Consider the following 134,362-nt stretch of genomic DNA (forward strand, 5'->3'; position numbering starts at 1 on the left):
AAGCCTATGTACCCCAACTTTCATAATAATTTTCATGATTGACAGGCAGTGCTCTAAACACAGTCCATGTGTTTCCGCATTTAACCCTCAACCAAACCTTTGAGATAGATGCTATTGGTATTCCTGTTTTACAGATGAGGGAACTGAGGCACAGAAAGGGTCAGTCACTTGCCCAAGGTCACAAAGCAAGTAAGTAGCAGAACTGGAATTAGAACCCTGGTCATCTGCGTTTAATTCATGGCTGAGTCGCACTTTATCTACCTCTTTAAAACATTTATTTAATGCTAATCTTCCCGCATTGGACTTGTGTTTCTCAGAGTGTCCTGTCCATTCTCCCTCCAAGCATCTCTTGAATCCACGTGTCCCTTTATCCCTACTAGCACTGCTACCTTACTTGAGGGCACCATCATCCTGACATCTTGTAAAGGCATGCTTAACTCCTTTCAGGTTCCTGGACCCGATTCCAATGTGTGTGTTGCCGGGGGGGTGCTCTCCCCCCCCCACACCAAGCAATTCTCGAACACCAGCATGGTGTCTGAGAACTCAACTCAATTCTGATGCTATCTGCCTGGAGACAGCACCAGATTCTCCAGGTTAAGGGCTCCATCCTACAAGACTTCCCTTCATCCCTGCCAACTCAGTTCCCTGTGCTTCTGACCTACCGCCTACAGATTGGAGCTTCCCTTTAGGTTCGATGAATTTGCTAGAGCGGCTCACAGAACTCAGAAAAGCACTTACGTTTACCAGTTTAATAAAGGATACCATAAAGGATACAGGTTAACAGCCAGATGAGGAGATACATGAGGCAAGGTCTCAGATAATGGAGCTTCTGTCCCTGTGGAGCTTGGGGCCTGGCTTGGTGGCACGTGGGAGCATTCTGTTCCCTAAGTGTAGAGGTTCTCTCTCCTACAGAGAAGCAGGATCCAAGACAGCAGAGAGAGAGAGAAGCTCTTCTCAGGGGTTTTTGTGAGGGTTTCATTACATAGTCATGATTGACTAAATTATTGGCCATTGGCTGATTCAACCTCCAGCTCCTGCCCAGGGTCCAAAAGTCTCTCATTAACATGACAAGACACCCATTTCACCTTTAAGACTCTGCAGTGTTTTCAGGAACTGTGGATGGAGACCAAATATACCTGGGAAATATGTATTTGGTCATATGCATGAGCAAATATTTATTTCTTATGACCCATTATATTGCACATCTCCATGAAGAATGCCTGCAATGGCCTCCTCACTGTTTCCAACCTTACAGTCTGTTCTCACAGAAACTTGAGGCGTGTTCTTAAAAACAGGTTACCCTTGCATAAAATCACCCAATTGCTTTGCAAAATATTTGGAATAATGCCCCAACTCCCTACCTTGGCATGTGAGGTCCTGCACAGTCTTACATTATTATCACCCTCTCACTCCAGGGAAGTCATGCTGGCCTTCTACCAGTTCTGTGAACTTTGACAAACCTTCTCTGGATTCCTGGTTATTTCAGTAATCTACTGCTATGTAATAAATCACCCCCCAAAATACTCACTTAAAACAAGTTTATTATTTTTCTAGATTCTATGGATTGGTAGATTGGCTGGGCAATTCTCCTGATTCATGAAGTGCTGGACTGTGTGTTGGAACAGTTGGAAGGTCCAAAAAGACCATACAAAGCTACTAGTTGGACAGCCGTTGGTTGGGGTCTCAGCTGTGGCTCAGCCGAGGAGGACTCAGTCCCCTATGTAGGCCTTTCTTCATGGTTGCTTGGGCTTCTTTACATCGTGGCAGCCGAGTTCCAAGGAGTATTCTGAGCAGTAAAGATGGACGCTGTACACCTCTCCAGAGCCCAGCTTTGAAGTTACACAGCATCACTTCCGCTCTAGTCTTTGTCAAAGATGCAGGATCAGATACCAGGGGAGGGGAGATAGACTCCGCTTGATGGGAGGGGCAACCAAGAGTCTACAGTCTTTAATTTACCACTTAGGCCTTTGTGTGATCAAAGATGATCGCATGCCCAGCTGGGCAATATGTGACAGGAAAGTGCTCAAGGGGCTGAAGAAAAGACCCAGAGGCAGCCTATAAGACATGAGAGTTTATTGGGACTTACAGGGAGCCACAAGTGACTGGCTGCATGAGGTTGCACACTGCTCCTATGAGCAGAGGGGGAAGTGTTTATATGGGGTAAAAGGACAAAGACTACACGTGTGCCAGGAAAGGGTATGTGATTAATGACTGCTCTACGTATTCATCAGAACAAATTGTTCTTGTGTGGCCAGCACTTTAAGGACCCAAGCCTTCATCAGAGGGGCCTGGCATTTCTTTAATCAATATGTTTCCATAGAAAGGGGGAAATTCTGGGCTGATTAGATCTCAGCTAGTAACATATCATACACTTGGCTAATCACCCATAGGAAAGGGACATGGGAACACATGGGTAAGATAGCACAAGAGGTTACCAGCGGACAGTGTTGGTTCCCACAGCCTTTGACTTCAGTGTTTCTTCTGCTTGGTAGGCTCTTCCCCAGATCTTCCCATGGCTAGCTCCTAATCCTAGAGGCCTCAGCTCAAATGCCACGTCCTGGGGGGTGTGCCCTACCTACCTCACCTAAAGCAGGTTCCCTCGATCATGATTCCATTACCCAGTTTGTTTTCTTCCTTCCATGCATGACGGTCTTTAATTATCCTGTTGCTTACTTGACGCTCCACTAGAATATAAGCTCTGGGAGGTGGGGTCTATGTCAGTCATACTCCCCTGTGCCTGGCACAGTGCTGGGGACGCACGAGGCGCTGCATGACAAGCTGAATACATCTTAGGCTTCTCTTCAGGTATTTTGAAGCAGAAGCTAAAGAGGAACAAAAGTGTTGCACCTCAGTGCTCCAAATAAGGTAAACAAACCAATACTGTCTTGAGGGGAATAGTAGAAGGTGCCAAAGAAAAAAAAGACCAGAAGCATGAGGGTTCCTTTAATACTGGTGACCATAACAAATGAGGAGGTGGGAAAATCAATTTTGTGAGTTACCATTTGTATTTTATATCGTGCCGACTATCCCCTGACAGATGTTCAGTAAGTATAGCTGGTGAAAGGGTGAATAAATGAAGGGGCAAATACACATAGTGAATACTTCCTATGGGCAGCTCTGGATTCAGTGTGGGGGCAGGTTAAGGAAAAACTAAATACACATTCAAAGAGCTGCTGCTCTAAGCAAAATCTGGTTTGGGAAAAAAAAAGATCAAGAAATTCAAATTAATTGACCACCGACTAAATACCAAATCTTTGCATAGTTCTTTCAGTCTAATCCAAACCACGATCCCCTTATTCTTTTGGCACTACCTGTCAAAGACCTTAATTACCCCAAAAGATCTTAACTGAACAATAACAGCAACAGCAATCACGTTTATTTTAATTAGCTAGCTAACATGAATACAGTAGTTACAGTGTACCAGGTACTATTAGAAATATAAATTTATATAATCTCCATAATGTGCTCGTGAGACAGATACTACTTTTAACTCATTTTACAGATGAGGAAACTTGACGTGTTGGGAGTTTAATAATGCTGCAACAATAATTTCCATAGACCATCTGTTACTGGCTGAGATGCTGTTTTTCTTAGGATCTTGTCTTGGAGGTGACCAGGAATGAAACTAGCAGATAAGAATATGGAGTAACTAGTAAAGATTTCAATGAGAACTGAAAAGAAAGTGACTCTTGCTAATCGGGCGGGGCTGTGAGGGAGGATGCTGTCAGGGATGTAGTGCTTAGGGTTTATATAGCTTCCTGAAAGGAAGAAGTCTTAACTCTATCGACTTAATAGACAGTTGAACTAATGACATCACAACGCACTCCTGATGAGCTGAAAGTACAATACTTCATTTGCACAGAGCATACCTTATCAGAGCTGAGGTTTATCTAAGCGTATGTACTTTTCAATGGCTAAGATTCGTGCTTTTTAAAACTTGTAAGAGCTGTGAAATTTACAAGAGCCGTAAACTCCATCTGTTTGCCTCTTACTACCACTTGCTTCAATCCCAAGTCCTTTTCTACCACCCCTCACTCCTTTCCATCATCTTCCTTACCCCTTTGTGCCCCAATTCCTCCACCAAATTCCTGGTATCAGTTCCGATGTCCTCCCAATAACACCCCAGTCTTCCCTGTAATATCACTGACCTCAAATTCTGACTAGCCCCATTTATTTAATCAGCATAATTTATGGAGACTCTCCTCAGTGCCAGGCACTGTTCTGGGCACTGGAATTTTCCATGGTGAACAGCACTAGGCCTCCCCCTAGTGGGGAAGATGGACACTTGAAATGTAAATGATGAACGAGATCATTGTAGGTACTGTTAAGATTTCTGAAAGAATACAGGATGGGATAGTTGCTGGTGGTGCTGCCTTAAGACAGGGCAGTTTTTGGCTGACTACCATAAAGTATGTTAGGCATCTTACCTCCTAACTCCCTTTCTTCGGGTGCGTGTACTTTTTGTCTGAAATAAAACCTTCTCACTGCTCAACTTACTGGGTTTTGTCTCTGCGCTCTCCCAATGGTAAATGTCTGTCATTTTGCTATTTCATCCAATGTTCTAGACTTAAGCACAAGTCTTCACTCTCTCTGTCCTACTTTAGACAAGTAGGGAAGGGCTACTGAGCTCTCTGATTTGGGCTTGCAAGTGCCCGTTGCCTGGGGGACCTGGACAGGACTGCAGTTGTAGGGTCCATGCTCTTTAGCATCCTGTCTGAAATACCTTTTCTTTGCTTTGGTAAGTTCTCAGAACATAAACTCACTCCACCCAGTGCTCTGTAGCTCCCCTAAATCCTGAGGGTGGTCGGGGCTTAGTTCCCATGCCGTGCAGATTCAAGTGGACGCTGGATACCAGGTGATCCTGGCTTCAGGAGTTGGCAAGGGATTTGACCTGTGCCGAGCAGGAGTCCAGTGAGCTTCCCTTTTCTCTCTCTGCTCTTTCTTGCTCTCTGCTGCTTGCATGGCTGCTGCCATCCACTACTACTCCTACTTCAACGAATTCCTTCCTTACCTACACTCATCTGACCTCTGGAGAATTGTTCCTCCTTCAGAGTCAAGAACCCTCCCCAGACACACCTGCCCGACGACACTCCCACTCCTTCAAAGCACTAAAATGCCGCAACTCCCCTGATCTCAAACTGATTCCTCCATCACACTCTCCATGAGCAGCCCAGCTCCCTCACTCCACCCTGGCTGTTACTCTAATTCCTCCCACCAAGTTCCCTGAACCCCTTCCTGTCACCCCGCCCCACTTCCGCTCTAGAGTTACAATGGCAACGCCCACCTTTGGCTTCCCCTCCATTCCTCCCTCAGCAATTCCTCTGAGCACAGAGCCTGACCCGTCACCATGGAAACGGCTCTCCTTCCTGCAGAGATAGCGGTCCTGGGACACACTCCCCTCCGATCAGGAGAGCCGGGAGAGATAAGGACGGGGGGCGGGGTGCCCCACTACTCTCAAAGAGCAAAGGGCCCTCCCTATTCCTCTGCACCCGTGCAACAAAGCACCCTGCAGCCTCGCGCCCAGACCGTGGATTCTACTGCGCAGGCGCCAACACAGAGGGCGGCGCTGGCGGCGCTGAGCCTGCTTGGAGTTGTAGTTTTCTGGCGCTACAGCCAGTTCCTCACGCTGGAAATGTTCGAGCAGGCTCCATTGTCGCCGTAGCACTAGCCCTACCAGCCAGTCTGCCATTTACGTCTTATCTTTCTTACTCAGTGCTTAGTTTGCATGAAGCACTGTTTTAGGTCCTGGAGATACAATGGGAAACAAAGTTTATGTTTTGGTGGTGGGGGACTATGAATAACACTGGTGAACACAGATCACTGGACAAAACAGCATGTTAATAGGTAATTAAGATGCTTTGGGAAATGCAGGCAATGTGAGAACATTGGTATCCACGCGAATTCATCCATCCACACGAGGCTCTCCAAGATAGGTACTATTACTATCCACAGACTAACAGATTAAGCAACAGGAGGGCACCAGCAAGTTAGTGGAGCTGGGATCCGAACTGAGATAACGTCTCCATACTCTGAGCTTAACCGCAGTGCTAAACTGGCAAAGAGCTACATGGTGTACTTTCCCATTGTAGTAAGTGTGAAGAAAAAAATAGAGAAAGGGGATGGGATGACTTTAAATGGACTGTTCAGGGATGGCCTTTAGGAGAGGCGACATTTGAGCACAGGCTGGAAGGAATTGTGCTGGGCTTGTGGGGCAGGTAGAGGTTCAAGGGTCACTGACCTTTGTTTCTTTTCTCTCACCTTCTTAAAGGGCAAAATACTGTGACATAGGCTGTTCCCTCTGCCAAGAAGCCACTTTCCCATTCTTTCCTGCTATAAACACATCCTTCAAGATTCAGTTCTGTGAAGCACCTTCTGTTCTGTTTTGCTCACCATAAGTCTCTTCTTCTGGACTCACATGTGATACACTTGCCTCAATTCAACTGCCCAGGGTGGTTCTATTTTTGTACATCCAATCAAGCCATGTCCCTGCTTTCAAATTTTTGAATGGCTTCCTAAAGGACTCACCTCCTCCTGCACCTGTAAGGCCCACTGATGTCACTATCCACATCTCTCCTCCTCTCACATGCTGACCCACCTCCACTGGCCCTTCTTCAATTTATATTATGAAGCAGGTTCTTCCCTTCCCAGGTACCCTCCCCCACCCACTGGAGAGGTTTTGGATGTTGGTCTGTGCTGGACCCCTGTTGTGTCTGTCTGCCCAGGAGTCCTCCTGCCTGCCTTCTTTGATGACCCTCCCCACCAATTCTCTGTGCTCCTGTACATTCTGTCTGCCCTGTCCAACTGCTACAGGAATGGATATGTGTCCAGAATGACTGATCAGAGCAGCGATTTTCCAAGTGTGGTCTTTGAACCAGTATCATCAGCATCAGTTGTGAACTTATTAGACATGCAAATTCTCAGGCCTTACCTCAGACCTATTCAATCAGAAGCCCAGGGAATGGAATCTCCCAGTCTGTTTTAACAAGATCTCTGGGTAGTCAATCTCCTGAGGTTCACTCAAGTTTGAGCACATATACCGTCAACAATAAAAGACACAAAAACAATAAATGCTTGTTGTTAAAGACCTTTGTGAAGTGTTAAGGTTGTTACACAGCACTAATGTAACCATAGATAACTGGTACACTTAGTAAATCCAATCTACTTCTTCCTTGAGATTTGATATCTGGAGGCTGGTAGAGAGGGTCTTTCTGGATCAAGATTTGAGGATATCAGGTTGGGGCTTCAAGTAGCTCTTTCTCAGCAGAAAGGGAGCTTTCTTTTGAAGGAAGCTATGACACAAAGGGCAGGGGCACAAGGGAGAAACCTGACATTGAGACCCTCGATTCAACTGGACTTGAAGGCTTTTATTTCCCAGGGTGTCTTGAATGGCTGAATGACCTTTTACATTAAACTTCTTTGTTGCTGTTCAAAGTGTTCTCCACAGCACAGCAGAAACTGTATCAGAGAGCTTTCTAGAATTTCAGCCTCCACCACAGATCTACTGATCCTCAGTGGTGGCTTCATATGCACACTCTGTCAAGACACTTGCAAGCGGGTCTGGTACTGACTGTCTCCTTCTGGGGCTTAAGATTGAGAGAACCTTTAGAAGCTTCCTGTCCTGAGCAGACCCATTGGCCAGGATCAGGTCACAGGTCCGTTCTTAAGCCAACCACTGGGTGGCAGAGATTCTCACGGACTAAGCATTTGAGGGTAGAAACCAGATATGTTGGCAAGTTGTCACCACGGCCTTGGAGGATGCAAGGTGGCCGGGCAAAGGAGGATGAGGCCTGAGCTGCCATGGAGATGGAGTCATCTTGGCTCCATTCCATCTGGCTCTATTAAGCCTTGTTGACAGAAATAACATAGGAATGCTGGACCATTTCCATTTCCCTCCGGCTCTGGGCCCCCCACCCTCCCCCAGAAGCCAAGAACACAGCACAGAAACCAAAATAATAGTTTTATTCCAATCTTGAAGCACAACAGTCTGGAAGGCTTCCCTCCCCACTGCAGAGCCTGCGGCCCTTCCCAGCGCCCCTGCTTGTTCTGTCTTTTCCAGGAATGACCAACCAGAAGGCCAAGGGGAGCCAGGCCTCCAGGCCTTGGAGAAGTACCAAAACCACCCCCTCGTTCCTTCTCTCTCCGTCTCCCATCCCTCCCTTCGCTGTGTCTTCTTCCTTCCCCTTCCCCCATCCTCACCTCCTTCTCCCCCTCCTTTGCCCCCCTCTCCTCTTCTGCCTCCCCCTGCTTTTCCCTGTTCCCCTCCATTCCTTCGCCTTCTCCTGTCCTTGCCTCCATTTCTGGCCCCTGCCCCCTCTCCTCCCTTTGCCTCCCCTTCATTTACCCTTGACTTTCTCCCTTGTTTCTCCCTTTGCCCCCGCACTCCCTGGACCACCCGTTCTGCTCCTGCCTGGCTCCCCCCACGTCCTGCGTCTTGCCCTCCCCCTCCTTCCTTCTGGCCCTGCCTGACCCGGTCTGCCCCTCTCATCACACACGTCCTCTCCGAGGGAAGCCCTCAGCATCCACCCTGGCCACCAAAACCATCCACTGCTGTGGCTCCAGGCCTTGAGACCACCGCTGGCTTCCCCTTGGGCCCAGAGAGGCAAACTGCCCAGATGAGGTCTCTGTACGACCCAGGAGGCGGCCCGAGGGACCGGGGTGGCCTCCTTGGCCTCAGCCCTGTTATCTTTGGGATCAAAGAAGGCCCTCCCACTCTCTCAGCGGAGGGTGATGGGCGGGGACCCGAAGGGTCAGGGCTCTGGGGCTCTCCCCCAGCAATCCCTGAGCAGGTCCATGTGGAATAAGGCCGCCCCGGTGAGGAGGCGCGCTGCGAAGAGGTGCCGGCAGGGCAGACGTCGGGCCGCGTGGATGGAGCAGCTGCAGCGCGTCAGGGCTCCGTCCAGGAAGAAGTCCGAGGTGCCGTCCTTAAGGGCAAAGCCAGCTCCAGTCCAGTGGAAGCCCCGTGTCCCGTGCTGCCTGGCAAAGGCCAGCTCCTCGGCCACCAGGTCTGCCAGCTCTGGCCCGCACGCTGCTCGGAACTTGGACAGGGGCTCCCAGTCCAGCCCCTCCTCTCCGGGCGAGCAGCAAGGCCTCTCGGGTTCCCTTAGGCCGTCTCCTCCTCCTTCCTGCAGGCTCTCCCCCACAGCCAGGTACGCTCTCCTCGCCACTGCCCACTCGGGGTCACCCTCAAGCCCAGTCCCCATGGGGGTGCTGCACATGACTCCATTCCCGGGCTCTACACACCTAACTCCTGGGTCCCCACACTCCACCCCTTGCCCGCCTCTGCTCTTGGAGCCCGCAGAACGGGCTGCGCCTCCCCCTCCATTCTCCAGGCCTGTCACCCTCGTGTCCCCCAGCTGGACCAGGATTACATCCTCCAGGTCCCTTCTCTTCACCCCCAACCTCACTCCTCTCTCTTCCCTAATCTCTGACCCTCTCTGCCTCTCATCTCTCCACTGGGGCCCCCTTTGGTCTCCGTTCTCAGGGACCAACTCTGGGGGCCTCTCCAAATGTACCACCCGCCAGTTTCTCGCCTCGAGTCCCCTTCCCTTTTCGGCTTCCAACTGAGGCCCCTTCCAATCTCTGGATTTCAGTCCACTTGCCCTTTCATCGTGCAACGACCCCCCCGTCCAAGGGCCCCCTTCAAGACTCTTGGCCCTCTCACAGTCAAACGGGAGCCCCCTCCGGTCTGTGGCCTCCAGCACCCTAATCCTTCCATCCTCCAACTGGGTCATCCTCCAGGCATACCCCTCCCATCCTCTCTGCCCCTGGTCCTCCAGCCGGCCTCCTCTCCAAACACAACCTTCCAGCCCCCAATCTTTCTCACCTTCCAGTGGGGACCCCCTCCAGTCCCTGATCTCTGGCCCCCTCAAGTATTCCTTCTCCAACTGGGACCCTCTCCGGACACTCCCTTCCAGCCCTCTTACCTTCTGGTTCTGCAGATGAACCCCTCTCCAGTCTCGGATTTGCAGGCGTCTCTCCCTCTCCCTTTCTAACTGCGCCCCTTCCCGGTCTCTGGTCTCCAGTCCTCTGACCCACTCTTTCCCCAGCTGGCTGCCTCTCCACATACTTCCTTCTTTTGGGACTCCACCCCAGTCCCCGCTCTCCAGGCCCTTCACCCTCTCGTTCTCCACCTGCCCTCCCCTTTTTGGCTCCCCCTCTAGCCAAGGTCCTCCGCCGTCGGGGACGTCGGGCACCGCCTCCCCGGCCGCATCAGCCCATTGCATGGCCACGAGGTCTCGAAGGCACTGAGCAACGCTGCGCGAGGGGCTCAGGCGCCGCAGCAGACGCCGGCGGTGGCCACGCACCAGGGCGCACGCGTCCAGGTCGCGGGCCGCCTCGAAGGCGCGGAAGCGCACCCACATGTCGCGGCGCGGCGCCCAGTTGCGCTCGAAGTAGTCGACGAAGGCGGCTGGGCCGTGGGCGCGCAGCTCGGCCAGGGCCTCGGCGTAGGCGGCGGGGGAGGACGCGCCGGCCAGGCGGCACAGGCGCGGCCACAGCCCGGGGTCCTCGCGGCCGACACCGCCCAGCTCCTGTGCCTTGCTGAAGAGCGTCTCGAGGCCCTGCGCGCGGCAGATCTGCACGCGCGCGCCCGGCAGCAGCTGGCGCACGGCGGGCAGCTGCGCGGCCACCTCGGGCCCGGCGGTCAGGCAGCGCACGCGGCCCTTGACGTCGGGCGCGCTCTGCAGCAGCGAAGCCAGCGCGAAGCGCAGCAGGCTCGGCGTGCCCGGGCGCGCCACGCAGCAGGCGGCCTGGCGCGCGCGGCCTGCGCCGTCCACGCACAGCACCGCCAGCAGGTCCAGCGCGCCCTGCAGCCCGGGCAGCCGGTCCACCAGGAGCATGCGCGGGAAGCGCCGCAGCAGCGCCCGGGTGCGCGATGTCAGGAAGAACACGGTCTCCACCACCGCCTGGTCCTCCACGAACACCAGCTTCACCTGCGGGCCGGACAGGGGGGCAAGGAAGGAGGTCAGAGGACGCCGGGGTCGCCCGCCCAGCTCCCGGATCGCGGTTTCCACTCTGGGGAAATGGGAATCCATTTATTCATGGCGTACGTGCATTTCTTCTTTTGACCGGCAGGAGGCGGTGCCTGGGAATGGTTACAGATGCAAACAGGAGGCGGATTCCCTGGGTGTGAGAGGCCGGCACCATCATCTAAAGGCTGTGTGATTTTTGCACACTAGTAAGCCTCAGTTTACCTACTGGGAACTGGATATTCACCCTTTCATGCACTGAGACGCAGTCCAGGACAAAGGCTCTCAGAGTGTAGGCCTGGCCCAGCATATTCTCAGGCCCATCCCAGACTTGCTGAGTCCGAAACTCCAGGGAAGAGGCCCAGCAGCCTGTGCTTGACAAGCCCTCCAGGGGATTCCTACGCACGCTAAAGTCTGAGAGCCCCGGGTCCTCCGGTAAAGCGCATAGACCGTGGAGCCAGGTTGCCTACTTTTGAAGCCGGGTCCCACCACTTTCTAATCTTGTGACTTAACCTCTCTGTCCCTCAGTTACCTCCTTAGCCTCCTTGTTCCCCAGTTTCCCCATCTGGAAACTGACTATTCATTCCTTCGTGCCCAGAGAGTCAGGTCTGGGCAGGTCATCTGGAGCCAGCCTGCCTGGGCTGAGACCCTGGAGCCCCACGTCCTGGCGGTGCACCTTCCACCAGCTTCCCTGACCTCCATCTTATTTGTAAAATGATGGTGATGAGAGTATCCCTGTAACCGGAAGGCTGTAATGAGTTAAAGCATTGAGAACATTGCCAGGCACAAATAACTACTGCTGCTACTCAACACTCCCTTAACGAATGGTGCTCTCCAAGTGTTACTGCCGTAATTGCCATCCCTGCACATAGACCACGTCCTCATAAAGATCTGCTCTGACCATCCCATCTAAGCAAACGTCCCAGCTCTCCCACGCCACTTTTGGCCATGGCACTTACCACCCTGAAGCACATCACACCTTTCCATGCTGATTTGCTTATTGCCTGTTTGCCCTCCTGAAAGCACAAGCCCCATGAGGTCGGGGATATTATTATTATTTTTTGCGTCCCTGATGCTTTAAATAGCACCTGGCCCAGAACAGCAGCTCCATACATCCTAGGTGAATGAATGCATGGTGTGTGCTGCTATCCATTGGCCAAGTCTTTGGAGTGGAGGTGCAAGGAAGAGTCACACTAGCTGTGTGACCCTGGGCGAGTGACTTTCCCTTTCTGAGCCTCACTTCCCTTGTCTGCAAAATGGGGATAATGTCTATTTAACAGGGTCGTATAAGGCTCAGATGAGATCATGCGTGTCCAAAGCTTGGAATGATGTCTGGTATGTATCAAATCCCTACTACCACTACTGCCTTCCTGGAACATGGGTCTCTCTTGGCTTCTGTCACCCTGAAAAGTCCTGGCTTTCCTTCTTCCTCAGGCATCGCCTACACAGGGTCCTTTGCTTGCCCTCCCTCCTCTGCTCCGCCTCTCAGTGTCACTGAGCCGCAGAGCCTGTCCTAGCCTTCTCCTCTCGTCTTCGCTCTCTGCAGGCTCTGCCAAGGTGAGCCATCCAGACGCATGGTCTTCACCACCTCTAGGCCAGTGACGCTCAGTTCTGTATCCTAGGCTCCAGGCCCACCTACTTAACTACTTGGATGGCTCATGTGCCCCTGGAGACTAGTGGCCTGATGTCACACCCAGTTCTCGCTCCCGCCAGCCTGCCCCTCCTTGGTCGGTCCATCCCCAACAGTGGCTCTACATCCAGTCCGTAGCTCAGGCCCCAGCCTTCCTGGCTGATTCTTGGCGTCTCTCTTTCTCCCCATGGGCATGCAATCCATCCCCAGCTCCTAGAAGTGACTTTCAAAATAAGGCCACAATGTGACCACTTCTCTGTACCCCTGCAGCCACTGTCCTGGTCGGAGCCACCACCACCTCTCACTTGGATTATTGAGCCACCTGGGCTTCCTGTCACCATCCAAGGCCCCTTGTCTGTCCCACCAAAGGGGCATTTTCAAAACTCCAATCAGATCATCCCACCCCTACCCCTACCCTCCTTGAAAACCTTTCCCAGGACATCCCGTCGTACTTCCCAGAGTTCACACCGTGCTGTGGGCTGGGTGATCAGGCACTTGAACTTCATCTTCTGTCCCTCTTGTCCTCCTTGACCTCAGCCCCTCTGGCCTCATTACTATTGCACAAAATCCACTTAATGGGGCAGGGACATGAGCAGCTCTGAGCTAGGCCCCCTCTCCCCGGCAGGCAGCCTCTTTCAGCCAGTCCCTGTCAGAGCTGACCCACAGCTACACAACCAGGATCTGAATACCGTTTAAGCACAGATTTCTCCACAAACCATTCTGCCATAATCCAACCTCATCCTACAAAACTGGTTAAAACTCACTGCAAGATTCTCAGCTTTCAAGGGGGAAAAAAAAATCCTCTTTTAAAAGAAAAGGCCTAGTAGAGTCCAAATAGAACAAAGAGATTGCTTTGCTAACCCCGAAATCATACACCCAGTACCTTAAATAGTATTGGAATTCACTACATTTTATGAAAAAAAAGTATTTTTTTTATCTCAGAGGGTGTTTCAATCTAGAACTGCTCTGTCCAATATGGTAGCCACTAGCCCCATGTAACTATTTAAATTTGAATTAAGATTTAACAGTATATAAAAATTGAGTTCCTCAGTCACACTAGTCATATTTCAAGTGCTGAGTGGCCACCCAAGGCTATTGGCTCCTCTACTAGATATTGCAGATATAGGACATTTCCAATATCATAGAAAATTCTGTTTGATGGCACTCATCTAAAAATTATCAAAAGATAAAATTTGTAATAGTTCTAATGGGTTAAAAAAATCTTATGCGTTTCCATAGTATTAGGTAAGTTCTTATTTTTTTCTCCTTGGGATTCAGGAATAGAATAAATGGAAATGCAGCACAGTGACTGCATTGGGGTGTGGGTGGGGACTTGATAAGATGGGTAACTGTAGTAACCACATTGTTTTTTCATGTGAAACCTTCATAAGAGTGTATATCAATCGTACCTTAATAAAAAATTAAAAAAAAAATGTAAATGCAGCAAAATGTATTTGCCCCGAGACTCCTCCAGGGCTGGTAAGCACTTGACTAATTAGAAGTTGACTTCCATTCTTGAAGGGACACCTCTGATTTCTGATCTTGGGTTTTCTTCCTATAGAGGGCACATAAGCTTTCCTGGCACCACGATTTGTTCAGTAAACAGCATTTATTGAGCACCTACTGTGCGCCTGACGCTGTGCTAGGCCTTGAGGAGAGAGAAGGGACTGAGGCAGTCCTAAGGCCTGCCCTGTTGTACCGGCCGAGTCTCCATGAGCGACAGCATAACCGTATGGATGGGGTAGTTTGGCATTTCTGGATCCTTCACTAGGGATCCAAGCCCAGCCCTTTCCTCCTCCTAGCTGTGTGAGTTTACACGCCAGCTGTGTGACTTAGAGTGTCTGGACTCCTCTATGCCTCAGTTGTCCCCATCTGCAAAGGTGGGGAGGTAATGGCACTGAACTTGTGAAACTGCTATGAGCATGAAGCCTGCATGGAGCAGGTGCAACAGTGCCTGGTCAGTGGTCACCGTTTATTATCAGCTGTTGCTATTATTATTGTTACCTGAGAGTGAAGGGCATGCTAAAAAGAAAGGTTAGCAGAGCGGACTCACAGACACCGAGAAGGGACTAAGTGGTTACCAAAGGGAGTGGTTGGGGAGAGTGTGCGGGGAAGGAGAAGGGGAATAAAGGACACTATAATTTGCAATCACAGCGTAGGTAGGTCACGGGGAAGGCAGTGCAGCATGGAGAAGACAGTTAATGACTGTATAGTATCTTACTACGCTGATAGACAGTGACCGCGACAGAGCGGATAAGGACTTGACAATATGGGTGAATGTTGAAACCACAGTGTTGTTTATGTGAAACCATCATAAGATTGTGTATCAATGATACTTTAATTTAAAAAAAAACAAAGGCAACAGGACTGACTATGCTCTGCGTGGGGCCTTCTGATTGAGTGAAGGGCATTGCTGAGTGGGGATCATTATTTTCCAGATATGGAAACTGAGGCTGGGAGAGTCCAGGGATGCAGAAGGGATGTGCCCAACAGGGCTAGGTTGTCCAAACTGCACATTCCAAAGAAAGGTTCGGCTCTTGCCCAGCTCCTGGGAGATAGCCTCTAAGTCCTTGGAATCGTGCCCGATAAAGAGTCACTTGTTTGTCGGTGGGGTCCTTGGGCCATGTGGAAGCAGTTTGACTTCCAGAGGGGGCTGGAGACACAACTTAGCCGCTCAGGCAGTCAGACGCAGCTGTGTGACCACCCAATAAAAACCCTGCCCGCCGAGGCTCAGCTGGGTGCCCTTGGTTGGCAGCCCCCCGTGGTGCTGTCACACATCCCTGCTGGGAGAACGTCATGCTGTCCATTCAGCCCCACCGGGAGAGACAACTGGAAGCTCACACCTGGCCTCTCCTGGACTCCCCCCCACACACCTCTTCCCTTTGCTGTTGTTAATCTGCACCCTTTCACTGCAGTAAGCTGTAGCCGTGAGCACAGCAGCTTTGCCGAGTCTGTGAGTCCTCACAGGGCCTCGGGGTGGTCCCAGGGACCCCAACTACACCAGTGGCATGACCTGCCAAAGGCCATATTGCTAACATGAGTGGCCTGGAATCCAAGACCAGGTCATTAAGAATGATTGGAAAAAAAAAAACAAGGAGGGGAGGAAGATGTGTGGGTGACACTGAGAGGCTGTGGTGGCATTTGATTGGGGTGGGCAACATTTGATGAGGGGTGGGGGACACACCAATGAGTGGATTTATCTGCCAAATATTTACTGAGCAACTCTGATGTGCCGAGCGCTGGCTCAGGCCCAGAGAAGTCAATAAGACTCCTTAGAGTGGGAGGTGACAACCTGCAAACCAAAGATGGGTAAATATATGCAAGATGATTCAGGTGTGTGAAGTGGTTTCTCCATGCCCAGCCCAATTCTGAGGCATTAACTCTTTCAATCCTCACAGCGATCCTGTAAAACAGGTAGTATTGTCACCATCCCCATTTTCCAGACGGTAAGTGGAGGCATGGTTTCTTGTCTGGGGTCACATGGGTAGGGAGTAGCAGAGCTGGGACTTGAGCCCACGTAGCTTGGACCCGGGGTCCATGCTCCTGACCACTCCTCTCCTGTGGCCTTGCACAAAAGTGTCACACAGGCCTGACTCAGAGGTTTCTATCTTGAACACAGGGCAAGAGGAGATGGGGCAGATCTGAAGACATGAATGGGCGCAGGTGTCATCCCAGACACACAAATGGGTGGCACTGGGATGCATCAGCCATAGATGGTGGGTTCCACAAGTGTGGACAGCAGAAACCATGCCACTTGACGCTTTCCGTCCACTCCTCTGCCTATATCTGAGCACACGTCCTCCTTTATCATATGATCGGAGCAATACTATGCTCCAGGCTACCCTGAAGAAAAAATTGTGGGGATAAAAATAGTATCTTAATAGCTCAAACATATAGGGCATCCTACTTTCCGAGCACTGTTCTTCACACACACACTCAGACACCCACACATTTCATCCTTATAGAAACAACCTCAACAGTCTTATGAAATAGTATCCATGATCATCCCCATTCTACAGATGAACAAACTAGGGGTCGGAGAAATTAAGCAACTTGTCCACAGCTTATTGAATGCCCCACAATCAGAAAACTAGAATTCTATACAAATTGTAGGCACAGCTAAAGCTTTTAGCATATGGCAATATAAATAAAATCAAATTTTTAGCTGTTAACTGCAGCACCCTGAAAATGGCTGGCTTGATGTAAAAAGAGGCTCTGGGCATAGAGAAGATTCCCTTTGGGAGCCGGGACAAGAGAGAGGATAGAGAGGTCTGTGTCACTACATGGTGGGGACATGAGATTGAGGCAGGGCTCTGGAAGGCCCCGGGTGAAACGATCCTCTCTCTGCCTGCAGCCCTTTGGCCCCGTGTCACGTAGTCACAGCTTTCCCTGTCTCAGGCACTTAGTAGGATTACACCTCTCTGCTCTCTCGCAGTTAGGCAGGGACATGTGACTTGCTTTGTCACACCAACTGCGTATGAGTGGAAGGGACCTGGCCTGGTGAGTCCCTTGTGGGCAGAAGCCTTAACAGCCCTTCCCGACAGGCGTGGCGATTACGCGGGGATGGATCCCCCACCTTCCTGGGTCCCTGGGTGACTCAGATGAGCAGTACATCCCCCAGCGACTCACGGTGGGCATGGAGCAGGAGCAAGAATGAACTCCAGTGAGGTAAGGCACTGAGATCTGAGCGCTGCTGTTACTATGCCAATCCCAGGCCACCCTGACCGACACAGTCGTAAGACACTCTGTCACTCACCCCTCATTTTTCTTTTCTAGAGAGAAACAGATTGGTGTGGCACATTGGGAATACTGTCTGTTTTTCACCGTTTCTTTTAATGTGGATTATTGGAATGTGCAAAGATCCACAGGGTCCAAAAGTCAAATTCTGTACATCTATACAGCACAAGGTCTTTTACCCACCTGTTTTCTAACCACTCCACTCCTCTAACCGTGAAACGCCATGTTTTCTAACCACTCCATTCCATTTGCAATTCCTACACCCATCCACACCTCTCAGTATTCTTCTAGAATTTCTTTAAGTGAATATGAGCAAGCACACCCTACATAATATATCACTTGCTTAGTCTTATTTTCTCCATTTCATATATAAAGCAACATATATTATGGACTGTTTTGCACCTTGCTTTTCTTTTTAACCTAAGATTCTATCTGAGAGATCTGTTCGGGTCAGTTCCTAGAGTTGGCCTCATTCTTGTTTAAGGCTGCATAGTATTCCGGGACTAGATGGTCCACAGGTTATGTAACCATTACCCATTGGTGGGGATTTGGTTATTTCCAATCTTTTGTTTTCAGGACTGACCCTGATTAACCTTGCACATGAGTCATTCTGTAATCATGGCTGCAGGATAAATTCCCAGCGGTGGGAGAGCAGGTCGAAGGGTATGTTTTGGCCATTTGGACAGATATTGCCAAACTGTCCTCTGTTGAGGTTGCACCAGTTCTCCATTTAATATTCTTAGAAGTAGCACCCTCAGATCAATATTCACTTTTCTCAGAAGGCAATGCAACCTTGTAAGAGAAGGCTGCAACTTTTCTGTGCGAGGCCTGTCTCTGCCCAGAAAGCTGGCTGGCTCGCTTGTTACCCTGGAGCCTGGCACAAATGAGATAATGGAGACAGGCTTGGACACCTCAGCCCCTCTGCACTGCCTCGGGCTTATTATTAAAGGTCTTAACACCTCACCGGTTGAGTAACCACTCAGTCTTGTCCACAGACTATGGCTGTGGCTTTTGGGGACACTCCTCTTGTCTGATTCCCTCCCAAGACTAAGTGAGCCACCTCAGGGGGTCCCAGACATTCAGCTTTTCAAAGTGATCCCTCCTTCAGGAGACTGCTGGGAAGAGAAGAGAATAAGTGGGTGTTGGTTAGCCTAGTCTTGGGATGAGGATAAAGAATCCTTTATTATTTTGAGAGATCCATAATACAGAACTCTTTGAATATATCTTGTAAGTGAAAAAAGCCAGGTGAACCCTCTGTTTATGTGACAGGCTGAACACACCCCTTCAATTTCACTCTTTCCTGAGCCTCAGTTACATCTGCAGAAAGGGGATCTGTTTACTTATTTATTTAAGGGCAGAGACAATAGGAAAGGAGACTGTGGGAACCAAACTTTGGAAGCTGGAAAGCAGATGGACAAGGTGACCTCTCTCCACAAAGAGAGAAACGGCAGAGTCCTCGAAAAGAATTGGCAGGCCTAGGCTGGGGAGGTTAAAACAGAGAAACTGAGGGCTGTTTACGAGGCAGTTAGGTCTGTAACGCTTGTTTCCCTCCCCCCCAGATGGCTGGAGGCTGAGTCTATAGAGAAGGAAGAAAAAAAGGGTCCTGGCTTTGGGGACACGGGGCCCACTCGATGGGGAAGCTCCTCAGCCCTCTCCCCGCCACGCAGCTCCCAGGAGCTGGTGGCCCGGCCTCTCCCCCTAGGCAGGAGGTTGGTGTTTTCTCAAGGGGATCTGACCAGCCACAGAGGAAACTGGAAGATGCTGACACCTGGCATGTCCCCGCCCATAAATCAAGATGCAAAAAAGTGTGTATAATAAGCTCCCTTGTTGGGGGAGGGGGCAAAGGGAAATAAGGTTAAAAATAAAGATACATACATGTATCTGCATACATATAGGGCTGTGCTGTTCAATACAGAATCCACCAGCCACAAGGCGCTGTTTAAATTTCAATTAGCTGAATTCAACTGAAAAGTCAGCTCCTCGGCTATACTGACCACGTGAGCCTGGGGGCTACTGTGCTGGACACGGTCATTCCCATCATGACAGAAGGTCATAGGATAGCACTGGGCCCGAGGGTAGAAAGATACAGAAGCTGGGTAAGCCACTGACACTCTGGTGGCCTCTGAGGAGGGCACTCGGGGGACAGCAGGTGACAAGGGGACTTTTCATTACATATTCCTTTGTACCTGCTGATTTTAGAACCATGTGAATGTATTGCCTATTCAAAGAGTCAGTATTTAGACGTTAAAAAAAAAAGTTTAACCCATTTTCTAGTCTCTCTCTTGGTTTTCCAGAACGCCTTCCTCATTTGTAAAGTGCTAAGGTGGACCAGAACACAGCCGCAGGCGCCGCGCTTGGTTAGCCTAGGTCTCCTGACAGCCTCCAGACTGGAAGCCAGGAGGACAATCCCTTTGCCCCTGGGGGCTTTCCTTTCTGAACTTGCTGGTGTTTCCAGGGAAGACAGAGAGGTTTATTTATTTCGTGGTGGAGGTTGGAGAACAGTGAATAGCTCAGTAAAAACCAGTGGGGTGAGGGGTGCCTGTGTACATTCTCCCACTTTACAGAGCAGCAAACTGACTTGGGTAGAGCCCTCAACTCTCCAGAGACTAGAGCTGATGGGAAGGGGCCCAAGCCTCGTTGACAGCATGGCCCTGGATCCACACTGCATAGGTCTGAAATCCAGCTTCATCATTATGTGGCTGTGTGACCTCCAGCTAGTTACTTGACCTCTCTGTGCTTCCATTTCTTTGTTGATAAAATGGAGATGAGAATGGTGGACTCTTTCCTCACAGCATTCTGGTGAGATTTAAGTGAATTACAATACAGAAAGCACTTAAAGGTGGTGCCTGGCACATAGTAAGTGCTTGATAAACGGTAGCTAATGTATTGTCAATATTAGGTGTGGATAGAGGCTGGGTTTGGTGACTTGGATGAAGGCTGGTTACTGAGCATGAGATGGAGATGGGGAGAATGCTCCAGACCTGATTCTGGAGAGTGGGTTCACATCTCATTGTTACCTCTTCCACACATGAGTGGAAAGCACAGCCAGTGGGGGGAAACCAGTCTGCCTGCCTTCCTGCTTTCCTTCCATCCCTCCTTCCTTTCAAATTCACCCCGGCCATGAAGCTGGATCAAAACTGCAGAAAGATTCCTTCACAGAGGAGCAGCATTCGCACTGTTGCTCCAGCCTCTGAACCTTTGCACTGGCTATTCCTTTTGCCTGGAACTCGCTCTCCTCTGAAGACAGAAGGGGAGTCCCCTGCTTCCATTCTCTCTCCTCTGCTTCACCATTTCCTTAGAGAGACCTTCCCCCACCACACAAATTAAAACACCCTTACAACTAACCATTCCTCTCCACGCCCTCACCCTTTTCTCCTTTAAAATACTCATTTCATCACATGATGTAACACAGCACCCTCGTGTCTAAATCTCGATCTGGGTGGAGGGTAAGGGATGCTCTCACTTTGTGGACATTTATCAAACGATATACTTCTCCTTTGTGCATTTTCCGTATGTGTAGTTCAGTTTAAAAGATGTTTAATGCACCTTCCAGCACTTGAATCCTTTTTCCCAGCTGCAGCCCTCTTCAGGCTCCCCTTTGGATGCCTATTAGCTTCTCCCACTACAGCTGTGAGCTAGTTCTAGCAGTTACCTCTGCAAGGTAGCCCACGGCCCCAAGTGGCTACTTAAATTTCAGTTAGTTAAAATGAAGTGCATTTAAAAATTCAGCTCCTCAGTTGTACTGGCCACATTTCAAGAGCTTAGTGGCCACGTGTGGCTGGGGGCTACCACGTGGACAGCACAGAATCTCAGAGCGTTTCCCTGGAGGCAGGAAGCACTCGTGGAGGTGCTGCCCAGTGGGCGAGTTCCCTGCGCCGGGACCACGCGCGTCCGGGAGGCAGTTGCCTCCCCGGTGCCCCGGTAAGTACTTATGGAAGGAACGCACAAGGAATGAAGGAGAAAGGAGCGCATGGATGAGTGGGCGGATGAATGAATGGGTGCCCCGGTGTCTTAGGCGTGGCTCTCCCCCTCCCCAGCACTGCCTTTCCCAAGACCCCACCTTGGCCTCGGGGTCGGTGCGGAAGAGCCCCTCGAGCACGTGCAGGGCGTCCAGGACGCCGTGGTCGCGGCCCTTGCAGTAGGAGAGCAGGCGGCGCACGTCAGCCGGGGCCACAAACTGCTTGGAGATCTTGTTGGTGGTGCGCACGGGCAGGCAGGCGTTGGCTAGCAGGTGGCCCGGGCGGAAGTAGTAGGCGAACTCCAGCGGGCAGGCGGGGTGCGAGTGGGTCAGCTGGCACTCCGTCACCACGAGGCGGTCCCGCAGCGGGCTCAGCTTGACGATGATGAAGGCCGGGCAGCCGGGCTGGGGGGGCCTGCGGGAGGAACGACCACCGCAGCGGTCACATCAGCCTGCTGCCCTCTTCTGCCTTCTCTCTCTCCTTTTTTTAAAGCACTTTTAAAAAATTAAGGATTGTTCCAAGCACAGAGAAGAGAGAGGGCTTTGAGAATGTGCCAGCTGTGTGACCTTAGGTGAGTCACTTCAAGTCTCTGTGCCTCGGTTTCCTCATACGTAAAAAGGGAGGTAACAATCCTAATACCTTTCTCATAGGCTGTTGTGAGGATTGAAAGAGTTGATATATGCAAAGCACTTAAAAACTGTGTCTGGAAGATCGTGAGTGCTATGTTTGCTATGATGCTGTATTTACCACCCCCATCTCTATAAAAAATGAATGGTTTATTATATTTACTCAATTTTTAAAAATAAGACACTTCAATACTCTTGTATGCATTTCTGATTTAGCAAAACACAAGTCCGGGCCCTCTGTGAACTGCCCCAACAAAGTCTCCAAAGTTAGCTACTACACAAATTGTGTGTTTAGCATGACTGCCTCTGTTTTCTGGTAGGTTCCTAAGTTTAAAACTTTGTGTACATGAAAAGGTGCTCAAACTCATTAATCACGAAGGAAATACAGATTAAAACCCTAAGGAAATGCCACTACACACCAGCAGATGACCAAGTAAAAGAGACTGATAACATCAAGTGTTGATGAGGACTGGAGCAACTGGAACTCTTATTTATCCTTGATGGGAGTGGAAAACGGTAAATCCCTTTTGGAAAACTGTGTGGCAGTATCTCCTAAAGCCAATCACGTACCACCTGATGATGACCCAGTATCTCCCTTCGAGACAAATGCCTGCAGATGGTCACTGAAAGACATGTACTAGAATGTTCACAGCAGCACTACTCATATTAGCCCAGTACCGGAAACAAGCCAAGTATCCAACAGAAGAGTAGGAAAATAAGCTGTGACACCCCTTTCGAACACAATGTTGATCAACAATAAGAATGAACAAACCATTACTGTCCCTAACTATGTGGATGAATATAACATGGATGGACACAAACCTGCCGTAGGAAAGAAGCCAGACACAAAAGAGGATGAACCACCACATGGTTCCCATTTATAGAAACTTCAACAACAGGCAACATTAACTTCTGCTGTCAAGAGACTAGATAATGGTTACCCTTTAGTGGTTAACCTTATGAGGGGGACAAGGGGGCCTCTTGGCACTAGGCATGTTCTGGTTGCTGGTTACATATGCATTTTATTTTGGGAAAATTTGTAAGGCGCACATGTATAATAATGTGGGCACTACTCTGAATGTATGTTACACTTTCAAAAAGTTTAACTAGGAAAACCTTGCTTTCTAGCATATGATAGGTGGAATAACAGCCCCCCCAAGATCTTCGTATCCTAGGTGCTGAACTGTGCAATGTTACTGTATACGGCCAAAGCGACTTTACAGACGTGATTAAATTAGGATCTTCTGATGAGATCATCCTGGGTTATCCAGGTGGGTCCAATGCAGTCAGTCACAAGGACCTTATGAGGAAGGGAGAACAAGAGGGTCAAGTCCAAGACAGAATGAAAGCTGGTGCTGGCGGAGGGGCTGCACACCAAGGAGTGTGAGCCGCTTCCAGAAGCTGAAAGAGGAAGGAAACAGATTCTTTCCTACAGCCTCCGGAAGGAATACAGCCCTGCAGAAACCCCTTGATTGCAGCCCAGCAAGACCTGTGTTGGACTCCTGACCTTCAGAGCTGTAGGATCACACAGCTCATTGTTTCAAGGCACTGCATTTGCGATAATTTGTCAGCAACAGGAGACTAATACCAGCGTGACAGTCACAGAAACCTTTGCAGTTTTTCACTCATCAGCTTTTCGAGATTGTTTCGTTCCTCTGGCTGCCTGAAATTTCACTCTGTAGCTCTGCCAACTGTTAGGTTGACTCCAGTTCTCCCTTCTTACAAACAGTGCGTGGTGAACACTCTCTTATACATCTCTTTGTGTGCAAGTCAGTCTGGGACAGTGGTTCTCAAGCAGCAGGGCAGGGCCTAACTACCTGAAATCAGTTTAAGGAGTTGCAAACCAGCATTGTAGAAAGTGGAAGAGAATAGACAAAAAAAAATCAGAGTGCATTTCCCCGATAATGCTGCTTAAATTGACTTTGCTTTCTAAAAAGGGGGTTCTGTGTGTCTCCATGGGTTGGGGGGTGACATCAGCACTTCTGGTAGGAGGTTTTTAGGTTTATAGACAAGGGATGAGCAAACTTTTTCTGCACTAAGCCACATAGTAAATATATTCTGTTGCTATGTTGCAAACACAACCATAGACATGTGAATGAATGAGCATGGCTGTGTTCCAATAAAACTTTATTTACAGAAAATAGGTTGCAGGGTGGACTTGGCTCAAAGGCCTCCTAATTTGTCCACCCTTGTAACATAGACTGTCCAGGGGTCAGCATGTAATTAAGAAGCCTGACTCCCAGGTCGTAACTGTCAGTAACACCCGTGCCCCCAGCTCCTGGCCCCAGCCAAAACGCTCCCATGTTGTTTCCAAATGGCCCCTGAGAGGGTGAACCTCCTCAGGACCCACCCAGAGAAACTCTGGTATACATATAGAGAGAATTGTCCTTGTTAAACCAGAAGGGGATCCCTGACATGCATTTCCTCCTCCTTGCATGAGGTAAAGTAAAACCAGGCAGCGTGCCAGATTTTAAAAATCTACATAAAGGGCTTGAGGCTTTTTGCCTTAATGTAACAAAAATAACGCAAATCTAGAAAAATCCTAAGTGTACAAATCATTAGAAATACAATACAGATGCAGAACCACCCTGGTGGTACCAGGTGGAGCTCAAAGAAACCCCTGATATGCAGCCATTTTTGAGCCACCACCTCAGCAAGTTCACAGGCTCCCACAAACCCATTTCCCTAGGATAACCCGTGGGCTTCTGGTCCGCTCTTTTGGTCCAGGGGTTTTAGCTCCTGGAACAAGCCCCCCCAGTCAGGGGTGGTCCCCCCCTTCTGTGAACCCATCCATCTTGCCAGAGACTAGCATATCCCCTCTGGGGCCCAGTTAGCTCACAAAGCTGTCTACTGCAGCCTCCACATGCCACTGCTGTGACTTCTCTCTACCTAGCTGGGGGAGTAATGCCACCCCCTCTAAGTGTAAACTCTACGTGGGCAGGAGTTTTGTCCATTTTGTTCACTGCTGTATTCCCAGCCTCTAGAACCGCCCCTGACCCCTGGCACTGCTCAGTATCTGTGATGAATGAATGACCATATCCCTTGGTACGAACCGCAGGCACCCAGGCACTCCACTCACCCATCTAACCACTCTAGTCCCCCCCGATCGTGCCTTCTACGCTCACCAGACCATCCACTTTTTCCCATTCCCATGGCCACCAACCTACTCTAAGTTCTTTCCTTCATGAAACATCCTTCTCCCTTCTTGTCACCTAGTTAACTCCTACTCATCCTTCACACATCAGAGCCCCTGTCACCTCCTCCAGGAAGCCTTCACTGAGCATTCCCGGGCTAGGGCAGATTTCATCATGCCTTGGGGTGATAACTGGATTGCTGCCCATCTGTAACGTGGGCTCTCCACTGAAGGGGCAGCTCTTCCACTGAGACCCCAGCATCCAAAACGCATTTGCCTGCACATCGTAGTGCTCAAAACAAACCTCTTGGATGCATGGACACATGGCATGGCACCTAGGACCAAAAAATCTTTAGGGTCCCAACACATTCCACTCTGATATTGGTAATCCATGACTGAAATAAGGATGAGGGGAAGAGGAGGAAGAGAGAGAGAGGAAAAAGAGAGGATGGTAATTCAAATTTGTGATCTGACTGTATAGTCCAAATCCTGTTTTCCCTCTGAGCTGTGCTCTCTCTCTCTGTGCCTCAGTTTTCGCATCTGGAAGTTGGGGCCAATCATAATAATACCAACCCCACAGGTTCATTAAGAGGCCTAAATAAGAGGATAAAATTATGTAAAATGGTTAGAAAAGGGCCTGGTGCATAGCAAGCACTTAAAAAGTGGCCACTCTTTTCACACTTTTTTCCTTCTAAAAGTACCACTGCCGCGATTTGTTCTGTAATCCCTGCACCCATTTCTTCTTGATTTCAGGCTCTCAAGCTCTCTGTGTCTTCTTCACAGGGTGGTCTGTATTGGGCAAGGGTGAGCAGTCCCGTTCTGGTGAGGGAAGTATGAGAGAGGCCGGGGAGAGTGCGCGACAGAGCGTGAGAGGGGAGGATGCAGGTGGCGGCCTGAAGAACGTGGCTGTGCAACATCTGGGAAAGGGGGTTGGCCAGGGAATGAAGCCCCTGCTTATGCTCTCTGGACCCTCAGCCCCAGCCTCCTCCCTGGCCTCTCATCTTTCTCCTCCAGTCCGTCACCCACATGGCCCCAGAGGGGGCTTCCTACCCCTCGAGGTGACCCTCCTCACAGCCCTGCCAGCGCTGCCCAGCACCCCCAGGATGAAGTCGCAGCCCCTGAACTCAGCCCTGCGGGTCCAGACCTTGACACCCTTCAACCGCATCTCCCCCCTTTTCTCACACACTCGACCCCGGCCTGGGACGTTGATGTATGTGCTGTTGCTGGGCTATGATACCAGAGAGGCCCTGCCTGAGCAGCTGGGGACAGAGAGGCCTCAGAAGCGATGGGCCCTAAGTCATCACCGCGAGCCAGCTCACCAGCCACCCCCACACCCGGGCTCCCCATCTAGGGACCATCCACTCTCTCCCCAGTCACCAGGCCCAAGCCCAGGGCATCCTGCCCGCCCCCTCCACAGCCTGTCAGTCCCCCGCCCTGCTTGGTCCCTGGCTCCCCCTGATATTTGTAAAGTGCTTGGGACAGTGTCTGCAGATAGCCAAGTGCCATGGGTTTTTTAAGTAAAAAACTTAACATATATAAATATATAAACAAATAAAATCCTTGACGATTCTGCCTCCTGATCACCTCTTCCAGGAAGCCTTCCAGAACCATCAGCTCTCCGGTGGAACCAAACACTCTTCATCCTCCTCCATCTCTTTCTTCAACCTCTCTCTCACTACTATGGGCTGCTATTTCCAATTTTTTATCTTTGTCTCCTCCATTAGGTTCTGAGCTGCTCAAGGGCAGAGACCAGCTCTGGGCTCAGCAAATGCCCAGCAAAGAGCATGCCCACAGTAGGTGCTTAATAAGCGTTTGTTACTTTGAATTGGGTTCAGTTAACAAAGGGATTCCAGATTGGGCCTACACTTCCTGCAAGTTCTCATGTTCCAGACTTCTGTGTGAGGATATGTGTTTGATGTTGTTTTGCTTCCTGACCTCTGGGTCTGTTTCTGGAATAAGCAGTGAGGAAACTATCATAAATAGTAATCTCACAATAAATGTCTAAGTAATTACGGGTGATAACTGCCGTGAGAAAGTACTCCGTGCTGGATACTCTTCCGAGCAATTTGCACGTTAGCTCCTGTAATCCTCACAAAACCTATGAGGTCATTACTCTCCCACTTTCCAACTGAGGAAACTGAGGTCCAAAAGGTGAAGTCACTTGCCCAGTGTCACTGGCTAATCAGCAGCAGAGCTACGGTTTGCACCCAGGCTGCGGGCTCACAAGTGTGTGCTCTTCACTCCGGTAACAGCTGTCATTTACCCAGATGCCCTGTGGTCCAGGCACTGGGTAAGTGCCTTCCTGTGCACGACCTCACAACAGCCCCACAAAGCAGGTACTGCAATAACCCCATTACAGAGATGAGAAAATCGAGGCTTGGGGAGGTGACGTCTGTTGCCCAAAAACTCCCACCCAGGAAATGATGGCTCCTGTCTCAAGCAGCCTGAAGGCAGAGCCTGTGCCGTTAAGCACTCCACTCTTGTCTGTGGCTCTCCTACCGAGGGTCTCACACTCATGTACCTATGGGGCCCAGGTAGGAGACAAGGACGTGGCAGTGTTACGTATGAGGTGGCAGAGAGCGGTGGGGTCTGGGGGAACAGGAGCGCCAATGCAGGGTCTAACTGGAGTGGCCGTCTGCCGCACAGGAGCGTGGGCTCAGCCTCTTCCCGTGTCTCAAAGGAAGCTAGAAAGCAAACAGTGTATGGCGAACGTTCCTGCTTTAAAATTGAAGTCAATTAAAACACCCTTGGCTACCTGAATTGTTTCTTAGCTCTCTTGAATTTTTCACTTGCCCCTTGTAGCATTATATTTGTAGGGAACTATTTGTGAGCTTGTTCACATGTCAGTCTTCCTGTCTAGTCTGAAGGTTCCAGAAGGGCAGTCAGTACCTTTGTCTTGATCAACATCTCCTCTCCCCCAGTGAAGTATCCTTAACCCCTGGCATGGGACCTGGCCCTGTATTTACGGAATGGATGGATCTTTTTCTCTCTGTCCTGTGGCTTTCCCTGCAGCCCAGTCTGTCACTGACCTCTTGTATGTGACTAAACCCTGGCTCTCACCTGTTTTTCTTGCTCTGTCTTTGGCTCTGTCTCCATGTTCGAGAATGTTCTATTTTTTTTTTTTGAGGGGTGGGATCTCTTGGACATGTTTATTTCACTCTGCCTCTGGGTGGGTCTCGATTACAATCCATTTACAGTGTCAGCAGAGCCCACCCTGTCCCTCACCGTGCGCTCCTGCTCCCTGGCTCTGTCTCCCTCTCTCAGTAAGCTCCTCCTCGACTCTCTTGGCCTCACGAGGTGTTTTTGGCTGTTTCAGTTGGCGTGTCCCCTCCCAGTCACCGGGGGGGCTCTCTGCCTCCCTCTCCCACTTGCTACCCCGCCTCCCAGCACCCAGCAGGGCAGCCGCTCAGTTCACGCACCCCACGGCAGGCCGGCTGGGCGCGCGCACGTCCTTGCACACGAGCCGCACGTAGCTGTACTTGAGCACGTCGATGAGTGTGTAGAGCGGGGGTGCGCTGGCCCAGCGGCAGCGCGCCAGGTGCATGGAGCTCTTGACGAAGAAGAGCGCTAGCCGCTGCTGGCACCACGCGTCGAAGAAGCGGCTGAACTCGGCCCAGGAGAAGAAGGCCCGTTCCCGCAGCTCCTGCTCCTCCTGCCCCGCCGCCGTGCCCGTGCTGGGTGGGGGCTCCATGCTGGGGCGCCTGAGTGGAAGGGTGGGGGACATGTGGCTATCAGACCCATCCCCACCCGAGGCATCCTACTTCTTCCATTCTGGGCCTCTCCAGCGCTGGCGCCTCTCTCCAGCTGGGACCTGGGGCGGGATGCTCCCCTGTCAATCAGTGGACATGAACCACCACTTCATCTCTGGCCTCCTCCCACCCCCTGCATTATTCCCTGGGCAGTTGGAGCCTGTCTTCCTGATCCTTGATTCCAACTCTGGTCCTCTCCTCTGTAGATGTGACTCCTAGGTACAGTTGGGGTCCCTCTTCCAAAATAAAACCCTCAAGCTCACCTGTAGACACTTCCTCAAATGTGTTCCCAATTTTCGACTTCCTCCCCCTCCAGATGTGTCTTCCACACTTGGTGGTAACCTCTAGTGCCTCCATTCTTACGGGACTCCGCCTTCCGTGAGTCTACACCTGGCTCTAATTGACATCCATCTGCGCCCCGCGTCTAAGGATGTTTCATCTCCCGATGTGCTCCCACATCCATTTACAGGCTCCTCATCCCCAGACATGCTCTTCACGTGCCTGTGGCTCCTTCCTCCTCAAATGTGTCTCCGATATGCACCTGTTGCCCCTTCCCCAGGTGTGACTACTATGGGCTGCCACATCCAGCTGCGATCCCTGCTTCCCAGGGACGCTCCCACATCCAGATGTCCGCCCCCCATCCAGTGTGTACTCTTTGCCTACAGGTGTGTGTCCCATTCACTCGTGGCCGATTCTCAGAAGTGTCACCAATATTCCTCTGTGGCCCCTCCTCCCATCTACAGCTATCATCCACCCCATATGTGTGTCCCTCGTCCTCAGATGGGCTTCATCGCCCTATTTACTTCCCAACGTCCGGCTGCGCCTCCCCTCCTCATACAGCCCCTCCCAGCCCGCTCCCGCCTCCCCAACCCCTCCCAGCCCCGCCCGCCGCTGCCCCACCCATCTCCACGGTCCCACCCAGCTGTGCCTCTCCCCTCCCCCAGATGTGCACCCTTCCCGCCCCTCCCCACTCACCTACCCGCCCCGGAGCGGCGTCCACCTCCCACAATGCCCCGCGCCGAGTCCTGGCCAGGCCCTTGTTCCCGGAATGCCGTGCGCGGACCCCCGCCTCTCTTCCCGCCGTGCCTCGCGCAGCGGCTTCTATCGAATCTCACTCTTTCCCCGCTAGTCACTTCTCGGACCCACAGCCAAACCGCCCACCCAGAGCGAGGTTAGGCTCGGGCCGTTTCCCAGCGTGCTCTGCGGGAGGGCTTGCCTCACGTCACCCCCTTTCCTGGACGCCTGCCGTCCAGAAGACTACAACTCCCAGCGTCCTTCATGAAGCTGCGGCGGCGCGACGTCGTCCGACCCCTGCAGTCTGGGCGCGAATTCCGTGGCGCGAATTTGAGACTTCAGTCGAGCGCCGAGCGGTTCCGGGTGTGACGCCCAGGACAGCGACGCGCGGGGCCGACAAGAGGCAAGTCGTGCTGCCCGCGAGGGCCTGGGGGGCTGCGCGCGTGTTGTACGCTCGAGGCCCATTATACGCTCGGGGCTCATAGCTTGGCTGGTTGGCCGGCTGCAGAGGCACGGGCGTAAAGGACGCTGAGGCGGCGGGGAGGGGAGAGCGCCGGCACCGGGCCGCTGGAGCGGGCGGGGGCATTCGTCGGAGGGAGAGAGCCAGGTAGAGGGTGGACGAGGGCGGGAGCCAGTTGAACCAGAGAGGGTTTGAGGAGAGGCCTGGAGGAGCGGTGGCACTTGGAAGGGGGCGGGGTCCTAGAAGGATGAGGGCAGGGCCAGGATAAGGCTTGGGTGGGCGGGGCCACAGGAAACTGGAAGGCCAGGGAGGCGGGCCTACCTGGAAGTGGGTGGGGCCAGGGGAAGCGGGTGACGAGGTCGCTTTTAAAGCAGAGGCCCACCTGGACGGAGGTGGGGCCCAGGAGAGACCGAAGGGAAGGGCTAGGGCTTGGCTAAGGCAACCTGGAAATGAAGAGGTCTGCCCTGGTGTATGCCTGGTGAAGGGGCGGGCTACACTTCTTGGTCGTCCTGATAAGGGATGAAGGGGTGGGGCTATAGAAGTTTTGTGGGAACGGGGCCTAGGAGAGTAGAGAAATGTTTGGGTTTTATGTTGCCGTGAGGGTTACTGGGAGGACCAAAGGTGCCAGGGGAGGGAAGCGAGAAAGATCCTGAGGTCCTTCGTTAAGGGGGAAGGAACTTGGCGGGGGAGAAGGGAGGGGCATTTGTGCTGGTGTGTAGAGGTGCGTAGCGACCACCACAATCAAGGTGCACAGAAGTTAACATCACCCTTAAAAATGTGTCTCCCTTTGGTAGTCAACCCTTCCTCCGGGCAGCCACTGACCCTCTCCATCCTTGTAGTGTGTTAGTAGATGATTCATTTTGCGAGATGATTCATCTGCGAGTGTGGGACCCGTGAGCTTTTTCAAGAGCAGGGACTGGATTTCCTTTATTATTTGTCCCCAGAGACCAAAAGTCTTAGGAGATGCGTTCAGTGAATTCTTTGCAAGGTTCTGTTCTGGGTGTGGAGATGAATGCAGGGACTCTGACTGCTGGGAAGAAAAGACCCCACATTTGCAAATAATTAATGTGCAGGATAGATGATAACTTTCTGAAACGAGAGACTCATACCAATACTTGATATTTTTAAGGGGGTTCATTCCCTACATTACTGATTTTCCTGAAGTCTGACCTGTGAGTTTTATGCTCAAATTATATTTTTATTCCTAATTAAGTTACTTTTTAAAAATTTGATTTATAAATATTTTCAAACTTACCGAAAATTAAAGCAGCTAAGATAATACTATGCCATCATTTTGATTTTGCAACTGTTAACTTTTTTGCTATTTGCATCATCTAATTTCCTGAAAGAAATTTTTATGTTATAGAAGTTTTAAACATAAACAAAAGTATATTGAATCCATATGTATTCGTTACCCAACCCCAGGAATTATCAAAATACATCCATTCTTATTTCATTTATATTCTTCCTTCCCCTTGAAAAAAAACCCTGAGTTATTTTAAAGTAAATTTTAGGCATATGCTGAAATATTTTAAGTAATTCTCATCATGACATTTTGTCCCTATTTATTTCTGCGTGCTTCTTTAAGCAATAAAAGCATTTTCTGTATATGTTTCACATGTAAAATTACCACATACTTAAAGAAATTTGAAGTGGTGTATATGGATATGGCATTAAATAATATAACTCATAATAAAGTAATCCCTTTGTCATCTTTTTCAGTTTGTCTTAAAGAGAAAGGCTCAGTTTGGTGCCAGGGTGCCTTTCACATCTCTCCAGCACTTGGCTACTTACCACTTTGAACAGAGCAGCAGGCCTCAGCTCACAGTCTTCAGCCCCCAACCCTGTTTAACTAGAACCTAATAATTTGGCTTTGTTCCTTTTACTTTTGTGGCTGTCTCTTATGATAAGTGATGCTGTCCTTCTATCAATGGGAGTGACAGAAATGGGAGTGTGGCGTGCCTAGAACCTGGAGCTAGGCGGTCTGAATTTGGGTTCCCCCCTTTGCCACCTGTGAGCTCTGTGATTCAGGGCAAGTGATATGACCTTTCTGTGCCTCAGTTTCCTCGTTCATGAAATGGGGATAAACAGAAAATGCTTGATTGGGTTGATTATTGTTGTTACAATTATGTCAACACCCCCACGGGGCCACCTACATACTCCTCAATCCCAGTACAGACAGTCCCCTACCTTCCTCACCTTTAGAATAGTTAGTGGTTAAGGACATGGACTTTGGAACCAGGTACCGGGCTTTGGATCCTGGTTCTGCAATCCAGTAGTCTGGGTGACCTTGAGCAAACTACTTGACCTCTGCTTCTGTGGCCTCATTTGTATTACGAGGTCAATAATGAATTGTAATGAGTTTTGCATGAATTAATTTGTGTGCAGCCCTTGGAATAGTGCCTTGAACCTAGTAAGCACCCAGTTAATAAAAATTTGATTCTTTTCCAGGAAAAACATTAAGCAAAAAAAAAAATTCAAGTTTTACATAGATGGGGTGAAAATTGCAAAGGTGGTATGAAGAATATGTGAAATCTTGGAAATAATTTTTGGAGACAGGAGTGAATCAGGCACAGTCCATTGTGCCAAGGCTCCGAATCTGATTGGAGAGAGAAACAATTGATCAGGAGAACACAGGACAGGGTCCCCGCAGTGTGTATGATGAAGGAAGTACCATTGACCACCACAGCTGGGGCCCAGGGAGGCATCCAGGCATTTCTTCCAGTGCTCAAAGGGAGCAGAGGGGACTGGCTGCTGGGGGTGGGCAAGGCCACTCCCCAGAGGGAGCCTGGAGGAGGGTGGGGCCTGGGTAATAAAGTTAGAAAAGTCTGTGGGAGAAAGACAAGTACCAAATGATTTCACTCATCAGTGGAGCATAAGAACAAAGCAAAAACTGAAGGAACAAAACAGCAGCAGACTCACAGAACCCAAGAATGGACTAACAGTTACCAAAGGGAAAGGAACTGGGGAGGGTGGGTGCGAAGGGAGGGAGAAGGGGAATAAGGGGCATTACGATTAGCACACATAATGTCAGGGGGGTGAGGGGAGCACGGGGAAGGCAGTATAGCACAGAGAAGACACGTAGTGACTCTATAGCATTTTACTACGCTGATGGACAGTGACTGTAATGGGGCATGTGGTGGGGACTTGATAATGGCGGGGAATCTAGGAACTACAATGTTGCTCATATGATTGTATATTAGTGATACCATTAAAAAAAAGTCTGTGGGGCCTAGATTTACTGTTTAAAAACAAAATTGAACAAGTAATAAATATGGTTATTTATTATGCATGGTTCAAAATACAATCAGGTAGAGGTATACACTGACCAGTCTGGTTCACACCCCTACTCCAGTCAACCTGCTCTCCCCCAGCCACTTTTGCCGATTTCTTGACTGTTTTTCCAGAGCTCTAGTTTGGTAAATACAAACGGTACCAACGAACCTTGCTTTCCCATCTTACAAAGTGGGTAGCATGCTATACACACTGTTCTGCCTCCTTTATTATTATTATTATTATTATCATTATTATTATTATTATTATTATTTTAACTGTTACTGAATATGCCTCGGATTTCTTTCAGTATGAGTAGAGTGTCTTCATTCTGTTTTGTTTTTTGCTTTTTATTTTGAGTTAGAGACTGACCAGAAGTTGTAAAAATAGTACCTATCTTATACAACTGTAGTTCAGTATCAAAACCAGGAAGTTAGAATTGGGCAGCACTGCCGGCTAGGCCGCAGGGCTTGTTCAGTTGTGTGTCTGTCTCGGACATTGGAACCACCTCGAGATCTGTACCCAGCCCCACAGTCAGGATTTGGGACCACAAAGCAACGCCCTGTGATATCTTTTTATATTCCTTCCCCTTTGTCCCTACCCGGGCAGCGCTCACTTCTTCCCCTTGTGTTGTGTCGTTTTGTAAACGGCATCATACGGCATGGCGCCCTTGGGAGTGAGGTGCTTGCTCCCCGTGACATTCCTCCCTTCGGTTCAGTTAACAGCATGCCTTAGGAACTGTCCAGGGCTGATTTATGTATGCCAGTGGATATGTGATTTAATGAACTGTACGTTTTACGGTCGTTTAGGATATTATATAACCACCTAGAAACAATTTTTTGCTTATCCTAAAACTTAACTCAAAAAAAAAAAAAAAAAGCCCAAATGGAACTGAAAAAACCTTCAGGGCTTCAGTGTGTCTTCACGTGAGACAAAGAGCAGGCCGCATATTGTAAAGGAGGCTTCTGAACTTGCTCTCTGACTTAGAACTCTTTTTTTGTCACTAATGAATCTCACTACAAATTATTTTGGTCCATGAAAACGGGAGTGTCTTGACAGGGCAGCTTGTGTTTCTGACTTTGTGGATTTCTCTTTCTGAAAGAAGGAGAATTATGTGCTTTGGTCTCTGCGCAAGTAAAACCCTCACCGAGTATGTGGGTATCTGTTTTAGGAACAGCTGACAGAAGAGGCGAGGAGGAAGGGAGAATCCAGACGCCATCATGCAGCGAAGCATCATGTAAGGACCCCTTCCGGCCTTACACTCTTCATGTTCTCTCTGCTCGCTGACTCTGTGCCTTTTCTCCCAACAACTCAAGTTAGTCTTCAAGGCGGAATTCCCAGGAGTTGAGCAGTACAGAAAATGGGGAGTGGGATATGGAAAGCGGGCAGTGTGTTAACCAAAATGTTTTACTTGCAAGGTTCAGGAAACCCTAACCCCGTGGTTCTCCACCGGTGGTGGTTTGGCCCTGCAGAGAATATCCGGCATTGTCTGGAGACATTGCTGGCTGTCCTAAGCTGCGGGGAGTGGAGGATTGCCATTAGCATCCAGAGGGTAAAGGCCAAGTGAGTACTTGGCTTGTGTGGGTGAAACCTTCCGGAATTAATGGCTTCAGGCTTGGCCGGATCCAGTTGCTAGAACACCATCCTGGGCGTCTGTGCCGTCCTTTAGCTCTGTGTTCTTCGACGTGATCGGGTTCCCCAGCTCTCTTCCTTGGGCCTGCAGCACCCTAGAGTTAGCAGTCCCACTGGACAGAGGGCGTCTCACTCCCATCTGTCCCAACAGTAGCTAGAATCAAGCTTCACTGGCCCCGCCCGGGCCACGTGCCTGGGCCTGGGCCAGCCTCTGCAGCCCCAGGCATGCAGGGCTCTGATCGGCAGGCCTGGGGCATTGGCACACCCCTGCCATGGATGAAAGGGCAGGCCCCGCAAATCAGAGATACTGAGAGGATTTGGGGGAAAGGGGCACCCCAAGAGGAAAAGAGGGGTTGTTCCCAGAAGGAGGGGGAAGGATTCTAGAGAGACGCAGACCTGGATGTCCACCATGGAGGCCTGGGAGGCAGTGGCCTACACGATCCCGGGCTGCATTTTTCTCACATGATAGAAGCCGGGGATAGTCTGTCCTGGGCTGATAGTGCCTTAGATGGTTTTCTGCCCCTTCTTCGCTTTATTTATTGTAAGATAAATTCTAACTGAAATAAGCAGGCGACGAGAGGCAACAAAGGGCCAAGCAGTTTATTTGAGTGCAATCCCAGGCGAGGTTCACCAGTGTACGTAAATGGAGGCTGGAGAAGTCGCACCCAGCAGGGCAGGCAGCAAGTTTTTAAAGGAGGTAGGGGGAGGCAGAGCAAAGTATACAGTGGCGCGAGGATTGGCTCACCTAGGGTACGTGGGGGTCTCTCATTGGCCTTTAGCCAGGTACTGGAAAGTTACCACTACTCTTCTAGCTTGGGGGAGGGCTCTATTTAGGGACTCCTGGAATGTTGTCAGACCGGAACCTGTTGGTCTCTTCGCCTTGTTTGGTGAGGCCTGAGCTTGTCCAGCAGGCTCACTCCTTCCCCTGGTGCCTCCAGCCTTACATTTATTTATTTATTTTTAAAGATTTGGTCAACTATTTATTTTGGAATGATTTTACATGTACAGGAAAGTTGTGAACAGTACAGAGAGTTCCTGTGCACCCCTCACCCAGTTTCCACGGTGACATCTTACACTGCTATGGTCCTTTTGTCACAGTACGGAGCTCACGTTGGTGCCTTAGTGTGAACGCCACACGCACCTGATTGGGGTCTCAACCGGTCTACCTGTTGATGTCCTCTTCTGTTCCGAGGTCCAGTTTGGAGTGGCACGTTCATTTAGTTGTTGCCTCAGTCTCCTCTGGGGGATGGTTTCTCAGACTCTTTGTCATGATACCTGTGAACTGTCCCTTGATTTCATGTGTCTGATGTTCTCATAAGTAGGTTGGGGTGTTGGGCAATGAGGTGAAGAGCTTCTCATCACCTTGTATTGGGGGAGTGTTGGTGGGGTCTCTTCGCCACCATGTCCCAGGTGTTTCCTCTCAGTGCTCTGGAAGCAGTAGCCCTGTGTAGCCAGTGAAGGAGTGGTGGTACCTCACTTTGTCTTTTTCAGAGCACTTAACACCTCCTTAAGAACACTGTATACTTTGCTAGTTACATTTGCCTCCTCCACTAGAGTGTCAACCCCTCAAGGGCGGGGACTGTGTGTGTCTGGGTCTCTGCTAAATCCCTAGGGCTCCGGATAGGCCAACTTAATACTTGCTGGCTGAAAATTGGGAAGTTGGGACAGAAAAATAGGCCAAGTGTTGCTTTCTCTGTCTGAGCCTTACTCTTCTCATCAAGGCAGGTTGTTTGAAACTCTGTTATGTGCCGGGACAGGAATGGGCATCTGAAGCTGCAGGGTACGGCACTGGTCAGAGGGTTACTGGTGCTGTTATTATTCCCCCTTTCCATCCCATTCCTATGCTCCCCCAGGTCTTTTTTCCAACCCAAGAAAGAGGGCAAAGCGAAGAAACCAGAGAGGGAGACATCCAACAGCATCAGAGACACAGAGTCCCCTCCCAAGTACGTAAGTTTGTTCCTTCATCAGTCAGGACTCTGCTACAGGTGTTTCAAACCCAGGTCCAAATATGTGGGGCCCCTGAAGGGAATTTTGACTCCAGTAACTAAGAAGTCCAAAGTAGGTCCGGCTTCAGGTACAGCTGGATCCAGAGCCTCAGAATTGTCAAAGCGGGTCAGCTAGGCCAGGTGCTGGGACGAGCAGTCCGGAGCAAGTTGCATGCATCAATCACACCACTCCGTCCTGTGGGTCAGCATCTATCACGTGGCCATACCTAGCTGCAGGGAAGGTTAGGAAGTGTGGTCCCTAGCTGAGTGGCCACGTACCTAGCTTAAACTCAGATGCCTGTATGACTGAAAAACTGGGTCTACAAAAAGAGACCCAGACACACACTGCCCTAAGCAGGGACTCCCATCTCCTCAGCATCACTCACCCCAGGGTGGGCGGGCACATGGGAGGCCTTCAAAGGAGACTTGCTGTCGAAGGATGGATGGATTATTGAGAGTATATACCACGGTTACGTAAGTGTAAATGCATGCCAAAATGCACTGAGCTGTACACTAAGATTTGTGCATTTCATTGGTGTACCTAAATTTTAAAAAAAAGGAAAGTAAGAGTATATACCAAGGAATACCCTAGAAAAATGTTCATTGAATGCTGGGTGGGAAAGGAATGAAATGTAGTAAAGGAGCTGGAGTGTTTGGGCAGTGTCCCCACTCTGCCTGCCGGAACACCCCCATTTCCCCACCTCCCAGGGTGGCACTGAAAGAGCGGAATGGAGTGGTGCCTGAGGGTGACTCTCCTGTGAAGCGGCCAGGGAGGAAGGCGGCCCGGGTCCTGGGCAGTGAAGGGGAGGAGGAGGATGAAGCCCTCACGTCCCCCAAAGGCCAGGTAGGTCCCCTTCAGCCTGCCCATTCGCAGCTCTGGAGACGTGGCCCAGGAGGCGGAAGGGTTTAGTGGCTGTGACCTAGAGCAGGCGGATGGCCTGGACTTTGTGATTTTAGCCCTGGGACCTGGGGCAGGCCCCTTGATCTCACTGTGCCTCGGCTGCCTCACCTGTAACACGCCTCCTGGGAAGAATGACGCCTGCTGCAAACACAGGGCTTAAAAATAAGTCCAGTGTCTCCTGTTGTTGGGGGCTCTTCACCTTCTCCAGTGACACTGGTTCCTGCCTTCCCTTGTTTAAGCCACTGAGTGTGTGTTTGCTGCTCTGTGGCGCACGTCCCAGTACCGTGCTTCTCTGTCTGTTGCTGGGGACGTCAGATCCTCTTTGCTCTCCCCAAACTCCCAGTGTTACCAGCTCAGGCTGAAGCTGGGCCTTATGGGGCCCCACGAGGCATCCTCCCGGCCCCCCTCCACCTCATCCACAACTCTCCTTTGGCTCACTCTGCCCCGCTTTCTCAGGTCTGCCAGCCAGGCCTCCTCCCCAGAGCACACACGGCCTGACCACGTACTTTCTTCATGGCTTTGCCCAGATGTCACCTCAGTGACGTCTGCCTGACTACTTGCATTAGTTTCCCATTTGCTGCCATGTTTTGCCAAAAAATTTAGGGACTTAAGCTGACCTAAGTTTACTGTCTCATGTTTTGGAGGCCTGGAGTCTGACGGGTGACCCTGGGCCTAAATCACGGTGGTGGCAGGGCCGTGCTCCCTGTGGAGGTTCCACGGAGAATCCGTCTCCCTGCCTCCAGCTTCCAGAGGCCACCTTTCCTCTATTGTCCAGGCTGCTCTGTGCCTTTCTTCTGTAGTCCCATCTCACCCTGCTTCCCTCCTGCACTTGTTAGGCCCCTGTTGTGGCACTGGGCCCGCCAGGACAACACAGGATAATCAGCCCATCCTAAGGGCCGCTGATTCACCACCTTAGTTCCCTCTGAAGCCTCAGTTACCCTTTACCACGTAATCAAACATGGCCATGGGTTCTGGGGACTGAGCAGGACGGGGACGTCTTTAGGAGCTTGGCCTTTTTGCCCACACTGTGGCTGCTGGGGAGCCGTGGAACAGTTCTGAGCAGGAAAGGGACCAGAAGCTCTGGGTCCTGGGTGGTCTTCAAAGCATCCTTTTGGGGCCCACCAGGGTCCCAATAGGAGACAAACCCCATGAGTGATTTGAACAGAGAGTTTAACAACAAACTGTCAATGAGGTGTGCAGTTATTAACGAGCTAACTAGAGGCGTAAAAAGAGCCATCATGGAGGTGGCAGCTGCAGGGTGTGGAGCCGGAAGTCAGACCTTCATGGTGGAGATGCTGGCTGGTGGGTGCTGGGGTCTGTGAGCTTGGAGAAGGTGCCCTGTGGGCCTGGGACTCAGTGTTCAGGAAGCGGCCCTGGGCAGAGGGGCGGGTGATGTGGTGTCTCTGAGGGGGCACCGCATGGCAGGCCCTATGACGGTTGGAAATACTGTAATTGGATACAGCTCTCGCAGTGCCCTCTAGCGCCCTGTATTGGTGCCGCCTGACCCAGAGCTGGCTGCCAGAGCAGGACAGGGGTCTGCAGAATCCCAGCATCACAAGGAGAGTGGATGGGTGGGCTTGGAGCTGAGGGGCAATTGCTTAATAACTGGCACAGGGCCCTGTAAGAGAATTAGCTAGTAGTTGAAACCAGGATGCAAATAACAGTGACTTAAGCAAGGTGTGAATTAATTTCTCTCTCTAAGAGCACCGGAAGTCCAGGATTCATGGGGAAGTCTGACAGTGTTAGGGATCCAGGCTGCTTCCATATGTTGCTTTTATCCCTAGATGCCCTTGTTGAAGTGAATGTCCACACTTGCTAGTGAGCAGAGCAGGGCACTCCACTGACCGCTGAGTGAACGTGGTTTGAAGGGGGCGAAGTGTGCATCATTTCCCCCCTCACATTGCACTGTGTAGAATTGAGGCCCCTGCCTGCCTGTAGCAGCAGACGAGGCTGGGAAATGTGGTTTTTAGTTGGACCACAGTCTGCCTGGCTAAAATCAAAGATTTTGTTAACTTTAGGAAAAAGATTTGCTGTTGGTGTCCATGGTGGGGAGAATCTGTGGCCATGAAACTACTCAGGAGGGTGGAGTGATGGCCTGGTAAGAGAGGGCAAGGCCTGAACTAGGGCTGAGTCTCTCTCTACTCTCAGCTGTTTGGGAAATGACCCAGCTGGGTGGGCCGCCTCCTTCCCCTCAGTCTAGAGATGCTCTTTCTTTCCCCTTCCAGAAGCCTGCCCCAGGCTCTCCGCAAGCCTCCCCTCCCAGCCCAGTTGCATTTCACAAGAACAGCCCTTCCCACTCGGACACTTCCCTGGTGGGCATCTCCCCAGCAGGGATCCTGAAGCGCCGCACAGGTAAGAATTCCTGGGCCCCTGCCTTTTCTGTGCTTGCCCTCCTCCACGTGGGCATTTCTGTGCCAGGTGGCCATCCTCATGACAGCTCTGATTTTAGTGTTGTGGTTAAGAGCATGGCTCCACCATCCCCTGTCTATGTGACCTTGGGCAAATGGTTTACCTTCTCTGAGCTTCAGTTCTTGATGATAATTATAGCAGAGGGCTTTGGTGGGTTGAAAGTGAGCTGGGTAAAATGCTTAGAACTGGGCCTGGCGCATAGGAAGTGCTTAGTAAATGTTGGTTATTGTAATGGTGAGCATGTGTAGTGATGGAGGCTGCACAGCTCACTGTGGGAGCAGAGGGGAGGAGCTGTGACTTCCAGGAGACTTAACTAGCTGAGCCCTGAGGGCCAAAGGAGTGAGCAGGGGACAAGGGGGAAGAGAGTGCCAAGCAGGGGGCTGGAGGGGTCAGGAGGGCCCTTTGGGGCACTGGTGGCCCCGTGTGCTGGTGCTTGGGCTGCGAAGGGAGGGCCAGCCTGGGGAGTGGCCCCTCTGTCCCCTGGGGGATTGGGGCAGGACGTTTTGTACCAGGGAGAGACAGGTGAGAGAGCCACACACCGCTGTGCAGGCTGATAAATGGGGCAAGTGTGACTGAGGAACCAAAGTTCTAATGTTATTTTAATTAAATTTAAATTTGAAAGCTGACACAGGATTGAATTATTGGAGGCTTTCAAGATGTATTTGGAGTGACCTGGATCCGTGATTCTATATTTTGAACTGCAAATTGTATGAAACCTAAACACGGATAAGTGTTTCTGATGAAAATTTAGCCCCCAAATGAGATGTGTTCTAAGCACACTGGACGTTGAAGCCTTAGCATAGAAAAAAGTGTTAATGACTTATTTTAATAATTGAAAACATGTTGGAATCATAGTATTTTGGCTACATTGGGTTAAGTAAGCTATCTTTCTAAAATGAAGTTCACCTGGGTTTTTTCTTTTTCTCACTATAGCAGCTAGGAAGTTTAAGTTCATGTTTGTGACTGGGTGGTGCTAGTGTAAGAATCAACAATAATTGTGGGAGCTCGAACTGAGCCGGCCTGGAGGAGGTGCTGTCAGAGCTGGGTCTTAGTTGGGGTGGCTCTGTTGAAGAAGGGCGTAGGAAACCTTGCAGCCAAGAACAGCATATGCAGAGGCCTCCGTGTAGGAGCAGCAAGGCATGTTTGGGAATCCCAAACCCTCAGTGTTCCTAGGACATAGAATGCAGTTTGGGGAGCAGGGCGAGTCAGGGTGGTGTGCAGTGAGAAAGAGTGGGGCTGGCTCCCACAGAGCATTGCATGCTGGGCCAGGGAGCCTGGGCCTTGTCCTGCAGGTGTAGGGAACTGTGGGATGGCTGTGAGCAGGAAGGGCTGGGTCATGTGTACAGAGAGGTGGTCATAATGAACTAACCGAGTGGCTCTGGGCACCCCCTCAAGGCTGACACTAAGATTGGCCCTGTCAGAGAATTCTACTTAGAGGAAGTGACATCTGAGTGGTCCCAAAGGGCCACTAAACAGCATGTGCAAAGGCCCAGAGGTGTGGCACAGCATGGTGTGTTTGGGAACAGTACCCACTCAGCGATGCTGGAAAATAAAGTGGACTGTGTGGAGAGATTGGCTAGAACAGGAGGGTGTTCAAAGAGTTTATCCTGGAGTGGTGGGTGGGGAAACGTGACTGGTTTTGTTGCGCAGAGGAAGGTCAGAGCCAGCAGGATTGGTGGTAGGGCCCTCAGGCCCTGTGAAGGAGCCATGGGGCTGGGAGAAGATGGGAGATGGCAGTGAAAAAATGATTGCCGCTGCCTCTCAGTTCAGCATGTGTTAGCATCTGAGTACCGAGTCCTCTGGGAGCTCTGGAACAAGAACTCAAGTGCAAGTCGTTTCTTGGGGAAGTGCAGAGAACACAGTGATTCAGGGATGGCGAGGCTGCCACTAAAAGGCGCGTTCTTTGGTTGGCTCTGCATTGGGCAGTTGGAGCCTAATTCTTTGAGGACACTTTGGGAATGGCATCGTGCGTGCCTCAGAATTATCCGCCTCAGGTGTGCGGAGCCCGGTGTTTATATACCAGCTCTCTCTCATCAGACACCAGGGAGGGCTGTTCCCAGGGCCCGTTGGTTTTCAGCCGCTTCTGGACTGCTGAGGGTCCAGAAGAACTGTCCGGACACACGCTGATATAAGATCCTGGGGCTGCAGGTGGGGCTCTGAGAACATCCGTTAAGAGTTGGCTTCTGGGCTGAGCACATTCCATCAGTGCTTCCTTTTGGGGATTGTTTCCATTCTGCAGATTCAGGAGAGTGAGGCACAGAGTGATTGAGTAACCTGCTCACAGTCACACAGCCAGGAAACAGCAGAGCATGAAGGATGAAGCCTGTGCTGGGACAGTGGCTGTGGGCAGGCAGAGACCGGGAGGGGCCCCAGAGCTTTCCCAGGGGTCCTCACCTCATCATCGGTGGGCCCGAGCTCACTGGGGCGGGAGCAGACCGACCACGTGGTCAGCCACACCAAGCCTTCTGCCTTCCCAGCTCGGAAGCAGCTTCCTAAACGGACAATTCAGGATGTGCTGGAAGAGCAGAGCGAGGACAAGGGCAGAGAAGCCAAGAGGAAGAAGGAGGAGGACGGTGAGGAGAGAGGAGGCGGGTGACGTGGCCTGTGGTGCGGGCATCCGGGGGGGGGGCCTGTCTGAGAGGACAGGGTGTTGGGGCCCCCAGTCTGATGCTGATGTCCCTGAATCTGTATCTGTCCATCAGAATCCCCCACACCAACACTGTTATGAAAGCATTTTGGAATACCCTCACTTGGCCATCTTAATTCAATATTAATTCATATGCAGTTTCCCATTTTTATCTTCTGTTTATTTTATGGAAGATGTCTTTCTCTAAATGATTTCTTTTCCTTAGAAATTTTCCCAGAAAGCAGAGGTTCCCAGCCTTCCACAGAACCTTTAGTGCCTTAGTAATTGTTTCCCGGTGTCCCTAGGCCGATACCTTAACAGTTCTGTTTATTAAGTAGCTGTGTACAAACAACTGTTTATGTTCTAGCAACTTGGGCACTTGAGAAAATAATACACATACACTGAAAAATAATATTTTATTTCCTTCTTAAATAAGCACAGTTAGGTACTAACAGGATGTCTCCTGGGTGCTGCACAGTTCCTCAAACCTTGGAATCAAGTTGAAAACTGCCACCCTCCTTCCCTGTCCCACATGGATTCCCATGCAGTGTGTCGCTTCTATCACAGCAACCAGTAAAAACCCAGCTGTGCAGAACTATAATGTCAGGAATTGCAAAGAATGTGATCTATTAATACTGGAAGCTAATACCTCAAGCTAGTAGTTGATACAGCATCCGACAGAGGACAGACACCAGTTTCCCTTGAAAATGTAAAATACTCTGCTGTGTCCCTGTGGGTCCCCTGCATCTTGGTGCACATGTGGGAAACGCAGACGTAAACATCTGATCTGTTGATCGTTTGGGGCCCAGATGAGATTCTAACAATTGCAGCCTTTGCCACTGTGAGTGTTTGTTTAATCAAAGGTCCTTATTAGACCCAACTTTGCCAGGACAGATTTTAATTTGGTTGAGATGTAATTTCCTGTTGGCAATTTTTAGTCTGTAGCAAATTTTACTGTAAATTGTACCATTTCAGCCATTGTCAGTGTCTGAGGGGGACAGGGATAGATGGCTTAAGGCAACTTTTTCCCCAGTTCCTTTTTGCAGTTTTTATTATTACCCTAGAGGATTTTTTTTTTCAGTCAGTTTAAAATAAATTTTATTTTTATCTATAACAAGTTACATGCATTTGGAACCCTTTCCAATTCTATTTTGCGGAGCATAATTTTAAAATAATAGTTTATAAGAAAACACTGGCTGTTTATTTCTCAGCTGCACAGGCAGACAGACATCAGGCCGGTTTCCCCCCTGAGGTCCCCCACTTCTTGGGGTTGCCCAGGAGCGCGTTCTTGCACCTCCCATCACGCTACAGACATACTCGATTGGCACAGTGTCTTGGAGTTGAAATGTCCTCAGGGGTGATAGTGATTTTTTGCCATCTGACTTTTCTGCCTGTCGCCCAAAAGCAGAGACTCCAACAGAGAACCTCACAGAGCCTGAAGTGACCAGAAAGCAGGAAGCAGAGGAGGGGGACCAGCCCACAGCACCCCCTGCACACCTGAAGACTGCCAGTGAGTTTCTGACCTCCTCCCTGCAGCTCGCGGCTCAGATATTCTGGGGGACAGTTAATTTTAAATAAGATTCTCAAATGTGTTGTTTAAACAGGAGTTCTAAGGGAACAAAGGCTTTGTTATTGCTCTTGTTTTTATTGTCACTGCTTTTCTTCCATGTGTGTTAGAAAAGAAGAGCCATTCAGCCTCCCACAAAACATTTATAGTTACAGAAATCCCAGGTACTGTTATTAATTGAGCAGTAAATTATTAAGGTAGATAACCAGGCCGAGTTACAGGATTTTAGAGGTGAAAGTTACCCTCACAGCCGTAGAATAGCCTCTGCCATCTGGGTGTCCATGAGACTGTTAGAATCAACGCCATGAGGACATTTTTAGGCAGAATATCTGATATTCTGCCTGCAGAAGTGGGGACATTTTCTGCTACTTGTCCGGAGATTTCTTTTTACCACTGTCTGTAAATCTCCACAATTTCAGGCCAAATGCTCAAATTCCATTAGTATTAATGACAAAACATCAGGCCCAAGAGGCTCCCTACTCAGACAACAGAAAATAAAAGGGCAGAATCGATTACATTTTCCATCTGTAGGGTCAGAATGACCATGGGGTTAAAAATAAAGCCTGGGGGTGGAAAGTGTGCATCGCTGTCCGACCTCTCTTGTTGTAGCAGCAGAGCCTGAGGTGGCTGTGAAGCAGGACCCAGGGGGGGACCAGGCGAAGGCGAAGGCCCGGCCCAGAGCTCCCAAGACACTCAGCAGCTTCTTCAGTGAGCTCCCCTCCCTCCCTCCCGACCTCCCCAGGCGAGCAGTGGGGGGCAGGTGGGGCTTTCTCTGAGGGAGCTGAGAGTCCCTGGGCCGCCCCCCCCCCCCCCCCAACAGGTCTCCTCACCTGTCCTGGCTTGTCACCTTCTCCCCGGGCTCTGGGCAGCGGGTGGGTTGGGAGAGAGTCCCACAACTCCCTGGCTTCACTCCTAGCCCCCCGGAAGCCGACAGTCAAGCAGGAGGTGAAAGAAGAGGGATCTGGTGCTCCGGGAAGGGAGGCGAGCAAAGGGTGAGTCGGAGCTGCTGTTGAGTGGAGGACAGAGTCCCTCGGATTTCATTTTAAGCCTCCAAAAATGAGGTAGATAATCTCAAAAAATTCTTCCAGGTTTACAATCCTGTGATTTTTTAATTACTCTAATAAAATGTTCTGGGGCTTCATGTCAGTTGTGTCCCCCAGTTGAGACCTGTTGGGTGGATGGCACCATTTCAGCATGTGTCTGCACTGCGGGAGCAGTCAGCTGCTTGTGAACACCTGCTGCGTGTCAAGGGTGGTGCTAAAGGTTTCATTACACTTTTTTCCTTCATCTCTGGCAGTCCTCTGGAGGAGGCAGGCACTTTAGCCTTTTCACCCGTGTTGGAACTGTTAGCCCAGAGAGGTTAGGTCGGCCTCCCGGGGTCACACAGAGAGGTGGGGGTAGGGCTGGGCTTTCTTACCACTGCCTGTCTTCCTTTCTGGGTCCCTGTCTGTGTGTACGTATTTATAAATAAGTTTCTCTAATAAAATTACATATAGTGTCCTACTGTACGTAAAATTTTATGTCCTGTTATTTATGTCATGTGACACTGTGGTCATTTCTTACACTTCTCCCTCCTGATCTCTTGTCCATCTCCGGCCCTGCCTCCAGAAGACAGACAAACCTCCAGGGCCTCCACTTTCCTCACCTTTTAAATGGGGACAGCCATGACAGAAAGCACGCCCTTCACCCGCTGCTGACGAGGTGGGGTGCCTTCCATGCCCTAATGCCCTGAGTCCTCAGCAGCGCTGTGTGGAAAGTCGGTTGGTATCCCCATTTCACAGGTGAGAAAAGTGAGGCGTGGAGGCAGGGCAGTACGGCAGGGTGGTTAGAAGGTTCCGCTCTACTTTTGCCAGCTGTGTGACCTTGGGGAAGTGCGTTGGCCTTTGTGTCAGTTTCCTCCTGAGGGTTTGAAGCGTTTAGAGTAGGATCTAGCCGTGGCCAAGCTCAACGAGTTGTAGCTGCCATGATGATTATTGTCGTTTATTTTTAGTGGCCTGCTTAGGTCACAGATGGGGAGTGTGGTACAGTTGGGATTTGAACCAGGCAGTCTGACTGTAGAATTTCTTACCCACTGTGCTCTGTGCCCTCTCACTGTACTGACGATAGGATTGACCAGAACAGCAGCCACTTATTAAATGCTGAGTCCGCGAGAGTCACTGTGCACCTCTGTGCACATGGTTCCACGGCTCTGCCAGCCATAACCCTATCTTTGCATCAGAATCAGCTAAGGAAAGTCCCGAGTCTTCTCTCCTACCTTTTGTCCACCCCACCTGCCGTTGCTGAGTTTTGGTGTAGATACAGGCCAGAGGCTGGGGAGTCAATGTTTTAAAAATGCTCCCTACAAAATGCACCAAAGAGCGGGAACCAAAGATGGCTAACCCATTATCTCTTCCCTAACCCTCACGTCAGCGACACGGTGGGGGCTCCTGGCAGGTGCTTTGTGCAGATGGAGACCCTGGGGTTTAGAGAGGGAAGTCTCTTCCTTAGGATGACACAGCTGATCAGTGGTGGAACAGGGATTTGACCCCAAATGAGGGTGACTTCAGTGTCTGGACTGCGGTGGCTCTAAGGGGCAGTGTGACAGGGTAAGGCATCTCTAGAGGCATTTATGACACAGAGTCTCTGGAGCCGTGCTAGTGTACTAGCTGTGTGACTGTGTGAGAGCTGCTTACCCACTCTGTGCCCCAACTGCCTCATTTGGGAAACGGTGAGAAGAGTCCCTGCCTGTAGCACTGATGGCTAATTGATGTAGTGTTCTTAGCACAGCGCCGGACACGTTGTGACACCCAGTGGCTGTACCTTTCCTCCTGCTGTTCCACCCAGGGAGGCAAAGGTTGGCTGAGCGGCCTGGGTGGGATGTCCTTGGCCCCTTGGAGTGGACACTAAAAACATTCAGATCAGGCTGCCTGTCTTCAGCCGCCTGATGCCTTCTCTACTACTCCCTGAACATGTGAAGTGTGTCTCTACCTCAGGGCCTTTGCACCTGCTGTCCCTCCTTCTTCGAGTACTCTTCTCCCTGATGCCCACTCTGCTGACCCCTCAGGTCATTCTGCCTCTCAGGCCTTCCCCAACCTGCACCTCCCATGCTGCTCCCCTCACCCTCAACTTGGTTTTATTTTGCTTTATGAAATATTTTTTAATATCCAAAATTGTTTATTTGTCTATATGTCTTTTGTTTGTCTTTTTCCTCCCCTTAGTGTGTGAGCTCCGGGGTAGCAAACTTTGTTTTCATTTACTTCTGTGCCCATGTGCCTAGACCCAAATGGGCACGTGGTAGGTGCTCAGTAAGTACTAGTTGGAGGAGTGGCTTCCTGTGACCCGTGCATCTACCCAATCTAATCTCCCTTGTGCCTCCTCAGACCCCTGGACCCACCCAGCTACAATCCTGCCAAGAACAACTACCATCCCGTCGAAGATGCCTGCTGGGAGCCAGGCCAGAAGTGAGGCTCCTTCCTCCCCAGACTGTCTTACTTTGTCCCTGTCGCCAGAGGCCTCACCTGGAGGAAACTGTCTCATTTCTCCCCTCCTTGTTGTGGGGATCCAGCAGCATTGAAACTGTGGGAGCAGGTGGATGGGGGATAGCTGGGCTGTACATGTTGCTCTTGTATCTTTTTCCCTCCCCCAGGGTCCCTTATATGGCCGTGGCCCGGACGTTTGAGAAGATAGAGGAGGTTTCTGCTCGGTAATGACCAGGACTGCTTGGGCGGGGTCTCTTCTGGCTGGGGTCCTTCCCAGCGGGTGCTGCGCCTCGAGCTCCTCATCCTTTCAGCCTCTCCCCTCGTAGCTTCACCCACACGTGTGTGGGCCTGGGGGTGGCTGTGGGTCCTCTTGAGGCCAGGGGCCCATGCCCTCATTTCTGTTGGTCGGAGCCAGGCAGGGTGAGTCCAGATTCCTGGGGTGGGGAGAGCCTCCCCCTGATGGCAGAAACTTGACTTACACCAAGTGATCAGAAGTAACCGCAGCCTGGCTGACGTTTCTCAGCGTTAGTGAGGAAACGCAGGTCTTGGTTATAGTGAGAACCCCACTCCACTCCCAGCGATGCCCCGGGGCACAGGGCTGCCCGACTGGCCCTCCTCTTCCTGTCCCCCACCCACTCCCCTGTGCCTTTGGTTTATATCTGTTATCATGGGGCCCACCTCATTCTGCTACCTACTGGTACTGTCAGCATTGCTTCCAGAAGGTCTCTCTTTACCTTTAAGCAGGTCAAAGCTTGTTTTAACTGCTCTGTAGAGTTCCTTCATTTTCATAAGAACATGTCATTTTCCTCTTCTCTAACATTAGTGGAGCATTCAGGCTGTTTCCACACTGCATTCTTAAACATATGTGCCTTCATGGACATCAGGGAAACCTCTGGGCATAAACCCTGCAATGGAATTACAGGGCACAGAGGGCGCAGGAAGGGCCTTGAATGCTGGGCTGAGGGGCTCAAGCACCAGCCTGTGGCAGCTGCAGAGTGAGGGCGAGGTTAGCCAAAGCCTTTTTTGGGGACGGGGTGAGCCCAACTCTGCCACTTCCTGGCTGTGTGCCTGGGCAGGTGGCCTGATTTGCTGAGTGGCCTCATGGTTAAGGTGATGCTTGTACGTCTCAAATTTGCTCTGAGCTGTGACATGGAAGCATGGCTGGTGTTTAGTTTCAGGAGAGACTGTCAGAAACCCCTGAAAAAGAGCTGCAAGTGATTGTCCAAATTTGGAGGGTTTTCCACTTTTTTAAAACTCTTTTGAAATACGTTCAAACTTACAGAAGAAGACTTGTAGAAATGGTACAGCCCTCACATACCCCTGACCAGCTTCCCCTAGAGTCAACATCTCATGCCAACTTAGGGTAGTTACTGAAACCAGGACACCGATGTCAGTGTGTGCTGTTATGTAAGCTGCCCCTTCCTCTGTGTTTGCCGAGTCCCCACTTGTGTCCTCTTCACTGGGCCGGGACCGTCCGGGACCCACCTGCCCAGTGCTGTCAGTTGTCCTGTCTTCTTCATCCCCTTCATTCCGGACAGTTCTTCAGTCTTTCTTCGTCTTTCCTGATGAGTCCAGTGATTTTGTAGACTATCAACTGGAGTTTGTCTGATATTGCCTGAGGAATTGATCCAGGTGCTGCGTTCTCCGTCAGGAAGGGCAGGGCACGGAAGCGATGTTGTCTCACTGCATCCTCTGGGGGGCGCGTGCTCTGGTCAGCGTGGGTCCTGGTTACATGGCTTTGGGGCTGTGTCCTGGCATCTCCACTCTACAGTTGCCATTTTCCCTTTGTATTAGCAGGCATCTTGTGGGATTCACTTTGAGTCCATCAGGATCCTATTTCTCCTCACACTTCTGCTCACTAGTAGCTTTCGGGGGCTGCTGAAACAAATAACTACCAACTAGGTGACTTAAAACAACAGAAATGTGTTCTCTCACAGTCCTGGAGACCAGCAGTTGGGAATCCGGGTGTGGGCAGGGTTGGCCCCTTCTGGAGGCTCTGAGGGGCCTGGCCCACGCCTCTCCCTCACGTCCTGTTGGGTGCCAGTGTTCTTGGCTTGTGGACCCGTCACTCCAGTAGTCTCTGCCTCCATCCGCACAGTGCTGCCTTCTGTGTGTGCCCTTCTGTGTTCTGTAAGGGCATTCTTAACGGATTCAAGGCCCCCTGAATCCAGGGTGGTCTCATCTCGGTCCTTCCCTACCTTATTACACCTGCTAAGACCCTGTTTGCAAGTGAGGTCTCTTGCTGAGGCCCCTCGGGTTTGGGTGGGTGCCATTCCACCCACTGTCTCATCTGGTGGTGGGGCTTGCCCGAAATAGTTACGTCTGTGGTGTCTGCTCAGTGGGGCTATCATATGTCTCTCATCCCTCCATTTGTTAAGCGGGCTTCCTCTGTAAGAAAGCCGAGCTGCCCTTTTGTCAAACACAGATGTGTGGCAGAGACGTTTCACTTTCCGTGGCAGCACCACTCAGGCTCAGAGCACAGGGCCTCCAGCAGACGACCTTGGTTTGCATCTCAGCTGATACTAGCTCTCTGACCTTCGGCAAGTTACTTAATCTTTCGGTGCCTCGGTTTCCTCATCTGTAAAATGGGAATACTGGTTTCTGCCTCACGGGGGACTGTGGGAATTCTGTGAATTAGAGCACTTAAAGCCAGCACCCTGCCTCTGGAAAATGCTCTGTGCATTCACCGCTGTCCCTCTGTAGATGCCATCACTGTTTTCTTCATCCTTACAGTCAAACAGTTACTCTCCCACCCCCCCAGCAGTCTGATTGTGCCCGTGGCTCAGGGCGCGCGCCTGGGAGGGAGCTGAGTCCCTTCTGCTTCTCCTTTCCCGGGTTCCTTTTATTTGCCCCCGCCCCCACTTTGACCCTGGAGCATCAGGTGGTCACCCCCTGTCGCCTCCTGCAGGCTCCGTATGGTGGAGACGCTGAGCAACTTGCTGCGCTCCGTGGTGGCCCTGTCACCTCCAGACCTCCTTCCCATCCTCTACCTCAGCCTCAACCGCCTTGGGCCGCCCCAGCAGGGCCTGGAGCTTGGCGTCGGTGACGGTGTCCTTCTCAAGGCAGTGGCCCAGGCCACGGGTAAGAGGGGCTGCAGTGGAGCTTACTACAGGAGGGGGGCCCAGGGAAGACAGTGGGGAGGTTGGGAGGATCGGAGAGATCACCCCAGGGCAGATCAGCAGGGTGTGGGAGGCAGGGGGTCAGGTCAGGAGCATGGGGGTGCGTGGACGGGCCCTGGGGAGGGAGAAGAGGGATCACGGAAAGGTGTTGCTGGCAGAGAGTGGGACTTGGGGGTGGGGCTGAGGGAGGCAGTAGAGCCTGGGGGTCCTAGGGGAGAAGAGGAAAGAACGGTGGGCAGGGCTAGTGGCCTGCAGGGGCTGAGCCCCCAGGGCTTATGGGGAGGCTGGTGAGGGGGGCGGCCCTGCCTGCCCACCAAGGACCTCCGGTGCTTGGTGTTTATTGTGAGGGTATCGGAACCACACAGAAGGATCACGAGCAGGTGAGGAGAAAGGCCAGTTCTGGGCTTGTGTGGAGGATGGACAGGAAGCCAGGAGTCCAGAGAGGAGGCTGGGGTGGAGGTCCAGGCAGAGGAGAAGCTGGGGCCAGGGCTATAGGGAGCAGAGATGGGGGACCAGAAGCTTCAGGCTTGGGGGACGGAGATGTTGCAGAGAATGCCCTGGGGGTCCTACTGGATGACTCAGTGGTGGAACCACCACCGGACGGGACACTGGGCTGGGCAGGCACAGTCAGGGGCAGTGGATTTCAGCCTGGGACCAGGTGCGAGCCGCCTTTCTATGGGGGGCCTCCCAGGACTGGAGAGATACATGGGTCTGAAGTTCCGTAGGTCTGGATCAGAGACCGAGGTGTGGGGTTGTCAGCTTGGGAGGGAAGATGGCAGGTGGGTTCTCATTTGTCCAGGAGGGGGCATTCGGGGAGGAGGAGGGGTGGGGGCTTGGGGTCAAGCCTTGGGGAGCGCCAGCACATAAGGAAGCAGGGGGCCATGGGACGACAGAGTGACCAAGGAGAGTTGATGGCGGTGGATAGCGGAGAGCGGTAGAGTCACGAGCCAGAGGGGGTGGGACGCAGAATTCTCCACCCGCTCAAGGAGGCTCTGACCTCACCCCAGACCCCCTGCAAACTGCAGCCCTTGGGGTACTGAGGTGCAAGTAACAGACAGCCCAGACGCCGGCTAATCAGAGGAGGATTTATTTCTCACATGCCAAGAAGTTGAGAGTGGGCAGCTGCCCATGCTCGTTCCCTGCTCAGCGACGCCGCAGGGCCAAGGCCTTCGCCCTCAGCTCGTGGGCGCTCACGCTCTTGCACCTCACTTCAGGTGTCCTCCGGAGTCTCCCCGCGCAGTGGCCCAGCACTGGAACATGCCGCCATCAGTTACTTTCCCTTAGCTTGATGTACACGTTAGAGTCGGGGCGTTGGAGCGGCTGTGCTGGGGGTTATACCATCTCTGCTTTTCCTCAGACGGAAGAGGGGAGACCCTGAGTGCCTTAGCGCTCACGTACCGAGGGTGGGAGCCCCAGTGCAGGGACGGCCTGAGCTCCGTAGCCTTGCCGGGCAGGGGAATCCGCATTGCAGCTGCCCGCTCCCCATTTCTTAGGGTGTGAGAACTGCGGGCCAGACCTGCTGCAGTGGGTCAAGTGTCCGCCTCCAGCCGCCTGCTCACCTGGCAAGGGGCGCCCATGGGACCCGGTCTGGGCAATAAGGCCAGCACACACTCGGTGTTTAAATCAGTGGACTTCAGAAAGAGTAACTCCCAAAAATCAAAGGGCTATAGGTCACTGCCAGGCGGTGTTACTGACCAACTAGGGGACAGGCAGAGGGTCCCTCGGCCACCTTCTGTCTACACTTGCCCCTTGGTGATCTCATCCCACCCCAGCTTCAAATCCCGTCTATGCACCGAAGACAACACCCTGGACATCTCTCCCAGTGTAGACACATTTGTCCATCTGCTTACCTGTCTCCATGTGAATGTCCAGGCTCTTACACCTGACGTAATTGGAGGGCAGCAGTTAATGAGCTGATTCAAGTGGGTGAGCGCTAGGCACGGGGATGTCGGGGGCTCACCGCAGCACGCGCAGCAGGAGAAAACACCCAGGCCCCAGAGCAGGGAGACGCACAGCCCGGCTCCCCGCCCCTCACCGCCAGCCTCTCCGCCCCCACCCCGCTAGGTCGGCAGCTGGAGGCCGTCAGGGCCGAGGCCGCTGAGAAGGGCGACCTGGGGCTGGTGGCCGAGAACAGCCGCAGCACTCAGAGACTCATGCTGCCGCCGCCCGTGCTGTCCGCCTCCGGGGTCTTCTCCAAGTTCCGGGACATCGGCCGGCTCACCGGCAGCGCTGTGAGTGGGGCAGGGCGGCTCGCCCCAGCTCCCCAGACCCTGTGCTCTTCGCCTGGGGCTAAGGCCACGTGTGTGGCCAGAGGGCTCCTGGTTAGGCCCTCTGGGGCTTCGGCTCTGCTTGTGGGGTCAGAGCTGCCTTCCTCCTACCCTCAAGGCCAGGCGTCTCCTCTTGAGAGTCTAGCACTTGATATGCTGCTGCATGACAGGAGTCAAGACTGCACACCTAGCTGAATAGAGCTAGGAGGGCGCAAGGGGAGCTGGCCCTCCCACTGGCAGCGGGGCCATGGGCTTGGGGAGGGGCAGCAGCCCCCCAGGCAGCTCGGGGTGCCAGGAGGAGGGGGTCCTCCCTTCAGCCCCAGCACTCACTGCTCTTCCCCCACCTCTTCAGTCCACCGCCAAGAAGATGGACATCATCAAAGGACTCTTCGTCGCCTGCCGCCACTCGGAAGCCCGGTTCATTGCCAGGTGAGTATGGGCTGGGGGGAGGTGAAAGCAGGGAGGGTCTGGCAGCCAGGATCCCTGCTCTGAGGACGGTGAGCAGGGGCCTAGGCCCTGAGTGGGAGAAGGGAAACAGGTTTCATCTCACCAGCACCTCTTCCCGGTGTCTGCCTGGAGGAGGGGCCTGAGCTCAAGTGCCTGGGTTGATGAGTGATGTCTGCCTTGCCCGAGGCCTGTGCTGGACAGCATGGCGGCCGAATGGTTGCCAGGACAAAACCATTGCAGCCCACATTGTGGAGTTTTTCTTGGGTGTCCAATGCCACATGCTCCATCCCATCAGTTCCTCCCTGTGGTTCTGCAAGGGGGTCTCTGTGATCCTCACCCAAGTTTACAGAAGGGGAGGTGGGGACACAGGGAGGTTACTGACTCCAGGCAAGGCCTGTGCTGGGGGTAGGCCTGACCGTCACGCTTTTGGCATCACGGGGGCAGGCTTTGTTCCGGGTCCAGACCCAGCTCTGGCCCTGACTTGCCTTCCCTGAGCCCCCTGTTTTCTCAGAGGGCTGCGGAGATGCCTGCAGGCCCCCAGCTCTGCCCCAGGAAGTGCCAGTGGGTGTGGGTGTTACTGGTTGGCCCCAGCTTCCTTACCTGTTAAGTGGGGCTCTGATCTTCTGGCACCTCCCAGCTCTGAAGATTGTTCTGGTTCGAGGAGAGGTCTACAAAGCGTCGGGGGGAGACTGGAGGAGGCACAGGCAAGGCTGGAAGGTGCAGAGAAGCCCACCCCCCTCACTTGCTCTCTCCCCAGGTCCCTGAGTGGACGGCTGCGCCTCGGGCTGGCAGAGCAGTCGGTGCTGGCCGCCCTCGCCCAGGCTGTGAGCCTCACGCCCCCAGGCCAAGGTGAGCCCACTACTCGAGTTCACCAGGGCAGCCCTTCTCCTTTCCAGAAGTCCCTTCCCCATTGGTTTCTGCCTTCTGCTGCCATTCCAGGCACCTTGCCGCTGAGGAAGGTGTCCCAGCAGCCTCGTTTACAGTCTCTGCTGTACAGCACGCCACCCGCTGTGGATGCTGGCTTAGCTGAGGGGGGTTGAGCCCGTCCCAAAGCCTCTTCTGGTGGGTCTTGTCCTAGAATTCCCCCCAGCAGTGGTGGATGCTGGGAAGGGCAAGACAGCAGAGGCCAGAAAGACATGGCTGGAGGAGCAAGGCATGATCCTGAAGCAGACATTCTGGTGAGATCTGGGGGTCACGGGCAGAGCGAGAGGGGCCGGGGGAGCCCAAGGGCGGTGGACTCAGAACCAGGGGCGCGCGCGGGTGACATGGGAGAGGCTGGCGGCCGCTGGCAGGCACCGTGACCGTCACCGGGCTGGGGACAGCATGGAGTGGTGAACTAGGCCAGCTTGGTACTGGACACAAGGATGGTGACAGAAGAGGGAGGCGGCAAGCAGTGAAGGGTCAGTGCTGTGGGGACAGGGAGAGGCAAGGAGGGAGACCGCAGCAGGTGAGAGCCGCAGGCACCCAGAGGTTTCGGAGTTGCAAACAGGACTGTGCACGGGGGCCACAAGAACCAGAGGGGCTGGTGACTGGTGCACAGTGAGGGGCCAGGAACCCCTGGCGTGATGGTGAGGGCTGCAGAGAGCCACTGAGGAGACCTGGCTGCAGCCAACCCAGGCTGGCCACTCAGAAGTGACTGCCCAGGGAGTGTCGGCGTGGAGAGGGCTGGTGACTCCAGATGCCTGCAGGGCACCCACTCTGGGCTGGGCCCTCGGGAGTGGCACAGGGCGGGGAGCAACTCTGCGGAGCCCCGGGCCAGGCCACAGTCTCCACTCTGCCTGTGCGTGGGGGTCTCACTGTCAGGCCCCAGAGCAGTTAAGCCAGCATCTTTGGAGGTGGAGCCTGGCCTTGAAGAAACACATATAATACATTCTGGAGTGGCTCTAATGTGTAGCCTTGACCAGAGACTCACTGGTCTCACGATGACGGGGGGGACCGCAGGCCTCGACCAAGGGAGCAGGAATGATGCGCAGTGACGCCGAGGGCACCGTGACAGAGGCAGCCGGAGGCGGGGTGGCGAGGAGCTGGGGGTTGGGGGGCAGACCCAAGGCCGAGGGGACAGGCCGCACTGGGTCTTGGCAGCCGGCGAGTGGTTTCCAGGCTGCCTGAGTTCTGAGACACCTGCCACCGTGTTCTCCCCAGCGAGGTGCCCGACCTGGACCGGATCGTCCCTGTGCTGCTGGAGCACGGCCTGGACCGGCTCCCGGAGCACTGCAGGCTGAGCCCAGGTACGAGCCCCCAGCAGCCCCTCAAGGGTCTGACTGCAGCTTCTCCGTGGGCAGAGCTGGCTTCCTGGCTTCTTTCCCGTCCCACTCCTCCCGGCCTGGCTTCCTCCCTCCGGGGCACCCCTCTAAGGACCTGCGGGATCCTCTTCTCTCCACCCAAATTGAATCCTGTCCCCTGGTGCTGAAGCCCGTCCCTTTCCTCCTCGGAGTCCTTGTCTGTGGTAGGTAGGGTGTCGGAGAAGCTGCTGTAGCACAGGTACCCCAAAAGGCGGTGGATCCAGCCAGGCAGGACCTCTCACACAGAGCAGCCCAGAGGAAGGCAGGTGTGCACAGGGCGCCCCAGGCATCCCCTGGGCCCCGGGTCCTGCCCCGTCACTCTGTCCTCCCCAGGTGCTTGACCTCATGTGCATGACCAGAGATGGCTCATGTGTCTTTTCTGGACTGGTAGAAGAGGGGGCGCCGGACTCCTTGTGAGGATGTGACCTGCCCCTGTGCACAGCCTAGTCCCGTGGCCTCACCTAGCTGCAGGGGGCTGGGAATGCAGACCCGGGCCGGAAACCCAGCGCCCTTCCAACTTGGGGGTGCTCTTCGTGGCAGGGCAGGACAGCAGTACTGGGCGCAAGTAGCTGTCTGTGCCACACCCGCCCTAACCCACTCCCTCTCCTCTGCTCCCAGGGGTCCCCCTGAAACCCATGTTGGCCCACCCCACCCGGGGTGTCAGTGAGGTCCTGAAACGCTTCGAGGAGGCAGCTTTCACCTGCGAGTACAAATACGATGGGCAGAGGGCACAGGTATGGGGGTGGACCCGCGCCTCCAGCAGACAGGGAAAGAGCAGGGGCGGGGGGCCGCCAGTCGGAGCTCGAGGCCACGGACTGCCCGGGCGACCTTGCACATCTCAGGAGACTTTAGTTCCTACCTCCATGCAATGGGTATGTTAAAACCCACCTCACTGGCTTATCTGAAAGTCAATTTTATTTGATAAAATTGTCAAAAAAAATTCCTGACCCTCAGCAGGGGGAGCTCAAGAAATGTTGGCTCCGCCCGTCCCCTGCTTGTGGCCTTGTTCTGTGACAGCCATTCTGGGAGGCTCCTGCATAGTGCTCAGCGCCCTTACACGGGCATGTGTCCTACGACCGGGGCCAGAGACATCCTCGGCCAGGTTTGTAGGGTGCCTGTGTGGCTCTGGCCCGGTGGGGAGTCGGCGCTGTCTGGCGTCCATGGCCTGGGGCTGGACGAACGTGCGCAGTGCGCACAGTTACAAGCTGCAGATGTGGTCACTTAGCATCATAGTGCTTCAAAATTCAGTGCTGAGAAAAGATAAATAAAATGATTTATAGAAGTGACAGTGATTTTTAAGATATGTATGTTTAAGTCATATTTTATAACTTTCTTGAGATAACATACATGTAAGATGGCACATATGTAGCTCTGCATAAACAGCAGACTATATTAAAATAAGTCAACAATAAAAAGCAGAATTCCAGACACATCAACATTCCGAGCAAGACACTCAAGCTTCTGGGGAACAGCAAGGATGGGAATGATGAAGAGAAAGGTGGCGAGGCTTCCACAGATCGATGGGAGGTGCTGTTTGAACGGAGGAGTTAATTTGCTCAGGTTTCTGCCCCAGTTTCTCCTCCAGAGCTTCCAGAATCTTCTGCCAGTGAAGGTGGGATCAGGAGAGAAAAGAGGGGCTGCCTGGGGTGGACCAGGCTCTGATTTCCTCTTCCCTCCCACTGCACAGATCCATGTTCTGGAAGGCGGGGAGGTGAAGATCTTCAGCAGAAATCAGGAAGACAATACCGGAAAGTACCCCGACATCATCAGCCGCATCCCCAAGGTGGGCGTCTGCTGCCCACTTTCACTGTGGTGGGAGCTACAGTTTCCAGTGCAAAGAACGGAGGCTAGTCCGAGCCAGCCGGGATCAGAGGGACTTAGGGGGAGGAGACCGGAATGCATTTGGCTGCAAATAACAGCCCTCACAGTGGCTTAAGCGGATATTTTTTTCTCGAATCTGGCAGTGGGTGGCCCTAGGCTGGCTCAGCTATGTACCGAAGCCCTCCAGAAGCCAGCACACTTTGGTCTGTCATCTGCCAGCCCTGGCTGGTTGGTTTTTCACCCAGTGCTTCTCCCCTGATCATCCCCAGATAGCTGCCTCACTTCCAGAGAGAGATGGGAAAGGGAGGCCAGCTTCCAGCTCTCCACTCCCACGAGGAAGTTAGGCTTTCCCGCATACCTCTCACCGCCTTGCCAACTTCATCTTGGCGCCCCTGCCCAGCACAGGGCTCCACGGCTACCCAAGTGCAGCAGAGGCCAGGAAGGCGAGAACCTCACTGTCTGATGGGTCAGGGCTTAGAACGAGGGTGGAGAGAGTCCGTCTGCAGATTGGCCTCATGGTTGAAACAGGCCCGGGCCTCAAGGGCCTCAGCCTGGGCTTCTCGGCCCCCAGGGCGGGTCTTAGACCTGCTTCAGGGGTCTTTGGTAAAGCCCCTTCCCCTGCCTGCCGCTAACTAATTAGGAAGCTGGCTCTTCCCTAAAGCAGCAAGGACAGAAGTAAGTACAGTGTGGGCTGTGGAGCACTTAAGGGCCAAGCCCTGGTTTTTAATGTCAGTTTTATTAATATGTAATTTCCGTAAAAGGTTCTGATTTTAATGTGTACAGTTTGATGTTTTGATACATTTATACGCCCATGTGGCCAACATAGAAAACATTTCCATGTTTCTGTCACGGAATGTTTCCTCGTGGTCCTTGCCAAGCAGCCTGCCTCCTCTGCCCGCCGTCTGCGTCTCAGAGGCAGTAACCACTGATCTGCTCCTTTGTCCCACAAGTGCTTGTCTGTGCCAGAGCCTCGTGTGAGGCGTTCCATGCAGTTTGGGACCTTTTGTATCCAGCTGCTTTGGTTCATTCATTCCACACGTACCTGGGTGTCTGCTCCACGCCCTGGCTCTCCCACAGGTGCTGGAGGCTGGAGGTGTAGCACAGAGGAGCCCATGCGGTCTCCTTCCTCACTGGGCTCGGGCCCAGCAGGGCAGGCAGACCTTCCTCAGAGGCCCACTGTCGGCTCTGTAGTTACACGTGGAGATCAGCACTCTGAGGGAAAGGACCCATTCCCTGAGTCTCTGTAAGAAGCAGGTTTAACTTAGACTTGGTGTCAGGGAAGCGGGGCACAGTATGAACGGTGCCTCTTGCATTTGTGCACCAGCTTTCGTTTGAGGAAAAGAAATCTTCCCAACTGGGGCGAAGGACAAGGACAGGTGCTGTAGAGCAAGCTGCACGTGCAAAGGCCAGGTAGTTGGACGAGCACAGCCCCTTTGGCAAGCAGAGGCCAGTGTTCTGAGTGAGTTTGAGGGGCCAGGAAGGGCCAAGGGGCTGACCAGGCAGACCCCCGCAACTTTGGGAGCTGTGCCGCACGCTGGTTTTAGCGGGGATGCCCTGTGATAGATGGGGGTCTGCCAGGGGCACGCTGACCAGTGTGAGGAGAGTGGGCTTGACCGGTCAGTGCAAGAGGGGGGCCTACAGGATGATGCGGCCTAGGCTGGACGGGGCCCAGTGCTGTCTCGGGGATTGCAGGGGGGAGGCAGGCAAGTCTCCTGGGGAATTGAGTGTGAAGAGGGAGATGACGGAGGCTGCTGGAGTTTCAGCTTGTGGGACTAAATAGTAAGTCCTCAGAAGAGTTAGTTTTCCCCGTCAGTGGGGAGAGGGAGAAGTGGATCTGTGCTCCTGCGTGTCTCTTCGAGGCTGGCATCAGTTTGCCCGTGGATCTTGAGAGCTGAGAAAGGAAAAGGAAATTTGCTCCTGTGTCTTGTCTTTTGGCCTCGTACCCCGCTTCTCACCCACACTGGGTCTCCCTGTTCATCTTTCAGATTAAACTCCCTTCGGTCACATCCTTCATCCTGGACTCTGAAGCCGTGGCTTGGGACCAGGAAAAGAAGCAGATCCAGCCATTCCAAGTGCTCACCACCCGTAAACGCAAGGTGACAGCCCCCCCGCCACCTGCCAGGGTCCCATACTGCCTCACTGTCCTCCCAGTCCTGCCCAGTCCCCAGAAGAACCCGGTCAGTCAGGATGCACTTCTTTCAGCCTTTTGCAATATGGCTGCCCCAGCCCCAGCCATCGCATTCTCATCCCAGTATGCCACATAGGCAAATGGAAGTGGGGGGGGGGAGGGCTTATTTCCTACCTCTTTGTTTTATTAAGAAAGCAGGTCTGTTCCAGAGGCCCCCACAACCTGGAACCCAGCAAACTACTTTTCATTGGTCAGAATTGTATCTTGTCACCACCATTAGCTGTAAGGGAGGCTGGGAGAGCAAATCCAGTGAAAGGGAATGACGTTGGGGTTAGCTGAGAGCCGCCGTTGCATTAGGGATCAGTGCCTGGGGCCGGCAGCATTACTGCCCTCCCAGGTGTGCCACCTGTTAGCTGGGGAGAAGGGGAGAGTGGAAGGTGGGGGCCGGGTCTGCCTCCGGCCGATGGGAGGGGACCCAGGCAGGCAGGCACGCTGGTTTCGGTCTCACCTTGCCCCACTCCTGGTCTCCACTCTCCCTCAACCCAGGAGGTGGACGCAGCAGAGATCCAGGTGCAGGTGTGCCTGTACGCCTTCGACCTCATCTACCTCAATGGAGAGGTGAGTCCAGCATCACGTCAGGGTGCAGCTAAGAGATGATGGGGGGTGTGTGAGCCGGGGAACCAGCGGACTGAGTTGCATTTCAGACTTGCACGTCCCTGAGCTGGGAGGGCACACTCGGCGGCAGTTCCCAAAGTGTGCAGAGGACCACTATAGCTCCCAAGACCCTTTTGGTGGAGCCGGTCTGTGAAGCCCTTTCTTTCCCAGCTCCGCCTCTGTGAGGTGGATTTTCTTCATGTATTGCAGCCAGAACTGCACACTGCAGCCATCTGTCTGCAGAGGCAGATATGAATCCTGCCTCTGCTAAGCTGGACATTAAAGAATTAACAAAAATGCAAAATGCCCTTCCTCTCCTGTACTGTTTAAAAAATACAGTGCTGTTTCATAGAAATATGTTGTTGGGTTAACATACTGGATTTTCTATTTTTAAGTGAACTAATATAAGTGTTTTTAAGATTTCTCCTTTTTAATGTAGTATTGTGTGTTACAACAATTAACATATCACAAATATGGTGACTACCGAGAAATGTCACCCACATGCACAAGCTCTGCGGAGTGAGTCCTCAGTGCATGTCAGGAGTGTGAAGAGCTCCCAAGACTGGGAAGGTTGAGAGCTGCTGCTCCAGGGTGTGAGCCAAGGGTCTTGGAGCCCGGCTGCCTGCGTTCGTACTCCAGGTCTCTCTCCCTGGCTGTGCGGTGCAGAGGAGGGACTCAACCTCTCTGAGTCTCAGTTTCCTTATTTGTACTGGAGCTGAGAGTAGCACCTGCTCTGTCTGTTACCCGGCAGGACATGGGCATGGAGCGCAGTGGCTGGCACGCAGAAGTGTGCTGTAAAATCAGCTGCCATTCCCATCGTCACCCGGATAATTAGTCTTTGGCGATCTGGTAGCTGGACAGTGACATCTGCCCTTAACACTCCATAATGAAGTGTGTCTCCAGACTTGTGGGCCCCCCGTGTTTGTCCTGTGACTTGCCCACTCGTGACTGGCTGTGTGCTGGACTCTCACTAGTGTCTTTCCCATCCGAAAAGTTCCTTCTCTAGGACGCTGATTGGCACTTTGCCGGGACAGACGAAGCCAGGTCCTCATGCTGAAAGGCGCCCAGTACCTAAACCACCCACCTTATGATGCAAATGAAAAGCAGCACTTAGTCTCAAAGCATAATTATGGGGAGACCGAGACAGTTCATGATTTTGGGGGTGAGGGGGCGGGGGGACATCAAGTATTAGGTGCTTTGTCTTTGTGTTTGGATTGTCTCTGCTGTGCTGGGCCCTTTGTGTTGTGAGCGTTTTGAATGTTTCTTCTTTGGTGTTTGCCTTTAAACTTTGTGGGTGGTCTTTTTTGCTGCATAGAACTTGTTTCCAGTTGTTTTTTATGTAGTCAGATATATCATTTCTCCCTCCCTTAATTTTTGGCCCCAAGAGTAAAGAGAAAAAAAAGGTCATCCCTTCTTAAAACAAATGTTCACTTAGCTTTTCTTCTAGAATCTATAATTGTGTGTTTTACTTTGAAACTTGTACGCCAGTTGGAATCTGACCAGGTGTATGTGTCAGTCAGGAGGTGGGCAGTCCGACTCTGTGTAACAGATGACAAGTAGTTGTCTCAATATGCTGTTTATGGACTGAACCTGGCTTCCTCCACTTTGCGTCCTTTTCCCGTTATCCGCTCGGTCCCCGTCTGTGTGCAGCGTAGCTCTCGCCCCTCCCTGGTTGCGCTGCAGGCATTCCTCATACCGGTTCCTTCACTGTAATGATTTTAAACTACTTGCACTACTTGCCCTCCATTTAAATGGACATGCAGGCTTTTTCCATCAACAGTGAACTGTAAAATTGTCCCGAAAACATTTTGTCGCGAAAGCGTCCTCCTTTCCTCAGCTCCTCCGTCTGTCCCACCCCCCTGCCCTGCCTGCTGGATGGTTTGCTAGAAGGCTTCCTGCCAAAGTCAGCTTTGCATCTTCTCAAGCGGTTTCCAGCAGGGCTCTGCCTGACCATCAGGAGAACTTAGAGCACATGAAAGGTCACTTCGGTCAAGGCTAATAAGATCAGAAAGAGCGGGTTAATGTCCACAGGATCGCTGAGTTCGTTGTATGGTGTAACAAGCAGCGCTTTCCCACGAATTCATTCCGTCTGACTCAGCGCTCAGCCCATGAGGGCCTGTGACTCGATCTGTCCCCCCGCCTGGCTTTGTATAGAAAGCTTAATTGGATCACAGCCATACCCATTGGCTTCGTCATCTGGTTGCTCCTGTCCTGCAACCGCAGAGATGAGCAGTCTCAACAAAGACCAAGTGGCCCACATAGCTGAGAATATTTACTGTCTGGTTCTTTCTAGAAAAAGGTTGCTGATCTGTGGATTGAAATAGAAAATATCCTCTTAGAAACGTATTTATGTTCTATGACCCTATAGTTATTGGCTCTCTTTTGCCTTTACTCAAACCAGTCATTAAGAAAAGGAGCCCTAGTCGCAATGACAAGGGCATTCAAGTTCCAGCAGGGCCGCGACTCCCCTTCCCTTCCCCCGATGTCACTGGATTCTGATTGTCTCCAGCCCCCTCGCTACTGAATAAGCTGGTACTTTACATTCTCAGAACTCTGCTTCAGCCTGGTTCTTCCCCTCAAGGCTTTCTATAAGCTGTAAGCTCTGTGTGACCTGTGACCCACGTGCTTCCTGTTTCTCTTTGTTTGCACAATGACGTCCCTTCCTCTCCCCGCGCCCTCAGTCCCTGGTACGTGAGCCCCTGTCCCGGCGCAGGCAGCTGCTCCGGGAGAACTTTGTGGAGACGGAGGGCGAGTTTGTCTTCGCCACCTCCCTGGACACCAAGGACATGGACCAGATTGCAGAGTTCTTGGAGCAGTCGGTGAAAGGTGAGGGCACCCACTGCCTCTCCGCCAATGTCTGTGGCCTCCCTGCCTCCTGCCCTGCTCCCGCCCTGGCCCGGGCCGCCCGGACCATGTGAGCAGGCTGCTGAGCACAGCCGGGCATCCCAAGGGCTGCGCCTGTGTCTCCTTCAGACTCCTGCGAGGGGCTGATGGTGAAGACCCTGGACGTCGATGCCACGTATGAGATCGCCAAGAGATCGCACAACTGGCTCAAGGTGCCCACTCCCCACCCAGCCTCCCACTAGAGCCCTGGGTCTGGGAACCCTCCCGTCCCCCCGGGCGGTCCACTGCCAGTCTCCCCACCCCCACTGTTTGAGCTCAGGAGCCCTTTCTCTGTCCCTCCTGCCTCTGTTGCAAAGGTGTCCCTCTACAAGTCCTTGTTAGCAAGTCCACCAAGAGGTGGTTGAGAGCCACCTGGCTGAGCGCAGTAAAGACAGGCTGGAAAGGTGGGTGAGGCCTCTGTTGTCCCGGAGCTGGCCTTCCATGCCAGGTGAGGCACAGGCAGCACGAGCCAAGTCAGGAGGGAAGAGCACCCAAGGAAGCACCAGGGGCTGGCAGTGCTCTGGGTGATTGGCAGAAGCCTCTCCAGAGGTGACATTTGGGTTGAGACATGATTGACAGGAAGGGGTTGGCCACGTGAAGTCTGGGGCACAGCCTCTCGGTGGGGCAAGTGCAAAGGCCCTGAGGTAGGAAGACACTTGGGTGTGCAGGGAGCAAAGTGATGGCAGTGTGAGGTGAGGTCAGGGTGGAGAGAAAGCCCCAGATCACAGTTCTTTGGGGGCCATGGTAAAATAAAATTGGGTTTTCCTCTGAGTGTTTTGGGAAGCCAGTGGAGATTTTAAGCAGTAAGTCCCATGATCTGGTTATCATTTGCACAGGTCCTCTGTGGATGGTGCGCAGGTAGCGGGGGTGCTGGGCAGAAGTGCGGGCAGCTGGGCAGTGGGCAGTGAAGAGGGGGCAGCAAGTGAAGGCAGGAGGCCCAAAGCAGGAGGTCTTGGAATTGAGCCATCTGGGCCTACGACCTGGATTTCGCCGTGTATGTGTCCGTGGTCTGTCTGCCCCAGACAGTAAGCAGCTGTGACGGCCCAGACCTTTCCTGTCTCAGGAGATTGCCACTGTTGTGTCCCCAAGGCTGAGCTGGCTGGCACTTGGCCCCTTGGTTAATGTTTCTGGATGAATGTTCTCTGTGAGGGAGTGAGTGGACTGGCTCTCCATGCCAGGGGAAGGGGGAATCCAGGACGACCCTGTCCGGCCCATCCTCCGATCCCTCCTGCCCCTCCCATTGCAGTCGCCTCTTTCCATTTGCTTTTTATGCCTAGAGGCCCATCCTGGGTCTAGTCTCCCTGCCTGGCCATCCTCAGAATTCTTTGTGGGTGTTCTCAGACTCACCCGAGTCCCTGCTCTGCCCCCCGATTAGCCTCCGTTAATGAGGCCTGCACCAGCGGCCCCTCACCTGCCTCTCCTCCTCCCAGCTGAAGAAGGACTATCTCGACGGTGTGGGTGACACCCTGGACCTCGTGGTCATCGGCGCCTACCTGGGCCGGGGGAAGCGGGCCGGCCGCTATGGGGGCTTCCTGCTGGCCTCCTACGATGAGGAGAGTGAGGAGCTGCAGGCCATATGCAAGGTGCCGGGAGCTGGGGCTGACTGCAGAAGCAAGAGGGAGGGAGACCCGGCGCAGCCCGGGGAGGGCCTGGGCCAGGAGGCTTTTGCATCTTCCCTGTGAGGGATTGTTTTTCCTAGTTCTTATTTACTTTTTGATCCTGTAACTTTAGCTTCATATAGAAAAGTGGAGTCGTATAGAAAGATGAAGGAAGCAGTTTCAGTTTGGAATTAATTTTAGCTGCAGATAATAGTGACTTAAGCAGGAGGATACATTTTTCTCTCATGTATGAGAAGTCTGGAGGGCAGCACACAGCTCTCTGATGTCATTAGGGACCCAGGCTTCTCTCTTTCCCTATAGTAATTCTTGTCGTGTGCTTCTGGCCTCATCTTCACAGTGTGCCTGCTGGAGATCCAGTTACTTGGCCATGCATGCTCCAAGCAGCAGGAAGGAGGAAAGCTCATGGGCCGAGGGGCATGACACCTGAGGCAGTCTCAGCCAGTGAGCACCTTCTGCCTAAGTTGCATTGGTCAGAACTTTGCTCCGTGGCCCACCCCCATCTGCACAGGATCTTGGGAAATGTAGTGGTTTTTGTTTAAAGCTGCACATATAGTTGATCCACTGGTAACATTTGAGGAAATGCTTTATTTATATTTTTACAAAAGTACAGTCCTTCTCTATGAGTAATTTTCTGCTTTTTGCCTTATATATTTTTTTGCCCTGTAAAATACTGTTATTTTAAATGCTGTCAGATGCGTTTAAGTAGTACAGTGAGAGGAAATGTTAGAGCGTTTTCACTTGCCGTTTGGGACTTTTATAAACATGACTTGAATGCTTGCGTAAGAGTTCAGGTAGACACGTCTCATTTTCCTGCACCAGCTCCGTGTGCGGGTGGTGTTGCCAGCATTGGTCTTACGCGTAAGTCAGCACCGCACATACGTTAACCCACACAGTCGGCGGTAGAAGTGATGTCACAGTTCACAAGTATCTCTGGGCCCCAGCTGTCACCATGTGACGTTATTTATTTAGATTGGTTGTCTGAAGAGCCATTGCTGGGACAGGTGAGAGACTCTTTAAGGTTCTCAGTACACAAGGGCTTTCCAGTTGGAATTTTCTGTCAGTAGTTTGAAGGTGTCCATCTTGCTCCGCTCGCTGGCGGTGAGTGCTCTTGGAGCCTTGCCTGTTTGGTAGGTGAAAGAACACTTGGCAATGTTAAGATTGGAGGTGACAGCCAGTTTCGGGGAGGTGGGCTTATGGGGGAGCCCGAGGGAGCGACTTCCTGGGCCTCGGAGAGGGAAGTCGGAGGAGCGGGGGGTCGTGGGGGGCCGTTGGGAGTACGGCAGGGGGAGCTGTTCCCTGTCTGGCTCTGTGGAGGGCCGGCAGACCCTCAGCGCCCCAGCCCTTCCTCTGCGGCTTCCGTGGGTCCTGCTTAGGCTGCAGCTGGCGGGGGGCCTCCAGTGTGCACAGGCCGGGTGCTCCGTGGCAGGGGAGGGGCGGCCTGGCCGCGCCTCTCACCTCCCCACCCCGCCCACAGCTTGGGACTGGCTTCAGCGACGAGCAGCTGGAGGAGCATCACCAGAGCCTCCAGGTGAGCTGGCGGCCTCCCCCGCTCTGTCGGGGGGAGCCTCTCGGTCTCCGCCGTCTTGCGCCTCAGGATGCAGTGGGGCCCGCGGGCAGCAGAGTCGGCTTTGGAGCCCAGCACGTCAAGGTTCAAGTCCCAGTTCTGCTGCCCACAGGCCGGTGGCGCTGATCCGCGAGCCCCGTCTCCTCAGCTGTGAGGGCACAGGGAGCAGGGGCAGGGCACAGGGCAGGGTGGTGGTGCCAGGTCCCCTGCATTATCCTTGCAGGCCTAGTGGAGCCCCGAGCGGTGGGCAGTTGGCCGTCGTAGTCACAGGCGCCGGGGCTGTGACTGTATTTCCTGTGTGTTGGTGTTTCCAGTCCTGTCTGTCTCTGTGTCATTCTTTGGTTCTCTCTCCCTGCCTGTTGTCTCTGCCTTTCATTTCTTTCCTTTTCCCACTTCCCCTCACCCGCCACCCCCAACTTTTTACTTTAAGGGGTGTCTATGTGTCTGTCTCCTCTCCCCATTTTCCTCACTCCCCAAGCCCCCAACTCTTGGCCTCGACTTGAGATGTGAGACCCTCTCTTCCTTATCCCACCACTGGCTGCAGGCCCTGGTGCTGCCCACCCCACGCCCCTATGTCCGGGCCGAAGGTGTGGTGGCCCCTGACCACTGGCTGGACCCCAGCGCCGTGTGGGAGGTGAAGTGTGCCGACCTCTCTCTCTCCCCGATCTACCCCGCTGCCCGTGGCCTGGTGAGTACCGAGGACCTGGGAGAGGCCTAAGGGGTTCCAGGCGGGAGGGTGTGGAGGGGGTCTTGGAGCCCAGTCTGCGCTTCCTGGGTGATCAGGAAAACTTGAGCTTGCATTTCATTTGAGTGTCAGATAATAGGGTCAAAGTCTTTTTTTTTTTTAAATAAATTTCACAGGAGTAGAGAGAAAACTGATATTTTTCCTTTCATATAATCCCACATGCATCTCAGATAATTTTTGCAAACAGTTCTTTTAAGTAAACCTTTAGGACTCTTGCTGCCGGGCATTTACATCAACTCTGGCATTTCTCTCAACTGTAATTAATCTCCATGCTACCAAGTTTTAAAATTTCTTGGCTAATTTCTCTTGCTGGTGGTTCGGTCCTCAGCACCAGATAACACGTCCCAGGGAAGATACCACCCACGACCAGGACTGGGCAGCAGACCGGAAGTCTTCAAATTGTGCTTCCTTTGCCATTTCTTCTGATCCTTCCAACTCTAGCACATGCTTTTCTGATTAGAAGCGGACTTCCACTTTAAGGCAGAACTTGTATTTTTTATCTAACTTTTTTTTTGAAATTTCTTACTCATGTCACACTTAGAAACTCAGAGTCCCCTGGTGCCAAGTGGTGGGAACAGCGTTTAGCAAGCATGGGAAGCGGGCATTTTGTGATGAGCACATAGCTTGCATACACTCATCCCCCCAACACTGACACCCCCATTTTACGGATGGCAAAGTGAGCCCCAGGGGGCTTAGGTAACTGGCCCAGGGTCACACTCCTCCAGAGACAGGGAGCTGGGACCTGACTCTGTGCTCTGGTTCTGGCATCCACACCCTGACCCTGGGCTGTTCTGCCTCTCGGCACTCGTAGTAGGAGCGGCGTAAATAGCAGCTGGCGTTTCTGTCACGTACCAGGGACATCCTTGGCTCCTGATGACCTCATTTAACCCTTACAACCCTTTCTTAGCCCCGTGGTGTGGATCAGGAAACAGGCAGAGGTGCAGGGGGCCGGACCAGACTTTGGACTAAGGGGTTGCCGTGGGCTGGGCCTCGGAAGGCTTTCCATCACGGCCCGTGCCTCCCCAGGTCGACGGTGAGAAGGGCATCTCCCTTCGCTTCCCGCGGTTTATGCGCGTCCGGGAAGACAAGTGGCCGGAGGATGCCACCACCAGTGCCCAGGTGAGGACCTCGGAAGAGGGGCGGGTGCCCCATCGTAGACTCTGGCCCCGGGGCCTCTGAGCCAACCGCCTCCACCTCTCTCCTCAGGTGGCTTGTCTGTACAGGAGGCAAAGTCAGATTCAGAACCAGCAGGACACAGACTTAGACTCTGACCTGGAAGATTTCTACTAGGCTCCTGCCCTCCCAGGGGTGGGGCGCAGGCGGGTGCCAAGGTGGAGGGGACCTGGGGACATCACTTCCGCTGTTCAGTATGTCTGGTGTTGCAATTTATGTGGGTTTTGAGAGTCGGGTGTGTGTGGCAGGGGGCACAGTTCACGCTGGGCTTTGGGATTGATTTGGTCTTTTTTTCAATAAATAATTATTGAACACCTATTCTTGTGCTGAGGTCTGTGCTAGGCTCTGGGGTTGCAGATCTAATAGCTCATCCTTAGGTCGTGTAAGCTAGCGCCTTCCCATAGAACTTGCTGCACAATAGAAGTGTTCTACATCCACACTGACTTACTGCAGCCTCCAGCCACGTGCAGCTGCCGAGCACTTGAAATGTGGCCGGTGCAGATGAGGACTGGAGTATTTTATTTTAATGAATTTTCATTTAAATAGCCACATTTGGCTAGTGGCTCTTGAATTGGACAGTGGCAGTCTAACCTCTGTATGTAAACACGTTCAGCGCCCAGCAGTCCTGGGCGGGCACTGTTGAGAGTGCGGGCTTACGGCTGGGGACAGAGAAGCACTGCGAGGGAAGTGGCTTATCCAGGGCCGCAGCCGGGGTCCCACCACCGGGGCAGACTCAGCAGTCTACCTCTAGGCCCCACACCTTCCAGACATGGGCCCCACCTCCTCGGGAGACACGCAGTGACTTGTATGAGACTCCCAGCTCTGCCACCCACAAACGGGTGACCAGGCCCAGCCTCAGAACCCTCGGCAAAGTTCTGTTTTTTCATCCTCATATCCCCAGCTCCCGGCACAATGTCCTGACTGTATAGTTGGTGCTATTTTTCATGATCAAAAAGGAGACCTGGTTGTGGCAGCCCTTATTTTCTTTCTGTGTTGACTCTGGATATGATGGCTGGAGCTGGGGGTGCCACATTGTGATCATGAAGAATAAGCCAGGAGAGTCACAGAGCAGAGAGCCCTGACAGCTGCCAACCGGTGAACCAAGGGCAACAGCCGCCTAACTTGGCTTCTTGTCATGGGGGTGGGGGAATAACTAACCAAATCCCAGTGTGATTACACCACTGTGAAAATGGTTTTTGTTTCCCAAAATCTACTTTGAAAGACTGGGGAATTAATGTGCATCCATATTTTTCAAGTTCAAATAAAACGTTTGAAGCAAAGCAGTATTTGATTAGGTAAATATTGTATGTCTGGGGATCCCTGTGTCTGGCCCGTGGCCCCTGTGTTCTTTTAGGCGTAGAACCTGGTCTTCCTGAGGAAAGCCAGGCCAAGGACACAGTCTTCCTCCTGGGCAGGGAGGGATGTCCTCGGTCACCAGTGACCCTCGGAGCAGCCCCACCAGGTAAGTGTTTTATTATCCCCATTTAACAGATGACACAGGCATGGGATGGAAGTTACTTTCCCTGGTCCACTACCTAGGACACAGAAGGCCAGTGTTGGACCGGGCAGTCTGCAGGGGGCCCTGCCCTTGCAGCCACTAACTGCAGTGCCTGTAGCCTGTGTGCCCCCGAGAGGAGGTGGAACCTTACCCTGCAGGCAGGCAGGTGACTGACTGTAAGGTCTGGGAGTGAGAAGCCATGCTCTTGGCAGGAGCAGGCAGACACCGAAGAGGTGAGCCTGGAGATGGGGGAGCAGGAGAGACCACCTTCCCCCTGGTGAAGGCTGCCTCTTCCAAAACTTGATGGAAGCCATCCAGGAGAGGCGATGCTTGGGCTCTGGGCCAAGCGGGCAGGAGGGCAGCGGAGGTTGGCAGGAGCAATAATTCACAGTTCCAGACAAATCCAAATGCATCATTTTGATTTGTCACATTACTGGTGTTTATTCATTCATTCATTTATTTATTTATTTTGGTGTTTATTTTGATAGTTTGATTAAGGTGGTGTCTGCCAGGTGTCCCTCACTATAAAGTGACACTCCTTTGGAGTTAGTATTTTGTAGAGGTACTTTAAGCAATATAAATAAATGCTACCAAAATTTCCACCTATCTTTTCATTTACATCTGTATGAGCTCCTGGTTTCCTATACAGTTTATTATTATTTATTTTGATTTTCATGTTGCCCCTAATATGGCCAATGAAGCTTCTTCAAGCTGACCTCTGTGTTCTTGTGACATGTCCCCGTAACTCTGAGCATGTTCTTGCTTTATGGCACAAGATAATTTAGTCTCCTACTTGTCCTGCTCCAGACATGGAATCAGCCATTTCTCCTAGTGTCTTGGTTACTTTGAGTGGAGAATGGTTCTTAGAACTCAAGATCTGGATGCTAGAGGTGTTCATTAACGTGAGGCTGTCACTGCTTCTGTGTCCTCTTAGCTAGAGGACGTAGTATACGCACAGATGTCCCTACGGTGACGTCTGTGCTCATATCCCTCTGTGTACTGGAATCTGCGCGTACCAGTGCCTGAAATTCCAGTCCAATCCAACAGTGGGAAACCTGCTTACCGTTATCTTTCATGCAAGCCTTGTGTGTAACCAATCTCCCTCCTCCATTGCCATCCCCCCATCATGCCCCAATCTGGCTGCAGCGCCCCACCCCGTGCTGCCCCCGGGAGTGGACATGCTCAGTGCAAACCTCCACCCCAGGCAACGTGGTTCCTGCAGGAAGAAATCCTCCCTCTGCTCATGCCGCGACATCCCACCTTGCTTTCCCCCTGAATTAGGAAGAAAGGAAGGAAAGGATGAGCAGAGGAAGAGCAGATAGCAGCCTCCTAATCACCCGGCACGCCTGCTTCCTGAGGTCAGGTTGTCAGTCCTTGCGTGCTGCTCGCTGGCACACGTTCCTGACTTCCTCAGGAGCTCTTGAGGCCAGAAGCCGTGTCCTGCCCATCTTCACGCACCCCAAGGTCAGCAGAGGCCAGGCTTTGAGTGAGCAGCCGGCATGCTTGTGGAACATCACGTGAATGCATGCCTTCTGCTCTAATCCCCATTTTTGAAACTGTCTTTCCAATTCCATTCTGGGGATAAAAGATCAGAGCCTGAGACCAGCTCCCCATCCATCTCACTCAAGCCAGATGGGGAGCTCTGATCCCTCCCCAACCCGAGCAGGCATTTCCGACCCAGCTGTCACAGCTGTAAGACACAGGGACCGAGGGAGAGGCCAAGAGAGGCAGGAAGTGTTGGCGGAAGAGTGCTAAGAGGAGAGGAGGAGGCCGATCCTCCAAGGGACCCGGGAAGGAGAGGGAGCCGACCTGAGATGGTGACGGGTGACCCCTGCCCTGCCCCCTCCATGCAGTTTCCCATGGGCCCCGCCTGCATCTTCTTGAGAAAAGGCATCGCTGAGAAACAGCGGGTGAGGCGGAGGATTACGGGGAAGGCTGGTGGGCAGTGCAAACGGAGCTGGGAGGCAGGGGAAAGGGGGCGGGATGGGCGTAGTGGGACAAGAGGGAAGATGGGGGGCAGCGTGACCTGAGAAAGTAGGAGAATCCCAGGGCGCCTTCTGGGGACGCGGCCAGTGAGATGGGTGGGCGTGAAATCAGAAGTCAGAAGCAAAAGGGAGATAGAGGAGAAATAAAAATAAATGGGGACCTGGGGTGATTTCGTCGTTGGTGATCGTCATTCTTGTCTGTGGGCGCCCCCAGTGACGACACGGCTGGTGATAACAGCTGCCACTTCGCGAGTCACTGCTGTGTGCCCAGTCCTGTGCCTAGGGCTTTGCGTTCCTCCTGTCATTTAGTCCTCAGAACCAATCAGTAAGGTTGTAGTACTTTGATTCCCATTTCACAGATGAGGAAACTGAGGCTCTGAGTCATGAAGTCCCTTGCTTTAAGCTTATGCAATTAGAAAGTGGCAGGGCCAGGCCTGTTTGATTGCAGTGGGGATGCTTTTAATTGCTAGGCTTTAAGATCATAGAGGATTTATGGGGGGAAAGGTAATAAGAGAAGTGAGGAAAGGTTCCAAGGAAAAAGGGAGATGAGGGGGTGAAAGATATAAGAGGTTGGTGGAATTTCCTGAGTATCCAAGCCTGACCCTCAGGTATGTCAGGAGTGGGTAGTGTGATCAGTGATTGGGAATTCTTAAAGGTTTTAGGAATTGGTTGTGCCGGCAGTGATCGTCCCGCCTGGATGAACACTAGTCCCACGCAAGGGGATTCCAACCCTTGGGAGAAAGGGCAGGGATAGTGGAAAAAGAATCACTGGGTGTAGTGGATGGAATTGTGACCTGGACGTCAGGAGCCAGGCATTCAAATCCCAGGGCTCACTGCGCAGGACTTGCTGCATGACCTCGAGGGAGAGATTTTGTATCTCCAAACCTTGGGATCTGCCACTTAGGAGCTGTGTGACCTTAGACAGGTTCTTAACCTCTCTGTCCTTCGGCTTCCTCTTAAATGGGATGAGAATGATATTTTGGCTCTACCTCATAGAGTGGTTCTGAGGTTTAAATGAAACCATCGGGGCAGCCGGGCACGGAGTCAGCGCTCTGAGTGTGTTAGCTGGGGTGCGAAGCCCCACCTTCTTCATCTGGAGCGCAAAGGACTGGATTCCGCGGCCTCTCGGGTGGGTGTCTATTTGGGAAAGACAGAGGGAGAGAGATCAAGTTTCAAGGCTGGGAGAGAGGAAACGAGAGAGGAAGAGGGCAGGAAGCAGAGAGCCGTGGAAGGGGAGTCAGGAGATAGGAGGAAAAGGAGAGGGGCCCCTTAGCTTGGGAGGATCAGGGGGCCTGTTTGGACAGGCGGATGCTGGCTCCCTAACGCCCCCCTGCAAATCGCCTCTCCCCTGCCTGCATTCCTCTCTAGGAGCGACCACTGGGACAAGATGAGATCGAAGGTAACGCTGTCCTCCAGATGCCCCCACCCTCCGCCCGCCCACTATCCCGCTGTTTCTTGGTGCATTTCAGGGTAAAACCCTTCCCATGAATATTTTATATCCCTCTCTCCACTCGACAGTGATTTTGTGGAACTCTTCCTCATGGCACTGTAGGCGCCTCCCAAAGTATTTAGAAGGCATACCCATCCCCAAATGTCTCAGAGACCCCAGAGTGACAACATGAATTTTTAAGATGCATCAAAAATTGTTGGTTCTTCTTTTGGTGGTTTTGAGGTTTCCCATAACTTTACCCCAAAATCTGAAAAACCAGTGCTTATCACATAATGGTCTCAGGAATCATTTCTCTTGCTAATGCAGTCCAAACTTTGCTCTTTTTTGAAATGTTTAAACCTGTATTCTCCTTTGAAGAGCCAAAAGTTGATGCCTCATTAATGGTTTCAAAAAATGCCCTCTTCCCCATTGACTGTTTCAAATTCCCCCAGAGTTCTTCTCTCTTAACTTTCAGAGCTTCGGGAAGCATTTCTTGAGTTCGACAAAGACAGAGATGGGTTCATCTCTTGTAAGGATTTGGGGAATCTCATGAGGACAATGGGTTACATGCCCACGGAGATGGAACTGACCGAACTGGGCCAGCAAATCCGCATGAACTGTGAGGCTTGGGGCAGGGAGTGATGAGTTAGGGGAGGCCTAAGGGTGGAGGTGGGAAGGATATGGAGGAGGAGAGTAGAACTGGAGATAGGGAAGAGGGTAGGAGGGTCTGGAGGTCTGGAGGGAAACAGTTCAGACTGTATTTAGTACATCTGGCTTCAAGTCCCTGTTTTATTATTTACTGATTTTGGCCACGTTGAAAAATGAAGTTAACCCCTACTCTTGAGTCTCAAGTTTTCCCATCTGCCAAGTGGAGATGATATCACTCCTTACCTTGTGAGACTGTGAGAAGGAAGGGGTAAAAGGTGCTAATGCAGGCAAAGGCTTAGCCTCCAGTCAGTGATTATTAAACATAGGTTGTAAGATTGCAGTTGTATTTGATTTGGAGTTTGAGCTAATGTTGGTGAAGAGGGTGTTGCAAAAAGGGTGGATTTTTAGGTGGAGACCAGAGCTGATTTTGAGATGGAAGCTGGGATAAAATTGCCATTGGGTTTGCTTCTGGGCATGTTACTGAGCAAACAATTCAAGGACAAGACAGGATTCATATCTGGGAGAGATCTGGTGCTCATTTTAATTCATATTGTCCCTTCTACAGATCTGTAGACCAGGGAACATAGATCTGAAGCAAGTAAGAGATCTGCTCAAGGTCACTCAGACAGTTAGCTATCTCCACCCTGCCACGCACTGCCCACCCCATTCAGATGAGGGGGACTAGAGGGCTTGGGTTGGCTGAGAGAGAAAGCTCTTAGAAGGCAAAGAGATTGGAACAAGATTTAGTTCTTGAACAGGCTGAAAGGTAAAGTGAGGTAATGGAGGGATGGGGATATGGAATCTCACTAGACCTGCCTCTTCTGTCCTCAGTGGGTGGCCGTGTAGACTTTGACGACTTTGTGGAGCTGATGACCCCCAAATTGCTTGCAGAAACGGCTGGGATGATTGGTGTCCAGGAGATGAGAGATGCCTTCAAGGAAGTGAGTTAAAGAGTTTCAAAATGTTGGAGGTAGTTGAAGGAGACCCCAGAGGCCTACGACTCATCTTCCACCACAGATAGAGCCTACCTAAACCAATTTTTTTTTTCTAACTATGGTGGGATATTTGGGGTTGGAAAATAACATATTCCACTCACTTGCAATGGACAAGGTCTTCTACATATTTTATCTGTTTAGTCCTCACACATACAATAGGAGTAAGCATTGATGTCAACCATGCATATGAGGAAACAGGCTCATGGAAATTGCAAATCTTATCCAAGATCCTGCACTCTCCAGATTCATGTTAGGACCTCTAATGTTCATGCCTATAATAGGAAGAAGGCATCCAAGAATTTGAGATCCTAGAAGGAAACTCAAAGAAATAATCTCTGGTTTAACCCACTTGTAGAGATGCTTAAAAAATGAGACCAGGGAAGTGTCAGGGACTTGCTGAAATTCACTTACATTCCCCTGGTGCTTTTCTCAGAGAGCTCTTAACTCACTGGGGCAAAAATAAAAAATAGTAGAGTGTTTGAAGGAAAGACTCTGGGGCCAGGCAAACAGGGGTCCAAATCCCAGAGAGATCGCCTCCTACTAGCTGTGTGATTTCCTCTCCCAGCTTCATATAAAGATTGTGAGCTGACCATCCAATAGAACTTCCTATGGTCATGGAAATGTTCTGTCCACAGTGGTAGCTATTGGCTACTTGTAGCCACTGAGCCCTTGAAATACAGTGAGTGTGACTGAGGCACTGAATTTTTAATTTTATCTGATTTTGATTCTTTGCAGTTAATTACTTCATCTCCACTTATATTCAATTGAATATAAATTCAGTTCATTTAAATGTAAATATGAATCCTCAATTCAACTGTTGGAAAACAATTGTTTGGAAAAACTTGGATATTTGACTCTTTTCAACTATACTTCTTATGAAATCGAAATACAGATTATTGCTGAGAACGTTTAGTGTCTGAACTGAGAAGTGCCATAAGTGTAAAATGCACCCTGGATTAAGACTTAATATCCTTAGCTTAAGAGTGCTTATGTGATGAGTATGTTAAAAGTACTTCGTAGGTAGTGCACTGAGTCTTATGAAAGCCTGTGTGCAGCAAAAGAATGTAACGTAGCTCATTAATGATTTTTAAATTGATTACATGCTGAAATCGTGTATTTGGGATACAGTGGGTTAAGAAAAAACAATTATTAAAAGTTAATTGCACTTGTCCCTTAAACTTTTTTTTAACATGGCTGCTAGAACTTTAAAAATTAATTGAAAATTAAAATCTTATAATTGCCGAGGCTCGTGCTGTATTTCTACCAGATGGTTCTGCTCTGATGGAGTCATATATAGTCCAGGTTGGGAAGGCAGCAGGTCCAAATGCTGCGAGGCAGGGAGGCATACCTGAGGATGAGCGAGAAGCCTGGCAGTTTGGAGAGGCTTGAGCTGGAGAGAGGGGAGCAGGAGATCAACAAGACCGAAGGCCCCTTCGCCAAGGAGTCTGTGTGTCCTGCAGCGGTGCCCTGGAGTGGAATAGGAAGCCGCTTAGGAGGATCTTCAGCAGGGGAGTGACAAGATCTGATTTATATTTGAAACGAGCGTGAGTGTGAGGCCGCCCTAAACTGGACAACAGACGGTAGAGGATCATGAGGGGAGAGGAAGTCAGCAGACCAAGCAGGTGGCTGCCGTGACAGTCCAGGCAGGAGGTGATTGTGGCTTCAGCCAGGTTAGGCATCAGCGTGGCCAGCAAAGGATATATTTTGGAGACAGAACCTAGGAGACGTCCTGATAGGTTGCCTGAGAGTGTACAGTGCAGAGGTTCGGAGGTGGTTCGTTAGTTCAACAAACATTTACCCAGTGTCTACTGGGTGGAAGATACTGTTTTGGGGACCGTGCGCGGAGCAGTGAACCACACAGCCAGAGTCAGCTGCCTTCAAGGAGCTGACATTCCAGTGGATGATGTGCAAACGCTCTTAGCTGAATTCTTGACTCACAGCAAGTGATCCGTAAATGCTGCTACTGTCACTGCGGCACTGCTGACCTGAGCCCCTTCTGCTCCCATTCAGTTTGACACCAACGGGGACGGGGAGATCACCTTGGTAGAGCTGCAGCAGGCCATGCAGAGACTCCTGGGAGAGCAGCTCACCGCCCGGGAGATCTCCGAGGTGGTCCAGGAAGCCGATGTCAACGGAGACGGAACTGTAGACTTTGAAGGTGACCTTGTGTGGGCGCAGCCGTTGTGGGATCCACCTCTCACTCCCCTGGGGGGCCTTCCGAGTCAGCATTCCCCCCCACTCTTCCCCCAGATCGAGTCTGGAGTGTGGGGGAGGCAGGGCAGTAGGTTTTTGGAAGTGTTTGTTCCAGCCCTTTCTGCCCACGTTGCTTCTAAGCGCTCATGACTCACAGCCCGCCTTGTGTCTGCACCTGGCTGCTCCTTGGAACATCTGGTCCAGTGGCCCATCCCTTCCCACGCTCAGGTGGGGCTCCCTTCCGCCACCCCCACCCCTTCCTGTTCACCGGCGCCTTTGTCCTGGGAACAAAATGTCCCATCAGAAGGAGAGGGGACTAGTCAGAAAGTGGGACACAGGTCAGATTCACGGGGTTCAAATTCAGGATCGTTTCTTAGGAATCACGTGGCCCTCTCCTGTCTCTTACTCACCTGAAGCGCCAGTTTGCACACCTGGAAAGTGGGAGAAGCGATGACATTTCTTTCTCCCAAAATTTTGGAGAAAACTGCAAGAAGTCACACCCTCAGCGCCCCCAGTCTGTCATCGCGCACATCATTTGTCCTGTCTGGACCACCCTTTCCCCTTTCTGCTGGCTAACTCTGAGTGATGCTCCTGGAAGGGGCCCCCATGCTCTCACCTGGCTCGCCGTGCCCTTCTGTGATCCCCTAACACCCACGCACGCCTCTGCGGTGACACTGACCTGTGACATCATGATCACTTATGATAGATTGTTACCTGCTCCCCTCTGAGGCCACCAACTCAATCTGTCATCACTCTATCTTCAGTGTCTAGCACAGAGCCCAACACGTGTGCATTGAACAACTGGATAAAGGAGTGGATGGGAGCGCAGATCATTTTTATGGGAGACATATAAAGACACGTCAGGTTCTAATGACACACTCTGGTTCAAAAATCTCAGCCTCTAACTGCTGCCTATATAAAACCCCCCAAATTCTCAGTCTGATACTCAAGTGATTCAACCCCACCTCATCTTCCACAACCACTCTCTGAATTTTGATGCCCTGGTGCACGCATGGTGCCTGCCCTGTGTTCTCCAACTTCTGTTCCCTCCTTCAGGCTCCTTCCATGTAGCACACCTTTGCCGTGCCACCAGCGCCTCTTTCTCCCCGTCCCCCAGTGCGGCCTCTGCTAGCGAGCTTCTCTGCATCCCTAGCTGGGTGTTTTACTTCCAGCTGGAAGGCCCTACAGAGGCTTGTCGCTTCCTCTCCAAAGGAAGTGAGCACTGTGGACCTTGGCTATGGAGTTGTCTCCCACCCTGTCACTTCCTGGAAGGCAGTTGGAGACCTTCTCGGAACCACCCCAGCTCTGTGATGCCCAATACCGAAACTTAGCAGACGTTTGTTGCATGGCCGCAACTCCCTAACTGTGGGCTGGATGCCTGCTGGGTCCATCCAGGCTCAGGTGCATGGTGGGTGTCAGTGAGGATCTGAAATAGGTAGGAGACGGATCTTTGAGGAGACAGATCCGCAGGCCAGCGACGAGCAAGGGAAGGATAGATTGCCCCCCGAGCCCTGGGCAGGGCCAGGAAGTCCATCTGGCATCGGACCGAGGAGGCCGGCCGGTGTCCCCTCCACGGCTGACCCCTCCAGGGCCAATGCACCATCCGCGGGACCCCGGCGTGCTGGTCCACCTCACTGGCCTCAGCTTGCTTATCGGTAAAATGCTATTTACCCCTCTAGGGTTGATTGAGACATGAAATAAGATACTCTCAATTATTTATTTATTTAACTTAATGTGTCTAATAAGCATTATATTGTTTAACCATCTAAAAAACCACAGAGGGTAAGTGGCAATCCTGTGGTTCCCAGTCTGGAGATGCAAACTGTGGCGTAGACGAGTCAAGGCCCTTCCCAAAGGCCGTCCGAGGCTCCCGACACAAAGGAAGGGCCCAGAAAAGTATTGTCAACTGCTCAAGTAGGCGCCTCACCAAGGTCTCTCTTTGCAGAGTTTGTGAAGATGATGTCTCGCTGAGGAGGTCCCGGAAGCCCCGGTCACTCGGCACCCGGTCACCACGGAGCGCGCGTGTGGGGGTGGGGTCCCAAACTCCGGGGCCCTTCAAGGAGAGCGGGAGGGTGGGTGTCTGGGGGGGCGGATGGACTGAGGTCGGACTGAGCGCCGCACCTTGCCTGGATTGAAGGAGGAGGTGCGGCTCTAGAACTAGAAAAAGAAAGGGAGACTGTGTGGGAACATGAGGGGTGCGGGGGTCCCACTGCCTCTCCCAAAATACCACCATTTAAGGACGTCTTTTGACTCCATGTAATCCTCAAGCCCCATGACCTGCCAGGCTGCCCCCCTGCCTTCTCTTGGGTAAAATAATCTTTTCACCCACCAAACTGTCCAAAAGTTCAGCACACAGCCTACCTTCCTCCCTTCCTGCTTCAAATCCCTTCCATTTCATTAAGGGAGAGGCTTGTTGATCACGGGCCAGAAACAAGGGTCTTGCTAAGACAGGGCTTGGAAATGGTTAATTAAAGAGGCATCAGAGTCAGCTTACCCGCGTTTTCTTGATTTCCTGGAAATATAGTCCCCCCCCCAACCCCATCCCTGCTGGCCTCCCACGCCCTTCTTGCTATGTGAGATACTCAGCCACTGAATTAAACCACAAATCTGGATTATCCAGGTTTAGGGCAAGCCGATCCCGGGGGAAATTAATCCCTCCACAAAAGGTCATTATGCAGAGAGGGCGAGGTCCTCCAGACCCTCAGCTCAGCCGGGTGATTGGGACGCCCTTCCCAGAAGCCCCCCCACCTCTGTGTCTGTCTGTCCATCCGCCCTGGGCTGCCCTGGGAGACCGTAAGTCGGGCAGCGAGTCCACCCCTCAACCCCCAACACCTGTCTGCGCCGTGCAACTGGAAAGACCCCGTCCCCCTCGCCTCTGCCCGCGGACAGGACATTTTAGTAACACAAAGGTCCCCACTCGAAAGACTTCATGCCGTGCCTTCTGCCAAGTTTTTCTCACCCTTCATGTCCACTGAGTAGTTGTGTAGAACGGGTCATCTGGTCCACCAGCTTCTCCTTTCATCAAAAATATTTTAAATTTAAAGAAGTGGGACCAGAGGATTATTTCCTAACCTCTTACTGGGGCCACACCCTTTTGTCCCTTGGCGCTACGCCGAGTCCCATTTCCTTTCAAGCCGCACGTCCCCTCCTCCTTCCTGCCCTTCTTTCCATCATTCATTCCCTCCTGCTTCCTTCATTTACTCAGCAGCAACGTGTGAAGTGCTTGCTGGGTACAGAAGGCAGTCGTCCAGGCCCGGGGCTGCAGCAGTGAATAGAATAGAGCAAAACCCCAGGCCTGGGAGCTGGCATTATAACGGGAGAGGACAAGGTGGATGAGTGAACAGTATTTGGACTGTTAGGTGGTGGTAAGAGATCCCGAGGAAAACCAAGCAGGGAGGGGGTTTAAGAGGCCCTGGGAACGGGGTGGGGAAGGTGCCATTCTATAAAGGGACATCGGCATCATTGAGCACCAGGGACATTGCTGGGAAGAGCGTTTCAGACACACCACAGAGTGAATGCAGAGCCGGCTGTGGAGAAACAGCCAGGAGACCAGGGTGGCTGCAGAGGCGTAGGGGGCAGGGGTCGGAGTGGATCGGGGGTGAAGTCACGCAAGTACGTTCTTAGAGGCCGTTCTGGGGCCCTTGGAGGGTTTTGAGCAGAGGAGTGACATAACCCAGATCACCTTTAGACAGCGGCTTCGGCCACCCCGGCTCCAGCCCATCCCGTCGTCGCCCCCACCCCTCCTTCACTCGCCTACGCAGCGGAGCATTTGCTGAGTCCCTGCCCCACGCAGATCGCTCGCCCCAGCCGGGCAAGTCCTTTGTTGACGAGGGATCTGGTGGCACGTCCGTCTCCACCACAGGACATTTCAGCTGTGTGACGTGAGGAGGAGAGGTAGGGAGGACAAGACCTCAGCGCGAGCAAGGCCCGCAGGCTGCAGGGGCTTGAGGGTGGCGGGTGAGGCGGGCAGAGGTGGGGAGTGAGATGAGGAAGGAGCTGTGGGGTCGGGGGCTTCCTCCGGCACGTCTGTATGTGACGGAGGGAAGGTCTGTCCTCTGCTTGGTGAGAAAGACCCCCCACTGAGTCTTCAGGCTTCTCACGGATCTATGCAACATCGTTGTGATTTGACAATCAGATTGGTACTGAATGAGGCTGAAGGGCTCCGGTCTGTTCCTGATGTCCGGGTTCAGTGAGGGACAGTGGGAGCAGTTGCTCAGAGTGTTTTGGGGGAAGAGGGAGAAGGACAACATTGTAAGGCTGCATCTGGGTTCACAGGGAAACAGATTCTATAATCAATTATTGATGCCTGATACATGCACGGAGATGGGAGAGTCGAAGCAATCTTGCAATGAATTTTCTACCCTCCATTTACTTACTAATTTATTTATTCATGATTTAATAAGTACCTACCGATGCTCGCCCCCAAACCTGTGATTCCCCAGAAAGAGATGGCAGGCTGCAATTACTTCCAAGGGTCCCTGGTCTGAAAATCTGATCTCCCTGTCATGAGGCTCACCCCCAAGTCACTACTGTTTCCTTCACCATGCGTTTGGATCCCTAGCCATCTCTGTCATTCTAAGAAGCACAAAAGGCAGCCCCCGTGTTGATTTTGGGCTCCTTTACTGATGGTCATGCTGTGCTTTGCCTCCTCTTCCCAGAGGGCCAAGTGATGAAGCGAGGTGGCGGACGGGGTGATTCTAAAGGTGATGATCTCAGCTTGAAAGACGTGACGAGAAGGACAAAACAGCTTCCAGATTTAATATGTCAGTCTTCCTCTGGAGATGTTTCTCCTCCCCTTGAAAATAGAACCAAAAGCCAGTGTTCAGTTAATAGGTATGACTTAAAATGTAACAGGAGTAAACGTGTGACTTTGTATTGATTTTCAAGACTCAGGCAGAATAAGATGAAGTCAGTCAGTTAGCAACGAGTTCCTCGACCGCACCCCAGTCGTAAGGGCTTTGGTGGGAGAGGGACCTGCAAGAAGATAGTTCTGTCCCAACAGATAGAAGCTGGAGGCTGGGCGCTAAAACTGCTCTTAGTTCTGGTCACAGACTGGGGACCACTGTGGGCGATTTTTAATACCCACCCTGTTAAGATGGCACCCAGAGACCCAAACGCACACCTTCTCTCCTCTCTCCAGGGAAGATCATTTTTGCTGCCAAGCCAACATTCAGGAAGAGTCACTGATTTAGTGTCCACCGTAAGCCGCACGCATCGTAAGGGCAAATACTGCTAGAACCACCAGAGTTGTCCACACATCTGATGAAAAGGCTTCTGTTTGCTTTTAAATTCTGAAATTACAGTGATAAGTCAGCCAATCCCCGCAGGAGGGCTAGAGAGACTTTCTACAGGCTTTAGAATACTGAAGCCAGAGGAACAGATCAGAGAAAAAGAAGGGATAGTCGGTGGCTTATAGGTTGAAGTGGGGGAGGGGCTGGAATGGTGGGGCAGAGAAGCGAGCCCCATCTTTTCCTCGGACAATGATGGGGGTAATGGATCGACTGCGTGGTGCCCTGGCTTCTGGGGGAAGTCTTGGTTATCGCCTTTCAAGTTTGTCTTTTTATCTCACACTCCAGTTTGAGAAATTCCAGCTCCCTAATCTTCCACACCCAAAGCCTCCCAAGACCTGAAGCTCGGAATAATACCTTTTCAGGTCTGAAAGAGTTCACCTACCTTCTCCCCCTACTCTCCTGCTCGGCAACAGACATCCCAGTTTCTTCTAGCCTCTAATTTGGGAAGTTGTCCAGTCTTTCCCCTGCTCCTTGACTCCGCCTCTCCTGGTCTCTGGGAAGTGGAGGTCACCTTGCTGGGAACCTCAGCAAATCATGTTGGAACAGATCTCACCCCCTCATCAGTGGTGCCCCAGGTGTGGTCCTTGACCTCTCCTTGACATCAGCAATGTCCCCAGGTGTGCTGTCCACCTGTTCATCAGCAGTGCCCCAGGTGTGGTCCTTGACCTCAGCAATGTCCCCAGGTGTGCTGTCTCACCTGTTCATCAGTGGTGCCCCAGGTGTCGTCCTTGACCTCACCTTGACCTCAGCAATGTCCCCAGGTGTGCCGTCTCACCCACTCATCAGCGGTGCCCCAGGTGTGGTCCTTGACCTCAGCAATGTTCCCACTTGCTGTCTCACGTGTTCTTCAGCAGTGCCCCAGGTGTGGTCCTTGACCTCACCTTGACCTCAGCAATGTCCCCAGGTGTGCTGTCCACCTGTTCATCAGCAGTGCCCCAGATATGGTCCTTGACCTCACCTTGACGTCAGCAATGTCCCCCCACACGTGCTGTCTCACCTGTTCATCAGCAGTGCCCCAGATATGGTCCTTGATCTCACCTTTGCATCAGCAATACCCCCAGGTGTGGTCCTGGCCGTAGGTGTAGGAGGTTGCACACCATAAAAGGTTCTCCTTTGATCCTGTGTTAGTGCAGTTAAAGTAATTCTTGTTTTCGTAGTTGAACGGGAAGTGGCAGGGAGGGCCAGGAGCCAAGGAGGGAATCCCTAGGGAGGGAAAGGGGACACGGCAGGGGTTACTCCCGTGCCTTTATGCTGTCGGGGTGGCTTAGGCTTCAGAGCCCACCCTAAAATCAGAATTGGGGGCACGGTGCATCCTGTTGTGTGGGCGCTGCTCAGAGGCTCTCGGAGGAGCGAGATGCTGGCTTAGATCTTAAAGTCAGAGGAGGTTTCCTCTCTCCGAAGCTATTGAGTTTAGGACTTGCTGGGGGTGGGGACGGTATCAAGGAATGGGTAGGGGTGGGCTGAGGGGAATGGGCAGCATGCCTGGGACAGATGGCAGGGAGTCCTCTTTATGCACACATCCTGGATCTGCTAATTCGTCTACTTGCTACACCTTATTTGGAACCCCCAAATCAATACTTGCCAGGCTTCTGCAATCGTTTATGGACACACAGAGAGGTGAAAATTTTGGAGTCGCCCAACACCCACCTTCCTCACTGAAGTCCTACAGACAGAGGTCCGCCTGGTGGTTTCAGCTCCCATGCCGGACACAAGGGTCCCCCAAAAGCAGTCCCTCCTTTTTTGCCTTTTTTTGTTGGTGATTTTTAAAATGGTCCCAAGCATAGCACTGAATGCGGGCTAATGTTGCTAAGCCAAGAGGGCTTGTGATGTGCCTTTGAGGAGAAATACATGTGTTCAAAGGGTTTCTTTCAGAGACCAGCTATAGCACTGGTGGCTGTGAGCTCAATATGAACGAACCAACACTATACATTAGGTAAGGTGCTTTTTGGCAGAAATACACCTAAAGCATGTTATGTACTGATCAGTTGCAAAAAACGTGATCACAGGCTCCTAGGAACCTGGTTTCCCCTAAAAACTGTGGCTCGCTTACCTGTGGACGACCCTCCATCCCACAGCCTGGATTCTTGCAGGACCCTGAACAGGCTTGGGTAACTTAGGAGGAAATGAAGGTGTGAAGTGACAGCCTTATTCCTGGACGAAATGACTCCCGAACGAGACCTGATCATTGCCTGGGATGGTGAAGACACATTGCCATTGTTAGATTTTCCCCCATCACCCACCAAATTTATGTTACCAATCTTCTGTGAATGAAATTATCCGAAACTTGCAACGGGGCCCAAAGATGGCTGCAATACCTTTTCATGTCACCCTGGAGTGTGTCTCTCAGTCCCTAAGGGGCTCAGCTGGTCCCGTAGGTCCGTGTCAGCAAACTTTTTCTGAAAAGGGCCCGATAGTAGATATTTTCGGCTTTGTGATTCGTACTGTCTTTATCTATGAAATTTGAATTCCATGTAATTTTCACCTATCACAAAATACTCCTTTTGATTTTGTTCAACCATACAAAAATGATGGAGGAATCCACCCCGGCCCACCTGCTTTTCCCCAGATTACTGGTGTCGGCCCAGAGACTCCGCTTTCCATCCGCGTCCATGTTCTCCGTGCTGGGGCACCACAGCCTGTTGCTCGCGTCCTCCATGCATTCAGAGATCACGTTATTTCTGTAGTGAAGGGGAAGATGTGGGGCTTGCTGAAAGACTCTCCCCCATACTCTGAAATTAATCACGGAAAGGGGACACAAAGAGACGGTGAAAAGGGCTGCCGTTTACCGCACACAGGCAACGTGCCTGCCATACCTTATCTCACGAAAGGCAGCTTATTTTACCATCAAACAAGTTCCCGGGGATGTTGTTATTTCCACTTGGCAGATAAATGAGAACCAAGATCATCCGCACCCACGCAGTTTACTATCTACATTAGCAAGGCTTTACCGTTCCGCAGGCTTCATCAACACCCGCTCTACTGATCTAGGCAATTCTTGCCCAGGAACATGAAAGGTACAAATAACTCTTGTTACTTAAGGAATTTCCTACAAAATCATTTCTGTTAACAGCAGACCTTTCACATTTCCAACAGATTGCATCGAAAGACTGTCGACTCTCCAAGTGAAATCCTTGTCAGAAATTTCATCTGCCAGTGACCAGGTACTCTAAATTATTATATTATGATCCCTGCCCAATCCTAATTGCATCCCCACATTAAAAGAACCCAAGTCCTCATTAATATCCTAACTTTGCCCTTCCCCTTCCCAGACGCAATTAAGACTGTGGAGGCAGTTATGTCCCTTACTTTGGTAAGCAAAAAAAATTCAGCATTGCCCGATTAAGCAGGCTGCCTGGGTGATGTTTTAGGGGGAGTGAGAATTTGACTAAGGGGATAAAGGTTTAGAGACGGTAACCACTAGACATGAAGAACACGATTTCTGAAGCTTAGACCTCCTGGGATCAAATCACAGCTCTGCCACTTAGCATCTGAACTTTAGTGAGCTTCAGTTTCCCCATCTGTAAAATGGGGATAATAATCAGATTTACCTCCTAGGGGTTGTGATGACAGATCAATGAGTTACTGCGTGTGAAGCATTTTGAACAATGCCTGGCACATAGCAAATACTTACTACAAGTTCACCATGTTATCATAGGTACCATTTTTATTATCAAACTTGTGCAAAATCTAATCGGTTGCTCTGTCTAAATTGGGTCTGAGAAGGTTGGATAGCATGAAGGATAAATATAAGTTTAGCTATTAAGGTTGGAGTTAAGTTACAATAATATCTGAGGTGGGCTTGGAACTATACAGGATATTATATCATAAAATTGATATTTTAATCCATCTATTTGGTTTATGGTTTAGGGTTAAAAAATGCCTTAAGATTATAGGTGTGTTCATGATGGAACCGACTCAAGAGTGGAGATGGAGAAAGAATTGGACTTGGCTGGAAAATTAGGTTAAGCCAGAGGACAGAGTTATGGTGACATTTAAGGATCAGGTTGAGGGATAAGGACACAAGTAATGGATAGCTAGGGCTAGGATGAAATGAAGGTTTTACATGGGATTGGGGCTTTTTGAGTGCTAAGGGAAAACATTAGGTTTCACACAGGAATAAGTGCTCAGCGATAGGGGACTTGCGTGCATTTCCATCTCTGTGGAGGCAACCGTGCTTGGCGAGAAAGTGTGGGTGTTGGAGACCTGTGAACCCCAGTCCAGTTCTGACTCTGACATCACCTAGGAGTGTGGCCATGGGCAGGACTGGGACCATGGACTGAATGGGGAAAAAATAGCATCTCATGGTTTCCATGGGGAGATTCAATGGAATATTGAGGTCCTGGATCAGAGTCCAACACAGAGAGGACACTAGCATGAACAGAGGTCGTTCTGGGTTAAGAGCAGGTGCAGAATGAAGATTAGAGGCTAAGCTGCTATTACACGCAGGTAGGATCTGGTGTTGGGTGAATCTGGTTATTGTCACGTCTACAAACAGAAATGCTTGGAAACCAACATCAGGACTACAGGCCACGGCTTTGGTCCTCAGGACAATGAGTCTTTCATGCTGGCAGTGGGGACGCGGGGAACACGGCCTCGCGACCTCCCTGTCTGTCGCGGCTGTCACCGTGTACCCTCCGAGAAGACGCTTGGCTCTTGGAAGTAGTTCTCCTGGTGCCCTGCTCGCCACCGCGCCCTCACGAGGATCCCTGCCGTCCGTCCTCCTTCCCACCAGGCACCGCATCCTTGCTCCGGTGCCTCACCATTTACTTCACAATATCTCCACTGCTGCTTCTCCTCAAAGCTGGAGGTGACAGCACCACAGCTTTCCGAAGAGGCTGCCTTCCCTGATGCAGTGGAAGATGAAGGGGAAGGCGCATCGTGGGTGGTCTGTATGGAAAGGAGCCCATGAGCGGTGGACTTGAGTCACTCACAGGACAGACTCGTTTGATCACCAGTCAACCAGAACAGCCACAAAGCACAGGCAGACATCGGATTCGGGGAGATTTTACTCATTCATCTCATGAAACATTTCGTAAAGAAAGCCTGCTCGGGTACTCTCACCCTGAGAGCCTCCCCAGGAGGGTTCCTGATCGCAGCCCCTGTCCTGTTGAACAAACCCAACATAGTTCACATAGCGACTCAAAAACGAATCTGCTATAATCCTCAAAAGACCTGTAGGCATCGAGTCAAGACAAAGAATTGGGATGGTTTATGAACAACAGATGAAATCAAGACCTTGATGCGCAAAAAAATGTTGAGACTACAAAAAGGAAGTCAAATGTCAGTGAAGTCAAATATAGTAAAGCTATCGTATGGGCTCTGGTGCCTTACGGCAACTTCCATAGACCAAATTTCCCATCACAAACGTAGCACAAAAAAATAGAGTTTCTGCAATTATGTACAAGTGGGCGGATTACCTCATATGCAGTGAGAGAATCAGGGTCGTTTGGGAGTAGCGGAGGGGAGTCATAGGTGACGGGGTGAGGGAGGGCTTCCTCGAGCAGGTGATTTGAGAAGAGACCCGCACAATGTGGAGAAGCCAGCCATGCAAGAATCTGGAGAAAGTGAGTCACAGTAGAGAGAATAAAAGCATGAAGTGTTCAGAATATCCTGGAAGCATGGTGACCACTGCAGCCATGCTTCAGCAGGCGAGGAAGGGAGGAGAGGACAGAGAAGGGCAAGGTCACGTAGAGCTTTGCAGACCAAAAGGAGGAGTTGTCCTTTTCTTTTTTTCTGTTGAGTTGTAGGAGTTCATTATATATATTGGATATTCATCCCTTATCAGCTATGTGTTTTGCAAATGTTTTCTCCCATTCTCCAGGTTGCCTTTTCTCTTCGTTGGTGGTGTCCTTTGCTGTACAGAAGCTTTTTAGTCTGATGTAGCCCCACTTGTTCATTTTTTATTTTGTTTCCCTTGCCTGGTGGGGGGGGAGGTGTTCATAAAAAAATCGCTCATGATTATGTTCAAAAGATTGTTGCCTGTTTTTTCTTCTAAGAGTTTTATTAGGTAATGTTATTTTTAAATTTCTTTTCAGAAGAGTAAAAAGGGTGTTAATACTTATTATAAAAAGAGGCCATTTGATCTCACAGAGTCAAGAACGGTGATACCAAGGCCAAGAAAATCTGAAATAATCAGAACCGGGTGCTAGCAGGAACAACTTAAACAACAGCCCAACAATAGGATGTTGGTTAAAATAAACTAAGTGTCTTTTGTCCTGTGCACAGAAATTGAAATCACGTAATTGTCAAAAAATGTCTTGGGCTTCTGAGAAAAAGTAAACAAAATCTCTCAAGTCACTTTTCTTCTATACTTTGTTTCTTTTTTCCTTATTAAGTTAAAAAAATTAAAGAAAAAGGCAAACATACAATGGTTTCGTCTGGTCAGCTGGTCTTAGAATATTACAATGGCTTCTTTCAGAAATCACCATTTTTTGAACACTATCATCGTTGACCTTGTTACCCTTTATCAACATTCAGTGTTTAGCCTCCCAGAGCATTTTTCTCTTCACACATACATGCATACTTGTCTGCAAAAATATCATGTCACACACATTCACACATTCTCTTTTGTAATCCTTCATTTCAAGAAACGTGCTGTTGGGACAGTGGGGCCCCACTCACCTCTACCAAGCATCGCTTCCACTGGCCATCGTAAACTGCTTGGGTTGCACACCAAGGGGAGAGGCCATTGGTCTGGGTGCAAGAGAAGTAAGTAGACCCCTTGCAGACGAAGGGAAAGACACATGCATCTTTCTTTTCTGAAGGACAGGAGGACAACACAGAGGGGATCAGTCACAGCAGATGAGCCGAGGACAAGTGTTGGTTTGGTTATCCTGTTGGAAGACTGTGCGTGTAGCCTTAGCATCCAACTGCCTAATGACAGTTTCTGTTTGGCCCAAGAGTATTGGGGAAGTTTCATAGGCAACCAAGGTATATTGTTCCTCCATCCACTGTTTCTCAGAGTGGACACACATGAAATAATTTTGAAATACAGGCTGTAAACCAATTTCTTTTTTCAGTGCTCTTTTCGAGCCTTCTGATTACACAAACGAGAAAGCTTCCATTTAACGCTAGTATTTCCCTACCATGCCTCTCCCACTTAATCAGCTCCCTTTTTAACAACAACAAAAAAGAGGGCAGGGCTCAGGCTCAGAACCTCATTGGACAATAGTATCCAGGAGAATTTAATAATAGGATTTTGTTTTCACCGTATTTCTTTTTGTTTGTGTTTCCTATTTATGGCAAGGAGTTGTGCTTCCATAGATTACAGAATTGACGTTAACTAGTCTCCTAAAATAAATGTATTAAAGTAAAGAAAAGTGAGCACATTTGCAGAGAAGTGTTGAGGAAATAATAGGGCTGGTGGCACGCAGAGGGGGTGATACTTGGACGAATTGAGTTTAGGAGATACAGTCCTTGACCTTTTCATTCTTCCGTATGAGTTTAGGGAGCCTTTTACACAGTCTATCTTCAGGAACTAAAATAGTGACTTGCTCATAGTAGATGCTTAGGAAATAACAGAATAAAATAAGTTTGGAAAGTGCCCTATGAAATAAAGTTCAACAGGTTTCTTTAATGAGGGACTGATCAGAAGAATCAGACGGGAACTGGAGTAGTTTATAGCGTACACTGAGTTGTCCTTTTTCTCCTGCCTACTCAATAGCACCAGGGACTAATGGCCCCTCAAACACATCTTAAGAAATGCCGTTCTAGCCCCAGTGCTTCGTATGGTGGAGGAAGGAACGCGGACACACGTAAGGTAAGGAGTCCCCGCACGTTAACAACCCTTTCTGATCAGAACCAGGATGAGAACCTGGAGTCTTCATCTCCGAGCCCAGGATCACAGGAGCGCCCCCCTGCCTTCATCTGGCCGTTCCCACCTTCTTTCCCTTTCTCCCTCCCTCAAAGATACAATGATGGATTAACGTGAGCAAGAGGCTCTGACGGCCTGTTTGTGGGTGCGCACACACCTGTATGCACATCTGCCTGCGTGCATGTGTGTGCGTGTGTGTCGGCTCATGTGCCAAAGATGGTGAGGCAGAGGTTCCGTGTAGTCACCAAATCCAACCTCCTTTCTTTCCTGGGCTCATAGGATCCATTTGTCAGCCTCTCGTACAGTGAGGTGGGGCTGTCTGACTGAATTATGCCTCAGAATGTGAGTGTAAATGACGTCCACTATATCCTGGCTTGAAAAACGTCCCAAGCAGTCCTCCCTGCTCCCTTCTTCCCCTGTCTGCCAGCCAGGTATCAGGCAGTGGTTCTCAGTAGGGGAGAAGGGGGGTGTTAGACAACTTCTGGAGATGTTTCTGGTTGTTACAACTGGTGGGGGGCGGGGCGGGCTGGCGGCTGTGCTGCCGGAATCTCCTAGGTCGCGGATGTTGCCTCACGCACAGGATGGCCCTCCAGCCCAAAGAGTCATCTGGTCCCAAATGTCAGTAGTGCCAGGTTGACAAAAAGGACCCTGCAGAGAATGCTGAGGCCCTAGGGGATGGTGGAGTCACAGAACAGAAGGCTCCCGGATCTGAATCACAGCAAAAGAGGCTTCCCACCGAACACCCGCACTGAGGTGTTAGCTGAGTTGGACTCGATGCCCTGTTGAGTTCAATTGCTGACATCGGGAGTTGTCTGTTTCAACGGTCAGTCTGCTGCTTACATGGAAGGACAAGACCCAGCCTCTGTCTTCAACCCAGGAGCCCCATCGCTTGTTCTGGCTCCGATCCTCACCCTGAATAATCTGATATAAACCGTCCCGGGGATGATTCATGTGTTGAGAGAGAGCAGGAAAGGCAGCCCTCCATCGTTGGGCCTCACCAGTGTGTTGATGCAATGAGGGACCTGCAGCAGCATTGCATCTTGCACCTCTGGGTCTCCTCTCGGTCTTGACACTCTTTGGTTCTTGGCTTTGTAAAGTTTAAACGAGGTGATATCTGGAAAGTGTTTCGAGGTGTAGCTGGAGCATGGCTGCTATTCAACAAGCATTAGCCACCCTCGTCCTCATCCCCGTCCTCGTCTTCATCCCCATCCCCATCATCCCCATCAATGACCTTCCTCAGCCACGAACACTGCTGAGCACGTGGAATGCTGCTGGGGAGGTGGGGTGCAGGCAGGGGCCCCCCTGCACACAGAATTAAGGTTATCCTTGGAAGTTGTTAAGAATAAACACCTAATAGGTACTATTAGCCATCTGCAAAGCCCTCCAGCAGATGGTCTAATCTTCTTAACTGGGTTAAAATCCTCCACAATCTGGGCCCTGCTGACCCCTCTGCCTGATCAACATTTCCTCGACCTTCCTCCGTGTTCGTTCTTATCTTTGGGGTTTTGCTCCTGCCCTTCATCCTGCCCTGAATGCCTTTCTGCTCTTCCCAGCTGGACTCCCTGCTACTCATCCGTTAAGACTTGGTTCGGTCGGGGTTGATACCGTTCCTCACTCTGGCAATACTCTGAGCCAATCTCTGTAACCATGCTCACCAGATGTTCAAAGCACATAATTACCTATTTATGTACCTAACACTCCCGTTCACTGTGAGGCTCTAAGCGTAGGTTTTATTTATTGCTCTCTCTGGCCCATTGCACACGGCCTGGAGCTTAGGGATCACTCAGTGACTGTGAATCGAGTAAATTAGCCTGTAAATACATGCACAGGAGACTTGGAGATACTGAGCTTCACCACAGGAATGCGGGTGTGGTCTCAGGAAAGCACGAACGGAAAGAGACAATAGCTAAAATAGCTGATGCTCCATCAGGTACATTGTTCCTTGTCCCAATAAACTGAAAACCCAGAACTTCTCTCTAGGAAAATGCGCATATGCCCTTGTGGTAGCGACTGCTGTGTGCTCTCTAAAACCAGCTTCATTTTCCTCCCCAAAGCACTGCTAAACTACATTTCCCAGACTCCCTTACAATTAAGTAGCATGCATCTTCTGGCCAATGGAAATGGGAGAAAGTGATTATGTCATTTCCTGGCCTGGCCAGAAAAAAACTCTTCTCCAAGTCCCTCCAGATTCGCTTGGTCCTCGTCCATCAGCTAAAAGCAAACAGTTTACAGAGCCCTCTGAAGCCCAATGGGATAGTGGAGCCCCAGCAGGGAGGGAGCTTGGATCCCTGCTACCCAGGGGCACCCTCACTGGACTGTGTAGGAGCAAGAAATAAAATGTTATAGTGTTAAGCTTCTGAGAGTTTGAAGTTTGTCATTCCAGCTATCCTGAGAAATGCACACCCTTTTTATACAAATCCAGGGTTTCGTGGGCTCTAGTGTGTGCTCAGTGGTCTCAGGTTAGGAATCTCTGGAATAAAGACTGTGGCCATTGAAAAAGGACTTGATGGAATCAAAATGCATGAATATGGGAGTTTTCCTTGAGCCTTATCCAAGTGAGAAGGACTTGTCAGGCCAAAGAATATTGTAATTGTGGAGAATGTTTCACCATAGCTTGAGTGAGCTATATGTAACCAGGTCTCTCTTTGTTCTGCTTCTGTGCTTACCATACAATCTTTGGGTGGTTAATTTAGATGCCTAGTTACATGAAGAGTATAGTCTCACACCCACTAGAATGGTTACCATTCTTTTTTTTTTTTTTAATTTTATTTTGGTATCATTAATCTACAATTACATGAAGAACATTATGTTTACTAGGCTCCCCCCTTCACCAAGTCCCCCCCACATCCCCGTTCACAGTCACTGTCCATCAACATAGTAAGATGCTGTAAAATCACTACTTGTCTTCTCTGTGTTGCACAGCCCTCCCCGTGCCCCCCAACACTATACATGCTAATTATAATGCCCCCTTTCTTTTTTTCCCACCCTTATCCCTCCCTTCCCACCTGTCCTCCCCAGTCCCTTTCCCTTTGGTAACTATTAGTCCATTCTTGGGTTCTGTGCTTCTGCTGCTGTTTTGTTCCTTCAGTTTTCTTTTGTTCTTATACTCCACATATGAGGGAAATCATTTGGTACTTGTCTTTCTCCGCCTGGCTTATTTCACTGAGCATAATACCCTCTAGCTCCATCCATGTTGTTGCAAATGGCAGGATTTGTTTTTTTCTTATGGCTGAATAATATTCCATTGTGTACATGTACCACATCTTCTTTATCCATTCATCTACTGATGGACATTTAGGTTGCTTCCATTTCTTGGCTATTGTAAATAGTGCTGCGATAAACATAGGGGTGCATCTGTCTTTTTCAAACTGGAGTGCTGCATTCTTGGGGTAAATTCCTAGAAGTTGAATTCCTGGGTCAAATGATATTTCTATTTTGAGCTTTTTGAGGAAGCTCCGTACTGCTTTCCACAATGGTTGAACTAATTTACATTCCCACCAGCAGTGTAGGAGGGTTCCCCTTTCTCCACAACCTCGCCAACATTTGTTGTTGTTTGTCTTCTGGACAGTAGCCATCCTTACTGGTGTGAGATGATATCTCATTGTGGTTTTAACTTGCATTTCTCTGATGACAAGCGATGTGGAGCATCTTTTCATGTGTCTGTTGGCCATCTGAATTTGTTCTTTGGAGAACTGTCTATTCAGCTCCTCTGCCATTTTTTAATTGGGTTATTTGCTTTTTGTTTGTTGAGGTGTGTGAACTCTTTATATATTTTGGATGTCAACCCTTTATCAGATCTGTCATTTACGAATATATTCCCCCACACTGTAGGATACCTTTTTGTTCTATTGATGGTGTCCTTTGCTGTACAGAAGCTTTTCAGCTTGATATAGTCCCATTTGTTCATTTTTGTGTTTGTTTCCCTTGCCCGGGGAGATATGTTCATGAAGAGGTCACTCCAGGCACAGTCGCAGGGGGGTCATCAGGTGAGAAATTGGGGATCAACAGAGATGAGGCTTAGAACCTCACCCCCCCGTTCTGAGAGAAATCTTCTGCATATGTGGATGTTTTATTGCCCTTGTCTAGCTTGGATTAACACATAGTCTACAGGCACACACCTGATCATCTACATTTGCTCTCTTACATCACTAAACTATGTTTTCTATCTTTATCTTGTATCTACCTACCACTTCAGCATTTTATTAAAAATAATAATAATAAAGAGAGAAATGTGGTATCCACATATAAATCAAATATAAAAATCAAATGAGGTAGGGGGCAGAAGATGGCGGCGTGAGTAGAGCAGCGGAAATCTCCTCCCAAAACAACATATATCTATGAAAATATAACAAAGACAACCCTTCCTAGAATAAAGACCAGAGGACACAGGACAATATCCAGACCACATCCGCACCTGAGAGAACCCAGCGCCTCGAGAAGAGGGTGAGATACAAGCCCCGGCCCCACGGGAGCCGAGCGCCCCTCCCCCCAGCTCCCGGCGGGAGAAGAGCAGGCAGAGCGGGAGGGAGACGGAGCCCAGGGCTGCCGAGCACCCAGCCCCCGCCATCCGGGCCAGAGTGCAGGGCGCTCGATACTGGGAAAACAGGGCAGCAAGAACAGTGAGCAGGCACTGGAGGCTGGGCGACAGAGGACATAAGAAAAGCGCGCGACCATTTTTTTTTGCTTTTTTGCTGTTTTGTTTTGGCGAGCGCTTTTTGGAAGTCTTAAAGGGATAGGGACCCCAATACTAGGGAAACAGGGCAGAAAGACCGGTGAGCAGAGGCCTGAGGCTGGCACCGCAGAATAAAGAAAAACGAACGATCACTTTTTTTTTTTTTTAATTAAAAACTTTTTTTTTTTTAACTAAAAAAATTTTTTTTTCTTTTTTTTTTGGTGGGCGTTGTTTTGTTTTGGCGGGTGCTTTTTGGAAGTCTTAAAGGGGCAGGGCGGGTCACTTAATCCAGAGGTAGGGAATCCGGGATCTCTGGGCACCCTAACCCCTGGGCTGCAGGGACCAGGGAGGCCCCTTACGGAGATAAATAGCCTCCCAGCAGCTCCTGCTCCAACGCGACTCCACCATTTTGGAGCAGCTGCCCGAGCCAGGCCACGCCCACAGCAACAGCGGAGATTAACTCCATAGCAGCCGGGCAGGAAGCAGAAACCCTGTCTGCGCGCAGCTGCGCAGCACAAGCCACTAGAGGCCGCTGTTCTCCCAGGAGAGGAGGGCCACAAACCAACAAGAAAGGAAGTCCTTCCAGCCGTCACTCGTCCCAGTTCTGCAGACTATTCCTATCACCATGAAAAGGCAAAGCTACAGGCAGACAAAGATCACAGAGACAACACCAGAGAAGGAGACAGACCTAACCAGTCTCCCTGAAAAAGAATTCAAAATAAGAATCATAAACATGCTGACAGAGATGCAGAGAAATACGCAAGAGAAATGGGATGAAGTCCGGAAGGAGATCACAGATGCCAGAAAGGAGATCGCAGAAATGAAGCAAACTCTGGAAGGGTTTATAAGCAGAATGGATAGAATGCAAGAGGCCATTGATGGAATTGAAATCAGAGAACAGGAACGCATAGAAGCTGACATAGAGAGAGACAAAAGGATCTCCAGGAATGAAACATTAAGAGAACTGTGTGACCAATCCAAAAGGAACAATATCCGTATTATAGGGGTCCCAGAAGAAGAAGAGAGAGGAAAAGAGATGGAAAGTATCTTAGAAGAAATAATTGCTGAAAACTTCCCCACACTGGGGGAGGAAGTAATCGAACAGACCACGGAAATACACAGAACCCCCAACAGAAAGGATCCAAGAAGGGCAACACTAAGACACATAATAATTAAAATGGCAAAGATCAAGGACAAGGAAAGAGTGTTAAAGGCAGCTAGAGAGAAAAAGGTCACCTATAAAGGGAAACCCATCAGGCTAACGTCAGATTTCTCAACAGAAACCCTACAGGCCAGAAGAGAATGGCATGATATATTTAATACAATGAAACAGAAGGGCCTTGAACCAAGGATACTGTATCCAGCACGACTATCATTCAAATATGACGGTGGGATTAAACAATTCCCAGACAAACAAAAGCTGAGGGAATTTGCTTTCCACAAACCACCTCTACAGAACATCTTACAGGGACTGCTCTAGATGGGAGCACTCCTAGAAAGAGCACAGCACAAAACACCCAACATATGAAGAATCGAGGAGGAGGAACAAGAAGGGGGAGAAGAAAAGAATCTCCAGATAGTGTATATAACAGCTCAATAAGCGAGCTAAGTTAGGCAGTAAGATACTAAAGAGGCTAACCTTGAACCTTTGGTAACCACGAATTTAAAGCCTGCAATGGCAATAAGTACATATCTTTCAATAGTCACCCTAAATGTTAATGGGTTGAATGCACCAATCAAAAGACACAGAGTAACAGAATGGATAAAAAAGCAAGACCCATCTATATGCTGCTTACAAGAAACTCACCTCAAACCCAAAGACATGTACAGACTAAAAGTCAAGGGATGGAAAAACATATTTCAAGCAAACAACAGTGAGAAGAAAGCAGGGGTTGCAGTACTAATATCAGACAAAATAGACTTCAAAACAAAGAAAGTAACAAGAGATAAAGAAGGACACTACATAATGATAAAGGGCTCAGTCAAACAAGAGGATATAACCATTCTAAATATATATGCACCCAACACAGGAACACCAGCATATGTGAAACAAATACTAACAGAACTAAAGGGGGATATAGACTGCAATGCATTCATTCTAGGAGACTTCAACACACCACTCACCCCAAAGGATAGATCCACTGGGCAGAAAATAAGTAAGGACACGGAAGCACTGAACAACACAGTAGAGCAGATGGACCTAATAGACATCTATAGAACTCTACATCCAAAAGCAGCGGGATATACATTCTCCTCAAGTGCACATGGAACATTCTCCAGAATAGACCACATACTAGGCCACAAAAAGAGCCTCAGAAAATTCCAAAAGATTGAAATCCTACCAACCAACTTTTCAGACCACAAAGGCATAAAACTAGAAATAAACTGTACAAAGAAAGCAAAGAGGCTCACAAACACATGGAGACTTAACAACACGCTCCTAAATAATCAATGGATCAATGACCAAATCAAAATGGAGATCCAGCAATATATGGAAACAAATGACAACAACAACACTAAGCCCCAACTTCTGTGGGACACAGCAAAAGCAGTCTTAAGAGGAAAGTATATAGCAATCCAAGCATATTTAAAAAAGGAAGAGCAATCCCAAATGAATGGTCTAATGTCACAATTATCGAAATTGGAAAAAGAAGAACAGATGAGGCCTAAGGTCAGCAGAAGGAGGGACATAATAAAGATCAGAGAAGAAATAAATAAAATTGAGAAGAATAAAACAATAGCAAAAATCAATGAAACCAAGAGCTGGTTCTTCGAGAAAATAAACAAAATAGATAAGCCTCTAGCCAGACTTATTAAGAAGAAAAGAGAGTCAACACAAATCAACAGTATCAGAAACGAGAAAGGAAAAATCACGACGGACCCCAAGGAAATGCAAAGAATTATTGGAGAATACTATGAAAACCTATATGCTAACAAGCTGGGAAACCTAGGAGAAATGGACAACTTCCTAGAAAAATATAACCTTCCAAGATTGACCCAGGAAGAAACAGAAAATCTAAACAGACCAATTACCAGCAACGAAATTGAAGCGGTAATCAAAAAACTACCAAAGAACAAAACCCCCGGGCCAGATGGATTTACCTCGGAATTTTATCAGACATACAGGGAAGACATAATACCCATTCTCCTTAAAGTTTTCCAAAAAGTAGAGGAGGAGGGGATACTCCCAAACTCATTCTATGAAGCTAACATCACCCTAATACCAAAACCAGGCAAAGACCCCACCAAAAAAGAAAACTACAGACCAATATCACTGATGAACGTAGATGCAAAAATACTCAACAAAATATTAGCAAACCGAATTCAAAAATACATCAAAAGGATCATACACCATGACCAAGTGGGATTCATCCCAGGGATGCAAGGATGGTACAACATTCGAAAGTCCATCAACATCATCCACCACATCAACAAAAAGAAAGACAAAAACCACATGATCATCTCCATAGATGCTGAAAAAGCATTTGACAAAGTTCAACATCCATTCATGATAAAAACTCTCAGCAAAATGGGAATAGAGGGCAAGTACCTCAACATAATAAAGGCCATCTATGATAAACCCACAGCCAACATTATATTGAACAGCGAGAAGCTGAAAGCATTTCCTCTGAGATCGGGAACTAGACAGGGATGCCCACTCTCTCCACTGTTATTTAACATAGTACTGGAGGTCCTAGCCACGGCAATCAGACAAAATAAAGAAATACAAGGAATCCAGATTGGTAAAGAAGAAGTTAAACTGTCACTATTTGCAGATGACATGATACTGTACATAAAAAACCCTAAAGACTCCACCCCAAAACTACTAGAACTGATATCGGAATACAGCAAAGTTGCAGGATACAAAATCAACACACAGAAATCTGTGGCTTTCCTATATACTAACAATGAACCAACAGAAAGAGAAATCAGGAAAACAACTCCATTCACAATTGCATCAAAAAAAATAAAATACCTAGGAATAAACCTAACCAAAGAAGTGAAAGACTTATACTCTGAAAACTACAAGTCACTCTTAAGAGAAATTAAAGGGGACACTAACAGATGGAAACTCATCCCATGCTCGTGGCTAGGAAGAATTAATATCATTAAAATGGCCATCCTGCCCAAAGCAATATACAGATTTGATGCAATCCCTATGAAACTACCAGCAACATTCTTCAATGAACTGGAACAAATAATTCAAAAATTCATATGGAAACACCAAAGACCCCGAATAGCCAAAGCAATCCTGAGAAAGAAGAATAAAGTAGGGGGGATCTCACTCCCCAACTTCAAGCTCTACTATAAAGCCATAGTAATCAAGACAATTTGGTACTGGCACAAGAACAGAGCCACAGACCAATGGAACAGACTAGAGAATCCAGACATTAACCCAGACATATATGGTCAATTAATATTTGATAAAGGAGCCATGGACATACAATGGCGAAATGACAGTCTCTTCAACAGGTGGTGCTGGCAAAACTGGACAGCTACATGTAGGAGAATGAAACTGGACCATTGTCTAACCCCATATACAAAAAGTAAACTCAAAATGGATCAAAGATCTGAATGTAAGCCATGAAACCATTAAACTCTTGGAAGAAAACATAGGCGAAAACCTCTTAGACATAAACATGAGTGACCTCTTCTTGAACATATCTCCCCGGGCAAGGAAAACAACAGCAAAAATGAGTAAGTAGGACTATATTAAGCTGAAAAGCTTCTGTACAGCAAAAGACACCATCAATAGAACAAAAAGGATCCCTGCAGTATGGGAGAATATATTTGAACACATCCGATAAAGGCTTGACGTCCAGAATATATAAGGAGCTCACATGCCTCAACAAACAAAAAACAAATAACCCGATTAAAAAATGGGCAGAGGAACTGAACAGACAGTTCTCCAAAAAAGAAATACAGATGGCCAACAGACACATGAAAAGATGCTCCACATCGCTAATTATCAGAGAAATGCAAATTAAAACTACAATGAGGTATCACCTCACACCAGTAAGGATGGCTGCCATCCAAAAGACAAACAACAACAAATGTTGGCGAGGCTGTGGAGAAAGGGGAACCCTCCTACACTGCTGGTGGGAATGTAAACTAGTTCAACCATTGTGGAAAGCAGTATGGAGGTATATCAAAATGCTCAAAACAGACTTACCATTTGACCCAGGAATTGCACTCCTAGGAATTTACCCTAAGAACGCAGCAATCAAGTTTGAGAAAGACAGATGCACCCCTATGTTTATTGCAGCACTATTTACAATAGCCAAGAATTGGAAGCAACCTAAATGTCCATCAATAGATGAATGGATAAAGAAGATGTGGTACATATACACAATGGAATACTACTCAGCCATAAGAAAAGGGCAAATCCAATCATTTGCAGCAACATGGATGGAGCTGGAGGGTATTATGCTCAGTGAAACAAGCCAAGCGGAGAAAGAGAAATACCAAATGATTTCACTTATCTGTGGAATATAAGAACAAAGGAAAAACTGAAGGAACAAAACAGCAGCAGAATCACAGAACTCAAGAATGGACTAACAGGTACCAAAGGGAAAGGGACTGGGGAGGATGGGTGGGTAGGGAGGGATAAGGGGGGGAGAAGTAGGGGGGTATTAAGATTAACATACATGGGGGGGGTAGGAGAAAAGGGAGGGCTGTACAACACAGAGAAGGCAAGTAGTGATTCTACAACATTTTGCTATGTTGATGGACAGTGACTGTAAAGGGGTTTATAGGGGAGACCTGGTATAGGGGAGAGCCTAGTAAACATAATATTCGTCATGTAAGTGTAGATTAGTGATACCAAAAACAAAGCAAAAAAAAAAAAAAAAAGGGCAGTTCCTGTGTGGTAACCTCCAATGAGTTCTACACAAGGGTATAAAGGGCATATAAAAGTGTAGGCAAAGGGTCTGTTTGTGTTTATACAGAGGATCAAAGCCTAATTGGGCTACCCCGAAAATGAACTAAGATACGATATGAAAAAGAACTTCCAACATCTGCACTCTCTGGAAGACTCATGCCAGAAGATGATCATCAAAAAACCCCAACAAAGATCCACGCACTGCTACAGCTGTAGATGCACTCATCCCACCAGTTCCTGGACTTGCCATGGGAATGAGGAAGGAGATATCTAAGCTGGCCTGTGCATACAGTAAAACAACAAATTTGACTGGATCTATACTGTTGGAACTCAACCAAGAATTTGGAGAAGTGCAAATTGTAGCGCTCCAAACTCTTACAACTACAGACTATTTACTGTTAAAAGAACATATGGCATGTGAACAGTCCCCAGGAAGGGGTTCTTTTAATTTGTCTGATTTCTCTCAGACTGTTCAAGTTCAGTTGGACAATATCCACAATATCATAGATAAGTTTTCACAAATGCCTAAGGTGCCTAACTGGTTTTCTTGGTTTCACTGGAGATGGCTGGTAATTACAGATATGCTTTGGTTATGTAACTATACTCCTATTATGTTAATGTGTGTGCACAATTTAAGTAGTAGCTTAAAACCTATATATGCTGAAGTTACTCTACAAGAAGATATGTCAAAGAAATAATCAATCTTCCCATGTTTTCTTCCGTCTGCTACTTCTATAGCTTTTCTTCTTCCTTCCTAATTACAACCCTTAAATAGAATTCGTGCCTCATATCAAATTTACCGAGTATCATAACTCCTCCAAGTGGTAAAGATACCTCAAGACAAATGCTGGGCATAGAAGCCACAGGGCATAAATATGCAAAGAAGTAAAAAGCTAACCTTTTCAAACAATAAGGCTTCCCTCTCACTTACCAACTTCACATTTCCCTGTATGGCCCTGGAAGATGACTGGTTAGCCAGAGAAGGGTAAGATTCCTCAAGGGAGGAACAACCTAAGACAGGCACAGTCGCAGGGGGGCCATCAGGTGAGAAATTGGGGATCAACAGAGGTGAGGCTTAGACCTCACCCCCCTGTTCTGAGAGAAATCTTCTGCATACGTGGATGTTTTATTGCCCTCGTCTAGCTTGGATTAACACATAGTCTACAGGCACACACCTGATCATCTACATTTGCTCTCTTACAACACTAAACTATGTTTTCTACCTTTATCTTGTATCTACCTACCACTTCAGCATTTTATTAAAAATAATAATAATAAAGAGAGAAATGTGGTATCCACATATAAATCAAGTATAAAAACCAAATGAGTATTCATATTTGAACTGACTGTTTAGAGTTCATAATGCATGAGCAAAACCGAAAGTTTCTGTGATGACTGCCCTTGTACTGTTCACTATGTAACTTATTCACTATGTAAGAATTTGTTCTCCATGTAAGAACTTGTTTGTTATGCCTCAGAAGATTGGAGACTGACGAAAATTAGGCTTGGGGTGGATTAATGATTGTGCATTGAGCATTGACTCCCCTATACAGAATTTTATTGTTGTTAACAACCATTTGATCAATAAATATGAGAGATGCCCTCACACACACACAAAAAAAGTACACACTTCTAATGGTAAAATAATAAGTAACCGGGATGTAATGAATATAGTCAAGATATTGTAACAGCTTGGTATGGTGATAGCTGGTACCTAGAATTGTCATGTATATAAATGTTGAATCACTATGTTGTACACCTGAAACTAATGTAATGTAATACTGTGTGTCAACTACCCTTCAATAAAATATAATAATAAAAAAAAAAATAGAAGAGGTCACTCATGTTTATGTCTAAGAGATTTTTGGAATGGCTACCATTCTTAAAAGGCAGAAAATAACAAGTGTTGACAAGGATGTGGATAAATTGGAATCTTATTCACTGTTGGTGGAAATGTGAAGTGATATGGGTGCTGCACAAAATAAAATGGCAGGTCTTCAGAAAATTCAAAATAAAATTACCATATGGCTGAGCAATTCCACTTCTGGTATGTCCCTAAAAGAACTGAAAGCAGGTTCTCGAAGAGCTATTTGTAACACCTGTGTTCATAGCAGCGTTATTCACAAAGCCAAAAGGGAGAAACAATCCACATGCCCATCAGTGGATGAATGGATAAACAAAATGTGCTGCGTGTCTATATATACATATACAATGGAATATTATTCGGTCTTCAAAGAAAGGAAATTCTGACACATGCTGCACATGGATGAACCTTGAGGACAGTCTGATAAGTGAAATAAACCAGTCACAAAAAAAGATGAATATTGCATGATTCCCCTCATATGAGACCCCTGGAGTAGTCATATTCCTAGAGACAGGAAGTAGAATAGTGGTTGCCAGGGGCCTGGGGGTCGGGGAAAGGGGAGTTGTTTCACAGGACTGAGTTTCAGTTTTGCAAAATGAAGAGACTGTTGGAGATTGGTTGCACAACAATGTGAGTGTAAAAAGAGTGTAAAGGGTGTGTCCAAGTGGGGGTCCGAGGCTTCGGTACATTGGAATCAGAGAGCCTCCTGGTGAATAACATATTTGTATTCCCTTCCACGTGCTGAGCATTATGAAGATGCTTGCGTCCGTTATTCTATTTACTCTTCAAAATGGAACCGTGAAGTAAATGCCATTATTTGTCTTTCACGGGTTGGGAACTGGCTTCAGAGAGGTGACATTGCTTGACCAAGGTCACACAGAGAAGAAGTGGCAGATCTAGGGTCCAAGCCCCAGGTCTGCCCAAGAGTTCCACCAGGCTTAATCCTCCATTTTTGGGTCCAGGAATCTTTACTTTGCTTCATTCATTCTTTCTGGTCTCCCGGTCCTCCCCATCGTTTTCCAGGACACTCACCCCACTCGCCTCACAGGAGTAGAGGAGGAAGGTCGTCCGTCCCAGCAGGTGACTGGACTGTTGTGTCATCACGGTTGGCTGCTTCTTTCTGGATTGAAGGAAGACAAATTTAGCCCCTTTCTCTTCTACTAACTCCCCTGACTTCTAGTTCTCCTAACTTCCTCTTCTACTAACTTTGATGTCATACATGCCATTTCTCATTTATCCCCAGAGAGTAATAAAGAATAACCTTTTCTCACCAAAAAGAAAAAAACATACATACTGTGATAAGGGAGCACTGGTGTGACGGGAAGGAGAGATGGAGCATTTGTTGGGCACTTACTAGATTCCAGTCTCGGTGCTCAACACACTTTATTCCACTTGGTTCTCACAAATCAAATGATAGATATTTTTAATCCCCACTTTACAAATGAGGAAACTGAGGCTCCGAGAAGCCAACTAACCTGCCTGAGTTGATTCCATGACGAGGAAACGGCAGGGTTGTAACCCTGCCCCCAAATGCTTTCCTCTTCACCAGAATATTAACTGTAGCCTTAAATCCTCATGCAACACGCCCACCTCCTGGGCTGGATATTAAAGAACCTTAATGATCAGCATTTACTATCCTCATCATCTGTAATTTCTACTAGCGTTTTGCCTCCATGCCATTTCCTCAATGACACATACCTGTGCCATTCTCAGCAGAACCCACTTCCCATTTGGAACGGGTAGTCTGGGTCGGTCTTGAGGCTCTGCCACCATGTCCACCTCTACTACTGGCTACGAGTGATTAGTGCCTCCTGGACGCCCGATGTTCTAAGCTCTGCATCCACGACTCAAGTTTACTCCTTGTAACAACCTGAGGGGCAGGAATGATTATCTCTATTTTACAGAAGAGGGAAACTGAGATTTGGGATGTTAGGTAAATTTACCCAGGGCCGCAAATGCTGAATGACAGATCTTGGCTCCAGCTGCAGACCAGTATACACTAGTGTCAGGGTTCTTAAGCTCCATACACCACTTCCTCTCCGTGGGCCTTTCTTTCCTCACCTGCGGAAGGTACGTTAATAATTCCTGTCTCTCGGGGAGCCTGGAAAGATCCAGTTAGACCCTGATGTGAACGTGCTTTTCAATTACAAATTGTTGGCTGCGTTTATGAATAACTAAGGCAAAGGTCAGGGCAGCTCAGGGGAGACACCAGATGACACCAGCTCCTAACATGAAGTCCAAATAAAGGGCAGGGAATCAAAATCCCAACGTCATTGATTCAGGTCCTCCATCAGGTAGGTGGCGCCACTGAGCACCTGAGCAAGTGGACGCGCCCATTCAGCACTTGGCTCTCCAGCCACATACCAGAGCATCTTTCTGATTTCTCTTATTATTCTGAATAAGAGCACGCAATAACCGCAGCGTATCCCTCATGCTTTTCCTGAGTGAGATCCTGTTCCCTGCCTACCTGCGTGTGACTTGAACTCTGGCTGGTGGTTCTGACTCTAAGAATCGAACCTGTCTCTGACTGCAGAGAGGAAGCAGGATGTGAAAAAGGTTTGAGATGGAAAAAAGCTAGACGTATGCAAGGAACAAGTCAAAGTGGCGTTTCTTGGGGCCATGAGCAAGGAGAAGTGAGGCCAGAGGGCTGTCTGGTGAGGTGAATGGGGGCAGACCCTGCAGAAACTTTCTTATATTCTAAATGCAACCTGGAGCCGCTGGAGGGATTAAAGTAGGGAGAGGTGGCGTCCATTAACTCAATATACTCCATCTCATTTATAATAAAATCCATATTCCATACCCTTGAAGCTCATTCCTTACCACTTTTTCCCTCTCTTGACCTTCCCCAGCTGCACTAGCCTTTTTACTGTTTCTTGAACAAGCTGAGCTTGCTCACACCTCAGGGCCTTTGCACCTGCCCTTCTCTCCACCTGGAATGCTTCTCTGTCCCAGGTATTTGTATGACTTGCTTCTTTGTGCCATAAAGGGTTCTATGCATACACAAGGAGTTGATATGGACTGATGTTCTGGAATGTTAATGAGTCTACTTGGATCAAGTCATGGATATTATTAATAGAAAATATTCTGGGGTGGCTCAACACAATGATTGAACTATGAAGCGAGACTTAATAACTAGACACCCACGTCTGGAACATTCAGGTTAGGATCAAGTTATTCCTCAGGTCCCCAAATGTTCAAATGCTTTGGAGCACACTTTGTCCCGGGCTGCAGGGTAGTTGGGCTGGCATCCAGCCACTGTCACCATATCACTGGCTGATTGGAAAGAGGGTGCCGTGGCTTTGGAGTCAAACCGCGGTCAGACGTAGGTGAAGTTTTCTCAGTCATCCAATGAGGAAGAATAAAACCCACCTCAAGATACTATCAATGCAATAGATTCTGCAAAGCACTTTGCAAATGGCAGAGGGCATACAAGTCACATACCAATCACTGTTTATGGAGACAGGAGAGAGATACATTTTGCCACTTTCTCTAAGCCCTTTACCACCAGGTTTCCTGCTCACTGTCTGCCTCACCAAGACCCCAGTATCTATACCTTAGTTAATTCATTAAGCTCAAGCTTTCATTGACCCCTCTTCCCAAGACTCAAATTCAATTAACAATTTTTTGCCTATATACCAATATCCAGAGAGGCAGAATACTGTAATTTCCTTGTGACTTTTTGGTTCTCACTCAAACAAGAGGGTAAACAAGAGTCACTTTTCATTCCTTTTTCTAAAGATATGTCAGTTATAGGAGACCACAGTGTAAAAATGCAAGTTCTAGAAGAGAATGTATAGTATGATTCCAGTTCTAGGTATTGGATTCATTAAAATATTCATTCAATTATTTGCTAAATATTTTTTGTGCAGTTACTACGTGGTGTCATCCGTGACCTGGACAGATGAAGTTCCTGCTTGTAGGAAGCTAATATTTTACCAGGGTGGAGAAGACAGAAAAAAGGCATGGGGTTTCCATGTAGGCTGCTGAGAAGGTTCTGGAACTAGATAGAAGTAGTGGAGGTACAACATTAGGATGTACTTAATGCCATTGAACTACACACTTTAAAGTGGTTAAAGTGGTCAGTCTTAGGTTACATGTATTTTACCACAATAAAAAATAATCAAAATAATTTCAGAATGTGGTAAGTGCAATGAAGAAATAAACCAGGTGATGTGATAGCTGGGGCCTGGCAGGGGTCCCCTTTAGGTGGTCAGGAAAGTCCTCTCTGAGCAGATGAGGTTTGAGCCACAACCAAGAGTCAGCCACACACACACACACACACACACACACACACAGTGTAGGAATGAGCATTTCAGGCCGAGGGAAGAGTGAGAGCAAAGCGTGGGGTGCAGACAACAGGGTGAGTTTCCCAAGCACCAGAAGGGAGGCCCACGTGGCTGGACCACAGGGCGCACCATTGGTGCATCTGAGTCACCGACAGCCTTGTAGTTCCTGACGAGACGCTGCAGTTGTATTCTACATGTGCAAGCACAGAAATTCTCCCGAGTGGCTGCTTGAGAAGCAGGTAGCATTTGTTACCTCGGAGAAGTGGGAATGAGTGACCAGGGGTAGACATGGGGCTCCACGTGAATGTGTTCACCGCGATGTGTATGCCTTTCAAAATGAAAAGCAATAATCACGTAGGTTCATCTACCTGTGCTAATTATATGGACATCTATACACAGGTACACAAATTTGCACACACCGTGTATACATATATACAGGTGTATGTTTGCATGTGTGCCCATGCAAATGTACAAAGAGTGAACACTGGAAAAGGAAAGTAGAAGAGTATGCTACATAAAGCACCGTGAGGCAATTTTAAATTGCAAATTAAAAATCTACATGGCTGGCTGGCTCAGGAGTGGAGTAATTTTATGAAGCAGCTATTATGTACCCTATCTGTTGAACACCTATTGAGCAAAGCACAGGGCTAGGGGCCTCCTGGTCCAACCTTCCTTAGTGGTTAAGAGCCTGTGCGGGTGCTTCACCGGCCACTGGAAGAGTGACACAGACTGAGGTACTTAACAGCCTGCCCATCTCTAAAATGGGAATGTTAATAATCATACCAACTCCAAAGAATTGTTGGGCACATGAAATTAGATAAAAGAGATAAAATACTTAGCACAGCGCCTGCTGTAGAGGAAAGTTCCCAATAAATGTTGGCTATTAATGACCACGAAGATGACATCTAGTCTTCTCTTCACCATGCTAGGGCTGCAGTAATTAATTAATTAAGCCAACTTATTTGGGATATATTCTATGATTTTCTTGTTTCTTTGATGTCTTATTTATTATTGCCCAACTTTTTCTGAAAATGTGAGCTTCCAGGATATGCTTTCCCTGCTTAATGATATTCTTCATTGTTAATATCAATCCATCTTCCATCCATTCCACCATCCAATAGGTACCCCAGGACCCTACCATCAGCGTGGATCTGCGGCAGCTCCCAGGAAGAGCTGGGCATGACTTCTGACTGCAGCCACCATGGATAAGGCAAGGGCACCGAGGTCTGTGGCCCAACACGGGAGGTGAGAACAGGCAGGCCAGGCGGTATGAAGGCGCTGGGAAGGGGGCCTGGGGGCAGCCTCTGCTCTCTGGTTCTCTTAAGCCAAAAATGTCACAGTAAAGCAGTAAGAAGAGAATGGCGCCCAACCCAGGTTCGGAGCCCACCTCCGCCCCGTTCGTCTAGTGGCCGGCCTCCGGAAGGTCACGTCACCTCTCTGACCTCCAGTTCCCAATGTTCTCATCTGTTGGGTGCAGTTAATACCCGGACTGTGGAAGCCGTTGTGAGAGTTACAGGAGCTCTTGGGCGTAAGGTCACTGGCTGCAGTGTGCCCTCAGAACGCCGTCCTGCGCCTCCACGTCTGAAACCAAACCTCAGTGAGGGACCCTGTCCACACACACACACACACACACACACACACACACACACACACCCCTCTTCTATCATGTATTCAGGCTCCTTTGGAGGGAGTCCTGCCGGGCTCAGGAAGCTCTCTTTGGCGCTCGGCCTTCTCCTTCCTAGCACACGGGGACCGGCCCTTATCTCCAAGGGTCAGGGCAGAGTCGCAGAGCCGGGAAGATGGTAGTTCCGCTACTGGGAATTAACAGGCAATCTGTCCAGGCTGCTTCCCTTTTCTTCAACCTCTTTCCCCCAAACTTGGGATACAGGCAGCCTTCCTTAGCATTACCTTGTTCCTATAGTCTGGCTTCAACCACTCTCTGAGTTTATTCGCAGGAAAGGAATCTGCCCCGCAAGGCCCCCTTCCCCAGACCTCCAGACCTGCCCTGTCCGACGTGTGTGGCCACCAGCCACTTGTGGCTCTGCGGTACTCAAAATGCAGCGAGTTCTAATTGTCGTGTGTTGGAAGTGTAAAATACTCACTGGACGCTGAAGGTGAAATAAGAAAAGAAAAGAGTTTAACTATGTCCTTAATATTGTTTGGTGTTGCTTGCCTGTTGAAATGCTAATCTTGTGGCTATCACTTTTCAACAAAATATATGATTAAAATGAATGACACCTTTTCTTCTTACTTTTTTTAAATGTGGCAATCACCAAACCTACAGTGACGTACATGTGGCTCATGTGAGATTTCTTCCAGTGGACAGCACCGCTCTAGGCCCCCCTTCCCGGCTGGGGGTCCCTCAGACCCCTTCTCACAGCCTCCCAGGCTTCTAGGTTGAGGTGTACCTTTGGGAGAGTCCTTCTCGGCCCCGGCTGTCTCCACGAGCCGTCTTTAAGGTCCTGCTCCCAAGATCTCTGGATTATCTGGGGATTGGCTCCACCGGTTTGGCCCCAAACTATCTGTAGACAGACTGCTCCCCAAAGGAGGGCTTTCTGTAAGTGGTCCCGACCAGGGGCAGTGCGGGTGGGTTACTAGCCCGATGGCTGATGATGTGCCCCCGTGAGTTCGTGTGTATCCACGGGGCCCATAAAGTTCAATCAGATGCTTGTTAACGGAGTCTTGCGGGGGCCGGGGTCATGGGAGAGAACGCTAAGGACAAAGACGGAGGTGCCTCTGAATATTCAACTGCAAGGAAGCGGACAGGTTTCAGCTGACCAATGAGAGACAGAGACCCTTGGAGTCTCGAGGGGGAACGGGGGGCGGGAGAACCGAAACTAGCCTCTGAAACACACCGTCTGGTTTTACCTAATTTTTAAATTATATGCTACCTTTCTGAAAAACGTTTAAGAAGCCCAGGAGTCTTCTTGGCACCTTCAGGATGGACACCATGGGGATTTACCAAATGGTACCGTTGACCCCAAACTGGACTCCTTGGGTTACAGATGGGGAAACTGAGGCACAGGCGGGCTTCAGTACTTGCTGGAAGCCATACGGCAGATTGGTGGGGAGAGTGGGGCTTGAGGCCGTGCGTCTTGGCTCTCACTTTATCGTCGCTTTGTGCCGTGTTCTCATTTCATGGGTTTGGCTGTTCACAGACGAAGAGGCCCGGAGGTTTTCGTCTTCTCCCCTGGCAGCCTCCTCCCAACTGACTTCTTTGTCTCTGTCCCCGTCTCTGCCTTCACTTCTTCCTCTTAGCTTGTGATTCACCCCCTTTCTCAGTCTCTCATGCACCCTCTTTCTTCAACCCCCTCTCTCTCTCTCTCTGCCCACCCCTCTTTTAAATAGGAATGTATATTGGAGTCACTGGAAGCTTTTAAGACTGCAATCTCCCGGGACCCAGCCCAGACCTTGGCGTTTGTATTTTTTTAAGCAGCTTTATTGTCAGTCCCTCGCTGCTTCTGACCCCCAGATAAGAGGGGAGACACGATGAGATATTGAAGATCTGAAAGGACCAGCCAGGGGGCTCGGGGCATAACAGCTCAAGAGTGGTGCTGAGAGGGCACCCCTCATATTTATTGATCAAAGAATTGTACACAACAATGATCTAAGGGTGACTTAATACATAATGTATAACTAATCATAACTTGCTGATCGACAGCCTCGAGTCTCACGGAGCATAACGCTCTCAAAAACCTTTGGAACAACATAAAAGCAGTTGCGTCATGGAAACGAGATTCCAGTTTAAGGGAACTTGCATACACCAAGAGTTACAGAAAAACCAGTCAGAGTAGTTGAATCATATATCACAGCTGATTATTGCTTTCCAGGCCCACCAGGCCCCCACTTTATGGAGGTGTAATCGGACATGTCTACCATACACATGTGGACGAATTTGGAGATATGCATGTACCACGAAACCACCACCACAATCCAGGTAACCGGCATACCCACCACCTCCAAAAGCTCCCTCTGTGCCTTTGTTTTTGCTTTTGTGTTTGTTTTAGTTTGTGTGTGTGTGTAAGAACACATCGTGAGCCCTCCCCTCTTAACACACTTGTCACACACAGTAGAGTATTGCTAACTAGAGCTTATTCATTCTGCATGACTGAAAGCTCACACATGCGGAACGCTCTAGAGCCCCCCATCTCTGCATTAAAATCACTGACATAAAGGGGGCCACAAGTCCTCCTGGGAAGTCTTCCCAGCCCCATACGCTTCCACACAGAAACGAGTTACCATCCTCTTTGCTAGAACCCAGACAGGGTTCTTACTTCAGAACACCTTCCCTTCTCACTCACGGTGGCAACTTCATGAGGACCAGGGCTGTCTCTCTTTTCCTCAAGCTTCCCACACACTGACCGACGACAGGGAAGTCCAGGTTTGATGTGCATGACTCCGACGGGGACAGCAGGGGCTGCCACTGGCACATCTAAGGCAGGACAGAAGACTTACGGGGCCCAGGGCAGGTGGAGGCAAAGCACCTTCCCTGGAAAGCTTCCTGCCTCCTTCTGTGGTCACAGAATTTTCCTCGATCCCTCGGTTTGGGCAGTGCAGAGGAAACACCGACCCGACCCGGCCCCTGGCCAGCCCCTCATCCACCGTCACGCGTGTGATCCCTAACAAGCAGTCACTGTTACCTCTGTTTTAGAGAGGAGCAACTTAGGGCTTGTTTCAGAGAGCACAGTGACCTGCCCGAGCTCACGCAGCTGGTCGCTGAGAACCGAGCTATGAGCCTGGAAGTCCCGACTGCAGTTCCGGTGCATTTCCCATCTTCCCGACCAGGAGGGAGGACGTGGATGCTCTGAGGTTCAGAGAGGATAGGTGTTTGCAGTATTTAAAGCTGACTTGGCACTAAAACCAAGCAATTCCTGCACATTGTAGGAAAGAGGCAAAGAGCCCAGCAGAAACACAGGCAGAGGAAATGGATGGTGAACGCTGAGGGGCTGACTTCACCAAGGGAGGAAGAGATGCTCAGTGGCATTGTTACAGAAAACCGGAAAACCTGGATGAGATCGCTGGCGGGAGAACCAAGCGGCACCCGGAGGTCTTGGAGGGCGGAGGTTTATTTCATGCCGGCGGGCTCGGAGGAGTCAGTGACCTCCAAAGGTCTGAGCCCCAGTACAGCAGGTCATGTCTTTTATACATTTACTACAAAGCTAAATGGGGAGTCAGCACCCAGAAACTGTTGCAGGTGGAGGTATTAGGTCACTATAGATGTATTCAGGATGCTAGTTATATTTTAACCCATTCCTTAAAGGTTACCTGGTACTGTATTATAAACTAATGGCCTTCCATGGCTATGATTAACAAGCTGTTCCAGACCCCTGAGTCCCGGTGGGGGTGTGGGGGGAATACACAGCTACATTGTTTCAATCCCAAGCACCCAAGCACCTTGAGATTCCTCTATATTTCTGGAAGCCTTAACAGAAACTTTGTTTCCTTGACTTTCTTAAGCTTTCCTGGCTTCCTACCAAACCTGGAGCCGGGGAGGGACTTGAGAACTTTCTGTATATTTCCTCATCAACATTAATGTTCAGAGAAATGTAATTTGAACAAAAGCAAGGAATCCTCTGACATGATTAAAATTTGGTTTCGGTCTTATTACTTTGCTAAAGTCTGTATTCAACTTTGACCTTGGCCGGTGGGCAGCCAGTCCTACTGTCTCATCCACTATCTTTCCTGGAAGCCCCAGATGCTTGTTTGAGCTGTGTTTTCTGTGATCATCTAGGCTGTTTTCATTTTAATATGCATAGAAGACATTTTCTTATGCCTCACAATATCAGTAATGCTAACAAGGTATGTTTTCAAATGCATTCTTAATATGTTACTATTCACCTTTAAACATGAGTTGCATTCTAGATGTAATTGGCAAGTGAAGGAGGGAGGAGGGAAGAGAGGGGCGGGGACAGGCAGCAGACAGTGGTGTGGCTATAAAACCCCGGATGAGCTGGTCGACCGCCTGTGCCTGGAAGGAGAACATGGCGCTGCCCACAGGGCTTCTTCTGGTTTGGGCCTGCTGGCTTCCCAGTGTCTTTGGCCACCGGTATGAAGGTGAGGAGCAATGAGACTGTCTGGGTTGGGCGTTTCAAAACCGAGTCTTGCACGTCCACTGCCCTATGCAATCAAATCTGAGACGCCACCGAGAACAAGGGTCACCCCGATTTCATGTGCCCGAGGAAAGAAAAACATACTCTCTCTGTTTTTCCAAGTATTTCCATTTAATAGACGTAAGCTGTGGATTGGTTTTTTTTAAAACAACAAAACATATGAAGGTTCGGGTATAACAGAAGAGTAGGAATGCAAATAGGAAAATTCTATTGACAGAAGTCATGGCCCGTGGTGCCTGGGCAGTGTCCCCCACGCCTTACGGAAAGGCTTTGAAAATGGAACTGAGTTTTGGAAAGCCGATTTTATTCCTTTGCCAAAATCATGTTGCCTTCAACGATTAGAAAGTGACAATATAAGACAGGATTTCATTATGGATGCATTTCTGCCAGGTTTGATGAGGGTTGCATACAGTTGTGAAGACAATTTTTTATGGAATAGGCAAAAAAAAAACCCAATAATCTTGCTTGCGCTACTGTCAAGTGTCCTTCAGGGCACCTCTACATGGAAAACTAAACCAAGCGCAGTGGTTTTTTTTGAAATCCATGTTTTTTAAAAAAGAAAAAGGGAAGGATGCTTCCAGTGTAACTATGACCACTGCTTTCTTATCTGTTAAAAATCTCTATTTTACACTTATTGAAAAATAACACTTCTGACTCAGACAAGATTTTGTATGAGTCATCATTGGGTACATACGTCAAAAAGACAGTGCAAGTCAAGAAGCTGGTTTAGATGATCCTAAAATTTCTCCACTTTGAGTGTCTTGCCTCCTGAATCACACACGTCATATTTTTCCATATAACATTATCTCGTGCTGTGCAGTCTCAGTGATCCCAGCATTTCTCAGTCCAGCGCGCAAAGGAATTAACACCCGCTGGTCCCAGGCACGTCCCCTGGGCTGTACTATGCAGCGCTGGTCTACCTACATCTGGGCCTTTGGAACGGCTGCTTATTCGCTATCTCTATCCTCTCTCACAAGTATGTGCTCCCCTGAGGTTAAAAGGCCCCCTTGTGGTCTCAGGGAATTTGGTCTGAGCCACGGATGTGCACATGAGTTTTGATGTCGGCCTTTTGAATATCGTCATATTCCATGTGGGCAATAAGAACCACGTCCCCGTAGCAGCCTGGCCTGCAGATAAGGAGCCGTCAAGACGAAGGAGCATTCTGTCTTTGGACGCATCCGAACATGGGTAGCATTGCATTTTAGCGTTTTAGAAGCGAGGAGATGGTAGGTTTTAGCTCCTGCTAGGTGCACAGGATGCGGAGCGCAAAGGGCAGGAGTGTCTCCGCGGTGAGTTCGGCTACCCAGGCTGGCGGGAAGACAGAGGAAACAGACCATTAGCAACACATGCTAAACCGCCTGAACGGCTGGCGGGAGAGCGGAGAGAGAGTGAACTCGCAGCAGAGCTTCACAGAAGGCTGGCTGAGCGATCTTGTTCCAGCACTGTCCGTTTGCCATGCACAAAATGTGCTTTCTCCACTATTAACAAGCTGCTGGGGCATATTCAGGGATCACAGGACAGTGGGGTCCCCCTAGAGGGGGCAATCCAGGCATGAGCCCCTGGCAGTGTGCACCCAAAGTTTTGGGATCATCTGTTCCCTTTGACCATTTCAGCCTCCTGGGGGATAGGACTGATCCTTAAATTTCAGCAAAAGCATGTGCTAAAATGTGAATCTTGCATGACAAAAGCCTTCGTGATTTTATAGGGGTGAGGGAGAATGACCGCCCAGAGTTCGCTGAGGGTTGAGGGCTCCTCCTAACTTCTCTGTCCCACCCCCTTCTGGGCAGGGGCTCAGAAGTGCCTTCTCCCTGGGGCGGCTCCAAGGCCAGCCTCCTCTGTGACCTCCAGCGAGCCTCTGCCTCCCTCCTGCTCCGAGTTCCCACATCTGAAACAGGAAGAGAGTGCTTCCTGCCACCCCCTAGGGTCGCCTGCTCGGAGGGCAGAACAGGCCGTTCTCAGTATGCTGTGGCAGCACTTGTGTCACAGGTACCTTTGCAGCTGTTAGGGAGGCACGGACCGGCCAGGACTCGGCGGTGAATATTCACAGACTGAGTCTGACTCCTGCAGATTCCTCACAAAGTGGAATCACGCCGCCTCCGTCCCTCCGTGTCTGGTTTATTTCTCTCAGCACAAGGTCCCACAGGTCTGTCTATGTTGTCGCCTATTATTTCCTTCTCTTTTAAGGCTGACTAATAAATACCCCATTATATGCATACACCACATTTGCTCTGTCCATTCATCTGTCAGCGGACGTGAAGGCGGTTTGGCTTGGCTATTGCGATTAATGCTGCGACGGACGTGGGGTTCGGGTTTCTCTTTGAGACCCTGATTTCAATGCTTTTGGACAACTATCCAGACTTGGGTTGCTAGACGACGTGGTAGTTCTACTTGCAGCCTTTTGAGGGACCTGCCTACTGTTTTCCATGCAGGCTGTACGAATTCACACTCCCACCGCGAGCACTCCGTGATTCTTGGCTGTTGTCATTCGGTCAGGGGTTTCTTTTTTAAATGTTTAAAACTTTTGTATTATGGGAACATTCCCACAGACTCAAAAGAATTGTCTCACGCCCCCTGGGGGTGGCAGAAAGAAATTCTAGGGTTCAGCAGAGAAGGATGTTAAGAAGGACACGCAGGTTATAATTTCATAGCCCAGGTGATAGTGGGTTATTTTTGTCTCATGCTGACTTTGCATTCCTTCCTAAGGCTGAATAATATTCGACTGTATGGCTAGATCATGTTGTGCTGATCCATTCATCCACTGATGGACATTTTGGTTGTTTCCACCCTTTGCCTATTGTGAATAATGCTGCTATGAACATGGGTGTACAAATACCTGTTGGGCTGGCTGTTTTCAATTCTTTTGGGTATATACCCAGAAGTGGAAGTCATTAGGGTTTTTTAAAGCTCAGCTGGTGATTCTAATATGCAGCAAGGTTTATGAACGACCGCACCCGGTCCATCATGGAAATTCACCGAATAATGGGACTAAGGAATAAGTTTTCATTCCAAGCCACCACAGCAGCCAGGAATATTTAGCTGAAATGGAAACTTGTGGGATGAATAAACATGAACAAATAACAAAATAACTCATTATACACAATTATAATATATAATTACAACTATAGAATGTATAGGTATACTAAATAAAAACATTCTATGTCCTATAATTAATTCCTAATTGTCCTTAATAAACAGGATATAGACATAACAAATGCAAAATTAAAGCCGTTGCTCTTTTAGGTATTATTACAAATTTTATAATGTATAACATTTATGAACTGGTCCCAAACACAGACTCTGTTGAATTTTAATGCTTTTAAGGGTAACGAAGGACAAAAGCAATTTACATTATAATATGCCTGTGTTCTCTGAACCAACCATGACATTTGTAAATTGATTTGTTGGTAACTTATGCTTCTCTATCTTACATAATTTTAATGTGTATTAAGCAGTGTCTTGTCAGTGGGTTTCAGCCCCAGGCAAGTTCACTATGGATTCAGTGAGACGGAGGAATGACAACGGAAGGGGATGAAAGGGTTTATTGCCCGGCTTGTTCTCCCAGGATAGGTCCAGCACTAGAATTACGTCTGCATCCAACATGCAGGTCTGTAATCCTCCTTCCTCTCTGCCTCCACCCAGAGCCCTGCGCAGGGCTCTTTATATATAGTGACTCAGTCAATAATAGCTTATTGCCTAGGGGCGTGGGGGCCGCAGCCTAGCAGCAGGCCAGTTACCGCATCAAGTAGTTAAGGCTCCAGCGAGGCTCTTGCTCGTAGGAACTTCCGTTTTCCCCACAAGCAGCACGCATCTCCTGCTGCTTGGGAAATATCAGACTTTCCATTCTGTATTTATTCTGAAATTCATTCTATGTTATATTTCACTATAAAATTATGACAATTTTTAAAGATGTAATGAAATTAACTTTATAACAAATATTTGCTGTTTGATTAAGTATGTGCTGATTTGACTTTAAATCGTCTTTCTGTAAAATCACTTCATCAGAAACCATGCAAAATGACAATCCAAAAAAAGCTGAAGTTCTCGGAGGTGGGGAGATGAGTATGACAGGCTTAGAGGCCCAAGAAGGAAAAACGGTTGAGAAGTGCAGCTTTCAGGAAAAAAGTAAAGCCATCAGGCAATTTCTTCCACTCCAGGAATATTAAAATACTCTCACTGGGGAGGATTTGACATCCTAAGGCCCTCTCCCATTTCCCAGATGAGCAAAGTGAGGGAAACTATGTGGTAAGAGCTTGGGCCCGTGCTGGGGCTCGGGCCGTCATATGCACTGAATCATCTCCTCCAAGGGGGACTCATATTGAATGGCCAGATCCACTCAGTGATATTACAGAGCAAATTCTGAACCTTTGTTCTCTCCTCTGCAAGATGATGAAAGTAACCCTTGTGCACAACATTGTTCTGATGCATTAAATAAAATATAGTGCTCTGCACGTAGATGATGCTCAATGCACTTGCATTCCTGACATACCCCAGTGGCATCATCTTTATTTTTTCCTCCTAGAGAGAGGAATTTCCATTTGGAAAGTGACAACACCAAAGATATGAATTTCTAATAGTAGAATTCAGGTGTGAGAAGTGGTGACATAAATTAAAAACGTACAGCGTTCCATTATCAGACACACCACCAAGCTCTCCCTGAAGACTGGCTTGAATCTTACTGAGACTAAAGTGGTGAAATGATGGGTCACTGAAGATAGTTCACTAGTTCTGTAGTGTTGATAACAATAGTGGTTATAAGCTACTAAGTGTATTTTTTGTTCTAAGTCTTTCCTATGCATAATACATATGCTCCTCTTAACAACCCCGTGGAGTAGGTACACTTATTGTCCTCATTTTATAGAAAAGAATCTGAGCACAGAGGGGCTGAGTCATTACCCAAAGTCACACAGCTAGCTAGTGACAACTGGGATTTGAACTAAAATTCCTAAGAAAGAGTATTTCTGTAGCCACATCTCTGTACTGTCAATTTATATTCTAATATGTGTCCTACTGGAATCCCTCCTACTTGGAAGTACAGAAAAAGTAAATCATTTCTTATTGCCTTCTTTATGTTATGTTTCCCACTCCCAGAAAAAGATTTTTTTTTCATGTTTTTTGCAGGGTGCCTGTTCAAACTATACAAACAAATATGTACTCATTCAGATCTGGCCTGTGTTCTGATCTTAGAGAAGAGCAGTTGAAGAGCTGGGAACAATGGACAATCCACTTATTATCAAATGTCTCAGCACTTTCTTTGAGATTTCTTGTAACTTCGATATTTGCTAGATACCAAAGTTTCCTAAATTTGAATGCTGGAGCAACTCTTAGTGGAAATAAATGTTAGGCTGGAGAAAGGAAAAACAGGGACATGCAAACAGAACAGAGAGATGCCATAGGGGGAGAACAGACCAGACCCCAAGGTCCGTGCCATATATGGAAAGGGGACAGCTCTCCCTGAATTCCATCCTGATGTGCCAACTAAGACCCGGATGTCAGCCTCCTCCCTCTTGGAAGGAAAAAAGTTTCTAGTTGTCTTTCATGTCACCTTTAGCCAATCATACCCCTCCACACCCCCTAGGATAGCTTGCCCACTCCTCCCCCTCCTAATCCCTTATAAGTCCCCCACCTCCCTGACCGGGTGTGACTTCTCTGGCCTGTGACAAGAAGGCCACAGAACCTCACCCGGGGGTACTTATATAAATTACCTGGCCCTTTGTTGCCTCTCTTTCCCTGCTTATTTCGGCTAGAATTTATCTTACAATAAGTTCTCTATGGTTTTTGAAAATCTACTGCAAACGTGAATGAGTCGTCCATCTGGTAAGGGAGAAAATAGTAATGATTATTATAAGAAGAGAAATCCTTATCATTGCAATAACATTTGTTACCATATGCTAAACACTTGCTACTGTGCAGAGCCCTGATACGTGTTTTCATATAATCCTCACAACAAATCTATGAAGTTGAACTGCAAAGACTCTTCTTTTACAGACGCTGAAAGTAATTTGATCTCATTTTTAAAGCCAAGGACAGCTAAGGAAATCTTTGCTTCAAATTGTACCTTCCAGATAGTACCAAAAAAGAAATCGACTAAACCAAAACAGAAGGGAATGGTGAAATAAAACACATTTTCCCTACTATACTGTGGTTTACTTTGTAGGAAAGTGTGGAAAAAGTAAATCACTTGCTTTTGCCTGTTGAATTTTTTTGTGTTTGTTCTAAACATTATTTTAATTGTTCCTGTGCATTAACCATATTTGGAAAATACAGTCAAAGCAAAAGGAAAAACCAGCAATCACACTGTTGAAAATAAGCATGAAGATGCATCACCTTCAAAATATTACTATTCTTACTAGAATCAAATCTGGTTAAATATTTTCTTTTAAAAGCTAAACCTAGTAAAACATATTTGTTCAAAATTGTGTCTTTCAGATGAAAAGCCACCAACTGTAGGTGGGTTGATCAAAATTATTTTGTTAGAGTTTCTTTTTAAATTTTGCAATAAAATGTGAAACTGTACTTCTTTTCTTGGTAAGGAATCATATTTTTCACGAAAAACTACTATTTATGTCCTCGCACATAAGATAAATTCCATGCTAAAAATAGTTAAGGGAAAAGAAGAGAGCCATCATAACTTTACTGCCAATTTTACTGTTAATATTTTTGAATGATCAAATATTTCATTACTTACAGCTTCATAATTTTTTTTTCCAAAAATCGAGTCTTATGAAGCACAATGAAATACAAAATGCCTTTTGTCACCTGAAGATGAAGTACAAATGTTTCCCTATCTATTTATATGCTCATCTTTGCTAATGCCTGTGTGATATTATAAGCTGTCTTTTATTTTTAAATTCCCTTACTGTTACTTTTGGGCTATTCGTAACCATGCTAAAATGAACATTCTTAACCCGAATGTCATTTCAACTGAAACCACGAAAACACGAACTTGTTTACTGTGACCAACACTGCTTCACATTATTGGATGGTGGGGGAAGGGGGTCCTAACATTTGTGATACGGCAAAAAGGAAATAATCCATAAGCTTACAGAAATTAACAAGCATGATTCTGTTGTGATGATATACTTTAAAAACCCTAGGAAAACTACTAAAGATTACAAGTTTTAATAAAAGAATCTGGCTATGTGGCTAGATATAAGGTAGACACACAAGTCAATCGTTTTTCTCTATACCCATAAGAACAAATTAGATTAAAGGAAAGGGAAATCATTCTCTTTTACATCAATGACAAAAAACAGTTTGGAGTGAAATCAACAAGAAATGTGCAGGACTTAAAGTAAGTGACATCATATTAAAGAATATAAAGCAAGTTCTAAAAAATAGATCATGCCATGTTCTTGGTTAGAAGACATAAGAATAGTGAAAACAAATGTCAGCTTTACATTTTATTTTTCAGAAACTGTAACTCATTTTCCAGAAGTCAAAGGTAAGTTGATCCAAAAACTTTCACTACTAAAGTACATTTTCTTTTAATTTTATAAAAATGGGGAAATCGGTGGGGTTTTTTCCTGGTAAATTAAAAAACATTTTTTTTCCTTTCATAAAATTGAATATATGTAACTTGTAAATGGTTGAAGAAAAATGAGAACTAGAAGTCACCCTGAACTTTCTTTGGCACTGCATGATTCTACATTTTAATTTCTGCCAATATAATAGAAAAGACCTGATTTTAAAATTCATATAGAAAAATGTCCAATAGTAATTAGAAATATTATGAACAAAAATAGTGCTTGGGTGGAGAAACACCTTGTATTATCAGGTATTTAAAAAAAGCACAAATATAGTAATATAAATAGCATGGTATCAGCCTAGAAATCTCAAAAAATAATAATAACTAATATTTTCTGATGTTTGCTGGCTCCTGACATTGCTCATTTTATCACCACCTATCTTACCTCTCCAATAATTTCAAGAAACTTCACAGAAAATACAGACTGGATCCCAGGATATGTTAGAACCTAATATACAGTTTTAAATGTGTGGCTAGCTTATTTTATCATCGATTTGTCTTTGGTTATCTACCTGGAAGAAAATTAAGATGCACTCCTCTCTTGCATCCTATATGAAACTAAATTCCTGTTTATTTTAATTTTAAATGTAATTAAATTTTAATTACAAATTTAATTATTTAATTAAAATTTAATTACAAATTTTAAATGTAAAAGACACAAAATCACTTAAGAAGAAAATGTAGGAAAATACAGGCATGCCCTAAGGACCAGGGGATCTTTTAAAGCAAGATAGGAAGCACCTGTTTTAAAGGCAAACATTTTAAACTACAAATGCTTCATGCTGGTGAAAATTCATGTAAAAGCACGTTGGTGGGAAAGATGAATTGCTACTGTCCTTTGAGAAAGTAGTCCCTGTTGATGTTAAAAATTTGTATACATTTTAACCTAATAACCTTGCTTTGGAGATTCCATTCTATGAAAACAAATGTTTCGGTGCGTAATGATTTAATATATGAAATGTTTTCTGCAGCTTTATTTACAGAGGGAAAAATCTGAATATTGGAAAGAGTAAATAAATCGTGGCAAAATCCGTATTACAGACTATGAATCAGCATTAGAAATGAGTTAGAGCTTCAAAAGTTAAAAGGATGTGTTGTGAAAAGGATCTCTGTGATGTGTTAAGTTAGAAACTCAAGTATGGATATAAAGTATGATTCATTTTTGGATGTAGCAAAAATGTGTCTATGTGTGTCCGTGTAATATGCATAGTTATACATACGTTATATGGTTCTATATATGTTGGATGGATGAATATATAAATGTGCATATGGGCATGGAAAAAGTTTGGAAAGATACAAACTTATATACATTGTGTGTATGTGTGTGTGTGTGCACACGCATGTGTGTATGAGTGTGTATGATTGTAAAAACCAGTGAAGAAAAAGGAAGCAGGGGGATTGTTTAATAGGTAAGTGCCCACATTCATGTTTCTTAAGTTTAGGGTAGATTTCTGGAACTGGAAACAAATGTTAAGAAAAATGCCAAAAGTGTTTATGCCACGGAGAAAAGGGGGGCCTGGAGTAGGGGTTTAAACAAAAACCTTTATGAGTAGAGGCCCAAAGCTGTGGTATTATGTGACTCAATAATATTCAGTAGAACCCCAGACAGTGGCTTTGGCGTGGACCTGCCTGTGGGATGTAGGGAACACCCCAACTAACGCTCCCAGAGCCCCGTGAAGCCTTTTTGTTTTCTCTAGGTGGCAAGTGCTTCTTTCCATTCCACTACAGAAATGGGATTTTCTATGACTGCATCAAGTTAAAGGCTAAAGACAAGTGGTGCTCCTTAAACGAGACTTACCAGGGATACTGGAAGTATTGCTCTGAGGAAGGTGCGTGTCTTGTCTCTGAATAAGTGCTCTTGGTGCTCAACCTGGTGCTCTTGGTCGTCGGGGCTGAGGTTTGGTGAGACCTGCAAGAGGGTTCTGGAAAGGGACTCCACAGTCAATTAAGTTGTGAAAATACGGTATGCACAGCCCTCTGACGGTATTTAGATCACACAGTACCAAAGAGGTTGCAAGTGCTTCGACCACAGTACCTTGAAAAGAAGCCTTTTAGCCGAACTTCAATCCCCGATACTGTTCCCACATGCTTTTGGTAGAACAGCGCAGAGCAGATGGTGCTGGAGGGGACGTGTGTGCGCGCGTGTGCGCGTCAGGGCGACGAGAAGGTACCAGTCAGACTCCTTATTCTGATTGCTTCTTTCTTCTCTGTAGACTTTGCAAAATGTGTATTTCCCTTCTGGTTCAGACGCATGATCTACTGGGAATGTACTGAAGACGGGAATGCGTTTGGGAGAAAGTGGTGTTCACTGACCCGTAATTTTAACAAAGAAAAGGTCTGGAAATATTGCAGTTGATGGTGAGACTAATCAGGCAGGGGACGCAGAGGTTTAATCATGCTCCTGGGAAGGTATCTTCCCATGAAGGTATCTTAAGTTTCTTTTGGGAAAGGAGGACCCTCATTACAAGGTTTTTTTCTGTGCTAGGAAGGTGATCTGGCTGTGAGAAACTTGGAGTTTTGATTATGGGTTACAGGTTATACAGGGGTTTTGCTGTGGAAACCGATAGTGTAGCCTCAGCATTTTTATTTGCTGACTGGGGAACATGAGGCCCTTTAAAGACGAAGCGTGCGGACCTTGGGGGGTGGTGATGTGTCAGGTAGTTTTACCGACTGTGACAAATGCTCCGAACGCTCTGGTAGGGGGGAGCCAGTCACAGGGGAGGCCGAGCGGGCTGGAGGGCAGGGAATAGGTGGGGACTCTCTATGCCTTCTGCTCATTTCGCTGTGAACCTAAAATAAAGTCTGTTTTTAAATGCATTACCGTAATTAAGAATTTTTTTTTTTACAACAGAAAAAAATAAGTGATGGCTGAGGTGGGGTCTGAGGTAGGAATATAGGTGTTGGGAGGAGAGTGGTAGAGGGGGGCTCAGAGCAGCTCAGACACGCACCACTAGGGTGGGCTAGGGTGATGGGGCTGCCGGGAGCTGGGCACGTGGCGCCGCATACGGCATTTACCCTACGGTGGCGTCACAGGTTTCTGGAGCCATTCAGAAAATAAGCGAGTTTCATGTCTCCACAATTACAGGTTCCTGAACCCTTAGGACAGATACCATGCTATGTGACTTCCACACGTCACTATTAACCTTTATAACAACCTTATGAGGTAGATATTATTGTCACCCTTTTCAGAAACTATGAATCAAATGGGTTAACTTGCTTGCAGAGATACATGGCCATGAGACTTCTATAATATACAAAGGTAATAAGATAAAAAGCTAAACATAGAATTGCCATGTAACCCAGAAATTTCACTCCTAGGCATATGCCCAAATGAATAGAAAGGAAAAACTTAAAACAAATACTTCTATGCCAATGTTCTTCTCAGCATTATTCACAGTAGCCCTAAGTCCCTCAACAGACGAGTGGACAAACAAAATATGGTAGATTCATATAACTGTGAACTAAGTGAAAAGGGAACCTCACTGGCAGGGAGTATAGGTTACTACCCAGCAGCGGGAAGGAAGGCTTTTCTTCCCCCCAGCAACAGCCCAGCCAATGAGAGACTATCACAACTCAGCCAATGAAAAGCCACTATCCTTCAAATTCCCAGTTCACTCCAATGGAAATTTTATTTATAAAAGCCCTTGAAGACTCGTCTTTCCTCTAGTAAAGAGTGTTCCTCTCCTTCGTTCTCCAGGTTTGCCTATGGTTTTGCCAAGTTTGCTTGTCCCAGTTTTTAATTCTGTGCTGTTCCTGAGTAAATCCATTTTTGCTGATAAAATAACTGAGTTTTATTTTTAAGGCTAACACACCATGGAATATTATTCAGCCATAAAAAGTAATGGAGTTGATACATTCTACAATGTGGATGAGCCTTGAACACATTATCCTAGATGAAATAAACCAGACACAAAGGAATAAATATTGTAGGACTCCATTTATATGAAATGTCTAGAATAGACAAATTCATACAGACAGAAAATAGACTAGAGGCTACCAGTGGCTGGGAGGAGGGGAGCATGGGAAGTTCTTTCTTAATGGGTACAGACTTTCTGTTTGGGGTGATCAAAACGTTTTGGAAATAAATAATGGTCATGCTTGCCCACATTTTGAATGTATGTAATGCCACTGGATTGTACATTTAAAAATGGCTAAAATGGCAAAATTATTATATGTATCCCCATAATTTTTAAAAAATTATAAGGAAAGAAAGGTAATAATGTAATGACAGTGGAAAAGTTGGCATTTCTGCCTCCATATTGTATTTGTCTCCTTTTCTGCTTCAAACTTTTGGGCCAAAAGGGGGAAAGATGTGGGGGAGAACTTCTCAGCCCTGCAGCCCTGCCCATAGGCTTGTTAATCATTAGAAAGTATTTTTGCAGTCTGAGATTTCTGCAAGTAACCCCTTACCCAAAGCTTGCCTCCTCCAAGAAATAGGGAAATATGTATGAAAATAAAGGATTGCTCTGCCAAATAGTTACAGGAACATGGTGACCATGCCTAGGTTGGTGAGAGTCAGTCACCCAAGGACGCGGAGTTCTCAGCTCTCCTCAGACCCTCTCTGGAGCCCACATGTCTGCAGCCTTCAGTCACCCCTGAATCTGCTCCCTGTTCGGCTCCCCCTTTCCCTAGCATCAAAGCCTGCAATCAACCCTATATTAAAATGGAGCTGTAGGACATTAGTCCGCCACCTTCTTGGTCTGCTGGTTTTGCAAATAAAGTCACTTTCCTTGTCCCAGCACCTGGTCTCTTGACTGCTTGGTATGCTGGGCAGTGAGTGGCCCAAGCTTGGACGCAGTAACTCTGAGAGTTGTAAAGTTGAATCCTATCCTGGGATGCAGAAATTATACCTATCAGAAAATGGTGCATCTCACTCACGGGCACATGCTCATGTATTTATTAATCATCCTTTACCACAATAAAGATTATTTATTTATTGGGATCTCATTTATTAGTTTTCCATTAACTTGTACGAACATCAACATAGTATGGATTCTCATTTGCTTCAACACCATAGCAAAATGTAGATACCTTGAAAGATTTCCCTACTCCTTCCAGGCCATCCTTCCATGTGATTTATTGTTCCTGTTTGTAGTCTTCTCTCTGACAACTGAAAAGAAACATACGAAATGCCCCACCTGGGAGCAGCCTTCACCCTGAGGAATGAATGACTCCTTAGCTGATTTTCTGATTTCCACGCAATGGCTGGCCTTTCACTCAGGGCTACTGTCCTGTGAGTGGTCCACAGACCCTTCACTTTCCCCTTCCATCCTACTCCCGAACCTTTGCATGAGCAAGAGATTGCATGAGAGAAAAGATTATGTACTGGAAGGCAGGGTAACTACTGGGTTCCATACTTGGTCTCATTGACTCCTCATAGCAAACTTGTGAGTTTGGTACCATCCCCCTTTAATGGAAGACGAAATCAAGGCTCTGCAGAAATCACATTAAGTAACTTGCATAAGGCCCTATAACTCACACTAGAAAGGGCCTGGTGAGGGTCTTCTCTATGCTCGTTTTTCTTCCCTATCACTTCCACAGTCCCAGAGCAGGGGTGGGTTTGTGTCCCTGTTCCTCTGACCTGCTGTGTCATTCCCAGTGATTGCCCCTCAGAGGGAAATATATTTTTTAAATAAAAACGACAGTCCTTGATTAATTTTCAGAGTGTCATCTGTTCAGATACTTCCTTAGAATAGATCTGTTCACTTTTTGCAAGTGTTTTAGGAGGCATTTTTGAGATAAGTCTATGATTTTTTTTTTCTTTTATCTCTTCCTGTCTAAGAATTCAGGACCCTATGAAAATATCAAAGTCCTTCCATAATGCAATTTGCCTCCAAGGGTCAAACAAATCACCCAGATATTCCTGATGTGATGGTCCATGAGAAACAGCTGGCTACATTTTCAATCAGCTACTGGATTGGCTAATGCAAATCTACATCCAACCGACACCCATTATTCTAAGGTACATTTAGGCTTTTATAAGCCTGAAACAGATTATTTCAATATCAAAAGCCTAAACAACTCCTGGCATATGCAAAATAGTTTACAACCTCTACCTTCAAACCCATCCAGAGTAAGTCAGAAAATGCTTTGAGTGGTGCTTTTCAAATCGGAGTCATGATTATCAGTTTGATGGGGCACAACCAACATTGTTTTAATTAAAAATGCTGCAGAATTGGACAGAAAACCACAAAGTACAGCATGTGGGTCTCTTTTCTAAGACTTGGGGGTTGATTTTATAAATAGATACCGATGCGTACGTACAGATGCACAAATTAATAGGTCAATCTAGGAAGGTTGCTGGGAGACTAGATCTTGAAAGTTCTCATCAGAAGAAAAAAAATTTTGTCACTTTTTATGGTGATACATGGTGACCGGACTTATTGTGGCGATCATTTCACAGTGTATACAAGTGTTGAATCATTACATTGTATATGCCCGAAACTAATATGATATTGCATGTCAATTACAACTCAATACAAAGGTATATGTATATATGTGCCACATCACATTTTAAAATGTGTTCTTACAGTAGATCATAGTAAAAAAAAAAAAAAAAGTTTGGAAACACTGTGGACCCAGAAAGGCTCATCTTAATTTTCATGGAGAATAGGAGATCTTCTAAAAGGAAGGTTTGTAACAGGAAAAGCTTGGCATCTGCCTTCACACTGTATTTGTCTCCTTTGCTGTCTAAACCTTTGGGCCAAAAGAGAACAAAAGGGGAAGGGTTTCTGCTCAGCCCTGCAGCCCTGCCCATAGGCTTGTTAATCATCAGAAAGTTTTGCAGTCTGAGATTTCTGCAAATAGCCCCTTACCCAAAGCTTGCCTCCTCCAAGAGATAGGGAAATGAGGATGAAAATAAGGATTGCCCTGCCAAATAGTTACAGGAATGTGGCGACCATGCCTAGGTTGGTGAGAGTCAGTCACCCAAGGACGCGGAGTTCTCAGCTCTCCTCAGACCCTCTCTGGAGCCCACATGTCTGCAGCCTTCAGTCACCCCTGAATCTGCTCCCTGTTCTGCTCCCCCTTTCCCTAATTAAGAGCTTGCAATCAACCCTACGTTAAAATGGAGCTGTAGGACATTAGTCCGCCACCTTCTTGGTCTGCTGGCTTTCCAAATAAAGTTGCTTTCCTTTCCTCAATACCTGGTCTCTTATTGGCATGCGTGCAGCGAATGACCTGAGCTTGGACTCAGTAACAGGTTTTTGACTTGTCTTTCTGGTCTTTGAACGCTGGAAGAAAGGATTGTCTTCGAAGTGGGCTTAATTATCTCAAAGGAAATGGGCAGAACCTACTATGACTGAGACCTCGTGGTGGCAATGAACGCTTAAGCACAAAGTGATCACGGTTATTATACCAGGCAATGGGTAGTGGTTGGCTCTGAGAGACATCTGGTGGTGATAAATTGGTCATAGGCTTTTTCAGATATAAAATCCACTGCTTGTTAAAGACTTTGACTGCCTGGAAGATCTAAAGGGCCAGGCTTGCACCACCATGCTGGAGTCATATATCTTTTCGCTAATTTCCAGACATGAGTCAGTTCACAGTCAGTGCCCCTCAAATGGAGGGGAACATGGATAACCACGACCAGACGCTGCTGGAACCCCACAGGCAGACAACGGGACGCCTTCCTGGTCGGCTTCCCCTAAGAGGCAGCAGTGTTCAGGGAACCGGGAAAGGGAAATACACACATTTTCACGGGGTACTGAATACTGGTCTTGAGTGAAGGTTAATGTTTAAGGTCTCAGAATATCACTGAGATCCAGTAATTAAGCGTGGAAGATCCTAGGAAAATGAGGAAGAGTCCTGATTTAAGTTCACTTCTCTCTTGATTCAGTGTGATACCAAACGTTCCCTGCGATGATTTTCCAAGGTCCTGGGAGTAATGAAGTTTGAATCAGTATTTTCAGAAACATATACTATTCACCTGGATTCCCTGACCGGTGGAATATCGGCCATTACGTAGGGGAAACGTCGCACTGCACGCCATCGCAGCTAGTCTCCTGCTAGAATGGCATATTCAAAGAAACATTCCCCTGGGAGCTGTAGAGATGAGTGGCACCAAAACAGACTGGAAAGGTTGTTGTTTTACAACCCTATTCATCTCTCTAAACGGGCAGCCAAAAAGCCACTAGAGCTTAAAGAGTGGCCATGATTGATTGCATGTCAATCAAGCGGTGACACCTTCTGTAGCTGCTCTTCTAATTTCATCTCGCTACTGGAGACACTAGTTCTAGGTGACCAGCTACTTAGAGAACATTGTTACACGGGCACATCTACAGCAAAGGTCAGTAAATATAGAGGAGCTGGCCAGCCACATAACCAGCTTCAACTGTATTGCTGTGAAAAATGGACTTTGGTAAACAGTCCTGGAACATATTCCACTTCGTAGGACTGGAAGAGCCTCAGATGGGATCATTCTACACAACTGACTTCCTCCTGGGGCAGTTAATATCTCCTGTGAAGTACCACAAAGACATTCCCAGTTCTGTGGGTGCCCGTGTTTAACACACCCGTGCAAAATTTTGTGCAGGATACTGTTGAACGCTCTGAAGCTATCAGCAGTTCAAAGAACACAAATGTACTTGTGAATGTCGAATCACATCAAAATGGAAAATTGAAAAAAGCAACCTTTAGAAAATTTCCACTTCTTCAGGTCCATTGGTCTATATGTCTGTCTTCATATCCGTATCACACTGTTTTGATTACTGTAGTTTTGTAGTAAGGTTTCAAATCAGGAAGTAGGAGACCTTCAACTTATCCTTTTTCAAGACTGTTTTGGTTCTTTAGGGTCCCTTGAGATGCCATATTTCTATTTCTGCAAAAAATATGGAACTTGGGGAGAAATTGCATTGACTCTGTAAGTCATTTGGGGTCATATTGACATCCAGGCATTATTAAGTCTTCCAATCCATGAACATAGGATATCATTCCATTTATTGGTGTCATATTTAATTTCTCCCAGCAACAATTTTTAGTTGTCAGTGTACAAGTCTTTCACCTTCTTGGTTAAATTTATTTCTAAGTATTTTATTCTTTTTGATGCAACTGTAAATGGGATCATGTTCTTAATTTCCTTTTCAGATTATTCATTACTAGTGTATAGAAATGCAACCGAATGTCATGCGTTGTATTCTGCAACTTTGTGGAATTCACTTATTAGTTCTAACTGGTGTGTGTGGGGATTTTTAGAGTTTTCTACATAGAAGATCATGTTGTCTATGGCCAAAGATAATTTTACTTCTTTGCTTCCAACTTGGATGCCTTTAACTTCTTTCTCTTACATAATTGTTCTAGCTAGGATTTCCACTACTGTGTTGAACAGAAGCAGAGAAAGAGACATCTTTGTCTTGTTCCTGATCTTAAAGGAAAAGTTTTCAGTCTTCATATTTGTGTATGATGTTAGCAGTGAGTCTGGAACTAACCCTAAATTGAATATATTCTGGTCAAATTTCAGGTTTAACTTTCCTTGCTCAGAATGAATAGTGATTCTGAGATTCTAGAACCAATATTCAACTAAGGTATCAAAATGTGTTCATGAGGTCAATATACATGTAAGACACAAACCTGGTCAGAATGATTAACTATGTTAATGTTTGCTCAATTTTGGTTATAAATTTGTGAAAATAAATTTTATCCTAGCAATATTTTGTGATTTTATATTGCAGGTCTGTTGATTTGGAACCATTAGCAGAGAGTAAAGCAATTCAACACTTATTTAAATTTCCTCCTCTGAGATCCTATGAATAGACTGTGGGAAAAGTCGATCTGTACAACTGCTCATCCCTCCTCCCCTTCCTTCCTTTGCTCCTCCCTTCCTGTTTCTGCAAAAAGTTAGCAGATGCACGGATATTTACTATATATCCTCTTTTGCACATTGCTTATTGCAAATAAAGATCATTTTGCTGCTTCTCCAATTTGTGTGCTTCTGATTGAGTTGTCTAATCGCATAGGATTCATGCCTCGGACAGAAGGGTAGATAGCAGCAGAGGTATAGTAAACAGTCCTGTCACGTTCCTAATCTTAATAGAGAAAGCTCTAAATGTGCCCCAAACTTCTCTTGGTTGGAGAAAGTTTACTCTGTCCCATATTCCTCAAGGCCTCATTTTCAAAGTATTGCCTGAGTTTTAAATTTTTAATATTGTTTATTTTTATACTTAATGCATGAAGAACTTCTCGGCTGGATACAGAACTTTTTGTTCCCCGTATACCAGAGTTTCTTGAAAATGCCGCAATATTGTTGTCTTGCTCTGCAGGTGCTCTTGAGAAGTTTGAGGCCAGCCTGATCATCCTGCTCTTTTAAATTATTTGCTCTTTGTTGCTTTGTGTCTCTGAGGATATGTTCTTTACCGTGAGAGTCTAGTAATCATACTACCAAAGATCCAGAAGTTATTATGTCCCGGTAAAATTTCCCAGGTAAACGGTGAGTTCTTTTAATATGTAGATTCAGGGCTTCTTTTATTTTTGCATATTTTTATTGATTATAGCTTCAAAGATTGTTTTTCTTGCTTGGTTTTGTTCTATGGTATATGTTCTATGCCTGTCTTTCATTCCAGTCACAGTTATCCCTTTCATATGTTTCTCTTCCATTCATTCTCCTGGCTGCCTTTCTGAAATGCCCCTCCTTGAGTTTTGCACTTAGATCTGTTCTCCCTTGGACACATTTTAATTTGGTCTTCGCTTTGGGTATGACTTTTTAATTTTTTATCCATCTCCTGCTTGAGCTCGTTGTTACCTGTTTTTAAAACTCATTTTGGTACCTGTAGAACACTCACTTCTACGCACTTCGGGACCGGCCTGAGGGTTTAGACTTTTTCTAGGATTCTAGCTCAAGAGCGCCCTCTGCTGCTGCTGCTGCTGCGGTGAAGGGCGGTTTAGCTCACAGCTGGCTTTTTGTTAGCGAGGACGCATGCGCAGTGGCGCCATCAGGTAGCGATCATCACCATGTAAAGCATTAAATCAGGTTGTGAGGGAGACAGAGCTACGGGGAGTCACTACTTTAGAGAGAGACGAAGAAATCCCTTTCTAAGCAGACGACATGGAATCACAGAGCTCTGAAGAAAGGGAGGGAGGGGGTCGTGCCTGAGAGAGCACTGTGGGGTGTTCAAGAAACAGAGGAGAGGCTGCTTGGCTTGAGTGAGGGATGGGGAGGGTCAGAGGTCAGATTGAATAGGGACCTTGGCGCTTTTTCCAAGAGTCACAGAAGGCTATGGGATTCTCATCCTATCAGCAACATGCTCGCGCTGTAGCAACCACGCGGAAAGAATGAAGGGGAGGCAGAGATAGGAAGCAGGGAGACAGGTTAGCAGCTGTCCGGGTGCGCAAGGAGAAAGATGGTGCTTTAGAGAGATGGCGTCAGCGGAAGTGGGGAGTGGCTGGATTCAGGATATATTTCAGTGGTCCAGTCCATGGGACTGGCTGGCAGGTGGGGTGGGAGAGGAATCAAGGACGACTCCGTGTGACGCAGGCATCCAGGAGCATGGCTGTGTCATTTATACTGAGATGGGACCGCAGGGTGGGAGGCTTGGTAGGGAAAATGAAGACTATTTTGATGATCTCAATTTTATGGATGAGAAAAATGAGATTGAAATAGGTTAAGCCAGTTGCCCAGAGTTTCATGGTGAGAAAGTGGTGGACATTAAAGTCAAAGCCAGGCGCTTCTGACCTTACGAGAAGCTCACCCACTTTCTCTTCCACGCCTCTCTGTACGCTGGTGAATCTCATCTCCATGTCGCTCTTGAAACTCCCAACTCCATGCAAGCTACAGGTAAAAAGTCTACATGTGGTTATGGTTCCACTTGTCCAAGATTTGAGATGGCCTTTGACTCTCGTTTCGTGCCCGTGATCTCAGACTTGCCTGCGCTGTAAATGAGGCTGAGACCAACAGACTCATTTTGCAGAGATAAATCAGGGTGCTGTGGACTGACTCCAAAACGCCCTCTAGAATTCATACGTTAATGGCCCAAACGTGACTGTATTTGGGGATAGGGCCTATAAGGAGGTAACAGAGGTTCAGTGAGGTCATGAGAATGGGACCTTAATCCAATAGAGCTGGTGTCCCTATAAGAAGAAGCCCCAGAGATCTCTGTTGTGCACACTCCGTACGAGCACAGGGGGGAGGCCGTGTGAGCATGTAGCAAGAAGCTGGCTACGAGCCAGGAAGAGACCTGCACCAGAAATAAAATTTTCTGGCATCTTGAACATGGACTTGAAGCCTCCAGAACTGTGAGAAAGTAAATGTCTGCTGTTTGAGACCCCCCAGTCTGTAGTATTTTGGGATGGCAGCCCTAGCTCATAGACAAGGTTTCAAGAAGATTCTGTATCTTCTCTATTCCTCATGTCTTAAAAGCAATGACTACTACTGAAGATTGAATGTCTGCTGTTCACCTTGCGCTGCGCATCTCTGGGAGATGCAGCTCATGTCTCCAGTGAGTAACTGGAAAATCCGGGACTTGAGAGTTAATCTGTCTGGTGTGAATGCCTGTGTATTTTCCAATGGTTCTAGAGCTGGCATTGCAAGTAGTAGACATTGTGAATCCAAATGCAATGTATCTATCTCTTCATCTTTGCAGAAGACAAGACAATAAGACAGCCTTTCCTAAACCCCTCTCTGCTAGAATCACTGGCGATTTCTCTTTCCCTGTGATTAGCAGCATTCATGTGGAAGCTCTAGAATCCAAGCCAAGCCCTGCCATTTGGTGGGTGTAGGACATTGCTTGGTTTTTCTTTCATCCTCATTCCAACTGTTGGCTGGATACCAACTTTGGTACTAAAAAACATTATCTCACAGTTGACTGAGTGCCTTGGGGCCTAACGACTATTCATCTGAGCCAGAAAGGACTAACGGGTTCTCTCTGATGTTGGCTTGGGCCCCCCAGGAGGGCAGGGTGTTCTGGGTCCTGCTCAGAGTGTCCTGGCCATGCCTTTAGGGTGTGGGGTGTGGTGAATCTCCAGAACGTGCCTCACCAGCTCTGCACACACTTATCACCACTTCCATAACCTCATGAACATTCAGGAATATATATGTCCCATTATCTTTAGGAGATGTTACAATTAGAACTAAGAGAATTTTTTAAATGAAATTCACCAAAATAAAGAGAAATCTATCCAAGTCGAAGATGCACTATCTTCCCTAATAAATAACAAAAGCTCAAATATCTGCCACAAGCGTGAGTGTGTTAAATAAGAGATGTGGAAAACTGGCCTCACATTCCCGTTGGTCTTGTTGCTATGTGTCCTGGTCGGTGATAGTTATTGGAATCTGTGGTGTGATGGAAAATAATTACCTGGAGTTGGCAGAAAAGAAGGAGAAAAGGAAGGAAGGGAGGCAGGAGGGATGGAAGG

The 134,362-nt window shown here is 48.9% G+C and overlaps 4 protein-coding genes across 9 annotated transcripts; 3 read left to right on the forward strand and 1 right to left on the reverse strand.

Moving 5' to 3' along the window:
- Nucleotides 1–8,240: 8,240 nt before the first annotated feature.
- Nucleotides 8,241–29,924, reverse strand: ZSWIM9 (zinc finger SWIM-type containing 9). Of its 2 annotated transcripts, none has more exons than XM_036885444.2 (4): nt 29,777–29,924; nt 28,472–28,753; nt 21,395–21,707; nt 8,241–10,931 (listed from the first exon to the last, which is right to left on the reverse strand). In XM_036885444.2, the coding sequence occupies exons 2-4, from the start codon at nt 28,741–28,743 to the stop codon at nt 8,748–8,750; spliced, it is 2,769 nt and encodes a 922-aa protein (XP_036741339.1). In that variant the 5' UTR covers nt 28,744–28,753; nt 29,777–29,924; the 3' UTR covers nt 8,241–8,747. The 2 variants fall into 2 exon arrangements, with proteins under 2 accessions (XP_036741339.1, XP_036741340.1); XM_036885445.2 differs by having other exon boundaries at nt 29,781–29,910.
- Nucleotides 29,925–30,081: 157 nt separating this feature from the next.
- LIG1 (DNA ligase 1) lies at nt 30,082–69,146 on the forward strand. 5 transcript variants are annotated; one of them, XM_057493354.1, is made up of 28 exons: nt 30,082–30,218; nt 34,720–34,785; nt 37,034–37,123; nt 37,874–38,009; nt 40,292–40,418; nt 42,953–43,048; nt 44,507–44,611; nt 45,278–45,376; nt 45,585–45,660; nt 48,028–48,108; nt 48,294–48,350; nt 51,035–51,207; nt 53,310–53,476; nt 53,865–53,941; nt 54,717–54,808; nt 55,038–55,137; nt 56,102–56,187; nt 56,860–56,975; nt 57,929–58,024; nt 60,048–60,158; nt 60,737–60,808; nt 63,526–63,670; nt 63,818–63,900; nt 65,158–65,310; nt 66,821–66,874; nt 67,455–67,598; nt 68,682–68,774; nt 68,862–69,146. In XM_057493354.1, the coding sequence occupies exons 2-28, from the start codon at nt 34,769–34,771 to the stop codon at nt 68,943–68,945; spliced, it is 2,730 nt and encodes a 909-aa protein (XP_057349337.1). In that variant the 5' UTR covers nt 30,082–30,218; nt 34,720–34,768; the 3' UTR covers nt 68,946–69,146. The 5 variants fall into 5 exon arrangements, with proteins under 5 accessions (XP_057349337.1, XP_036741341.2, XP_057349339.1 ...); XM_036885446.2 differs by having other exon boundaries at nt 45,284–45,376; XM_057493356.1 differs by having other exon boundaries at nt 44,510–44,611.
- A 2,876-nt stretch (nt 69,147–72,022) lies between these two features.
- Nucleotides 72,023–80,058, forward strand: CABP5 (calcium binding protein 5). The gene is made up of 6 exons (XM_036885450.2): nt 72,023–72,236; nt 73,680–73,710; nt 74,216–74,359; nt 75,220–75,329; nt 77,394–77,541; nt 79,522–80,058. Exons 1-6 carry the CDS (start codon nt 72,141–72,143, stop codon nt 79,545–79,547), a joined length of 555 nt encoding a protein of 184 aa, XP_036741345.1. The 5' UTR covers nt 72,023–72,140; the 3' UTR covers nt 79,548–80,058.
- Nucleotides 80,059–113,329: 33,271 nt separating this feature from the next.
- Nucleotides 113,330–123,428, forward strand: LOC118912484 (binder of sperm protein homolog 1-like). The gene is made up of 5 exons (XM_036885624.2): nt 113,330–113,437; nt 119,920–119,940; nt 120,905–120,934; nt 122,716–122,847; nt 123,232–123,428. Exons 1-5 carry the CDS (start codon nt 113,365–113,367, stop codon nt 123,372–123,374), a joined length of 399 nt encoding a protein of 132 aa, XP_036741519.2. The 5' UTR covers nt 113,330–113,364; the 3' UTR covers nt 123,375–123,428.
- The last annotated feature ends 10,934 nt before the right edge of the window (nt 123,429–134,362 follow it).

This window comes from Manis pentadactyla, chromosome 15 (assembly GCF_030020395.1).
Source record: "Manis pentadactyla isolate mManPen7 chromosome 15, mManPen7.hap1, whole genome shotgun sequence".
NCBI classification, from domain to species: Eukaryota; Metazoa; Chordata; class Mammalia; order Pholidota; family Manidae; genus Manis; species Manis pentadactyla.

Excerpts from the sequence above, each read along its gene's own strand:
- LOC118912484 (XM_036885624.2), top strand. The coding sequence starts at position 113,365 with ATGGCGCTGCCCACAGGGCTTCTTCTGGTTTGGGCCTGCTGGCTTCCC. Across the intron at positions 119,941-120,904 it reads TGAAAAGCCACCAACTGTAG|AAACTGTAACTCATTTTCCA; the intron begins GTGGGTTGATCA and ends TTTATTTTTCAG. Across the intron at positions 122,848-123,231 it reads GAAGTATTGCTCTGAGGAAG|ACTTTGCAAAATGTGTATTT; the intron begins GTGCGTGTCTTG and ends TCTTCTCTGTAG.
- CABP5 (XM_036885450.2), top strand. The coding sequence starts at position 72,141 with ATGGTGACGGGTGACCCCTGCCCTGCCCCCTCCATGCAGTTTCCCATG. Across the intron at positions 74,360-75,219 it reads CCAGCAAATCCGCATGAACT|TGGGTGGCCGTGTAGACTTT; the intron begins GTGAGGCTTGGG and ends TTCTGTCCTCAG. Across the intron at positions 77,542-79,521 it reads CGGAACTGTAGACTTTGAAG|AGTTTGTGAAGATGATGTCT; the intron begins GTGACCTTGTGT and ends CTCTCTTTGCAG.
- ZSWIM9 (XM_036885444.2), bottom strand. The coding sequence starts at position 28,743 with ATGGAGCCCCCACCCAGCACGGGCACGGCGGCGGGGCAGGAGGAGCAG. Across the intron at positions 21,708-28,471 it reads CCCAGCCGGCCTGCCGTGGG|GCCCCCCCAGCCCGGCTGCC; the intron begins GTGCGTGAACTG and ends TTCCTCCCGCAG. Across the intron at positions 10,932-21,394 it reads GCACCGACCCCGAGGCCAAG|GTGAAGCTGGTGTTCGTGGA; the intron begins GTGGGGTCTTGG and ends TCCGGCCCGCAG.
- LIG1 (XM_057493354.1), top strand. Across the intron at positions 37,124-37,873 it reads GACACAGAGTCCCCTCCCAA|GGTGGCACTGAAAGAGCGGA; the intron begins GTACGTAAGTTT and ends CCCACCTCCCAG. Across the intron at positions 53,477-53,864 it reads GCCGGCTCACCGGCAGCGCT|TCCACCGCCAAGAAGATGGA; the intron begins GTGAGTGGGGCA and ends CCACCTCTTCAG.